The sequence below is a fragment of the Manihot esculenta genome, chromosome 8 (assembly GCF_001659605.2).
Source record: "Manihot esculenta cultivar AM560-2 chromosome 8, M.esculenta_v8, whole genome shotgun sequence".
Classification (NCBI taxonomy): domain Eukaryota; kingdom Viridiplantae; phylum Streptophyta; class Magnoliopsida; order Malpighiales; family Euphorbiaceae; genus Manihot; species Manihot esculenta.
The window spans coordinates 40,220,557-40,340,026 of NC_035168.2; the positions used below are offsets into that span (position 1 = coordinate 40,220,557).

At 38.6% G+C, this 119,470-nt stretch overlaps 10 protein-coding genes, 1 long non-coding RNA gene and 1 other non-coding gene across 32 annotated transcripts; 6 read left to right on the forward strand and 6 right to left on the reverse strand.

Annotated features, from left to right (window-relative positions):
- Positions 1-574: 574 nt before the first annotated feature.
- LOC110620256 (bromodomain-containing protein DDB_G0270170) lies at positions 575-7,116 on the forward strand. Of its 11 annotated transcripts, none has more exons than XM_043959313.1 (12): positions 575-1,236; positions 2,316-2,376; positions 2,523-2,800; positions 3,511-3,577; positions 3,671-3,736; positions 3,793-3,886; positions 4,022-4,067; positions 4,165-4,263; positions 4,392-4,460; positions 4,587-4,911; positions 5,684-5,817; positions 5,926-7,116. In XM_043959313.1, the coding sequence occupies exons 1-12, from the start codon at positions 1,009-1,011 to the stop codon at positions 6,931-6,933; spliced, it is 2,475 nt and encodes an 824-aa protein (XP_043815248.1). In that variant the 5' UTR covers positions 575-1,008; the 3' UTR covers positions 6,934-7,116. The 11 variants fall into 11 exon arrangements, with proteins under 11 accessions (XP_043815248.1, XP_043815249.1, XP_043815252.1 ...); XM_043959314.1 differs by having other exon boundaries at positions 3,677-3,736; XM_043959317.1 differs by having other exon boundaries at positions 2,523-2,773.
- Positions 7,117-21,532: 14,416 nt separating this feature from the next.
- LOC110620785 lies at positions 21,533-25,380 on the forward strand. Its single transcript, XM_021764650.2, has 5 exons — positions 21,533-22,120; positions 22,707-22,874; positions 23,634-23,828; positions 24,324-24,488; positions 24,712-25,380. The coding sequence occupies exons 1-5, from the start codon at positions 21,881-21,883 to the stop codon at positions 25,156-25,158; spliced, it is 1,215 nt and encodes a 404-aa protein (XP_021620342.1). The 5' UTR covers positions 21,533-21,880; the 3' UTR covers positions 25,159-25,380.
- Positions 25,381-25,696: 316 nt separating this feature from the next.
- On the reverse strand, positions 25,697-31,148 carry LOC110620783 (E3 ubiquitin-protein ligase RNFT1). Of its 5 annotated transcripts, none has more exons than XM_021764648.2 (9): positions 30,783-31,148; positions 29,921-30,567; positions 29,420-29,505; positions 29,119-29,287; positions 28,672-28,760; positions 28,271-28,435; positions 28,015-28,092; positions 26,227-26,330; positions 25,697-26,106 (listed from the first exon to the last, which is right to left on the reverse strand). In XM_021764648.2, exons 1-9 carry the CDS (start codon positions 30,785-30,787, stop codon positions 26,001-26,003), a joined length of 1,449 nt encoding a protein of 482 aa, XP_021620340.1. In that variant the 5' UTR covers positions 30,788-31,148; the 3' UTR covers positions 25,697-26,000. The 5 variants fall into 5 exon arrangements, with proteins under 5 accessions (XP_021620340.1, XP_021620338.1, XP_021620341.1 ...); XM_021764646.2 differs by having other exon boundaries at positions 29,921-30,602; positions 30,692-31,148; XM_021764649.2 differs by having other exon boundaries at positions 30,692-31,146.
- A 6,254-nt stretch (positions 31,149-37,402) lies between these two features.
- On the forward strand, positions 37,403-39,986 carry LOC110621341. Its single transcript, XM_021765595.2, has one exon. The coding sequence runs from the start codon at positions 38,748-38,750 to the stop codon at positions 39,666-39,668; it is 921 nt and encodes a 306-aa protein (XP_021621287.1). The 5' UTR covers positions 37,403-38,747; the 3' UTR covers positions 39,669-39,986.
- A 3,618-nt stretch (positions 39,987-43,604) lies between these two features.
- LOC110621342 (NADH dehydrogenase [ubiquinone] 1 alpha subcomplex subunit 1) lies at positions 43,605-44,348 on the reverse strand. The gene is given in 3 exon segments (XM_021765596.2): positions 43,605-43,931; positions 43,934-43,954; positions 44,064-44,348. Coding segments are annotated over 3 exon segments (201 nt in total). The 5' UTR covers positions 44,172-44,348; the 3' UTR covers positions 43,605-43,859.
- Positions 44,349-46,097: 1,749 nt separating this feature from the next.
- LOC110620951 (KH domain-containing protein At2g38610) lies at positions 46,098-51,072 on the forward strand. Its single transcript, XM_021764904.2, has 7 exons — positions 46,098-46,508; positions 46,650-46,738; positions 48,039-48,190; positions 48,833-48,949; positions 49,053-49,169; positions 49,311-49,454; positions 50,529-51,072. Exons 1-7 carry the CDS (start codon positions 46,429-46,431, stop codon positions 50,673-50,675), a joined length of 846 nt encoding a protein of 281 aa, XP_021620596.1. The 5' UTR covers positions 46,098-46,428; the 3' UTR covers positions 50,676-51,072.
- A 221-nt stretch (positions 51,073-51,293) lies between these two features.
- Positions 51,294-53,262, forward strand: LOC110620950 (protein RETICULATA-RELATED 3, chloroplastic). The gene is made up of 2 exons (XM_021764903.2): positions 51,294-51,980; positions 52,103-53,262. Exon 2 carries the CDS (start codon positions 52,119-52,121, stop codon positions 53,184-53,186), a length of 1,068 nt encoding a protein of 355 aa, XP_021620595.1. The 5' UTR covers positions 51,294-51,980; positions 52,103-52,118; the 3' UTR covers positions 53,187-53,262.
- On the reverse strand, positions 51,494-51,587 carry TRNAY-GUA. The gene is made up of 2 exons: positions 51,551-51,587; positions 51,494-51,529 (listed from the first exon to the last, which is right to left on the reverse strand). It is a non-coding gene; the product is annotated as a tRNA-Tyr (tRNA).
- A 453-nt stretch (positions 53,263-53,715) lies between the features above and the next one.
- On the reverse strand, positions 53,716-58,665 carry LOC110620949 (putative zinc transporter At3g08650). The gene is made up of 7 exons (XM_021764901.2): positions 58,384-58,665; positions 58,146-58,189; positions 57,219-57,794; positions 56,707-56,991; positions 55,988-56,116; positions 55,247-55,344; positions 53,716-54,665 (listed from the first exon to the last, which is right to left on the reverse strand). Exons 3-7 carry the CDS (start codon positions 57,693-57,695, stop codon positions 53,852-53,854), a joined length of 1,803 nt encoding a protein of 600 aa, XP_021620593.1. The 5' UTR covers positions 57,696-57,794; positions 58,146-58,189; positions 58,384-58,665; the 3' UTR covers positions 53,716-53,851.
- An 888-nt stretch (positions 58,666-59,553) lies between these two features.
- Positions 59,554-64,002, forward strand: LOC110620008. Its single transcript, XR_002488736.2, has 2 exons — positions 59,554-59,883; positions 59,959-64,002. It is a non-coding gene; the product is annotated as an uncharacterized LOC110620008 (long non-coding RNA).
- A 5,696-nt stretch (positions 64,003-69,698) lies between these two features.
- On the reverse strand, positions 69,699-77,175 carry LOC110620125 (probable LRR receptor-like serine/threonine-protein kinase At1g06840). Of its 7 annotated transcripts, none has more exons than XM_021763717.2 (21): positions 76,965-77,175; positions 76,609-76,708; positions 76,257-76,407; positions 76,007-76,078; positions 75,818-75,889; positions 75,328-75,471; positions 75,166-75,237; positions 75,004-75,075; positions 74,689-74,763; positions 74,441-74,509; positions 74,271-74,336; positions 73,962-74,033; positions 73,788-73,874; positions 73,616-73,684; positions 72,848-73,365; positions 72,537-72,695; positions 72,153-72,436; positions 71,485-71,536; positions 70,926-71,176; positions 70,393-70,527; positions 69,699-70,244 (listed from the first exon to the last, which is right to left on the reverse strand). In XM_021763717.2, the coding sequence occupies exons 2-21, from the start codon at positions 76,706-76,708 to the stop codon at positions 69,903-69,905; spliced, it is 2,862 nt and encodes a 953-aa protein (XP_021619409.1). In that variant the 5' UTR covers positions 76,965-77,175; the 3' UTR covers positions 69,699-69,902. The 7 variants fall into 7 exon arrangements, with proteins under 7 accessions (XP_021619409.1, XP_043815007.1, XP_021619408.1 ...); XM_043959072.1 differs by having other exon boundaries at positions 76,609-76,720; XM_021763716.2 differs by having other exon boundaries at positions 76,609-76,800.
- Positions 77,176-80,191: 3,016 nt separating this feature from the next.
- On the reverse strand, positions 80,192-84,595 carry LOC110621806 (histone acetyltransferase TAP1). The gene is made up of 8 exons (XM_021766113.2): positions 84,428-84,595; positions 84,100-84,176; positions 83,592-83,652; positions 82,793-82,976; positions 82,163-82,262; positions 81,909-82,009; positions 80,789-80,882; positions 80,192-80,560 (listed from the first exon to the last, which is right to left on the reverse strand). Exons 1-8 carry the CDS (start codon positions 84,466-84,468, stop codon positions 80,481-80,483), a joined length of 738 nt encoding a protein of 245 aa, XP_021621805.1. The 5' UTR covers positions 84,469-84,595; the 3' UTR covers positions 80,192-80,480.
- Between the last annotated feature and the right edge of the window lie 34,875 nt (positions 84,596-119,470).

A 119,470-nucleotide genomic window follows, 5' to 3' on the forward strand; every position in this document is an offset into this window, starting at 1 on the left:
TGATTGCCTTGCTGCATTTTGGAGCTAATACACAAGGATTTGAGGAGCGTTTATCCATATATTATCTCACAAGGGAAACAAATTTTTTAATATAATATTACTATCTTTGATTAATAACAATTAAATGTTATCATTTAATTTTTATTTTTTATTTATTTAATAAGTTAAATATACAATTTATAAAAATAATATATAATAAGATATAATATTAATTTAATTTATAAAAGATGAACAATGACAACAATATAATTAAATTTAATATTATATTATTGATAATAAATTCGATCTTGGTTTAATTTTCCTCAATCTTCATCTATTCCCGGATCGACTGAGTTTAAAAACCAGGGTTATGCAGTGAATAATACATTAATGAAATGAAAAAAAAAAAGTCAATGCAGTATTCAACATATCTAACTATTTTGTTTTACCCTTATTGCCAATATTTAATTTTAAAAATAATTTGATAAAATATCATATTTTAATACATAACTTTTAAAATACAATGGCATGGCTTCCACCAGTTTATGTGGCGCACATGATTCAACCATTTCCAACTTATAGCGACGTCTGTTAGCGACAACGTAGTTCAAAAGCAAAAGCAAAGCAAATAGAGTACTAATGAATTCGTAACTGGATAGCTGCACGAGATGCTCCTCTTCTTGAGCTCTGCAAGATGTTCAAGTAATTCTTCAAGCTTCTTACACCAAGATAATCCCAGAATTTCTTACATATTGGGGTAACTCTGTGTCTCCTGACTTGGGAAATATGTCCCCATTTTATGCTTGTCTATCTTGAGTGATTCTCCAGCGAAGTAGGCCCTCGATTTTCAGGAAAATATAATTGTTGTCGTCAATTCCTGGAGCCATTAACTTCCTTTGGACTTGAAATTAAACAAATTCCACAGATTCAGTTGTGTCTTCCTCAACATCGGCTTCCTCCCATTCACCTTCTTCTTCCTCTTCCTCACCACCTGAGTTCCATTGGTTGAGACCAGCATGCATCGGATAAATGTCAAGATTGTTTCCCTCGTCTGGTTCGGTAAGCATCTCAGTCTCCACAAAACTATGTTATCAACGTCTACATCAGCCTTGCCATGATGAAGAGAATCCAAACTATCAAAACACTCGCTTAATTTTATTGTCTGCGAGAACCCGCCGCTATCTTCTAGAACCGGTTGGCGATGTATGGGAGCTTGTAAAAAGAAAGCTAAACTCAACAGAGAAAGGTAAAAAGCATGTAAGAGAATGCAATCATCTTCAATGCTCAAGTATCGTGCCTGAAAATCCATGTTTGAATCAATGAAATACTGAAATCACTATTGCTTATATATAAAAAGAAGAAGACAATGACAATGATGAATAAAATTTTATTTTATTGATGGCTTATAATCAAAATAAAATATCAGCATATCATACTTAAGTTGCCAGTTGGTGAGATGCTGAGAATGAGAAACCTGGAATTTCTTAAATTATTTGATAAAAAATAACTTATCATATGCTTCAAGACTTATTTAATATATTTTTAAAATTTGAAATGTTTATTTACTCGAATATTTGACACTTCTTGATTAATTTATGAAGTTATATTTATAATTAAATAATAGTTTTTATAATAATATAATGATGAATAAATAAATAATTTAATTATATATATATATATTTTTTAGACAATAATTTAATTTTATATTTATAATTATAAATAAATTTGAATTACATAAAATTATTTAATCAATTTAAACATAAATATTTTGTTAAAATAATTCTATATAAAAGTTTTTCACAGATAGATGGAGAAAAAATTGTGGGGGAATTAACAAAGGGACAAATATATTTATTAATTGTTATTATTAATATTAATAATAAAGAAAGACAGAAGAGTCCCTTTAGCGGATTCGTTTCTTGTCCGGTTGTGATCTGTCTTACCCCACACTGTCTGGAACTGGAACAGTGGAATTGCTACCTCCCTAAAACCCTCCATTTTCTGCACGATTATCCTGTCATTATTCTCCTTTATTATGCCATTTTTGCTTAATTATCATGCTCCTCTTATTCTCATTACACTAACATTTGCAGAGATTTTTCTTTATTCTTTAAAAAATTTCTATTACTTCTCAGAATATTTCAAGCCCTGAGCTATCCAAAATAGGAACCAAATAGCAGCAATCAATTGGGGTTTATGCATTTTCCTTACCTGGAATTTCCATATCCCTCTAAAATGGAAAGCAAAACCAATTTCTAGCTATTTCTCTTCAATGTAACCCCCCACTCTCATTTCCTTTCTCTACAAGCTCAACAATCACTTGTTTATTTTTGTAGACTCGTTCAGTGAAAAAGAAATCTGGGAAATGTTCTTTCCAAAATTCATGTGAATGTCCAGGTGGGTTTTTGTTTTCCTTTTGTTGGGTGCTATTATTTATTTTATTTCAGATGTGAAAACCAAACACATACATAAGGGATGTGAAATGAGGTTTGGAATTATGTTATGATGGACAATGTGGGTTTCATTGTTTGCTGTTAGAAAAGTACAAATGCGGAGGATGTGGCGAGAAGGACAGAGGAGGAGCCCTCGAATATCTGCTTTAGATGCGAGGAAGGCTCAGCCATCGAGGTCTCCTGTTGCTCGAACTAGGTGTAGTACCACTACTGTTACTAGTACTAACACTAGTTTACACGTAGAGCATCAGCAAAAGAAACGCCGTTGTTTGGATAACGGTGAGGGGCCAGCTTCCCGGACAAGGGCCACGAAGAAGAGGAAGCTCAGACCTCTTCAAGATGTGGGTTCTCCTCCAAGTGCTCAACAGGTTTTGCTTAAATAATTATTTTGTAACCCCTTTTTCTCTTTAAGTTTTATCATAATCTGTTTCATTAATTTTCAGTTGTTTCTCTGAAATAAAATTTACCCATGTGTAAATTTTGTGCTCTTTTCCTGTTAATGGCAATGATTGAGTTGGTCATGCTCAGCGTACTTTCATCTGGGATATTGGTTGTTGAGGGATTTAAAGAGGGCTTTTAAAGTAGATAAAGGTGATTCTTGAGAAGCATTTTAATATTCTGTTCCTGGGAGACATCACTAGACCAGGCAACTGGACTCCACCCCACAGTTTGACTCCAGAACATTCTTTTGTTTTATCTGATCATTTTACTATTTTTATGGCCTCTTTTATTATTTGGTTTTGGATTTCAAGGTATCGTGGCTCTTTTCAGCATCTTTATTTCTTCAAAATTTATTGCTGCTAGTTTCTGCAAGGTGGTTAGTTGTATTAATCTAATCTTCATAATCAGGTTCAAGAAGTCTTCTGCTTCTCCACAATTTTAAGGAATTCAGCTTTGCATTTGTTTTTCCTAAAAAATCTTGATGTGGTTTTCTTTCGTTGATAAGAAGTCACTAACATTGACTCAAGGAACACAATTCACTATGTGTAATCTTGTTCCTGAAGAAAATTAGTACTTCTTCATGATGTAGTATTCAACTTGCGTTTGCATTTATTATGCTCTGTGAGTTTGGCTTCAGGATCCCAAGTCCAGTGATGAACAGGATGGAAGACAAAAAAGTCAAGGAAACCTTATAAGAAATAGTGGTCTGCCTTTTTCTCCCACCAAGATGTAAATTTAAATCGCCTTCTTTAGAATTTAACTTAAATTGGCATGTTTTTTTTTTTGTCTTATTGGAGGACCAGATCAACCCATTGTGCAATGTAAAGATAGGACAAAAAATGGAGATCCAGTTTCCAAGCCAGGTTACTTCAGTTTCTATGAATGTTGGATCTTCAGTTTTATTCATTTGTGACTTTAGTTTCAATTATTTCAGGTCAATCACTTTCCGCACCATATGTGTCACAGATGCCAAAAAAACACATACTTGAGCTTATTCTTGACATATTACAGAGGTGGCTATTCTTTCCAAGTCATTTTTATTTCAAATAATGTGGACTTGTTGTAAGCATATAATAATTAAGCAACATTTACATTTACTTATAATCTTCTTTTCTCGTGTTATTTATTTATTATTTTTATATTTTTAGGAGAGATGCTTATGAAATATTTGCAGAACCAGTCGACCCCAATGAGGTTAGTACCTGGTTAACTGATTCATTCTAATATATCGTTGATGTTATTCTCCTTTTTCACTTATTATTCTGGAGATTTTGCTTTTTCTCTAAATAAGGTAGAGGATTACTATGAAATTATCAAAGAGCCTATGGATTTTGGGACTATGAGAGCTAAACTTCATGAAGGAATGTATAATAGTCTTGAACAATTTGAGGTTTGCTTCTTTCTCAATTACTACTCTCCTTTTATTTCTTAGGTAACATATTTTCTTTTTGCATGTTGATGACTACATAACCTTGCCATTTAATGATCCTGAAGCTTCTGCTTTTTTTTGTTATGCAGCATGACGTGTTTCTAATTCCCAGAAATGCAATGCATTTTAACTCCTCAGGTACAATCTTTTTCAGACAGGTACGATCAAATATCTTTGTTGACATTATGAATAAGTATTCTTAAAATTCTCAGTAAAGATAGTGTTACTGGTTCTTACTAGTTCCTGTCAGTGGAATGCTAAATGTCAAATCATTGTTGCTACAGGCTCGTGCCATTGATGAACTGGCTAAGAAGGTTTTTCATGTTCTTAAAACTGATCCTGAGAATTTTGAATTGGAATTTTCGGGGACTAGACGACGAGCAAGTAGAAGACCCAAAAGTGAAGCTAAGAGTTCAACTTATAGCTCAGTATCTAAACTTGCCACAAATTCAAGATCCAATAATGTGACACCCAGTGCATCGGGAAAACCTGTGTGCAATTCAGCAAACAGTATAGCGAATTTAAGAACAGCAGGACAAGTAATTCCTCGGTGCGCTGCCGGTGGTATTTCTGCTCAATCAGACACAAGGGATGTTGAAGTGCCTTTAGGTAAGAATTGAATTCTGGTCTGATTCTCTAAAACTGAAATATAAAGTGGGTGCGGGAGTAGAAATCTGATAAGGTTGCATGTTCTAAACCTTGTGCTATTTGTCTATCTAGTTTTCCAATGTGCATGATACCATGATTTTCATGACTACTTGTAGAAGAATAAACATAAGGACCATGCATTCACTAAATCAAAGAAATCCATTAATACAAGTCTATAGAGGATTAAACATGGGGACCATGCATAATTTGTGTTCATTTAATCAATGGGATTCACAAGTATGAGGTAAATGATTTATCGTTTTGGCATAAGCTCGTACTTGGATCTGCTTCTCAATAGACAATGCTTGATTTTGCCTTATTGGTTTATGATTTCACAGTTTCAGCATAATGAATTTATGCTTCATGAAATTCTCCATTGTAGATTCCATGATTTGAACTTTTTCAGATATATGAATTAATATCCCTCTTCTCTCTCAATGTGTGTGTGTATGTGTATGTTTGTGCGTGCATGTGCATAGGTGAGTGTGAGTTTTGGGTTGTCAGGGGAGATGAAAGCCAGCACTGAAATTCATCAATGCAGGTTGACTTTTAATTGCAAAAACCAATATTATTCTGATCACCATTTCTTTGCATCAATCATAAAAATCAACCCAAAGTTGGATTGAAAAAATTTAGAGGCATATAAATTGTGAAGCAAAGGCATCAGTTATTTTTTAGTCTTGTCTTGAACTTAGAATTTGGTTGCTCATTTTCATTAGTTCTCCATCAACAGGGTTTGGAGTTGATAGACGATCTGGTTCTTCTGAAGCAGATAGGCGTTCTACATATAAACCTTGGTTGTCCATCCTTAGTGAGAATCATTCAATTGTTTCAAAAATTTATACTAATTCCAAAATGCTAATGCATGTAAGTTATTTCATGTAAGACGTCAAGTTGATCTCATTTCCATCTGTGGTTACAGGTGTTTGAAATTCTTTTTACTGATGAGAACTGATAAATATTTTCCTCATGCAGGTGAATCAGCAGGACATTAGTTATAAGAAAAGCTTAATGTTGTTTGTTAAAGATTTAGGGCCAACAGCCCAAATGATTGCCCAACGCAAGTTAAGTGGATGGTCAACTGAAGCTAACAATTATCTATATTCAGATTCAAATTGGCCTAAGGCTCCAAACTGTAAGAATTATGTGACTACCAGCTTTGCCCAGTGTGTACCCACTTCCGCGGATACTTCAACAACCATTAAGAAGTCTCAAAACTTAAGCAGTGGTGACAGGATTGACATGGGTAATGCTGATAAAGGGAAGAGTTCTTATTCTTGTGACCAAATAGGAACCAGTGGCGCCTCAGTGGCAGTGGCCTCACAGGATAATGGTACGAGTACGTTTGGGGCCATTAGACTAGAAGCTGTGAGCAGCAATGATACAAAAGTTGAGGGTATTTCTAAGGATAACAATTTTCAACAGAATCAGAATGGTAGGATACAAATCGGCTTGCATTCATCCATAATTAATGCAAGAGATATGAATTTTTCAGATGCTGGTTTAAACGACAAAGACCTGAAGTCCACAAAACTGAAAATGGAGAAAAGCAAGATGGATGACAAACCATGGTTACTGAATTCAGCTTTCAAGGACAGCTTTTCATCATCTTCCTGGTCCTTAGAGAGCATGGCCTCAGGTGCATCAGGTTTTGGTCAAACTAGAGGGTCCATGAATAATCTGAGTGTACAATATCTGATAGGTTATGATCAAGGTGGAATTCATGAACTTGGTAGTTCAACTGAGACAGATTGGTCATTAAAATCAAACGAGGCGTCAACACAAGTTTCCCAGTTTATATTTGATCTACCCTTCCTAAGGACACGACTTGACGAGATGAAGCATTTGGGACAGAAGAGATTTCTGCAAGAGAGCTCAGGTGGCCAAGGAGGTTTTGTGGATAGAATGAGCGAGAGTTACCGCGATAAACCTCCACACTCATCTTTAGATACTCAGCTTGCTAGTTTGGCTCTTCAGCTGTGAGAAGCGAATATATATCACAATATATTAAACCTTGTAAATATGCATATAATGACTTTCTATTTGCATCATGAAAAACCAAGCTTCTTGCTTCTGAAGAGTACATTGCAAGTGCTTCTCCCTCTTTCCTCTTAGATTGTACTTAATTTTTGTCTGTGAAAGACAAATTTTTAATTTCTTTTTTAATTATATACATTTTAAAAATATTTTGATAAATTTTTTAAAAATAAAATAAGATTATAATAGTTAATAAAAAGTGTACAATAATTTTAAGACAATAATAATAAAAAAAACAATAATTATGAAATGCAATGATTAATATTTATATAATATATTCGTTCAATCAATTTTACACTTTTAAAAAAAAAATAAAAAAAAAAGCAAAAAGATAGACGTAGAATTACATTATATTTACATCAATAGCAACTCTTTCGCTCATTAATGTTGTCAATAGATAAGATTTTGAACTTTTTTTATCCTTTACTTCTCATATGAATTAAAATCAAATAACTTCTAATATACTTTTAATTATGAAAAATAAAATAAGAATATTTGACTTACTGCACGTATAAAATAATTTCCATTTTGATGATCTGAGATCCAATAGGATAGGGTTTTACAAGGGTTTTTGTATGGAAAAATAAACTTAAAACTTTCTGGGGAGGGGTTTCCCTTTTATCCATTTCGCTATGCTTGTTGGTGACGTGTAAAGGCCTTTTCATGATTGGGACACGCGCCTCTGACATACAGATTCGGGCGTACGAGGGTATCAGCCGCCTGCTCCATGCGTAACAATCTCTGATTCTTCTCGTGCGTACGCTTGAACGGATCTGCTAGGTTGTCTGGATATGGCTCTGGAAACTGGGCTGAGCCGAGAGTCGGGCCGGACGCTGGACCTGAGTGGAGAGGGCCTATTAGTCGCGGACTGGGCTGATTCTGAGTGAAGAAGCTGGGTTGAGCCCGGCCTTGAAGGTTAAAATGGCCGGGCTTATTGTACATATCAGGTGCGTGGGCCTCCACGTTATGGGCCTTCGGCTGTGGTCAAGCCCTCGATCTGGGGTAGAGAAATCCAGCGGTCATCAATTGCCCCTTCACCTTCTCGGTAGTTATTGCTTCCACTGCCGAGGGGGTGAATATCGAGAACCATTATGACCGCGCCTGTTCGTGTTCAGATGCCTTAATAACATCCTTTCATCTTTCCGTCGTCGTGCAGTTTTCGAATCCTAAATTGATGATCTGCTCTTTCCCCTTTCTGGTTTTTCTTCATTCTTCGTGTCCTTTTCTGTCTTTGCTTTCTTGTCATCATTATCTGGGCATGTCCTTTCTTTCCTTTTCCATGACTATCTCTTTAAAATCCTGACACCGTTAGCTCAGAGTCTAGCATAACTCTGCCCCGTGCCGAGGTCTCAGACTCTGGTATATATCAACGCTGATTTTTCTTCATTCTCAAATCCTTTGTTGGAACAAGAGGTTCTTCCTTTCTGCTTCTTTGTCTGCTTCTTTCCTCTAGCGAGACTGTTTTGTTTTATCTGCAAAGGATTCATTTGATGCTTTCGTCAAACGGAATGAGGTGAGCTTGAGTTTTTATTGCTTCGTTGCCCCAGGGGTTTGTTTCAGTCTTGCTTTTATCATCTTGATGGAGAATTGTTTCTGACCTGTCTTCGTTTTGAAATTTTTTGCAGTACCTGAGATAAGAATGGGTCAGTTCAAGATTCTTGGGAATTTGATGTTACTTCTAAGGAGTCTGGACGGTGCTTTGGAGATCCTTCTGGTAGGGCGGCCGATAAGTAGGACTATTCGGCAAGCTGCTGAGACTGCTTTACCCAGGTCGTCTGGCCGGCCTCCTCCTCAGTTTGCTGTCCGAGCTCCAAAGAGGTTCTGGGCTGGTGAGAGGTCTGCTCCTTCTTCCGAGAAGAGAAAAGAAATTTCCTTAATGTCCCCGTCGTCTTCTTTTGATATAAATGGAAGTGGAGAGAATGATCAACTCATTGTTCCCTTTGATGTGAAGTACCAGTATTATGCAAAACTTTGGTGTGAAGTACCAGTATTATGCGAGACTGAGATCTGCTGCACTCAGTCAAGCTTCTGGCGATGCCTTCGAATGTATGCTCTGTGATCCCCTTAGAGCCGTCACTAGAAAGCCCGTGTTTTCATGGTACATTCGGACAAGCTCGGATATTATATCCTGTTCGTATGTATCGTGAATCACGTCTGGTCAATCAGGGTGTCGACCTATTATAGGGGAACAGTGAGAAATACTTATGGGAATCAACTTGTTCAGTTCCCCTATAATAGCGAGACAGATCTTGGCCTTTTCTGAAAAACTCACATTCCGAGCTGCGAGAAGTCCTCCGAACTGAAGACTAGAATAATAGGGTAGGTGATAATCGTAGATGATGAAGTATCCGGATATGTAAATCCTTTAAGGGTGGTCTTCCATTCTGTAATGTAGGCCTTTGTAACGTGCTGTAATGTACTTTTCTTTTAATGAAATGCTTGTTTTTCATACTTGAGCTTGTTCTTTTTTCTGTCATGGATGAAGTACTGATACTGTTTTCTTCATAGCCTTAGCCGATCAAACTTTATTTTTTCCGATCTGACCGTATTTCGTGAACTCTTGCTTTTGATCGATGGGCCGAGCTCCGGGCCTACTTAACCAACTGGGCGGTTGGTTTGCTTTTTCGAGCTTGACTAACCGACCTGTGAGCTCGGTCTGTACTTGATGGATTGAGCTTTGAGCCTCCTTTAGTCGACCGATGTAATACCCGGCTCGAGTCCGGCACCGGAATTCCTGTAGTCCGGTGGAATCTCGGGTGTCGGAACCCTCGAGAAGGGTAATGCATATGTTTTCTAAAGTTTTTTCACTTGTTTTCATGTTTTGAGGTGTTAAAAGCCGTGAGTTTTGAAAGACGGGTCCCGGCGACCTTAAGTCGATCTGGATCCTAGTGCCGGTGGCAGTTCGGTTTCCGGGCTGTTACAACCGAGCTCTAAAGCTATGTTTTCCAAGCTGGACTAATCCGACCTGTGAGCTCGACCTTTTAATCCTCGAGTTAATTTCTGAGTTCTCAGTTCTGTATGACCCCGAGGTGCTCTTGTCGTCTTTTTCCGACCTCACAGCCTCTGTTCGATAAATCAAATCTTATAACTTTTTAAGTGATAAGCAAGTCTGACCTTTATCATGTTCCCATTATCATGCTCCCTTTTGCTTGTACTTTTTGAGTCTTTTCTTGACTTGCCCCTCTGTTTCCTTGGTATTTACCATGGAGGTGGTGAATTTTTGCAGGTTGAGTTACTGTGACTGACGAGTTGGGCTTGTAGATGGCAAATGGGCTTATGTAGATGAGATGTCACTGTGGACTTAGCCCTTGTGGAGAAGCCCAGCGATCATCCTTTTGCCCCTTTACCTTCTCGCTGGTTATTATATAACCGTTGAGAGGGTAAACTTCGAGAGTAATTAATGATCGCGCCGCTTCCAAGACAAAACTGTTCAGATCAACATTTCATCTCATTACTGCCTTTCATTTCTAATTCCTTCTGTCTTCTGAAGAAACTAGCTCTTTTCTGCTTTCTGTCTCCCTGCAACTCCTTCTGCTTTTCTCTCCTTATTGCATTTTCAGGTACGCTTCCTTGTTCTTCCATGGCCCTTTCAGAGCTTCCTGATGTTGTTGACATTGGGTCGCATATTACTCCTTCCAACATAACTAGGTACATTTCCCGGAGGCTCTTAGATACTCCTCTGTATCTGATTCGAGCACCTTTTCCAAATGAAAGGATAGTTCTTCCTTACCCACCCCCTTCGGGTTTGGTGGATCCCCAAGAAGGTCGTCGTATAGTGTTTTTCTTGAAGCAGAGAGAATTCGGTCTACCGTTTCCTTTCACCCCTTTCTTTATTGAGGTTTTTGAACATTTCGGGGTGACTCCTCAGATGTTATCCCCAAATTCCATTTTGTTCATGTCCTGTTTTGAGTCTATCTGACTGGGTTGGGGTTTTACACCCACGGCCTGTCTGTTCGTTACTTTTTTCCGCCTGGTTAAGGCGGTTCAAAACTTCTATTACTTTTCTCCCCGTAGGGGGTTATCTGTTCTCACAGGCTACAAGGATTCTATAAAGGGATGGGTAGAGAATTTCCTTGTGGCGGAGCTGAAATTAGAGTTCGCCAGAACGTGGGAGATGGATCTAAGTTGGGGGGAGATCTTTCTTGGGTGCAACGAGTTGCCCCAATTGAGTCTTGTTGAGCAGGTGGGGTTGCTTCGACTGACTTCTGTTGAGAAGAAGTATGACGTCGAGAAGTGTATGTTCGTGTCCAATCTTAGGGATATCCGGGACACGGGTATAGTGCCTTGTCCAATTATTCTATTTCTTCTTTGCCCGTAATAGCAGGAGATATGCTGACTCTTTGTACTTTCGTGTTTTTTGTAGCTTCTGAAGTAAAAATGGATGATATCAAGTTTCCCAAGAACTTTGTCCTGTCTCGGGACAATATGCATGCGATTTTTGACGCTTTTGGGGATGGGCGTTCAGTGACTGAAATTGCTGCGGAGATGGTTCAATCTGCTTCCTCCAAGAAGGTTAGCCGACCTCCTGCCAAAGCTTCTTCTAGAGCTTTGAAGCCGAGCTCCCGCAGCACCAAGCCGTCTAGCCGCGGTGGGTCGAGCTCAACTCTTAGGCCTGCTGAAGGGTCTAGGTCTGCCCCAGCTTCCTCGGAGGGCGTGGGAGGAACCTCTCTTCCTATTGTGGCGCAGACCCCTACCGTTGAACAAGTAGAGCAGGGTATTGCCCATTCCCCTGGAGGGGTGTCAGGGGAAAAATCTGAGTTCCCTGTTACTAAAGACAAGGAGGCCTCTGGGACAGGAATGGAGATCATCCTCCTAGATGACCAAGTCTCAGAGGTTTCTGCTCAAAATGCCCCTGCCTCTGTGAGGATTGGATCTGAGGGCGTTCTACCGAAGACCGGGGATAAACGCCCAGCCCTATCCAAAATATCTGCTCCATCTCCAGCTCGGAAGAAATCCAAGGCTGCCACAGGACCTTCTCCAGCTCTTCCTCCCCTTGGGAAAAAGAAAGGTGTTCCTGCTGTGCCTTCATTGTCTCCTTCCGGCAACGTTCTAAGTGCGTCGGACATTACCCCCGAGTCTCCGGCCAGTGCTGTCGCCGAACTGCTCAGGGAGCGGATGTTCGACGGAATTACAGAGGCTTCGGATCCTCGTCTTCTTGCCCTGACTGGTCTTTTAGCCAGTTCTACCAAGGAGCAAGTGTCCTTCCGATCTCGCTCTCGTGAGGAGCTTGGATCTTCAATTAGAGAAATGCTTCTAATGGTAAGTTGTTTTTTTCACCTCCCTTTAGGTTTTGCTTCTTTTCTTTTTCTGACAGTTGTTCCTCCATTTTAGGCGACGGGCCTCTTTATGGAGGTGGATGCTCGTGATCGCTCCCTCCAGGAGTCTGTAGACCGCCGGATTGAGGAGGCGCGTCTGGAAGAGAACTTATCTGCAACCAGTGATGCAAGGGGTAATCTGGTAGCTGCTCGAGAGCAAATCCAGTCCCTCCAGGTGGAGCTGCGTTCGGCACTAGAGGCCCTTAAAAAGGCTGATGAGAAGGCGGCTGAGACAACAGGGTATACCAAGTCTTTAGAAGACGAGCTGTCTCAGACTCGGGAGGTTCTCCGAGTGTCTGATGAGAGGGCAGCTGCTTTGGAGGTTCGCTGCGAAGGGGTTTTAAAGCAGCTGTCTTCTATGACAGAGGCCCTTAGCGAAAGGGATGAGGCCGTGAGGCAAAAAGCTGAGGTCCAGCAACAATATGGGATCTTAAAGGCTGATTTTGAAGAGCTACAAGCTCAACTGGAGGAAGCGAAGGCTCAGAAGGAAGCAGCCCTAGCTCGGGTGGAGGTCCTTGAGCAGGAGTTGAGCACGAGCTCTGATCGTATCAGAGATCTGGCTTCATCGGCTGAGGAGTTCAACCTTCGCCATCAGCAGCTCAACCATGAAGTCAGGACCTTGGAGCGTAAGTGTTCAGCCCTGCTTAAGGTAGTAAAGCATTTTGAAGACAGATCTCAGCTGGTGCGTGAGCAGTGCATAGCGGAATATCAGGAGTCGGATGAGCTGCAAAGGAAGATCGAGCAGGCCTGTGAGGCTCACCTCCAGGACTACAAGGACTCTTCCGAGCTTAAGGAATTTGTGGCTGAGGCCTGCGAAGCACATCTTAATGAGTATAAAGCTTCTGGTGAAATGGGAGCGGCTGTTCTTAAGAAAGCCTTCCGCATGTATGTGACCGGCTATAATCGTGGTTTAAGAGAAGCCAGACACGCTCCTGATACTCCTTTGGCCGAGCTTCGCAAGTACGAAGCGGACTCAGATGGCGAGCCAGTGTTGTATGGGGAGGATGATTTCCCTATGCCCCGAGGAGATTGCCGGAGGAATATATGCCGGCCAGCTGAGTCTTCTTCGGAAGAGTCCGAGCTAGAGGGGGAGGACGTGGAAGTCCTTGAGTCAGGGAAGGATGACCCTAACTCTGAGAAGGAGGATCTCCACCTTGAGTCAGAGATAGCTCCTATTGTAAACGTTGAGGGCTCTGATCCAAGGGGTTCCGAGCTTCCTTCAGATGTGACTGCAAATGTAAATAATGTAGGCGAGGGTGTGCTTACTGATGTAAGTCCTTTAAGAACTATTTATCCCCCCACCTCGTCAGAAGGATAATTTGTAATAGTTATTTGTAATAAAATATCAGTTTTCTTTTTCCTCAAAATACTCTAATATCTTTTTTCTCATATTTGTACACTATGTATTTTCATTCATAAGCTCTGAACTGCTCTTGGGTTGTAAGTTTAGCTAATAGTCTGAGGAATCAAATCTCATACCTTTTAATAGTGACTAGCAGGTCTGCTTTTTGCTTTTAGCCCCTTCTTCTTGGTTGTAAATTTGGATGCTTGTTCCGGATAAACTGATCTGGGCTTTGCGTATAGCCCCTTTTTATTTATGCTTCTAAAGATTTCTTCATTTATAAGCCCTTTTAGAGAGGGAGCTCGGCCTTTTTCTTTTGGCCTTCATATCTTTGAGCTTTTGAGGATATAAGGCTGTCCGAGCTGGGAGCCTAGCTTTGAGCTTTTGAGAATACAGGTCTGTCCGAGCTAGGAAGCCGGCCTTTTGTTTTATAGCCATACTTTTATCGTTAGCATCTGTTTTGAGGTCGGCGCTTCTTTAGCAATCGTGCTCCTTTTTTGGTAGCTCTGGGCTCCTTTCTTTTTTTTTTTTTGAGGTCGGAACTGTGTTTTTATGAGTGTCCCTGCATGGAAAGTTTTCATTTTAGGAGGCTTTTAAGCCCGACCATTTTTGTTTTCAGGAGATCTTACGAGATCCTGGCTATTTTTGTTTCGGGGTGACCTCGGGGCCCCGCCGGCTGTTTTTTGTTTTGTTTTGTTTTCCCGGGAGTTCTAGGGGATCCCGGTCTTCTTCGTTTCCCCGGGAGTTCTAGGGGATCCCGGTCTTCTTTGTTTACCCGGGAGTTCTAAGGGATCCCGGTCTTCATGCTCCGGGAGGCATCTTTATGATCCTCACCGGCCGTTCCGGGGTGACCTTGGGGCCCCGCCGGCTGTTTTTTGTTTTGTTTTGTTTTCCCGGGAGTTCTAGGGGATCCCGGTCTTCTTTGTTTACCCGGGAGTTCTAGGGGATCCCGGTCTTCATGCTCTGGGAGGCATCTTTATGATCCTCACCGGCCGTTCCGGGGTGACCTCGGGGCCCCGCCGGCTGTTTTTTGTTTTGTTTTGTTTTCCCGGGAGTTCTAGGGGATCCCGGTCTTCTTTGTTTACCCGGGAGTTCTAGGGGATCCCGATCTTCATGCTCCGGGAGGCATCTTTATGATCCTCACCGGCCGTTCCGGGGTGACCTCGGGGCCCCGCCGGCTGTTTTTTGTTTCTTCTTGAGGTTTTTGCACAAGATTCAGGCTCATTGGCCTTACTGTTGCTTCGTCGTCTCAGCTGGTTTTGTGCCTAACTGAGGTCTTGTTTCAGGGGATCTTTCTGAGCCCTGTTCTTCTTTTTGTTTTTACGTAGAGGAATGTTATTCTTTTTCGTGGAAGGACGTTATTTATAAAGACAATTCATATTTGTATAAATAACTTCCATTTACTCATGTTTGTCAAAATACAATGTTTTTCTTTACAAATTTTTCAAGGGAAGTACCTTTTTAGGTGCTGGATGTTCCAAGCATGAGGCTCGGGGTTTCCTTGCATATCCTCAATTCTGTATACCCCTGGCTTGACCACTTTTGTCACCTTGAAAGGACCTTCCCAGGTCGGTGCTAACTTGCTTGCGGCCGCTCTTTTTCCTGTAGCTTCCAGGTTTCTTAAGGTCAGGTCTCCCACTTTTAAGCTTCTTTCTCTGACCTTTTGGTTATAATATCTCGCTGCTCGTTGTTGATAAGCGGCAGTTCGGACTTGGGCTTCCTCCCTGACTTCCTCAAGAGCATCCAGGTTGCTTCTTAACTTATCCTCATTGGTATTTTCACTAACGAATTGAACTCGATGAGTGGGGATCTGCAATTCAACTGGGACTACGGCTTCTGTGCCATAAGCAAGGGCAAACGGTGTTTCTTTAGTGGGCACTCTGGGAGTGGTTCGGAGTGCCCATAGTATGCTATTGAGTTCTTCTGCCCAATTCTCCTTTGCGCCATCCAGCCGTTTCTTTAATCCTTGAAGGATGGCTCTATTAGTCACTTCTGTTTGGCCATTAGTCTGAGGATGAGCCACGGAGGAGAACTTATGCCATATGCCCATGTTCGTCGTGAAGGCTTTGAAAATGCTGCAGTCAAATTGTCTGCCGTTGTCTGAGATAAGTACTCTAGGTATGCCAAATCTGCAGATGATATGCCCCCATACGAAATCTATCATCTTGCGAGCTGTGATTGTGGCTATTACTTCTGCCTCTGGCCATTTCGAGAAGTATTCCACAGCCACCACGACAAATTTCCTTTGCCCCGTAGTCTTGGGGAAAGGTCCCAGGATGTCGATTCCCCATTGTGAGAAGGGCCATGGACTGGATATGCTTGCTTGAGGAGTGGCGGGGGTTCTGATGGCATTAGCAAATCGCTGACATACGTCGCACCTCCGGACAAACTCTTCTGCTTCTTTTTTAACAGTGGGCCAGTAGTACCCTTGCCTGAATATTTTGTTGGCTAATGTCCCTGCTCCCTCGTAAGCCCCACATAGGCCTCTATGTATTTCCTCCATTACCTTTACAGCTTCTTCCGGACTCACGCACCGGAGCCATGGGCTGGACTTCCCTTTTCTGTATAAGGTTCCCCTTATTGCTTGGTAGTTGGCAGCGCGAGCTGCTATCTTTCTGGCTTCATCTTTATCTTCGGGGAGCTTGCCCTCCTCCAGGTATCTCAGGTATGGGGTCATCCAAGTTGAGCTCTGTTCCACCTGCAGTACTGTGTTTGTCTTTTTAAAAGCAGGTGTGCGGACATGCTGTATATATACCTCATCGGGGAGCTGTTCTAACTCCTCTTTGGTCAATCGACTAAGCAGGTCTGCTTCCTCATTTTCATCCCGAGGTATTCTTTGAAATCTGATGATAACTCCCCGACCCGTGAGCTCGGCTTCTATAGTTTTTACTTTATCAAGGTAGTTCTGCATGATGGGGTCCCTAGCCTGATATACTCCCGTAACCTGGTTGATCACCAACTGAGAGTCGCTATTCACCTCGAGGTCGGTTACCCCTACCTCCGAAGCTACCAACATTCCATTTACCAGGGCTTCATATTTGGCCATATTGTTAGAAGCCATGAACTCTAGACGCAAGGCATAACATACTTTAAAACCTTCTGGCCCTTTAAGCATTATCCCAGCGCCACTACCCTCGGCACCTGATGCTCCGTCTACATACAGCTTCCAGCTAAATTCTTGGGGGGGCTCTCTCTCTTCCTCTGTTCTTGATAACTCTGAGGATGATCCTCCTTTCTCCTCATTGAATGCGCATTCTGCTATGAAGTCAGCCAGAGCTTGGGATTTTATAGCTGTTCGAGGTCGGTACTCTAGACAGTAAGGGCTAATCTCTACAGACCATGCCAACATCCGCCTTGAGGTTTCCGGCCTACGTAGAATTATCTTTAAGGGTTGGTCTGTCATCACGACTCCTTGGTGGCCTTCTAGATAAACTCTGAATTTCCGGATTGCTAGCAATAAGGCGTAAGCCAATTTTTCAATGTTCGAATATTTGACCTCAGTGTCTCTGAGTACCTTGCTAACGTAGAAAACAGGTTTCTGTTCTTCTTCTTCCACCCTTACTAGCACTGCACTGATTGCTTGTTCTGAGGCCGCCAGATATATCAGAAGTTCTTCTCCTTTTATGGGACTGCTGAGCACGTGAGGCGAGCTAAGATATTTCTTAAGCTCTATGAAGGCCTTTTGGCAATCTTCTGTCCATTCGAAATTCGGTACTTTTCTCAACTTTTTGAAGAATGGCAAGCACTTCTCTGCCGACCTCGACATGAATCGGTTAAGCGCTACTACTCTCCCGGTTAGTCTCTGAACATCTCTTACACAGGTTGGTTCTGGCATATTCAGTATGGCTTCCACTTTCTCCGGATTAGGCTCAATGCCTTTACCACTCACCATGTACCCCAAGAATTTTCCTCCCCTAATGAAGAAAGCACATTTTGCTGGGTTCAACTTCATTCTGTATTGATCTAACACCCCAAATATTTCTCTCAAATCTGCTATGTGTTGTTGGAAATTTGAACTTTTGACCACCATATCGTCCACATACACTTCCAGATTTCGACCGATCTGGTTTTTGAAGATTTTATTCATCAACCTCTGATAAGTTGCCCCGGCATTTCTCAATCCAAAGGGCATAGCTCTATAACAGTAAGTTCCACCTTCAGTTATAAATGAGGTCTTTTCCTCATCCGACCTTTCCATTGGGATTTGGTGATAACCCAACATAGCATCCAAAGAAGACATATAATCAAAACCGGCCGTTGAGTCGACCATTTTATTAATATCGGGGAGGGGGTAACAATCTTTAGGGCAGGCTTTATTTAGGTCGGTAAAATCTATACACATCCTGTATTTGCCATTGGCTTTTTTGACTAACACCGGATTTGCCAACCATTGTGGGTACATGACTTCCCTAATAAAGCATGCCTCTTCTAACTTCTGCACTTCCTCCCGGGTGGCCTGCTGCTTCTCTCTTCCCACTACTCTCTTCTTTTGCTTTACTGGTCTGGCCTCGGGGAGGACATTCAATTGGTGTGTCATTACTTTGGGGTCAATTCCTGGCATGTCTGAGGGCTTCCATGCGAAGGTCGGCGCGTGACTTCGGATCAGGGCCATGACTTCACCTTTTTGTTCTTTGGTGAGGCTGGCATTAAGGCTGAAGACCTTGTTTGGATCTGCTTCTGACAAGGGGAAAATTTCCAACTCTCCAACTGGCTCCGTTCGGGCTTCTTTTGTTTCATCTCTGACCTCCAGAACTTCCGAGTCGAGTGCTTCTCCAGTTGAGCTCGGCTCTGTTACTGTGGCCAAGTATACCAACCTTGCTTCCTCTTGGCTGCCCCGGACCATTCCCACTCCTTCTTCCGTTGGGAACTTGAGTGCCAAATACCTGATGCTAGTGACAGCTTCAAAGTCGAACAACGCCGGTTTCCCCAAAATCGCATTGTAGCTCAGTGGGAGCTTGACCACCAAAAACACCTCATAATGGGTGCGAGCTCGGGGTGCCTCTCCCAAGGTAAGCGCTAGCTTCACCTTTCCTTCTACAAGTACTGGTGCTCCTCCGATCCCCTTGATTGGCGACTGGTCCCGAACCAGCTGTTCTTCTGGGATTCTCATCTGCTGGAAAACCCGATAGGGCAGCAAGTTGACCTTACTCCCGTCATCTACCAGAACCTTCTTTACTCGAAAATTATTAATGACAGCCTCGATGACGAGCGCATCATCATGGGGCATCTGAATGCCTTGTGCATCTTCCGGGGAGAAAGCGATAGTCATGGGAGAGTGCTCAACGATCTGCAGGACTTCACTATTGCTGGTCTCCCCTTCCCGGGTTCTCTTCTTTCCTCGACGGCTCATCCGTCCTCCTGTTCCTCCAACAATCATGTTGATGGTCCCGCTGGACCCATCATTCACTGATCCAGCCCCTATTCTCCTAGGCGTCTGAGTTGTCGGACCAGGCTGAGGCCTCTGTCCCTCTGGTTTTTTTACAAAATTTTTGAGATGCCCCCTTTTGATCAGCCTCTCAATCTCCGCGATTAACTGAAAACAGTTATTCGTATCGTGCCCATGGCTCCGGTGATACTGACAATACTTATCAGGATTTCTTTGATCGGCTTCCGACTTCATGGGTTTGGGCCACTGGAGGAACTCCTTATCCTGGACTGCCATGAGCACTTCGGCTCTGGAAGCGTTGAGGGGGGTTGGTTTCTCGGGAACCCAAGGAGGGAGCACTCTTGGTTCAAGGGCCCGAGGAGGGGGAGGAGGCCTTTGATCCCTTCTCTCCCAAGCTTGCTTGTATGGCTCAGGCCTCTTTCCGTGTTTCTTCTCGTGTCTCTCTGGCCTCCTCTCCTCCGGGACTTTTTCCTTTCCTGCCATCCCTCTAGCAAATCTACTTGTCACTAAGGCGTCATCCTGCCTTATATACTTCTCCGCCCTCTTCATCAACTCGGCCAATGAGGTCGGAGGTTTTATGCTCAAAGAACCAAAGAACTCGGCAGAGGTTGTCCCCTTCTGCATGGCCTCTACCACCCTTCCTTCATCCAGCTCGGGAATCTGCAGGGCCTCCGTATTGAAGCGAGCAACATACTCCCTGAGTGATTCACCTTCTTTCTGTTTCACTGTTTCCAGATAGCTCGTCTTCCTATCTGCTGGCACCCCGGCTATGAACCGACTGATGAAGCGGGTGGCAAGATCTCCAAAACTTTTAATGCTTCCGGCCTCTAGGCTGTTGAACCACGCCCGCGCTGGTCCCGAGAGCGTTGTTGAAAACACCTTACACATTAAGGCATCTGACAGGGTTTGCAATTCCATGAAGGTCTTATAGTTCATGACATGCTCTCTTGGGTTACCAGCTCCATTATAGGCCGCCATCGGCGGCATCATAAACTTCTTGGGAACGGTCTCCTGCTGTACTATCTTTGAGAAAGGGGAAGAAGTGGGCAAAGAGGTTTGGCTTTGGTCTTTCATACCTAGCTCAGCTAAGAGCTGCTCCTTCAATCTTTTCAATTTTTGGTCCATTTTCTCGTCTGTCGAACCGGATCTTCCCTCCAAGCTGCATTCCTATTCTTTTGTTGCAGTTCCCGTTGTTTCGGCAGAATAGTTGTCCGCCCCTTCATTTTCTATCATCTCTCTTGCCCTCCTCCCATGGATTCGGGCCTCCGGTTCTTCCTCTTCCCCGATATCACGGCTGTTAGTTTGGGGGCGGTCAAAGGTAGGTCGGAGTTCATTGGTTCTGGGTTCCTCCACCACTGGGAGTGCATTCACTGGGGTGCTAAGGCCCCTCTGTTGCATTATCTGCCCCAACCAGTGAGCAGTAGTCTGTAGCTGGAGAGCCATAGTTTGAATGTCCTGGTTAGACAGGGCCATGGTGGGAGTATTCCCTGCCAAGCTTGGCGAGGGGTTGAGAGGAATAGGCGTTTGGTTATTCAACGTTGTAGGGCTAGAAAAGGAGAACTGCTGCCCATCTTGGGCAGAGCTCAGGTCGTTTGGAATGTTAAGGTTACTTTCTTGGTGGTTTGCCATCGTGGATCTCAGTGGGTTTTGAAAGTGAAAACTCCGGTGATGAAAAGATCTCCGTCGTTTCCCACAGACGGCGCCAATTGATGATCTGAGATCCAATAGGATAGGGTTTTACAAGGGTTTTTGTATGGAAAAATAAACTTAAAACTTTCTGGGGAGGGGGTTCCCCTTTTATCCATTTCGCTATGCTTGTTGGTGACGTGTAAAGACCTTTTCATGATTGGGACACGCGTCTCTGACATACAGATTCGGGCGTACGAGGGTATCAGCCGCCTGCTCCATGCGTAACAACCTCTGATTCTTCTCGTGCGTACGCTTGAACGGATCTGTTAGGTTGTCTGGATATGGCTCTGGAAACTGGGCTGGGCCGAGAGTCGGGCCGGATGCTGGACCTGAGTGGAGAGGGCCTATTAGTCGCGGACTGGGCTGATTCTGAGTGAAGAAGCTGGGTTGATCCCGGCCTTGAAGGTTAAAATGGCCGGGCTTGTTGTACATATCAGGTGCGTGGGCCTCCACGTTATGGGCCTTCGGCTGTGGTCAAGCCCTCGATCTGGGGTAGAGAAATCCAGCGGTCATCACATTTAATTGAAAAAAAATTATATTTCTTTCGCTCTAATAAATTTAAGAAAGTCTTTCTCCAAAACGCATTAAGAATTTGAATCATATCCAAACACAAAGTTACATGTAAATACCAAGTACAAAAATAAAAGTTCTTCTCTAAATTATTTTATTAATAATTATTTTAAATAATAGGTGCAACACTTATTTTGTGGATAAAAAGTTTGAAGAATACACTTAAAAATATTAATAGGAAAAAAAATGAATAAAGAAAAGGGCAGTCAACAATTGAGCGTGATGAAAACCGTTGGATCATAGGAAAAGTGAAGAACAAGAAAAGTTGGAAATCGAACGGTGGAGATGACTTCAAAAGCATGCAACAGGCGTCACCTTAGGCTTTCTCTCTGGTAAAAAACACTCGCTCGCTCTCATACGATACGAACTTGTTTCAGGGACGACAAAAAAGGAAAGTTCGTTAGACAATTCCACAACAGACGATCTTACCGCTACTGGTGGTCGTTGTGGTGGTGATACGTTCTTCTCCATTCCCTCTTCCTCTAACCTGTCATCGCAGTGGCTGTTCCGGTGACCGTGACGAGCAAGGTGGTGGTGGTTATTCGACGAATAAGAAAAAATACAGAAAAAAAAAAAAGAGAATAAGAAGAAATGGCGTATAGGAGAAGGCAGGGAATCACGAGGGCTTCCACCTTCAAAGAAGAGATATATCTCAGGCCAGAAGATGATAGCGATAACAACGACACTAAACGGAGTAATATGTTAAAACCGTCTTATACTTTTCATTCCTCTTCCTCTCTTGCGGCTCAGGCCATCAAGGCGTCAGCCGCCCATCGTGAATCCTCTCTTTCCTCTGCCGACGGAGGAGATTCCTCCCCTCAGAGATCTAAGGTTCATAAAATTGCTAAACTACTATTTTTCTACTTCTGTTTATTAAGTTGCCTCTTCACAAATTGAAGATTGATTATTCGTAAATGATTAAATATTTTGTTTGGATCTTATTTTCCTATTTCGAGATTCATGTCTCTTCACACTGTTTTGGTTTGGATCCTTCATTTTATGTAGTAAGATTAATTTGTAGTTATTTTAATAAAATTGTGATATTGTTTGTACTTCATGCACACACATGACGCTATAGATAAATTGATTGGGAGTTGCATATCCCATCCATCAAATTCAGAACGTTTATATCTTTTGAGTTTTAATTCAGTATATGTGTTGTAATGAAATATTATTTGGCAAAAGCGAAAAACTAATTTTGCCATTGCTCTAGATGAATACATTATTGATGAATTCGTCTATCATCAATGTTATTGACTTTGATTAAGTGGCATTATCTTTTGTAGCACTACGTATATGTTTTTCTCATCTTCCTCTCTAGTTAATGGTATCTGTAAATTTCTGTTGTGCATTTATGTATATATGGTGGGAATTTATTCTCGTTTCCTTCAAATATGATGTAGTGCTTGAAATGTAGGTCTTTGATGCTTATGAGGACTCATCAGCCAGAAGTGATTCTAAAGGGTTTTGGGGTGTTCTTGCTAGGAAAGCCAAAGCAATTCTCGAGGAGGATAATATGTCATCACAATTAGGAACACCTGATCGAACTATGTTCCAGATCTCAGAGACCTCTGTAGATGGCCAGGTAATTATTTCTGTCTAACATTTCTGCCTATAATGTAGAAAGAAAATTGTGGAAATAAAAATTAGAAAAAAGCAAGCGGAGAGAACGACACTCTAGTTGAACTGACAACTAACTATACAATGCTTGGTGTTTGTTCATCCTCTCTTTCTTTCCCAATTACATTCTCGGAATCCAAACCTAACAACTGAGGAAGTTGGGAAAATGGATGATGCTAGATTACAGAAGGGCCTGGATAAAATCACATATTCCCTTAATCAGATAGGTGACACCTTTGAAAAGGCTTTTGAGGTTAGAATACTAATGATTTGCATAAACTGCATATCTAGATTTTGTTCTCTGTTTTTGATATCTATTGACTGAACAAGATGATGAATACCGTGCAATTGACTGGTCACCTAGTGTAGGCTTGCTAGCCGGCTTTATTACCTATTACACTTTAAACAGTTTAACTTTGATCTACCAAGCTTAAGCCTATCTATGGACATTCGTACTAGGAAAGAAAGGTCTAAATTGAACGCTTTATTTTAATAGAATTAAACTAGTAGTCTCAGCTGCTACCTCCCTTCAGAAAATTATCTGTGAAATGCTATGACCTCCTAATTAATGTGAAAGTTGCTATGGCTCAGGTAGCAAGCAGGGTGGGGGAGAGGGTTGGGATTTCAGTAGAAGCTTATGAGATTAGAGCCACATTTCACTCACTAAATTTTAGTTTTATGAATCATACTTTTCTTGTTTCAATGTAACTGCATGTTTTTCCAGGAAGGACGAACCATCGTGGAAAATAAGACTGCAGATATCATCCAAGAAACACGCAAACTGCAGATTATGCGAAAAGGAAGCAGTTCAGAGGCACAAAATCAAGCTTTTGAAGCAATTAATTCACAGCAGCAGCCTATGAAGCATCACCAGCAGAATCAGATGAACCACGAAACTCAATTGAAGGCATCTCGCGACGTAAGGTGCTAAACTTTGTGTAGTGAGTCACCAATTCATGCGGCAATATATTTATACCTGTTAATTTGAAAGCAAATAAGATTGAATTTCTGTATTCACATACTGGGGTGCACCGCAAGTATGTAGATCACTATAGTTATTGGAAGTTTAAAAAAATATATTTATTTTTTTCAAATTTGTTATAACATGATTGACTTGTACTGAGGTGGTAATATAGATGCACCTAATAATTTTTCCAAATAAATAGGATTTAGGGACATGTGCTATGACATTGCTGGGTGTATGAAGGAATTAAAGAAAGAACATGATTTTGTTCCATTTATTGGCTATTTCATTGACTAAAAGCTTATTATGGAAATACAAACCGACTAAATTTGCGGATTGTTTAGAATATTTGATATAGTTGTTAAACACAGGGTGGGGGAAGAGAGTGTAAACCAATATTCTGCCTCCTAGCTGGTGAAATGCATGACTGGCTTTTGTTTTGTTTTATAGGTTGCATTGGCAACTGCTGCAAAAGCAAAACTTCTTCTTCGGGAACTGAAAACTATTAAAGCGGACCTGGCTTTTGCAAAACAACGATGTTCACAACTAGAGGAAGAGAATAAAATCTTGAGGGAAGGTTGTGAAAAAGGAGACAACCCAGCAGATGATGATTTGGTACTGTACAATTTTATTTTATTGTAATCCTTTAATAGCAAGAACCTTGAAGTAAGATTTATGCATGCTGTTTATCCCTACTTTTACAGTGTAGGTGATAATATGCCGACCCTTTGGTTCTTAAGTTTTGAACTCTTTCAGGAGAATGCTCGTGCTTTAATTGTTGTTAGATGATTGTAGTTGTGGTTAACTTACACTTTGATGCACATGTTTGTGATCTCAGATTCGCCTTCAGCTGGAGACACTTTTGGCTGAGAAGGCTCGTTTGGCACACGAAAATTCAATATTTGCACGTGAGAACCGGTTTCTAAGGGAAATTGTTGAATACCACCAACTCACGATGCAAGATGTTGTTTATTTGCACGAAGGCAGTGAAGAAGAAACTGAAGTTTACTCAAGTACAGGGATGCTTTTTATTTCCCCACTCTCGCCTTCGGAGATTACTGCATCTGCAAGCCCACCAGCAGCAAAGAAGATTTCTCCTGTGCCTAACCTACCACAAGAAATGCAGGAGGCTTCAGGAAATGATGTCACACAGCGTTCAGATACACCTGTAATCGAGGAAGAAAATGCAACACCAAGTTCAGTTACTCCTGTAAACAAGGAAGAAGATGCAAAAAGTGTAGTGCTCGAGGAAAATGCAAAAACAAACACGAAATCATCCCCATGAGTCGAGCTTTTCCATTCTTCACTAACAAGAAATTTTGTGAGATATTGATGCTAAAATTTCAGCTCCTTTCCCTTTTTATGATTATTTAAAGAAGGGCCTGGTGTTTTTCCCCCTAATTTTTGGGTAGTATACTAGCATTTGTTACCATTTTATGTATGAAATTTTTTATGCAGCTTCAATTGTTACCGAATAAAATTTGACTTTCCTGTTTCAGATAACAAATTTCTTTACCAAATTCCTTTGTGAAATAGATTCTGCATTGCACTAAATACTTTTGTCCCTAGTTGCACAAATGCGTTTAGTAACTTATGAGACTGCAGCTTCTGTAATAACCCGTCGCATAAAATAATGCTAAACTCCATTGCTCTTCGGATTTTTCCAGATTATTAAATCATAAACCATCTTTATGCAATATTCAAAGTGCACGTTCAAGATCCATTTATGAAAGAATGCGACGCCAAATGTTGCTTTAGGTTTATTGTTGTTTTGGACATGCGCGCACTAAACACAACTGAATGCATCCAAACAATTCTACAAGGAGGAAGAAAACACTTTTCATTTATTGTAAGTGAACATTTATATATATGTTAGTCCATAGAGGAACCAGTCATTAAGGGCCATTAGATACATTCAACCTTTTCTCAATACAACAAAGGAATAGAACCAATTCAAGTTCCATCTACTTGCTTCGGTTCAACTTCCTTGGGGTAACTACTGAACAAATCACAGCCAAATAGTCACATACTTGTGTAGCCTCTTGCTGATCAGGAAAAGGCAAGATTTCGGGTAAGTTTTTGGAGCTCTGAAGAAGAAAAACTCCTACGTTTTTACAGTAGAAAATTTTAGAATATCTGGAAGAACAAAGTAGTTGAACCATCACCATACGATCTTAGATCTGCAGGTTTGACCAAGGCCCTGCACAAGGGACACGTCCGTTCCCTCTCAAACCTGGAACAGAATCTCAGTAAGCTAAATAGGTAGCAGTAGATGCAATCATGTGCAAAAAACAAACAGAGATATCAACCAGAAGCCATCAACAATTACAGCATCACAGATCGTGTAACTAACCATTCTGATACACAATCTTCACAAAAGATGTGTTTACAACGAAGCAGAATCGGAGCATGCATCTTCTCTTGGCATATAGCGCACAGATCTCCTGCTGCATTCACCTGCATAAATAGCTGAGAACCTCAAATGCATGGTACAACTTCCTAATGTGTCACCAAAATCCACTATATCGTTTTATTTATTTATTTACTTATTTTGTGTGGTGAAAGAGCTGATAATATATGTCAACAAAGTTTCAAAAATCCACAGAGGTCTAACAATAAGCACTCTGATTATCAAAGCAATTTTATGTGTAACATCTCAGCGCACAGTCCAAATAGATGAGATAAATTACAAGTACAAAAATGAAAATGACAACATTCTGAGAAAATAATGGACATTCCAAACAGAGAGCCTGGGTACACTTGCATTTCAATCTCGTTTCAATTTAGTACACAACTTGATGAAAATTTCCAAACTGAATTATCCCTTAGGCAGTGGAAAGAGAGTATACCTAAAATGATTTGTTAAAAACCTGTAGTTTATATAAACACAACATAGTTTTCAACAAGTTCTCACAATACATTTTAAAATAACCTCTGACAAATTTAATCCTTTTGCTTCTGCTTATTTAGTTGATTGAGAGTTTTTTGGTACACTTGAAGAGCACTAGAATTTATAGTTGTGATCTCAACCCACTCCCATAACTATCAGGGCCATACTCAGGTAGCATTCAGTTGAAAACTAAGCAAGTTGAATGCAATAAAACCAGCAGAGACTAATTTGCTAAGAAGTGAAATTTGAGATTTCAAGTCAACTTTATTTTCTTAAATATACACTAATACCCATTTAGGTTTGTTTCCAAAGACAACTATTCTAATACTTCAAGCAGCCTGGTCAAAGTATGCATTCCTAGTAATCCAATAAGTTGTATGTCAAATAACATTTCTTTTGCAGTTTATCATTGGTATAATGAAGAACCAATTTATAGTCAATCGTTTAATCAAACTCCAGGTTTTTCCTGTTAACATTTATTCTATCAAAAAAAAATACCCACAGAAGGTTCAAAGCTGCAATAATTTCGTAGACATTTACATTTATAGTAAACCCTTCACATTGCATTTATATGCCAACATGAAAATGCATTATGCACAAGTATTTGCAACATGAACATTTTGGGAATGCAAACGAACTCCTGTTCTCAACTTAAACCTTTCCCTGCACGCCTTTTCCCTCTTTCTGTCAAGGCATCACTAGGCAGTTGTTTTTTCAGGTTTTAATTGTTTACAGGGAAAATAACTTATCCATGGAAAATATTTTCAAGGAAGCTTTTTTTTTTTTTTGAGAAAATGACGTGATTTCTTCATTTTGGAAGCCATGCTGGAATTATTCACTTACATTTGGAGTAAATAGGAAAAAGTAATCCTCTTTCAACAAATAAGACTATGGAAATGTTTGGACATACAAGAATTTCATACATTTGACGGATGGACAATGCTCAGTAACTAAAAGGTGCATCTATGTTTTGTGTACATTGAAGTCCAAGAAGTCATTTTCCTAGAAAACAACTTAGTTGTCCTTTGAAGAGGAAAACATTTTCCATTGACAAATTTTCACAAGTTCTACAAATGCCAGAATAATATTAAATGGAAAACATAAAATAAACAGAATGATCCTTATTTACTATCATGAAACAACTATTGAAGCACAAAACTAACCAGTTACATACATATATACTTGTGCACATTACACAAGAACAATAATTAAAGTAAGCATCACAGAAATACAAGGAAAAAGGAGGTCAACCTGCTCTGATGTTGCATAAGCCCCGTAATGCACCTCTTTACGTGATAAAGCCTTCAAAGCAGCAAAGAAAGATTGCACCTGCAATTTACCAACCAGTACCAATTAAGAGGGGCAATAGAAAAGGAAGCATACAAGCTGGGGAAAAGAGTGTAAGAAAAGGCTAAGCTACTGAACTAAGACCAATACAAGTGGTTATATTAGATCCAATACAAGGAGGGAAAAAAAAAAGAGAAAACAAAATAAGCATATTTTATACCTTCTCCACAACAGATGTAAGCTTGAAAGTCAAGTATAACCCTGTCATTAGTGATGAAAAGAGGCTACCATATTCTTTATTCAAAAAGAAACGGTACCATACTGGTGTAGGCAACAAAGCACGGTATAGCAGCATCAGATATTCAACCAAAGTTAGCATTTGACCCTGGAGAATAAGACAACTACAGTTAAACAAGTATATACATTTGAAAGCATGCTCACAACTTTTGAAATTGAGTTAGGAGAAAGCAAGTTGATTAAGATTTCCTCTTTTCTTCTTTGCTGCAAACAAGGAAAAAGTGAGAAAAAGGAAGAGTAGACAGCAACAACTACCTCCTTAAGTTTTCTAATTTCTTGACAGAGTGCAATTAAAATTCTAGATGCAGGCTCATATTACCTCACCTGCTTACGATAATTCCGGCCTCTAGTGTTCTTGTAATACATTAACAGAATGCATTTGAACACCATTGCTGCCTGCCGAACCAATGTATCTGGAACAAACCAATGGTAAGGAACCAACTAAAGCAAAATGGAAAAACAAATACATATTGACTAAAGGTTCAAGTTAATTCAAGGTATATATATATATAAGATCAACCACATAATGAGAACTCATGTTTAATTTAAAGGGGATTCCTTTTTCTTATTTTGAAGGAAAGCAAAAGGAAAAAAATTGATAATGAATGTTCAATTCCATATGTTAGCATGGTTGCATGTTTCCAGTACAAGACTATACAAATATATGTAGCATGACATAAAAGACCATCCAAAAAAATTCTCTGCAAAATTACAGAAATTGCATCTTTAACCAGAGAAAGATTAATAATTTACAAAAATAGGGTAACTTACCATTCACCATGATGATGAAAATTGCATGCCAAAAGGGTGGGATTGATTTGGGAGGGAGCATAATTAATGGGTATAAAAGATCATCATTCTGATACCACCAATAGACACCAACCACATGAAGTGTGAATGCAAGAGAGATGCCAATCAAGACAGACATTTTCCTCTCTCCCTGCAGCCAACACAATTACAATATATGTATCTTTTAAAATTATATTGAAGTAACTCTAAAAATTGAGCATCTGAAAGATTTGCACAATTCCTATAAATAATTCTCAGAATCAGTTAACTACAATCTATGTACCTTCAGAGCTGTTTGTTTACGTACAATATCATTTGACTTGAACATGACAACGGCAATCCAAATTGTAACAAAGAAACCTGTAACTCCTTATAGAAAGGAAAATATCACTACTTAATGAAGATAATGGGTTATAAAATGCCAGAGAAAAGAAATGGCGATGAATTAGAATAAGATTTGAGGAGCTCTTAATGCCCTAAAACACAACAGTTAATACAAAAGAGTACAAAATAAGAAAATATATGCAAGTGTCAGTATCTATTGTGTTTTGCATATGCGCGGGTTCAGTGTAGCCATCTGCAAATAGATTGCAAGCAGACAAATATAAAATAAGTCATCATTTATCTGTTGCTTATGGAATTACTATAAAGGCCTAGCCAGAAAATGTTTATATAGATAAAAGCTTCATCATTAATCATGCATAGAAAATGGAAAAACAGACCATAGAGATATCAATGAAGAGGTTCTAATTTAGTCACTCCACAAAAGCAAAACGGATAGTACCTTGCAAATGCTGGCGGATGAAGACAACCAAGAGAAGCAAAGAGAAGGGGAGGACCTGCTCAATCCATCTGGCAGCTTGCTGAATGTCATACCTTTGGTAAGATGAATCCCTTCCATTAGCTCCACTGCCATCAGCAACTTCCCCATCCCCACTTGCGCTGGAAGATTGCTGAGAAGCACCTTCTCCTGAGACACGATCATTTCTAGAATCCCCCTGAACATCCGATTCCATTCCGGCCAGTGGCTGCTGCACAGAAACCTCACTCTGAGCACCCAATTGCCCAACCACCAATCCAGACCCCTCTCTGTCATGCTCATGTTCTCCTGCACCAATTATCCTAATGGCAACCTCTCCATTGTTGGCTGTGGCTGCTGCTGCTGGTGTAGCTGTAGAATCATCAAGTCGATGAGCATGAATCCCAGCCGAATTGTTAATCAAGGGGTCCGTTTCTTGGTGAGTTGAACTGGTGGTTCGCAGCAGACCTGAATACTCTAACAAAGCAGTTATTGGTGCCTGGATGATACTTGAAGCCGATAGAATTCCGTTCCTCCTCGAATTACTATTAGTTGGATTACTCACTCCCGAAGAACCTCTGTACACGTCAGAATTACTACCGGACGCTTCCATCTGCGCAGATGCCCTAACCCTAACCATAATCATCATATATAATTCATCATCACCCTATCAATCAAGCCAATGAAAAGACTAAACAATAAATTGATACCAGTAACCAAACCATTCAAAACGATCAAACAATAAATCAAAAGTACCTTCGAAGGCGAAACTCCGTTGAGGAACTTTGAAATGAGAAAGAAGACGAAGACAAAGACGATGAAGAAGAGAAATAAAGAAGATAATTACCTCATTCGCAGAAACCCTAAACCTAAACCTAATAATGGAGAATAGAAAAAGTCAAAGATGAAAATGTAGTAAGAAATTGACCATTGCCATTTGATATGGCTGAATCTGAGCTTTCAAAATCTGAGATCGATTGGGCCAAAGACTGTAAGAAATGGCGAAGAAGGCCAAATGGAAGAAGCTGATGGACGACCGGAGAGGCTTTGGCCTCCAATAATTTATTTTTTGTTATTATTTCCTTTTTCCTTCCCTCTGCCTTTTGCTCGCTCTCTCTCTTTTTTTCTTTCTTTCTTTCTTTCTTTCTTTCTTTCTTTCCCTCTCGCTCGAGGCAGAGAAAGGGAAAAGGTGTAGAGAGAGATAAATTGGGTAAATAAAAGAAGTATATCGGTAAATATACGTGTATATATATATATACATATATATATTTTTTCTAACAAAGGACCGTGACATATAAAAATAACTTTAACATTTTTCAATTAATATTTATATAAATGAATAAAAATTATTAAAATATCTAACCATAATAATGAATATATAAATAAAAGTATTTACTATTTATAAATATTAAATTGACGTTATCCCTTGTCTTATGTTAGATAATTTGCTTATTGATTAAAAAAATATTTTGCTTAATTGATTAAAAAAATAACGTACTTTATTTAATTATATTCAAATATGTTTAAAATTATAAAACTATAAGTTTACATTTTAATTGTTTTAAAAAATTAATTTTCAATTATAATGTAATTAAAAAATGAATTCATATGTGTATTTACGGAGTTTTATAATTATTATATTAAATATTTATGCTATAACTTCTATATAAATATGTAAATTTTAATATAAATATTTAATTTAATAAATTATTAAATTTATTGTAAAATGGACCTATAATAATTAGGGCTGAGCAATTCTAGGTCTAAACCGAAAAATCGAACCGAACCGATTAAATTCGGTTTATCGGTTCGGTTAGTCGGAAAAATCGGTTTGGTTCGGTTAGTATATTTAAAATTATTCGGTTTTCGGTTCGGTTCGATTTAAACATGTTAAATAACCGATCAAACCGAAAAACCGAACCCAACCCAGCCCAACCCAACCCAACCCAACCCAACCCCCTCCATACCTTTCGCCGAACCCCTCCATCCCATTTTTCACATTCTCCAATCTCCCGATTCCCCCACCCCTATTCTCCCGAATCTCCATTCCTCCCCTGGGCTCTCCACACTCTCATAGTCGAATCGGAAAGATTGCGACGAGGACGGCGACGGTGACGAAGATGAGGACGACGAAGACTACGAAGACGATGATGTCTGATGAGGGGGGCGAGGACGACGAAGACGACGAGGTTCAGGTCTTACAATCCTCCAGAGGGCCACCGGTTCAGTCGGCGGACGACGACGAGGATGACGATGAAGATGACGATGGTGAAGGCGGAGACGACGATGAGATGGTGAAGGCGGAGACGACGATGACGATGGTGAAGGCGGAGACGACGATGACAATGACGACGACGACGAGGATGAAGACGGTGAAGAAGAGGTAATATATGTCCAAATTTATACAATTTTCTGCATATACTTCATTTCTCTCATCTGGGACTGGGTTGCGTTCTCTCATCTGGGACTGGGTTGCGTTCTCTCATCTGGAACTGGGTCTCTCATCTGGGACTGGGTTGGGACTGGGTTGCGTTTGGGACTGGGTTGCGTTCTCTCATCTGGGACTGGATCTCTCATCTGGGTCTCTCATCTGGGACTGGGTTGCGAGCGACTTCTGGCCATGGTTTTTAATAGAATATTTATTAAATTATTTTGTTGATCCAACAATTCTTTTTCTGTCGACAATAGTAGCCCTCGAGGTAGTAGTTTAAAGACCTTTACTTTTTCTTTTTGGGTGTAAAGCAACCCATTGCAACAATTCTGTGCTTGCCAATCTGTCACTTAATTGTTCACTCAATTAGTTTTTCTTTTAGACGTTTGTTTTAGTGTTCTGTGAATCTGAGGTAATGACTATTTTTCAAGGACCCTGTTCTCCTTGCGTTTCATTAGGTTCCTTTTAGTTGGATAGATTTCATTTGCTTTGCTTTCTTATTCTTACCAATGGGTATTTGCTGATATCCCTTGTTTTGGTGATTTTATTATGATTTTTATAGTAGCTTTGCTTTTATTATTATTATCAGTTGATTGTTGATTTTTCGGTTTGAACCGAACTGAACCGAACCGAACCGATTTTTATCGGTTCGATTCGGTTCGGTTATACCTTCATAATCGGTTTTTTCGGTTTTATAAATTTTAACAAATCGGTTTTCGGTTTTATCGGTTCGGTTCGGTTCGGAACCGAACCGACCGATTGCACAGCCCTAATAATAATTACACTTTTATACGTTGGAGATGTATAAAATCAAGTGATTTTATTAAATATATAAATTAAATTAAATCTAAAATCTACTTGGATGTCCCATTCAAGGAAAAGGCAAACTGCTGAAAGGCCGACATAAGGAAAGCCCACCATTCAATCCATGAGTGGGCCAATGGGCACACAGCTACCTCATTCCACCTCGCATTGGTGGCCTTGTAAGTCTCAACGACAGGGCCGTGACCGTGAGGCTTAGGCAAGAGAAGAGAGTGTGATAAAGAATGGACTGCCTCAAAATTTTCTACTAGTTAAGAGGAAAAAGAAAAAGAAAAAGAAAAAACACCTCTAATCACAAGACCTGTGAGTCGCAACCGACTTGGTTGGCATGAGCCAAAGCCCAAAACGAACTTGTCCGCGTGGTCCTGTTTTTGCCGTCTAATTGGATCAAAACTATAACATGATAAATACGTATTCATCAAGCGGCACACTTTAGCAAAAACAACTAAAATATTCATATATAACAAGTGCGGGAGAGTTTGGTCAATACACTTATCTGCTGTTTCACACGTTGTATGTAACGAGTCTCAATCCCTCATTATTTTGTCTTGCGATAATAATTGAAATTCCCAAAATAGGCATTCAAATGGAATAGTGCCCCAGTGCGTTCACTCTAGCCTACCTGTGTACCTAATCTGGGGAAAAGAGTTTCAGAACGAGTATTGGGTGTGTTCATCCCATTGGGCGAACTTAAACAACCAACAATCTAATTATAAAATTTTCAGAGCAAATTAATAAGACAGATCAATTAATTCTCACCTACACGCTGGAAAAAGGAGACCCGCTAAATAGCCTTATGCTGCAACCAATTAATCTATAACTTGAAATAGAAAATTAGAGAAAGAAGGAGAAAGAGATTATCGTCTATTGTAGTTAATTTACTCTGATGTTTTGTTACTCTGTCTGTTGATGGTTAATTTTTTATGATTTTGTTTAGTTAATTTCTTATGATTTTGTTCTCTCTCCTGCCTTTGGGTAGGGAAGAGATGATTTTCTTTTTAAGTTTTTTTCCTTATATTTGAGACTGTCTCTTTATTTCTCACTAAATCTATTGGCTTTCATTTTGTTTTATTTTGCTGGCTTTCTTGTTTTATTTAGTGCAGATTCTTAGTTTGCGTTAAAAAAGAGTCATACTTTGCTGGCCTTTTGTTACTGTTTCTCCGTTACGTCCTCTCCTTTGTTGCTGTTTGACAAAGAGCCATCCTTTGCTGGCCTTTTATTGTGTGTGTTTGCATGTTAATTTCTTTTAATTTATTATTTGAATCTTTAGCAGTGTTTAGATTTTCTTTTGTGGTGTTGATATTTGATTGATTTTTATAGTGTTTGATGGTTTCGGTATCTAACTTCCACGCGATCTATATTTATAACAGTATGTCGGTAATTTTTTTTCGATAATGCATTGATATTTATGTATTCTTTTTATTGGTTGGATTGATTTGAGCAGTTTGTTTTGGGTTGGTTTTGTTTTGGGTATATTTTGGTTTGATGGTTGTTTATTTATTTTTTTTTTGTTTTGTTTTTAGATTTATTTTTCTGTTACTCTTGTATAGTCTTGTGAACTTTACATTATAAATTTGATATTTATTAAAAAAAAATGGTAATAACAAAGTAAAGAGGTTTGATTGAGTGAGAGCTTCTTCAATTTTATTTTGTGTCTTTAAATTGAGGTAAAACTGATTATATATGAAATGGATAGAAATTTAAATAGTGATTGATAAGGACCGACAACGAAACAAGCGTCGAGTTAATAGACAAAGATTGAGTAAATATATTGAGAAATGGCTATTTGTCAGAGTTGGTTGTTATTTGTGAAAGAAAAGAGAAAATCCTTACGGCAACAGTAAGAAGTGAGAACCAAAAGGAGAAACACTGTAGTAGATAAATTAAAAGAAAAAATAGATACGAAGATAAAATGTCGGTTAATTAGATTAGATTTTTTTAAAATTTTAATAATAAAATTTCTAAATTAAAATCACTTGTTTCCAAAAAAAAATTTCAAATTAAATCTCCATAACTGATCAGATGATTTCTGTAGATAAATTCAAATATCTGAAGCACCAACTTGCCATGAGAAAGAATAAATCATTAAAAAGGAAGCAAACTCTAATTTGAATTATGTGGAGCCAAAAATGAAATATCAACATCGAAATGTGGTAATTTACGTGGATTAGTACCAATATAAGCCTCAAGCATTTACCCTTTTGTCGTTCCAATGAGGGATGCTAATTTGATTACTTGGGGAATTTTGGATTTAATTAAATTAGCTTCTTCTTTTGGCTTAACATGGTTAATCACGTCTCTTTCTCTTCTCGTCCTATTTCACACATGTCCTTCTCATTACCACTATTTATTATTTCCTTTTATTTTAATCTTTTAAATAACTCCCTCATTTAATCTTTACTGCAATGCGTTGATTCTCAGAATTGGATAAATTACTTTCTCGTTTATTTATTGTGATATAATTAATATTAAATTTACATTTTTTTAAAATAATTGAAATTTTCTTAAATTCCAATTTTTGTCGTACATTTACTTATCTTAGTTGTTTTTTTTCTTGGTTTAGTTGTTAATTAATGGATTAGACTGATTAATTAGAAATTAAAATAATTATTATAAAAATTTAGGATAGAAGTGTTCATGATAATAAAATTTAAATCCCAAGTAATAATTTATCTTGAGTTATATAAGGTCTACTTGAATTTAAAATTTGGATTTCGAGGAGTAAATTCAGGTTTTAGAATTTGAAATTCATAAAGTCTAAAATATATTGTTTAGCTAGTAACGAAAATTCAAAAAATTTAATTTAAAATGAAGATAATTATTCAACAATTTTACAATGTTAGACTTGAATTTCAAATAAAATAGACAATATTTTTATTTTCAAAATCTTATTTTGTTGTCTTTTATGTTCATCTCGAATTTTAATAAAATATAAATTAATTGATTTAAATCACAATTTAAAGATTCACATCACGAAACCAAGCACAATATCAAGATAGTTTTAGTATAATAAAATCAAAATCTATAAGTGGTTTCATTTTTAAAATATCAAAATTTGAATCTTTAATCAATATTCCAATAACAATCCATGATTGGTTCCATCATCATGCACAGCAGAATTCCATATGGACTGCAATTTAAGTATGATTTTTTTTTTTTATTTCGCAAGTGTCTCTCACTCTTATGCCACCCATTTTTAATTACAAAATAATAATTTAATAATTATTTTTTTTAATCATATGACATCCAAAATATATTGACAGAATTAATCCGAATTATTACTCTCAATTTTTATACCATCTTTCTTTTTGTAATGATGTTTTAATATTTATTAATTAATACTCATTCCTTTTTTTTTAATTAAAGATTTTACAATAATTTAATTTTTTGTTATATTTTTCAAAATGAAATATTTTTTTAACTTATACAATTTTTATTTTTTAAAAAAAATGAATTTATGCATGAATTTTAAAAAATTATTTAATTTTTTATTATAAAATGAATTATATCACATGGAGAGAATTAATTTTATTTTTAGATTCAATTTGAAATAAAAACAACCATATGCACCCTATTTTTAATGCTGAAGAGAATAAAGATATAGAATAATAATTTGATAATTTAATAAATTATTTATGCAACATATAAATTTATTTCCTCCATTTAAGAATACCAAACTGGACTATTTAAAAAATATATACATATCAAACTGGACTACGTACATGCTTAAATTTAATTTAATTTAATTTGGATTATAATTATGATTTTAATTCAATTAATAAGAAGAAGGTATAAATGATATAAGCGAATTATAAAAGAATATATTTCAGATCAATTTATCCTTTTTTTTTTTAACTTTTAAAAGGGTTTTCTAATATTATAATTTTTCAATATACTCTAGATTCTATAATTATAGATTTTGTAGTGGTGCTCTCTTTTATCTTTAAACTATTTTCTCGGATGTTAAATATTGATTAAATTTAATGGATTTATATTTTTTTAAAATAAAATTTGACTTCAAATTTGAAATTAATTTTATTCTTATTTGGATTTAATTCCTTTTAAATTATAGTTTTGAATAGGGTAATTGACAACCTAATTTCACCTGTATTTCTGAACTTGCCTTAATAGAAAACGAATAAAGAAATAAGCAAAAAATGAAAGAAAGAGAGAGTTGAGTAGCAGCCAACGCAGGTCGTAAGGCGTGAAATGTTACCCCAAATTCCTTTTTCATCCGTACTAACCTCGTGCTGGGGACACGTCGGTACTTCAACGTAGAACGCTGGGTAAATCAGTCAAACCCTAAACCTCTTAATCCAACTGAAATTTTAATTTCATTCTCCATTTTTCTCTCTCTTCTTCTCTCTTCTTTTTGGTTGTTGCCTTGCTGCGTTTTCCTTTTTCCTTTTTTTTTTTTTTTTTGCTTTTTTTTCCTCTCCTTTTTTTGGGGTTTATTGGTTGTTTATCTCCACTGGGCATCGCCGCTTCTCAAAGCTTATCTCTTCTTCCTGGTGGAATTCTTGGATTTCTATTTAACAATTCTGTTTATTGAACTACTAGTCACTCTCAGTCTTTGTCTTTACTCTTTCACTGTTTTAGCTCTTGCAGGGGATCCCAAAAAATCCAATTATTTATCATCTGCACAAGTACCGCTCAACTCAGGCTTCCTTCTCCTGATTTCATCAAAATGCAGGCTTTTTTCTTGGGTCATTGACTCCATTTTCCTTTGCTTTGTGAGACATTGCCCCTTCATTTCCCGATCTTGACACCGTGATCATGATTTATCTCAAGATTCTCGTGTTTTTTGGGCGATTCAGCTAGTGGTTGTGAATCATTGTGAAATATACTCTATGATGCACGGTTTCGAGAAAATTTCCTCAGTATAAATCTTCGCCATTGGTGGTTTCTTGTTGGGTTTTCAACTGAAAACCTTATCTGGGTTCAGGTATTAAGTCTTTCTCTACTGATATCCGGTAATGAATCTATGTTACTTTTTGGACTCGATGGTGTAAATTGAGAAGAGAATTAATCGCTCCATTGACGGTTCCAAGCACAAGATTCAACTGTTCTTTTATATTTGCTGTTATTTCGACAATTGTTTATCTGAATTTTGGTGATACGGATAAATGCTGGGAAGGTTCCCAAATTGTTGAGTTTCATTCCGGTCTGTGAGAGCTTCTTTTACAAGAAACTCCAAAAGAGAAGGCGAAAAGAAAATAAAGGATTTCAACGGTTGGAACCTTCAAGGCTGCTTTATACTCTTTCCTTGGCGAATCTATTTTCTTTATACAGTACCCGTTGATTTCATTTATTGGAGATAGAGAAACAGACATGTCACCCACTAACTGTGGATTGTCAGTCTAAGACCAGGTGTTTTTGAAGCTTCTTTGGCAGAATTTACTGCATCGTATCTCTAAGTTCCGTTTCTAAATACTTGGATCTCAGGTACTATTAATTTATTAAATAGAAGACTTCTGGTGTTGACTTCCTGGGTGTTTTACTGTGAGATTTCATAAGGTTAATCAGGTGGCATTGTGCTGAATTGTTTTCAAAGCATCCATGGGGCTTCTTCGAAGTCTCGTGATGATGCTTCTTCTCATATGTTTCCTCTGGTTACCGGGTTATAGGGCTCAACTGCCTAATTCTGCGCATGAGCTCGATGTTCTCCTCCAAGACTATGCTTACAGGGCATTGGTTCGTCCCAGGACTGGCTTGCCTTATGATGGGGCTGTTCCCTCAGATTTGGATGGGATTAAGATTGCAGCATTGAGGCTCAGGAGTGGGAGTTTAAGGAGGAAAGGTGTTGCCATGTACAAAGAATTTCAGATCCCAGTGGGAGTTATTGAGCAGCCGTATGTGGAGAGGCTTGTTCTGGTATATCAAAATCTGGGAAATTGGTCTCAGAGGTATTATTCACTAGACGGTTACACTTACCTTGCTCCAGTTCTGGGTCTTCTTGCTTATAATGCCTCAAACTTATCTGCTACCAATTTACCGTTATTGGACATTAGAGCATCTGGCAATCCCATAACCATCAAATTCTCAGATGTTAAATTAGCTCCAGATGGGTATGTTGCTATGTGTGTTTGGTTTGATTTACAGGGTAATCCAAATTTTAGTAATGTGGCATCTGGCAATGAATGTTCCACAATTCAACAGGGGCATTTTGCTATAGTTGTCAATTCTACTGCCCTTCCTCCAGCACCAGTTTCTCCACCACCAAGAGAACGCAGAAAGAAAAAAACTTCTAAAGTGTGGATAATTGTTGGTTCTGTGCTGGGTGGACTATTGTTGTTGGTGCTTTTGTCATTTCTGGTGTTGTGGGTACATAAATTGAAGGAAAGGAAAAAAATGCAACAGATGGAGAGGGCTGCAGAGGTGGGAGAAGCCCTGCAAATGACATCAATTGGGGAAACAAAAGCACCAGCAGCAATGGTGACTCGAACTCAACCTACCCTTGAGAACGAATACGTGCCTTAACTCCCACCATTTGTACAAGCTTCCTCTCTCTTTCCACAGCAATTCTTATTCAACTTCAATTCTTGTATTCAGAAATTCTTCCAATTGCACCTATTTTTGGTGGTGTCTCCTGCTCGTGCACTGTTTGGTCTTTAGTAGGCTTTTGGTTGTAGTGTGGGTAATATAGGATTTTTGTGTAAATCTGTTATCACTCACAGATCGTCCATAGGTTTATGATTCATTGTGGTGTGCATTTAGCCGAAAGTGATTCTATATGTGATGAATTTAGTTTTTCCATTGACAAGGAATAAAACTTTTTTGGTGGTGCATTCACTTCTAGATTGTTTTCTGTCCAGTTCTTTGAAATGCAAGATCTAAGTATTTTGGTATCTCAGTTTCGGGAGTGGGCAATCAGCTAAAGGTTAAGCGGGTTCAAGCAGGCTACCGCTTCAATTATCTTCACTTTTTTTTTTTTTGGCCTTTTTTGAGCTGAACTAGGCATCTTAAACTTCATTTCAGGTTTCTTTGGAGAGCTTACGCTGATAATCTTTCATTATGACTATGCTGAAAGATTATTTATTTTGAACGTTGATCATCAGTATTAGGTATCATTTAGGCAATTGTTTTATTGGTCCTAAAAGAAAGTTTCATTCATTAAAAGCATATAAATAATAGCAGGTTTTCTCCCAGAATTTGGCATCATTTACTGAGTTTCTGTAATGTAATTGTCATCAGAGAAAAACAAAATGAAAAAAAGGCAGGAATCGGTTGACACTAGTCATACACTAAAGTACAGGTCATTACAGCTGGAATTGTTGCCAAACACTAAAATGGGTAGAGACCAAGCTGGCAGGGGCATTGCCGGAAATCAGAAAATGTGGTTGAAGGGTTGAATGAATTCCTGATTGTTGCTACTTGCTTCTATAAGATAGGATACCCATCCATGAAAAGGACAAGCTAGACTACAATCTCCTTTTACTTGCACTATAGTGCATATCTTCGTTATGTTATTAACTACACAAGAAAGTTTTGACTATTAGTATTATAAGACTGCGGCCAGAGTGAGAGCTGAGACTCTCGGTCAAACCAGGCGAATGCTAAAAGTTTTTTTTTTTTTTTTTTTTAAAAAAAAGATAAAATAATTACATCCAAAGCTTTGGAGGCTGGATGTAGAGTAAAGTCAGTTCCTTTCTGATCTATGGCTTTCAAAATTTCAGCTTTATTCTTTTTATCTATCCTTTCAGACAGCAAATGGCAAAGGAATCCTTTCCTCTCCAAAAGACTAAACTGCTGCTGTTAAGGCACGGGCCGTCCTAGTTCTATCATTATCTTTGTTTTATTTTGGTGAAGTGCTGTGCTTGTCTTTGTCCGCCAACTTAAATTTAAAGGAAGGGAAAGAAAAGCGCTTCTTACTGTTGTTTTATTGTGTGTTGTGTGACCTAAGTAAGATGCCAAAAGCAAGTGCGACCAGATTGAAATTTGTTTAAGATTTGTTGCTTTAAAAACAATGATATAGTACTGAATATATGCTATTAATTATAAAATAATAATAATGCCACCAAACACCACACGGAGGATATGATTTATTCAATGGGATTGAAAATGGAGAGAAGGTGTGACTTGTGATGGTGTCAGAGAATCAGTGCCCAGCACAAGCTCCATCCAAAAAGGTTTATAGTTGATGGAACCATTGAAATTTAGCGACTACAGCTGTCTTCTTAATTTTCTTCCCCATTAATATTACAAGTTTGAACTTTCCAAGAGTGTAAAGGGAAATACCTAGCTGCTTCAATTCACTGCAAGGCTTTTTAACTTGCCATTTTCCTCTTATCCATGTCCAGAAGTCCTAACATAAAATCATCATGTTTGGAGAATTCATTAGCCACAAAAGTTCACACAAAGTGACCCCAATCGTGCTATTGGTTTTCCCAATTTCCCCCCTTGTTCTTTTACTTTATTGTCAAAAATGATGTATTACATCCTGAGAAAGCTTACTAAGGACAGTGGAAGGTTTAAAAAAGGGCTATTGACTTTGATGTCAAGTGACCTTAAAAGATATATTCAATATCTTGTAAGAATCACCTCCAAAATTCCAAGAATCACCTTAATAAGCAACCTTCCAGATTCTCACTATTTAATAATTTTTTTGGAGTCAATCATCCGGACGGTCAAAAGGTAAGGAAAACAGCAACAGAAAACTGCAAGCCCATAAAACAGTGATGTCATTTATGCAGCATGGATGAAGCCAAGTTTCAGAGTAGTTAACCGCATTGACCATGGTATGCAAGTAGCCAAATGAGCAACATTCTCTAACTAGAAAATTGATATACATGATTTTTCACCTCTGAACTGTTTTCTCTTCAATATTTGTAGGTGCCTCCCAAATATCCACAGGGGTATCCAGCAAAATAATCCAATTAACTGTTCAACTATTTCAGCTCGTCTTCGGATTATAATTTAACTAGCAAACGTAAGCATTATGTTAAAAGAGCCACTCATATCCAAAAAGCTCCAATGCAACCCACTTCACAAATATCGTTAAATTCATCAGAGTATAAGTCCACAATCTGTATTCAAAATTCAAAAATTCACATTTAAAAACAGAACAAAATAGAGATCGAAGTAATATTGCTAATAGGAATTCCTTAGCACATCTGCATTATCATATGAACATTTTATTCCTCCTCCAGAAGTTGTCAAGAAAGCCTCCTGCATGAGTTCCCATAATATTGTTAATTTTTCTATCAAACTTTTGGTAATCACACATCCCCACAATTAAAAGAGGGAAAGTACAAGATGAACACAAAAGAGTCAGGGGAAGCAAATCTTTTAGGACCTAATTTTATTAGGCTTAAATCTAGTCTTCCATACAGGGAAATTGCAGGAAACAAGAGGGACATGAAGGAAAAAATGGGAAGAAGGAAACTTCCATAATTGTAAGTAGATGCCACACAAGAGTAATTGAGAGTTATTTTCCTGAAAATGTTTGTTCCAGTGCATGCCTAACAGCTTTGTGCAATTTCAAGCCAAATTGCAAAACTAAAATAAAATAAAATAAAAGCCCAACCAATTGACTTCGAAATGACTGAGACTACCATCTTGATAACATAGTTTAGTAACCTCACGTCATATTTGTCCTCATATGTTACAGAACGGGCTAATAGAGCAACATCTGTTTCTGTCCATGAACAGAAGTCAGTTTAAAGCATATCTTCTGATTTCCTGAAATCATTAGCAGGACAATTGCACATATGAAGAGGTTAATAGCGCCCAGCTTCAAAACATGTAACAAATGTTCCCTCAAAAATCATCAATATCTTTTTTCAGTCATTGAGGTTGATGGAAAGGCCGTGCCTAGTGCAAACATTAGATGACAATTTCTGTTTGGTTATTTGTCATGATTATGCTCAATAGACATCATTGGTGATGTGACAAGCATTTCCAATTTGACCACACAATTCCATGTCCAAGGGCATTGAGCATATTGACCTTCAACAGCTGACTTACTTCCATCTACTTGACATGCTTACTTTCTGATGAACTTTTATCTCCAGAGCTCTTTGTAACTTATAATGAATTTTCTTCCAGTTATATGAACATATGTACATTTCAAATAGATATTAGTTGTAAATGTTTTACTTGCTATAAAAACTACATTAATTGATCAAGACAAGAGTTGGTGGATTTAATATGATAATTGCCCATCATAAACCAAGCAGTTGTAATGCATGATCGAAGGAATCAATTTTAACCTTTGCTCTATCCACATAAACAATCATCCAAATGTGGGCAACCCAAATACATATCTTAGTAACTGCACTTATATTCAGTCCTCATTTCTAATTTGCAATCTTCATACTTAATTTAAGTTAATATGGGCATCCATAATAATACATCCAAGCAATCAACCTCAACCTTTTCTCTTTCACCCAACATCCAAAACAGTACTTTGGCATGAATCAATCCAAATGTAGTTGATTTGTACAATCAACAATCTGTTCTATAATTACCATAAAATTTTTGCAGTTTAAGTTATGGTTTCACATAAAGTCTGCCCAAAAGCTGTAGACAGAAGCATTTGATCAATTACAGCTTCAAGAACCAGCAATAAAGCAAAAAAGAAAAAAAAAAAAAAAAACTGACGCAAATTACCAATAAGTGCCGTATGCAAGCCACATTCGGATTGAAAGATAAGGTACCATAGAGAAAAAACTAATTGGGTGAAGGGGCAGAAAGATTGTCCATGAGCTTGTTGTCTCTTCTCTCCATGGCCACATCCCACATATATCATCACCAATGTGCTTCGGCTATTAAAATTAGCCAAAAAAAAAAAGTGAGCTATGGAACAACTAAGAAGGAGAATTGAACGATTAGATCTAACAGATTAAGCAGAAAAATATAGTAGAAAGATGGTACCCGGCCATGAGCGGCTTTGTGGATGTAATACTGAGCATTACCCATCACACTGATCATTCCTGCTATGATTCCGAGCGGTAGAGCTGCTTCTAACCACATCCACGACATTTTGCTTCTTGTCTGTTAATTAACGATAGATCTCCTCCCTTACTCGTCGTCGTCGTCCGTCCGTCGGTCATCTTCTTCTTCCCCTTCTACAACGCTGAAGTTTTCGAGCGAGTATTTCGATCGATAATCCCTCGGATATCAGGCCCTGTGGCCCCATAACCCACCTTCATGAGACCCATCTGTCTAGTCCCGACCATGTTATGCATGGCTAGCATTGGGCTCATGACCCACCTTTTCAGGGCCCAAATTTTACAAATTTAAACCTCGATTGATATCGAGATCTGAAAGTTGAAAACACGATTTTTTTAAAGAATATATATATTTTTAAGTGTGGTTAAACAAAATATAACTTAAACTTACTATATTTTTATAATTAAAATTTTAAATTAATTTTTAATAATTGTTAATAACATATTTAAGAATAACAATTCCAATAAACATTCATATGTGAATTCTTTAATTCTTAATCTTGAAATGACATTCTATATTAGTTCTTTTTTTCCCCTATATTTAGATTAAAATTGTTACTAATTTCTGAAGTTCATAATCATTAGATTAGAATGGATGTTTACGTTTGCTACTGTGGCATGCAATTATTGGAAGGCTATAGCATAGATTGTTGTCTTATGTTGACTTCAAATTACCTGGTTAATAGCAGACCTAATTCAATTATTGGAGACCTAATTGTGGTTGAGATGCTTCCTTTGGGTGTGTATGAGATTGTTCCTTTGACAATTTTCATTATTTCCCTCTTATTTTTATATTTCAAACTCAAAATATTATAATTATGATTTGTATTAAATGTACAGCTTATAATAATTTTAATATTAGTAAATTAAAACTTATCATACACTAGCTTGACTGTTATAAGCTTGTAGAAATTGTAAAAATTATAATAGCAGCTGTACCTTCCCAGAGAATTCTTCCTCATCTGATGGCTGATCATTTTATCCTGTGTGACTTGTCACCCATGCCCAATCATGCTTATTGACGAAAATGCAAATCTGGTCAGATTGTATATAATGATAGTATTAAATCTTACACTTTCCATTGTTAAGGCAATGTGTTCGCCTTATAACGCAACCGATTGAAGTTCCCTTTGAAAATAATTATTCAAATTATTGACATATTTTTTCAGTTAATATGAATTCATAAATATAATTGTAAATTTTAAAATACAAAACTTAATAAAATTTTCATTTCCTTAATCCAAAAATGTTGGAGTAGCTTTACCTTATAGCCTATGAGATACATGGTAAAGCTACTAAACCTAACATCCAATATCCATTCATTTTTCCGCTTTTTCAAATATTTGCTTTTAGTTTTGAAAATTAATATTTGCCGCAATAATTGAAATATTTTTACAAATGATAATTCAGCTTCTTGTGTTTTTTTTTATTAGAACATGCATTTTTTATTTTATAACAATGATATTACTTAAAATTTTTAATTCCGTTTTTCAGAAAAATATTTATACACCGAAAGTAAAAAAGAAAATTACTGTTAGTCTTCAAGTGGTCTATGGTCAACAACGTGTTCAATGACTATTGAAGGGTAAAACGGCGTAGTTTAACGCAAAGCGTACCAGCAGGGTCCAGCACAGCCTGCGTTGGCGACATCATTATCAATTTTATATTTGCATTGGCCTCTTGCTCGCGTGGGACCACCCCCATTTTCCCACCCTCGGATACGGCACTGATTGTCTGCATGGATGACACGTGTCCTACGCCGCAGCAAGGACCTTCCAGGTATAGTACACACGCATGGAGTATCGTTTTTTTTTTTTTTTTAAACTTATATTTTCCTCCTCCAAAAGCCAGACAATAGAGTAAGTGGTAATTCTCCCTTTTCTTTCTTTACTCAGCTTCCCAAAAACACCATCTCATGTTGTTTCCTCACTGTTATTTACTTTTTTTTTTTTAATTTTTTAATTTGGTCTAAACTCTATCGACCAGAGCGACTTTGAAAAAAAAAAAAAAAGACAAAACGATTTGGCTTACTTTCTGCAAATTTCAGAGTCTGTCCAGAGGAGTAGACCATTTTTTTTGTTTTTACTTTTTCTTTTTAGTGTATATTTATTTAATTTTCTCTTATTACAAACCCTCCGTTATTGATGGTGCTGTGTTTCTCCTTTTTCTTCTGCAACAACCACAACTAAAACCCTTTTATTTTTCTCTTTCCATCTCATTCTTTTGTTTGTTCAAGGAAGAAAGAAAGGGGGAAAACGTAAAAGGAAAATCTTCAGGAAAAGAGAGTCATGTCAGGTTTGTATAATCCCAACTTCTCACCTGCAAGAGCTGCTTCTCCTCAGATTAGAAGCACTCCAGATGTTGACAGGTATGCCACCATAATCCCCATCATATCCTTCACTTGCACAAAAGTGAACGGGAAAAAAAATGGTTTTTGATTGGGATTTTATTTTAATTTAATTATATCTAGCTTTGTGTACTGAATTATGTTGTTTTGATCCGTTCGTAGTCAGTACTTGTCAGAGTTGTTAGCGGAGCATCAGAAGCTTGGACCCTTCATGCAGATTCTCCCGATATGTAGCAGACTGTTAAATCAAGGTCCACTTCTTAGTATTTCATATTTTTGGATCTAGGTTTTTCTAGATTTTCATGGGTTTATTTGCTTTTGGTGCCTGTATTTTACTCTTCATGAATGTGATTTATGTGTGTAATTAGATGTCTTTGATTGTTTTCCAGCGGCACGAGTGATACTATCTGATTTCTGCTTATTCACTCTCGTTGCTCTCTGACTATGGGATTTCGTTTATAGTCTTTGCTTGATCATGGGGGAGCACTTCTTTTTGAGTTCATTTGATATTAACTTCTCCAGTTGAGTTTAGGCTGTTGGATGAGCTGCAATTAGGATCTTAAAATTGTTTTTAAGATAGTATCTGAACGCTTACGTAGCTTCTATATGTAAAGGATGGATCTAAGTCTGGTGGAGTGGGCCAATTATGCATTTACATGAGATTAGCATAAACCATAATAGTCTGGCTGATTTATGGAAGTATTACTGTAGAAGAACCATTGCAGGGTGAAATTCTAGATAATCGAAGACCTTGTAAATGGTGGAGTGGTCATACTCAGCCCAATCAAGCCATAGTCTCAAATAGTCACTTGGCCATGTAAAATGATCTTTTTGAGAATTTAACCTGACTGCACGAAAGAGCTTAGCGAACAATCATATACAAGGGCTGGTTTGAAGTAATTAAGGGTTTTTCAGCATTACTTATGCCATATATGATGAATATATTAAAACATTGAGTCTTGTACATTTTTCAGATGATGACATGGCATGCTATTTTGGGTTAACTTAATGGCATAAAAGTCGCTATATTAGATCTGTAGTAGATGCTTTACTAGATGTTCAAGTTCTTAGATGACTACATTACTATCTATTTTCTACTTTGAACCCTCTTAGATTCAAACAAAAAATAGTCATAGCTTTAAGCAGTTTATGTTTAATCTGAAGAGAAAATGGATGCTGTGTGCTTAAAACATATAAGGACTAGCCAACCTTCCAGGGATCAGTATTGTTTTGGAGGTGTAAGGTGTTATGTTATTTGTTACTGACATGTCAAACCAAGTACCTCGAGCATTCTTTAAATGCATTGTAACTTCTTTTCTCTCTCTCCCCGTCGGTTGGGGGAGGGGATTGTTAACTTATTTTCTGTTTCTGTTTCCTTTATTCTGACTATGCTTGTTTCTTCTTCTGCTATGTCCCCTTATTTTCCAGCCTAATAGCAGGCTTCCATTTTGTCCCTTTAGTGCATTCATCATTCTAGTGTTGTTTTATTTCTATAATCCTGTGTCTGTTTCTCAGATTCTTTATTATCTATAATTTTTTTACTGCATGTAGAAATTTTTCGTGTTTCGGGAATGATGTCCAACCAGGGACTTGGCGATTTTGACAGACTTCGGCATAGAAGCCCCAGTCCCATGGCTTCATCAAACCTTATGTCCAATGTTGCTGGAACAGGTTTAGGCAGTTGGAATGGTCTTCCTCAGGAGGTAATTGTTTCGTCTGCTTTTTGTTTGCGATTTAAATTTGAAGTATTGAAATCCTTTGTTTCTGATTACCTGCCTGTTAACCATAACCCAGAATATGCATCCTTGCAGTTTGACATCTGGATAGATGTGGTGACAAATAAACCGTTTCAGCAATCTTATTTGTTTTAGTTATACTTAAAAAACCACTTCTCCAACTTATATTTTCTGCTTTATTATGTATGGGAATTTGACATGTAAAAGATCTAATCTTGTATGCTGAAATTGGATATAAAATTAATGCAGAAGGGATCCAGGTGATGGTCTGTTTCAGTGTTTCATGCCTAAAAGCTACTAAGAGCCTAGCTTTATATAGTAAAAGGAAAAGACTAGGACCAATGATTTAAAAAAAATCTTGAGGCAGTTGTAAATCTTGAGGCTTTTCACCAGCAAGATAAGCTTTCAAGAGCAAGATATGATCCAAGGACAATAGTCCTAACTATATCACCTTTAAGTTACTAGAAATGTATGTAGTGATGAGTTCAAGCAATTCCCTGTATTTCAGACATAAATAACAATCTTCATTACTTGTATAGATCTTCTCTGTTGCCTATCTGCTTTGATTGTCTTCAATGCGTGGTAATAAAATTAAAATCCTTCTTGCAGAGATTAAGTGGGCCCCCTGGAATGACAATGGACTGGCAAGGTGCACCTGCAAGCCCTAGTTCATACACTGTCAAAAGAATTTTGCGCTTGGAAATTCCAGTAGATACTTATCCAAATGTAAGCTTTATTCTGTTTCCTGCATGTTAGATTTACCCTCATAAAATAATAAAATAGATTATGAAAAGCAATGACATTTTTTCTGGCTGTTTCTTGTTGGTAGTTCAATTTTGTAGGGCGACTTTTAGGCCCTAGAGGCAATTCGCTGAAACGGGTGGAAGCTACAACAGGTTGCCGTGTATATATTAGAGGGAAAGGATCAATAAAGGATCCAGACAAGGTAGTGGGTGCTCATTCACATTCTTTTATTTGTTAAAATTTATATTAAAAATTTATGAATGGATTCCTCTCCACCTTTTCCCTTTTCAACGATTTAATATTTAGGTTTAACCTAATATTTTTATCCAATTGCATCCTGAAGGAAGAGAAGTTAAGGGGAAGACCTGGCTATGAGCACCTTAATGATCCACTTCACATATTGATTGAAGCTGATTTGCCAGCCAATGTTGTTGATATGAGGCTCAGACAGGCACAAGAAATTATAGAAGAACTTCTCAAACCTGTGGTATTTACTCCACTCTTCTTTTTTATGTTATTATAGAATTTGTAGTCATCATGGCACTGATAGTCATTTATGTGTTTTGTGTCCTAAAGCATAAAGTTTCGGCTGATTCTATTTTTTTCTACTTGTTAAGACTGTTTGAAGAGGGGAACATCATGAAAATTCTACGCTCCATGTGTTTAAACTCATGGAAAATCTGCTTTCTACTTTTATATACATGGGTCTAACTGTTTATAACTTTGTTTATAACTTCCATTGAAGCTGTGTGTTTATTATGAAGGTGGGCTTTTCAGTTAATGTTTGAGCTTTAAAGTGATTTTATTGTTACATATGAATTAAGTGCCAGCATCTGCTGCTCAGAATAAAATAAAGGGAGAGCTGTTATCTTGGAGGGTGAAAATTGAAGTCCTATTCTGTTTAACGTTTCCCATTTTGTGCCACGAGACCAAAATGCTGCATAATCTGTAGAACTAATTCTAACTACACCTAGTTTTAAGAATTTATTTTTTCTAGAAGTTTTTTGCAAGCTCTTCCTTTAAAGGTTTTAGCCAAAACATTAGTTTGGGAGAAATGACAAGAGTTCACAAGTTCACTTCAGTTTGAGTAAAGGGATGATTCAGTTTCCCAGCCTCGGCGTATGTCTCATGTTTTGGAGCAGGATTCTTCATTCCAGAGAAGAATAGAAACAGGGAGAAATAGAGAAAGAAGGAAGAGAAAATAGGAGAAGAAATATAGAGAAATAGAACTTAGGAGAGAGAAAATAGAGAATGAGAGAGGGAAAATGATTAGAATCTTGATATTTATTTGGGAGTCATCTGCTACTCTTGCACCCTCTTGCCTAATTCCTGTCAGGTATAACAGCTACTTGACTTATCTAACTACCTCATGTAGCTTCTCAACTGCATCTTCTTTTTCTACTCTTTTTCTCCATAAAATAACATCCCCTTATTCTTCTTATTTATAGTCATAACAAATGAATTCTGCGGGCATATTTACTATAACACATGGTGGGGTTTGATGGTAAATGAGCATTTCAATTTTTCTTCTCTTGGGTAAAGTGTTTTTTTCCATGTGCAGGATGAATCACAAGATTTTATCAAGAGGCAGCAATTGCGGGAATTAGCTTTGCTTAATTCAAATTTCAGAGAAGAGAGTCCTGGACCGAGTGGTAGCGTATCTCCTTTCAATACAAGTGGAATGAAACGTGCAAAAACAGGACGCTAAGAGATGATGCCTGCTTCTTTATGTATTGGCATTCATCTTGCTACACAATTTCACAGATGTGAATAGCTTCCAATGCATGTCAATTCAGCACAATTACAAAGAATAGGCTAACAGTTATTGCTGGTGAGGATTCTGGTGGGGGTTTCGTTTATTGTTGTTTATTTTTTCTCCCAAGGTAAAAAGACAAAAAAAGACAAAAATGGCAAGCACTCTAGAGAAAAAAAAGAAGAAACAAAAGGAATTATTAGCTGGTTCTTGAGTTTAGGCTTGCTGAGGTCTTTTTTTTTTCTTCCTTTTTAAATGTAAACTTTAATATATTCATTGGATTTATTCTTGTGGTAGAACTTGGAAGAGTGAAATATTATCAATGGTGGAAGGGGTTAGATGTTAAAGACAATCGAGTCCTTGAGTTTTATAGTTGTCAGTATTTTCATAGTGTGATAAAAAATGTACTTTTGAGTAAAATTTGGACATTTTGGTCTCATGCCATTTCAATTATCTCATACTGCGTTTCATCACTTGAACAAAAATCACGTGATGCGCACAAAAACCACATGAAAACCGTTGTTGGGTTGTGTTTCACGGTTAATGCAACTGTTGTATGTGCTATGCTAATTGGTCTAGGTTCAAGGCTCTAATAAAAATATGTATCCTCGAATTCTGGTTGAAGCTGTAAGTTCCCTTCAGACTAATTTATGTGAATTCGCAGCTCGAACACAAACCTTTGGCATTCATCAATACACGAAGAAGATCCATTAGCTATAAAAGAAATTCAAAATCTCAATCTTGCAAGTTTCTTAAGGAAAAAAAGGGGAAATTCCGACCTGCCGGATTCGAACCAGCGACCTAAGGATGGCTAACAGGCCCTTCACCTTCTACAGTCCTCCGCTCTACCAACTGAGCTAAGGTCGGACGTGCTGTCTCTTTTGCAATTTGACCTAAATGAATGTGGCAGGTTTTGTAGGGTTTAGCGGTCGACCAACCCCACTTATATATTTTTGTCGTCTCGACTCGCAACTAGCATCTGTGCGCTGTTGACGATAGCGTTGATTCTCCGGCTATTCTATTCCCATTTTGGTTCTTGCTAATGGCAGCTATCCGTATATCCTTTCCTACCGATTCCTTAATCCCTTGATTATCATCTCTTCTAAGTTTCCATCATTTAGCTAATTACAGTGACCAATCAAGGACCACCTTGATCCGTCACCTCCTTCCTCCATTTACACTCATCGGTATCCTCCTTTTTCTATCTGGCTGATCTTTTTCTCTCCTTTTTTGGCCTCAAATTCGTCTACCTTTATATAGGTTCGCTTTTATTTACTTCTTTGCATGTATTATTTTACCATATTGTGATTTTTAGTCATTTTCGTCCGTTTCAGATCTGTGAATTCTTGTTGGTGATTCATTTTTTTTCTTGCTTTATATAGAAGTTTTGATTGAAAAATGGCAACAGCGGCCCAGCTCCGTTGCTCTGTATCTGCAAAGCAATACTCAAGTTCTTCCAAGAACGCCCGTGTCAACAATCCCGGTTATCCTCCTGTTTCTTTCCCATTTTCCAATTCTCGAAATCATTCGCTTCGCCTTCTTCCTCACCCGAAACCTTCCGGGCTTGAGTTTTCACACGGTGGAGGCAATGGGAACAGCGGAATAGGTCGGGGATATGGTGGTGGCGGCGGCGGGGGCGGGGGAAGTGGAGGATGGAGTGGTGATTCCAATTTCGAGGATTCATCAGCTTCGCAATTTGGGATTCTTGGTTTTTTCCTGAACGGATGGCGATCAAGGGTGGCTGCTGATCCACAGTTCCCCTTCAAGGTTCTGATGGAGGAATTGGTAGGTGTATCTGCTTGTGTTCTTGGTGACATGGCTTCTCGTCCTAATTTTGGACTCGATGAGCTCGACTTCGTTTTCTCGACTCTGGTCGTTGGTTCGATATTGAACTTCACCCTCATGTACCTTTTGGCACCTACTGCGTCTGCTGCAAGCGCCAGTCTCCCTGGCGTCTTTGCTAATTGCCCAACAAGCCACATGTTTGAGCCCGGTGCTTTCACCCTCATGAATCGACTCGGTACTGTTGTATACAAAGGAACCATTTTTGCAGCTGTTGGTTTCGCCGCAGGCCTCGTAGGAACTGCACTCTCAAATGGGTTGATTGCGATGAGGAGGAAGATGGATCCAACTTTTGAGACTCCAAACAAGCCACCTCCAACAGTTTTAAACGCAGTGACATGGGCGCTTCACATGGGCATTAGCAGTAATTTGAGATACCAAACCCTGAACGGGGTAGAGTTTTTGCTGGAGAAGGGGCTCCCTCCTCTTGCATTCAAGAGCTCGGTGGTGGTGCTTCGATGCTTGAACAACGTTCTGGGTGGGATGTCTTTTGTTATACTGGCAAGGTTGACAGGATCACAGAGCAGTGGAGAAGCGAAACCTGATGCGTCAGAGGGTTCAGAGAAGGGTAAGTTGCTTGACAGGGGAGAGGAGTTGCAGAACAATCAGTCGACTTTCAAGTGAAGTGATCGCTCTTGTTATACACATGTTTATACATGTAATGAAAAATCTAAGGTTCCAAGGCGGTGAGTCTTGTCTAGGATTTAGTTTCTAGGTGTGATGATTTGTGCTATTTATGATTTTGAATATGATTGAATTGCTCCGACAAAAAAAAAAAGGAATGTGATTGAATTGGGTCAACCCCAAGACTTCCATCTTTCGACCATACCAAATAAAACGAGCAAGAATGAAGAAGCATTAATGTCGGCTGCCGGTTGCTGAGCCGCTAGTAGTTTGAATGTTTTGTTGGTGTTGGTACCTTGTGAGCATTGGACGATCTTAAAAGAAACGAAAATGATGCTCTTCAGGCAGCAACCAGTATTCAAAACAAAAATTCCATCTTCGTCTAAAATCAAAATGGAAAATAATGGGACCTTCAATCCATTTCTTGTAATTTGAATTATGGGACCCGTCTTCTCCAACCAGATGTTCATCTAGAAGAAACCAGCAACTCCACAAAATTTTCCCCTTTCATACGCTTTGAGAAAATCGATAAAGCCAAAAACTAAGAAAGGTAATAATGAAAAAAAAAATAGTATACAATGTATTGTCACTTTCGTTTCCAAGAAATAATCTACTCTTTTTAAGTTCCCTGAACATGTCATCTAAGAAATCAAACCAGGTAGGTCTCATCTGACAGCCTCTGGAGCAGAATTGCAGTATGGTGTGTGCAAGCAGACCAACTTGGTGCACGCTAAGCAGAGGGTAGCAAAACCAATTCCAATTGCAAGCCCAGACGTGCCCTTCGGTGTGTCCAAACTCATTGCCCTTTGAATTATCCTTCCAAAGCTTGGGAGTAATCCCCCGCATGCTAAAACCATTATATGATCCAGGCCGCTGTAGTCGATTCCCGCAAGTATTGATCCAATGGCAGACATTGGACCCATAAATCCAATTAAAGCTGCTGCTGCTAGAGCATTGTGCCAATTGTCAGTAGCACCGAAGATGCAGCTAGCCACAGCAGCACCACGGGGAAGTCCATGTAAAGAGACAGGAAGAACCATGTGCTGACCGAGTCCATAAGCTTTTGGTGCAGCCACCCCTAGTGCAAGTCCCTCTGCTAATGCATGAAACGCTACTGCTCCACATGAAAGGAATGATTGAAGGGTGTGAACACTCATGGGAAAGCCAGTTATTGTGGGTAAATTATTTGTTGATGCCCTTTTGCGACCTGCAAGGCTCATAATGCTGGAGCTACAAACATGGACAAATACTGCTCCTACAGCAAGCAAAAACATTAGAGGAATAACCCCCATCTTTGAAGACACAAGTAGCTGTAGTGGTCGCCAGGCACCAAGTATAAAAGCAATGCCAGATGCTGCACCCATGAGAAGCGCATGCTGAAGATGGAATGCAAGAGCAAATGCAACAAGAATGATGCCACCAAGGAATGGCCCAAGGCCAAAAAGCAGTGAAACAAAGAATCCAGAAGCATCCTCTGCACTGCAAACAGAAAATGAAATTTAGTTGCAAATAGCAAACGCAAGACCAGTGATATATATATATATATAACAGCTACAAGAAAAGGGTAAAAAAGTTTAAAAAATGATATGGCCAGACTTTACATAGCATAATCCTTATAAGAAGAAAACTATGTCATTTGTGGAGTGAGGATAACGAACAAGACATTCGTCACAAGAGCCATTACATGCAATTTTTAGTAAAAAATCACCAATCAAATAAAATCTCAAGGTTTAAGTGTTAAAGCTACTAGCAGAAAGCAATATTCTATGTTCCGAGTTGTTGAAAAACTTTAAACTGTTATTACGTGCAGGTTTTTTAAAAGCATGCTTAGAATCAAAATACATATGCTCCAAGAAGCAGAATTCATGATGAAACTTGTGGGGTTAGATGTTTATATAAATCCAATTATAACAACAAATAGATAGCAGAAAACGAAGAGCAAGAATAGCAATATTTGCACTATGTATCCATAAGGGCACGTCAAGTGAACGTGCGATCATAATGCGAAATTGCTACTTCCAGACATGCATTCGTTAAGCCAAAGCTCCATAGCAACTCACTTGTAGTCATGACTGAAATTCTGGAACATGGTGCTTAAAGCTTCCATACATGCTACAGAAATTGTAGCTGCTGATGCCACCTGTGACGAAGAGGCTTCCTGCAGTCCAAGGGGCAGACAAATGCATCCATTATGAGAAACCAAAACTAAACATATAAAGTTGGTGTTGACATTCACATTTAGATGTTTCCGAGTTTTAGGATTAATAGTTTCGTCCCAGCCAGAATGAAAAATAAAGAGCAATTTTTAAAAGCTAGTTCATAAAATTATTCAGAAGTGCCACCTTAGTTTAAAACTAGGGGTAGATATATACTAAAAAAGCAATAAGACTTGCACCAGCTCTCAGATCTCATTATTTAATGAATAACCAGTGGACAAAGAAATGGAATTCAATAGGCAATAAAAGACTTTCTATATTTACTTTTCAAAAGAAATAATGACACACTTCAAGAGATTTATTGAATGGGTGGGCAAATAAACGGAATTAACAGGGAATAAAAGACTTTCTATATTTCCTTTTTAAAAGAAGTAATGACACATACTTCAAGAGATTTATTGAATGGAAATTTGACAAACTTCTCCATCTATTGAAATCAAATACTACCCATATCAGGTGAAGGTCCAATTCGACAATGAGAAAGAAAAACCACTCCAACATCCCCCCACTTACTGCTCCCCCGAAACAAAAACCCCTCTTAATTTCCTGGCTTTTTCTTCTCTCGTCTGGATCACATAAAGTTACCTTGAAAGCATCAGGAAGCACTTCAGCAATAACCATCCAGATCATACATCCAGCAGCAAAGCCAGTACAGAAAGGCAGGAACTTGTTAAATGCATCAGCACACATGTAAGAAGGAACTGCTACAATTGGCTGCAAAAAGAATTGATGGCCATAACTGAGAAGCTAACAAAGAACTAGTTACTAATTCTAAAGCTAACTGAAGAAAAAATTGCACGATTCACACAGTGTAGTTATCATAATTTGCAATGCACCTTAAGGTATTGACCTAGAAAAGGCAAGTCTACAGCTGATTGGTAAACTTCCATTTTCATGTTGAAAAACAGGCTTCCCTATTAATACTTCAAGATCTTACTACACCACCAACTAACTAATGCATAGGGATCAGAGTGGTTACTGCTTAGTCAATTCAACAATCACGTACCCCCAACAAAAACCACCCTCCCCAACCAACCCACCCAAAAAGAACATTTCAATTATAAAAAGAGGGGGGCAAAAAAGGATGCAACTTGATTTGCTTAAATTCAGTCTCCGGAGCAACAGAGAAGCATTGCACAAAACCAGAAGCAAAGATAGTTTGCCAAAGCTTCCCGTACTAACAGCATATTAGAAGTGTATTATGGATTGATTTACTTTTTCTTTCTCCTTCCAGTATTAGTGATTCACATATCTTACACAGTGATGTCAGCATCTATAGCTCATCATGAAGCATAATTTATTACCTGAGGCAAAGATGTAATTACACTCCATAACATTGCATTTTGGGGAGAAACACCTCTTGATGCAAGAACCATACTCACAGCTAATCCCTCTGGTATGTTGTGTACAGCAATGGCCAAAGTTACCAAAAGGCCCTGAGAGAAACCTTTTGAGCCTGCAAAGGAGACTCCCACACCTGAGCCCTCTCCAAATGAATGAAGAGTCATTATTCCGATAACGAGAACAACTTTAGTTGCATCTGCACCTTTTATGTCCAACATACTTACTTCCCCATATTGCTCAAGAAACTGGAACCCAAAGATGAAGTACAGCACAATGAGATCTAAATTAACAAGGTAACTATAATGATTTCATTTTAAGAAAAATGAACTTGCATTATCTAGTAATGAAAAAAAAAAAATCAAGAAATGGGCAAATGTTTCCTGATCCATGGGGCAATGGGAACTAAAGCCAAGAAGTATAAGATGAATTTCAGCAGGGAACGTACTAGATTTAATACTTGAATGGTAGTTACCTTCTTGCATAGCAAAATGAAAATGCCACCAGATAAAATCCCAGTCATAACCCAATTTCCAGCACCATGGTTCTGCCCTTCTTGTATGAGGTCAAAACTAGCAGCCAACATCACACCAGCAGCCATTCCATTGCATAATCCAGCCCACTGAGGATCCAGCTCTACAAAAAAGAATGGGACTGCACCTAAACCAGTGGCAGCAGCCATGGCCAACGTAAATAAAGCAACTGTTGATATTGAAACTCTGTTATAATTGCCCTTCCTATCACCCAGTCCACTACTTGTGCTCTCAAAATCAATGGCACTCTGTATACCAGTGCCATCTATGACACTGTTCCCTACATTTTTATGTGGGGCAGATCTTAACGTTTCTAAAGTTTCACTTTCAGACTGTGCCAGAATGCAACCAAAGAGCAGTAAGGAGAACAGAAAAAATAACAAGACTTTTTTGGATATGGACTGCATTTTCCTTAGCATGCACCACAAGAAAATTGCTTCTTTATATAGGACTCCACCGCATATAAATCCCAGAGAAAAACTGAGACGCAAAGCCTGAAATGTGCCAGGATGAGTTTGCTGCAATGCAAAGTTGAATGAATACCATTAGTTCAATAATACTATTGCCAGTACTTATATACATGAAATGAACTCACAGCTCCCATCCGGGAATTCTACACTCATCTACAACATCAAATACCTCGAGTCATTACCAATCAATTAGCTAACTTTTAACTGAAATGACTATTTTAATAACAAAAATAAAATTTTCCCGCAAAAAAAATTACACTTGAAAGCGAATATACAACAGACGATCAAGGTTACCTTCTACCCTTTATTAAAATAACCAAATAGCAACATCATATTTTCTCAAATGGGTTCCTCACTTAAATTGAGAATGTAAATGAAATTGAAGTGAAAAGCACCTACATGCGATTCGATCTTCCTGCAAAACAATCTCGAGAGCTTGGTTTCTGCAACATCCATAAAAATAGAAAATGATGAGTAAAAAGAAAAACATTAATTGCCAAAGAAAAAAAAAATCTAATGTTTTCCTATGATTTCGCAGCAAGCAAAACATAAACATATAAATTAATAAAAGCCCAAATTCTGAATCATTATCAGAACTTGATTTCAATGGATCATAAAGGTAAAAAGTAAAATTTACCGATGAAACAAAAGTGGCTTCAGAGAAATCGATATAGTATGAATACAGATTTAGATCAAATAAAACAAAAATTAAAGAAGGAGACAAGTAGATTCCAAGCAAAATGGAATAAACCCTGACTTATGATTTTGAGGGATTTAATAATTAAAAACTAAAAATTTTCAGGTTAGCACTTTGTTTTCTTATCCCTCAAAACCATCAAACAGAAACTGCGTCTTCCTTTTTGTTTGTTGTAAATAAAATTAAAAAAAAAAGAAAAAAGAAAAAAAAAGAAGCAAATAGCAACTACACGTCGATGACGTTACGCAGCAGCTTTGACGCAAAATGAAAAACCCGAATAATCTTTTAACCCGACAAAACCGGATTTGGGGCAAAAAACACGGGACGGACTTACCAATTTCAACTCATGGTCATGTTTGAGTTTTCATTTGGTAATTGGCTGAGTGGCTCCATTTTTTTATTTTTTTGAGTGGGACTCGAATAGTTTATTGTGGTAATTACTAATATGTTAGAGGTTGACGTTTTTTTTTTTTTACCCCAATAATTCCAACACACAAAATAAAAACCCTAAAACAGATAATAAAACGCAACGAGTGTTATTGTTAGTGAGAAATTCTTTATTTGAATCAAAATTTGAAAATAATGCCCTTTACTATGATATTTTGTTCAAATGTTGAATATTTTATTGTCAAAAATCAATTTATTCATAAGTAAAGTTTAATTTAAAAAAAGTGTAACGTTTAGTGATTCAATTTGAATTTTTGTAGAATTTATTTTACTGAATTGGAATCATTTTTGCAGTCGAAAATAATTTTGCTTTCAATTTTTTTTTTAATTCAATAGGAGACTAAATAGATTATTTGCTCATTGCTAGATATTTTTAGCAAAGAAATTACTTTTTTTTAAAAAAATTTTCATGATTATATTTATAAGAACATTTTCTAATTTAATGCTTACAATTTTTATATAAAACTTCATTAATAAATAAAGAGATTATTCTAAAAGAATAAAAAGATTGATCAAGTTTGTTTTAAAAATAATAAACTGGTTAACTAATTGAAAATTATTGTATATGTACTCATAAAAATTAATTTTTGAAATCACTGAAAAAAATAATTATTTTGTGTTGGAGTGTGCAGGGTGCTCGTGCACATTGTATTCCATAATTACCCCTAAAAAATATTTGCTTTCATGTTCTTTGCCCCGTAACTGAAAGCGTGCAAACGCGCGTCGCGATTCAGGTTCTGGCGGATTCATCGGCATTTCTTTCTGCGTATGCAAAATTCCAAGTGGTGCCGGTAGAACCCTTGAAGGGACGACACCTAAGTATGAGGAAGGAATTTCAGTGGAAGAAGAAGAAGACAAGCACGGTTCAAAGGAAAGGGTTCTGTGGAAGAATTCATTGCAGAAATAGAAACTTTTCAATTCTATTCTCGACGATATTGTTTCCAATGGCCGCCTCTCCGATCCCTCCTCCATCCAAAACAAATTTGATCTATTGTAATTCACTTCTTCTCTGTACATTATTTATTTCAGGATTGCTATGTTATGATGTGAAATCAATCGTTATTGTAGGACCAATTGATTCTTATATGGCGTTTCAGATGGAAAGTATTAAAAGACGGGCAACTACCTAGCCGAATAGTTTCTTCTTTGAAGTCCATTATCAGTACTAAAGCAAGCCATAATAGAATTATGGTTTGCTTCTGATGAAATTCTTTACCGAAACCTATATGCATTGCCTGGTTAGGGTTTGTGAGTACAAGGCGGTTATCAAGTTCTTTCCAAATCAGGTTTTCTATTTGGAGCTCGGAGACTGTCTCTCGGAAAATTGCCATGATACGGCTTCAGTGGCGGGAAAATAAAGGAGATAGAGAGGCAAAATATGTGATACTCTTTTGGCCTTTTACTCCCATTAGATTCATTTGATATCGCCTATGTTGATCCTAGTATTGCAAATGTGTGATACTTCTGCCCCCTTGTTTACGAGATATGAAGTTCTTTAATGATTAAATTCCCAATTTGGGCCCGTGCACCGTGGCTTTCTTGCTGCTCTCTCTAACGCATCCCCAAATTCCATAGGCCTTTATCTGGTATTTCTTATCATTGATATCTCTTCTTACTCTTGAAATTATTGTTCTGTTTCTAATCAAACTTTTCACATATTTGAAGTACTGGTTGTATAGCTAGTCGATTTTAGTCCCTAGTGCATTCTGTAAAGAGTCTGTTATAGATGTTTATTTTGGTTTGAGTTAGTATCTGAGTGCGGATTATACCTATTTGCACAAATACCTTAGAGTCTGTTTTATATATATATGTATAGGAGGAGAGGGTTAGTAAAAATACACTATATGGGTTATCACTAATCCCTGAATTGTTAACCCCTTAAAGGATAGACCAATGAAATAGGTAAATGGGACTAGCAGTTAACCAACACACCCTAAAGATTTAACAACATGCAGATGTTGTTCAAAGATTCTCCCTTGAAGTGCTCTCTTATTGGCATTGTTTTCTCAGGCTCTCTTTTTCCATGCTTTCATAGTTGCTGCATTTATTAACTATATTTTATTTTATATTGCTGTATTTATCATAATGAATATCTTGCGATATATATATATATTCTTCTATTGCATTACTATCTTATTGATAGTCTAGAACCAACTTGCTTGAGAGTGTTTTTCTCAGTGGATCTAAATTCCAGATGTAAATATGAACTCCATCAGTTCTGAAGGAACTCAAAGTGATGTGCAAGATGACGATTTGAATGTTCCAGAAATTGTAGAAGAGACCTTTGATATTTTAATTTTCAATTAAGAGACCTTGAGTAGATCTTGTTAAACTAGGTTGGTTCTAAGGTAAAAAAGTTGGCTATATATATACATATGTATATGAAGTTAGTTTCATAAGTTCTCTTTTAAATTTTGGCTCTCATGACAACTGAGGCTCACATTTTGGCCATGAAGCTCTACAGAGTAGGCCTTGCTGCAGTAAGCCCTTCAATTTTAGTCACCTCTTAAAATGTGAATTTAAGTTTGACATGGATCTGTGGCTACTCACTAATAACTTGTGTGCATGTGTTTATGCTTATTGTTCTTATTTCAAAATTAACACTACCTAAAAGAGTAATGGAACAGTTTGTAACCTGTTTGTTAATTTTGTCAGTTTCATACCCAATTTAACATAGATATTATTGTTAAAGCAGGATACATTTGTAAGTTGGTCTTCTGCAAAAGGTATAGCGTGCAAAAATTTCAGTTTCTATTTTGTACTTGTTTTCACCCGAAGAAGCACCCGAAGAAGTATGCTTGTGCTTTACTCTATTATGTTATTTATTCTAAATAAATTTTTTCACCAAAATTTTGGGGTGTAACATGCTTAAATTTAGTTTTTTATCTGGCAGGTTCAAGAAAACATGTTAAGAGTGTAGAAATTAGTAAATATTTGCAGTTTTCCTATCTTCTGTTTTTGTGTGTGGTTTAACTTTCGCACCCTCATGCAAACAAAATTCTTTCTCTGTCAACAAGAAGTTCCAATCCTTGATTATGTTTATTTCTATCAATATGATTACTTAATCATTTCTTTTTTTTCTTTTTAATATTTTCTGGAGCTTGTAATGAAGTGGCATTTGCTTTAACAATTTGAATCTTTTGTGCTTTTATTGGCCTCTTTGAATTTGAGTTGGCTTCTTTGTTTTTCTATTTTGAGGTTTTAATTGTTCCTCTAATTGTATAGGCTCTCCAAGAGAGTAAGAGAAATGCAACATGCTACTGGAGGTAATATTTATATTTAGCTTATTTAATTTTTAGCATTGGTATTACAAAACACTTTATTGCTCCCTCTTTGAGTTACATTGGATTATATAATGTTGATGGTTTTTTTAAACTTTGTTATTGTAATATATTTGGCTCTGTGTTTTTTTAAGGAATCAAAGTTGCAAATATGCATCTTGTACATTCTAGAATTCTGTTCTTTATTCATTGTTGGAGGAAAAAAATCTATCTTATAGACTAAATTTAGATGTTATTGAAAAAGAGGATTTTTAGGTCTTAAGTCTAAGTCCTAGGCACAACAGAGTTTATTTTTGAGTTCTCATGAGGTCATGCTGAATATGGCTGTTCATATGTGAGTTTGTTTGAATTTTGTATCCTGAGTCCTGACCAACCCAAATCCAACTTTTCATTTTGGTTATTATGAATCTGTTCTAGTAAATCAACCAACCTGACGGCAAATACGTCATGAATGATTGGTTGTTTTGAAATGCAGTTGGGACAAGAAAACTTAATGATTGATACTTGACTTTTGATGTAATTTAAATATTATAACATATTAATTACATAAATATGAAAAAAGAAATCATAACATTACTATATCTAATATTTACATGTAATTAGTATAGTAATAGAAGCATTGTTAAAATCTAATTAATTTATGAACTTCACACTTTTAAATTGTTCATACTTTATCTTAAAAAGTCTCATGTTTACCATTAGGCCACTGGGTAGAAGGTGGTCTGAAGAGAAAATAAATTTTGTATTTCCAATTTCAGTCCTATCTCTTGCCCTTCCTCTCTCATCTCCCTCTCCATCTCTCTCCCATTACGTGTATTGCAACCTGCAAGCACCCTGTTCATTGTTGAAAAGGAAAAGAAGAGAAGGAAAGGGTTGGTTGTTGTTCTTTTCCCTCCATTTCTCAATCCTCAACCAACTTTATCATCATTCACCAATAAAGATTGCCACACTCCTCAACAACATATCTCCAAGAACAAGATGAGCTCTGCAATGGGCAATCACAGTGTTGGAGCAACTGATGCTGATTGTTGGTCGATCCAATTGTTCATATTCCAGTAGTTGTTGTTTTTTCATCAATTAAGATTGACTATTTAGTGTTGTCCTGCTAATCTCACCATGGCACCCGAAACTCATTAACCCATTGATCCATGAAATTGATTGTGGTAGAAAAGGGTGTAAGAGAGACTTTGTTAGTACTTGTTAGTAGTTTAAGGTACCCTCATTTAATGGATATCTTGCTTGTAGTAGTATTGATCAATGCTGATGAGAACCAAGGCATACATGTTATTGATGAAGTAGGGGACTATATACTGGATCCAGGATATGGATGCTATTGCAAATAGCATGGCCATTATTTGCTTGGATTCCTTGTCTGAGGGCTATATATTACATGGTGATGCAAAAGTAATCGGCAGTCGTGACAATTTTGATAATGTGTTGGGAGATGGGCCTAGTGATCTGGATGGGTCATGTTTTGAAGATGATAATTGTTGGGCCTCCAATTATGAAAGAGGGAAATACTTGTTAATTCAAGGACTTGGTCTCTGGAGGTGAAATCAGAGGAGGGCGGATTGAAGTTAGGGCTAAAATGTAATTCTTCTTACAAATGGATAGCAAAAAATAATATCTAAATCAAATGATACAAACCAACTGATTGTCTGATTGGTTCAGGACAGGTTATCAAATTTATAAATAAGGTCCACTTAAGATTAAAGGTGATTAGCGACCTTTCTAACCTTTTGCATTTTATTTTACAGTGGCAAGAGGAGAAGTATGTAATAATAATTAAATTGTATGGGTAATTTGCCAGCGTGATATGAGCAGCTGTGATTAACTATTAAATCTTCTGGGTGTATATTACGTAGATTTCCTTGATTTGGTTTTTTAAGAGAAATTAATTAAAAAGGTAATATTTATGAATAAATATCCGGTACGAGGTTTCCTATATACCTGGAACAATTTGGGCTTAAAACTTGACTTCAGAGCCCAATAATAGGGCTCTCGGGTCTTTTGGAAGTCCAATTGAATGCCTGTTCAGCCCGGCTTGAGAGCCCGATTACAGAGCTGTCTTAGAGAACCCAACTAGACATTTACGGCCTAAATTGGAAGATCATTTAAAATAATTTGGGCCTTGGGGGCCCATTTAAAAGTTTGGATCCTAAGAAAATCGTTAGTTCGGCCTCTTTCTCGCAAGAGGGAAGCCCATTGAAAAAATTTTGGGCCACAGAAGTTATTGAGAAGCCCTATGCTGCTCGTAGGCCGAATTCTAATTAAATTTTCGGCCTGCTGAGACACATTTCGCAAGCCCATTTAAGAAAATTTGGGCCCGGGGTGCCCGTTTGAAAGGCATTTGTGGGCCCATAGGCCAGGTAACAAGTCCAATTAAAGTTCTATTTGGGCTTTGTGGGTCAACTACTGCTATAGTGATGGGCCTAATCGGGCCCAATTAGCTAGCCCATTTAAGAAAACTTGGGCCCGGATTACCCATTTGTCGGATATTTGTGGGCCCTTATGCTTAGTTAACAAGTCTCAAAAGTTTTATTTGGGCCTAGAAGGTGCAGTCCTCTTACGTTAGTTTTGGGCCAATCAGTCCCAATTAGCAAGCCCACTTAAGAAAATTTGGGCCAGATAGGCCCATTTAGACGATATATGAGGGCCCATAGGCCCTTTAAACAAGTTTTAAAAAGTTATATTTGGGCCTGGTAGGCCCAGTACTCATCTCCGACCTTAGTTTTGGGCTTTCTCAGGCCCAATTATCAAATTCAATTCGAAAGAGACTTGGGCCGTTTTGGGCCTACAGGCCCAATTTTCAACCCATGTGGACGATATGTGCTGCTTCCGACCCAATTTAAAGCCTTTTTAGGCGACGTAATCCTCATTGATCTTGGAGGCCCATTTAATTCATTTCAGTCCCCAGCACTCAGATTTTGGAGTCCGATGGCAAATCTGTATTTTTATTTTTATTTTTATTTTATTCTTTAAATCTGAATCAGTGAAGTCGAATAACGATATTGGACACTTGAGCAATCTTAAAAGGAATTTTCGGCTCATTCAGTTTGCGAGTAACCTAAGTAATTGTGGGCCTCAACAGCCCAATTTAATGAAATATTTGGCACATGACTAACAGTGTTGCTGTGGACCGGATATGCACATATCAAGCAACAAATTTAATACGCAAGCAGTCCCAACTTAGATCACACTCCCCTCAAACATAAACAAGCAATTCACAGATTAATGAAACTACTAGAACCTGTAAGCCATCAAAGCTATAAGCCTACAACAAAGGTTGATGCATTAATGTCCACGATTAAGGAGCTGAATATTAATGAATTTTGGATGCTTGTCCATTAGTGCTCAACGATTCCTTTTAGCATTTGGGCAGCAAGATTTGCATACAAAAAATGAGAAAGAAGGCATAAACATGCCTCAAGGCCTTCCAAAGCAGCTTCACAAGCCCAAAAACCTAAGTCTGCATGAGTCCATTCTTAAACTCTTGACAGAGACGTGATCCTGTACAGAAAAATATCAGAACATTCCCGAGTTTCTGATCAGTCAACTGTTCTGGCATCTTTGCTGTTATACCACCTGCACATATGCACAGACAAAGGTACGTACAAAAAAGCATTTGCAAGCAACTAGAGTGACATGTTTATTCAAATTTGATTCATAATTTATAAGGAATAAACTCACTAGCAAAGAGAATCAGAAATTTCAAGACAAACAATTCTAATCATTAAAAGTATCAAGAAAATTTCACCTTGTCTTTTCTGAAATGCCACAGGAAAAACAGAAGATAAAGGCATGCTTTTTCAATAGCAGAAACCAATATTTTTAAATCAGGCCCGGTAAACCAACCGTTGAGAGCAGAAGGTTTAAGGGTTCAAATGGCGTATTTTGCAGCAAGTTTGTTTATTTAATCAGAGAGGTTTGATTTAGAAAACCGAATTCAAACAGCCCGAATTTCCAGTTTGATAAATACCCAGCTGGTTCGCACTGGTTTATAACCGATTCCTGTAAATACAAGGTTTGCTAACCAGACCATGGTTCAGTTTAACCTGTCTGACCGACTGGTTAGATCTGGTTTTAACAACCAGGGCAGAAACTACACCGGCTTCATCTTTTTAATTAGAAAAATTAACTATTTAATCCATGTGATATGGTAAAACTCACTAATTGATTCCATTATTTTGACAAAAATATTAAAATATTTTTAAGATTTTAAAAAATCTATTAATTAGTCTCTCCGTTAATATTAATGATTAAATATTATAAAAAAATTTAAAATATCCTTAATATAGAGAGAGTAATTAGTAGAAAGTAATTAGTAGAGCCGGAGGACTAACTAATAAATTTTTTAAAATTAGAGACTAAATAGTAAAATACTCAACGATAAAAATTAATAAAAAAATTAATTAATAAACTTTTTAAAATATTATAAATATTTTAATATATTTTTAAAATAAAAGAATTGATTAGTAAATTTTGTCATACTATAAAAAGTAAGTAGTAATTCTTCCTTTCATTTATATTGAAACAAATCTGTGTGCCTCCTTTTTCTTAGTGTTGCATACTCAAGAAAATGAAATGCGAGACATTCATCTAATTGTGTTCATTAAATGGAGCAAGAAGAAGACAATATTGTGATATTTCTTTTCCCACTGCCCATTTAATCTTTTAGAATATAGCTGATCAGCCTCCAAACAATTAATTTGTGTGTTTGGTAGGCAATTTAAAAAGGCGACGGTTGTCTTTTCAATCACCTCTAATTTAAAACTTTTTCACGTTAGCTATCCTTTTAATATTTGTTAATTAAAAAATTTATAATAAAATAAATTTAAATATATTCATAAATTATTTATACTTATAAAATAAATATAAATATTATAAAAATAATTATATTATTTATAACATTTATCTATTTTTATGTAATAAAAACAGAAATAAACATGCATATACTTATTCGTCATTTTAAGAAACCAGCTGTTAGCTACCAACTATTAAACACTCATCAGCTACCAGCTACCAGCTACATCTAACATTTAAACCAAACAGGCGTACTATTAAAAAACGTTATTCAATTTGATAAAATAGAAAGCGTGCTAAAATTAAACATATGCAAATAAGGCCAGCGCAATAATCTAGAATTCTCATATGTGAAAGCCTACATGCCAATAATCTATGCAAAGATGTGAAGAGAATAATATTTGAACACTTAGTAATAAGTTCAAATTTTGATCGAAAATGGAATTTAGAATCACATGGAGTCCCAATTGACATATGCTGAACAAAAACAAACCAACCATTGACCATGTGTAGACCGCACCAAATTCTCTTCCTGCAAAATTTTCCCTTTCCCAACATTTCTGTCATTGCCTCTCCAGAAATCAACAAATACTATATCAATCTTTCCCTTTCCTCAAATCAACAAACACGATTACAATAATGTAACAATGACAGTACAAACGAAATTAGGGACTGAGGAAGAAATTAATTAGGGATTTGAGGAAGAAACCTACACAAACCTTCTCAGTTCAGAAAATCCCCTTCCAGGACGCAACGCAGTAGCTCATTGTCCAGGACTAGCACATCAGTAGCTGAGTTTAGATTTCCCAGTATCACGGCTCCTGCGATTTCAACCTATCCACCAGCGACGCATCACGAGTAAACACCGACTCCATCGACGCGTATGATCCATGGATTTTAGCCTTACACCGTATATCTCTATGCCAGAGATTCACCAACGTATATCGATGATCGGTGCGATCTTTAAACCTCAGCGCATTTGCGCATTTGAGCGTAAACAGTCGCTTAATTCTTGCTATTTTAAGATTTCACCCGCTTACTCCCCCAGTCTTCTCAAACTCTCACTGGACGTCTTCACAACCCAAACAACCAAATCCAATTCCGCCATGTAAATCCTACCTGTCGCGACTGAAGGAATTTGAGTCGGGTCTAAAGAAGGAATCCACTGGTATTGATAAACATGTGCAAAGTTTGACGCCATCGACGGACGTAACAAAGGCGTAATGCGTTCGGGTTCGGGTTCGGTCGTGGGTAGAAGACAGCGAGTGTCGATTCGTTTCTAGGAATTGAGGGATTTTGTAGTGATCTTTCGGGGAGATTGGTCAGATAGAAATGCCCAAATGAGTGAACCTTTTAAAGAAATTACGACTTGGGTTAGATTAAGGGGAATTGCTATGACGTTTATCGGTTTATTATTACCATTCAATTAAACATGTTTATATGTTGTAAAATTTAATTATGTAGCTCTTTGCCTCTTTCGGTTAAAAATATTATTAATTGTTAAATATTTATATCGTTTAATTTTTATAATTTTAATTATTATTTTAAATATTAATATTATTTAGTTTTTATAACTAAATTAAAATAACTGGATAATAATTTCTAGTTAAAATGCTAGAAAGTAGTAATTTTATTTTTATAATAATAATAATAATTATTATTATTATTTGAAATATATTTTTAAATATATGAACAAAAAATACTTAAAATTAGAAGTTTACAGTAAATTTAACATGTTTAATTATAAAAATATAAAAAATAAGAAACCAAAATCATCTAAAATAATTTCTTTTAATAACATTTGATTTTTTTTCAATAAAAAAAATAATGGATTTCGCAGAATTAAATACAAAAATGGACTCAAAACACATAGAGAGATAAAAGAAAAGGGTCAAAAGAAAGCTTAACTAAAGGAGATGAAGCGCACTAAGGTTGGCTGCATCTCTTGTTGCCGCCATGAAGCTCACCCTCTATTTACCACCAAATCTTACCACTGATGGTAGTCGAAAAAGGCCCTAGAAGAACAGATAAAACTCCTCTTTGGTAATCAATGGATTAGAGAGCCAAAAGCATTTTAACTTCTAAGGGAGGGTTAAGTGGCCACACAGATAATCAGCTACGGGATCTCAAACGATAATCGGTGTCACGGCTTAAAACTCAGTGTATCCTTCTGCGGCTTAAAAACATCAATCATCAAAGCGTGATTGCAGAAACTATAATTTGAGCCCTAGAAAAGCGCCTGATCTATGGAGATCCAAGCCTCTGAGCTCTTTGAACCACAAAGAAACAATACAACGGAAAAACACACAACCCCAACAAAAAAGAAGCATATTTGTATCCAAGCTCTACATGCTATAGCTCGTCAGATCTGCAATCCAGAAAAATCTTTGCAACCCTATTCAAAAAGGGGGAAAAGGGAAACCCGGTTTTGGCAGCTGCTAAAGGATAAAACCTCTAGAGAAAAGAGAGAAAATATCTCTCTAGAAAGAAAGGGAGGGAGAATTGCTGGTATTTTTCTTCAAAAAAAAAAAAAGGGTTTTTGTAGCTCTAAATTTCTAAATAAGATTGGACGTAGCAATGACTTGAAAGAAAAATATAAAGTAATTTCCTAATGAATAATTTACCAGAAATATATATAAAAAGATCTAATGTGGAAGCGTTTAAAATAAAATTTATGAAGAAAATTTTAGATCCAATTTTATGAAACCGATATTACATTGTGAATTTATGAAAATATTAAGAAATTTATTAGACTTTTCAAATTTGAAATTATTAGCAACAAGCTTTAAATCAACGTCAGTATCCGGTTCAAGTATCAGTAGCACCAAAGCTTCTACGTATATCTACAAATTCCTTTCCTTCTAGTTAAACTAATTAGACTCATCTTAAGAGGATTTGAATCAAGCACACGTCATGAGTACCTCCATGTCATCTAGGATTGATGATGGGGGTGATATCACTGGCAAGATCACTTCCTAAAACACTGCAGGAAGCATATGGATCCATGCTCCTGCAAAGTGGAGATGATGATGCTGACTTGCCAGAATATGGGTACATGGGTTCTGAAAAGATGGCATCAGTTTCCGGCATCATTTTGAGTATGTTCTCTAGCTCTCTGACCACCTCCAACATCGATGGCCGATTCTCTGGCTCGTCATGGCAACACCTAAGGGCTAGAGATACAAGTCTCCCCACACATTCAGACGGATAAGAACCCATTCTGCTGTCTATGATGGAGAACATCGTACCAGACTGATGAGCCATCAATACCTGACATGAAAAATAATAAAGCATTCAGAAGTTCAGATTCTTAGTACCCACAAGTCCTCACTAGTTAATTCCCCACCTTTTTTTTTCCAATTTGCTAAATGAAATTTTTTTCTTTACTATTACTGTTAGTGAAAGTGCACAGAAGTACCTCTCGGACGATGTTTTTCCCATGTGATATTGGATGCATTCCTGTCAAGAGCTCCAGAAATACAATCCCAAGGCTATAGACATCACTCTTGTCTGTCAACTTATGGGTCAGAAAATATTCTGGATCAATGTATCCCTGAATGTACAATTGAACAATGAGAGTCGGTGCATAGAATGATGAGGTAATTAATCCTATATGGAATCTAGAAATGTGATACATCCACAACAATTATAAGGGACACCACTTGATAAGTTCATTTACTTTCATCTGCATAACTCAGCTTAAAGAGGGTGGCTCTTTAGTGTAATGGTAGACTTACTGCAATCGTGACCAAAGGTCACAGTTTCAATTGCGGAAACAGCATCTATGCAAGCTCAGATTTTACTAGTCTATTTCGTTGAAATGAGTGAAAAAACTAGGGAAGCATCATGTTTTGAAAACACACTCTCAGAATTCTAACATTTTCACAAGACCAATTATGCATCCTCAATGAGTTCTTTAAGTTCCCAAATGTATAACTGAGTCAAACGCACCGGAGTTCCCCTCACTACTGTGGATACATGGTTAGCCAAAGTCCCTTCATCATTCAGGACAGGAGCGAGACGTGAGAGTCCAAAGTCAGCAACTTTTGCAGTAAGTTTGGAGTCCAGAAGTATGTTGCTGGCCTTGATATCCCGATGAAACACTGGTGGGTTTGCTTCAGTATGAAGGTAAAGAATGCCTTTAGCTGAACCCAAAGCTATGTTTAACCTCATACCAAAGTTCAGCTTTTCTTTAGCTGTAGCTGCATAATACAGCAACCATCAATTGTTAGTCTCCAATGTTCATGTAATTTGTCTTAGGTTTAAATATAAATCGTAGTTGATTATTAGGAGAAGTAAAAATGTCTCAAAATTGTCACAAATAAATGATAGAGGATGTATATATTGACAACATAGATAAGATATTTTTAAATAGCATGACTATAAGTGACATGAAATTTTTGTCTATGACTTTTACTCTCTTCTAGCAGATAAACATCATAATATTTTCTGATAAAACCATAAAGCCTTGGAGAAAATAAAGAATAAAACCTGTTGCAATATTTAATACCTGAAAGCCAATCCCGCAAAGTGCCATTGGGCATGAACTCATAGACCAGCATCTGTAAATAACAGAGAATGCAAGAAGGCCAATGTTATCCACAATCAAGAGAATTCCTGTCTATCTATAGAATTGCAAATCAATAGATGTGATTTAATAATAAAGCATGAGTCAGCAAAGAAGTGCATGAATCTTCCGAGGTTCTCCATAATCATATGAAAACACAGCATAAGTGTTCATATTATCCTGATTGATGAGACTTGGAATAACTGATGCTTGTTTTTGTAACTGACAGAGAGAGGATATTTTCTCTGCTCTGGAAACTACAAGCATGAAATTATTATTTGATGAGTAAGATGGCTAGGACCTAACGCTGTCATTGCAGCATCACTTGAGTTACTAAATAGAAGTATCAGGCCAGGAATCTTCAATGCTATTTTATTCAAGAAGACAGAAATATCAGAATCAGAGCCTTAGTGTAGCTGATTGTTTACAAACAATGCATTGGCAAACGGCTATAAGAGGCCTATACTCAGAAGAGAATATTCATCAACCCCACATAGCCATCATGGAAAAGAACCTCGCAATATTTAAATATCCTTCTCAATTGATATAAAAAGCCATCAAAGGAAAAAATTGCAAATAATGTACAGAGAGTTGACTATTGCAAACATTACCTGCTCCCCTTTTTCATCACAGTACCCAATTAATGAAACTAGATTTCTGTGATGTAACCTGGACAACAATCTAATTTCAGTCAAAAATTCTTTTTGTCCTTGAAAGGAACCTTGCTCAGCACGCTTTATGGCCACAGTTGTGTTGTCAGATAAAATGCCTCTATAAACCTTTCCGTAGCCTCCTCGACCAACCTGAGCTGAGCTGTTAAAGTTGTCAGTTGCCAGGACCATTTCTCTTAAAGTGAAGAATTTTACCCCATCAACTTTCATTGATATCTTTGTGGCTGCAAAAGAAACAGTAAGCTCATACAGTTTCTTCAACGATAGTCACACATGATACTGTTAACAGGAACTAGTTCTCATTAGGAACAGTACAGAACTTACACAATCGTTTCCTTGACAGATTCCAAGAGTATCTAGCATGTCTTCTAACAATCAGAAGTGTGATAATAGTAGATGCTACAAAAGTGCAAGCAATAGCACCTATTATTATGGCTGCCCAAACAGCTTTATTGATTCCTCTCCTTTGGGTGCCAAAATCCACTGTTAGCAAAAAAAAAAAAAAAAACAGAAACACATAAAACAATTACTTATTTATTGCAATGCCAAGTGAAGCATTGTTGCGAAGGCAGTGCCTTGCCTGCTTTCAGGAATGCACTTTGATCTGAAAAGGAATAGCAGTTTCAAGTACATACAGTGTGAATAAGGTCCCACCAAAGTGAAGTTTAGAAGCTCATATGGTCCAAAAAAGTCTGTGCGAGGAAAATTCCATGACAAGAACATGTGTCTCAACCGCTGGACCTCAGTTGAATTAAATATGTGTGAATGTTCATCATCCCATGCAGGAAAAAGCTTCAAATACATCCTTAAACGAGGACCTTCCTCCCAAATTAATGAATCAATGTATAATTGGTAGAGGTCCAATTTAAGAGCACTAGTTAAGTATTTCTCATATGGATAAATATATGGAAGAAAATAAGAGAAACTAGGGCTCTTAAGCCGGATTCCAATTCTAAGTGGGGCTGCACAATAGCATGGCATAGGAGATGCTGGGGCATATTCAAAGAAATTATCTACTGGACATGCTTGAATAGGACATATTGTTGTATAATTTGTTGAGCTTTCAGTAGTTCCATCTCGTTCAGCGTCCGATCCACAGAACTGCTCAATGTTTGATATGTTGGCATCATTGCAGACAGGATTGCCTTCCAACCTAAACAAAAGCTGCTAAAGTTATGAGAAATTTATTGTTGCAAATAAAGCCAAACTTGCATTATAATGTTATAGACTGCCTCGGAGACAGCAATTATAAAATCGAAATACATGTAATTGCAGGCTTGATTTTATAAAAAAAACAAATAAACCCCTTCCCTTCAAACCCAACAAAAAATAATAAAAAATAAATAAATAAAGAAGGAACAATGAAGGTGTGAGGGTTATGAATTACTGTACAGAAATAATACCTCAAGGTGATATTATGCCGCTGATTTAGTTTCCCTAAAATGTTGGAGAGTAGATTGTTCCTCAGATCACTGCAATTTTTTGTCCATAGAGAAGAGAGAAATTCATATATGAATGAAGTTCATCTGAAATTTTTTGGACGTTGAATTCACTAAATTTCTTCTCAGTTCTTACATAGTAAGTCTATCATTTGTGTTGAAGGACATGTTCTGCCTGATGTCAGTGGGGACAGAACCAGTAAACAAATTATTCTCAAGTGAGCTGTAATTAAAAATGGTTAGAATATGGATTTACAATTTTATCACATAAACTTAAAAAGGAAACTATCATAAGTAGATAGAATCTCACAGTCTCTGAAGCATAGGAAGGTTTGAGAAGCTTTCTGGTATAGATCCATTAAGTCGGTTGTCTGACAAATCACTGCAATCAACAGAGTCCTTAAACAAGTTACGAAACTACCTTCATAACAAAATATCAAGTATTTAAAGGTAGTGAGAGTAGACAAGTTTCTACTTCTAAGGTTAGTTTACATCACACTTAAAAGTGAGGCAGTCAAGAACATCAATGATCAGTATGGATTTACAAAATTCAATTAAAAGACTTTGGTAACTTTTTTCAAAAGAATAATTGACAAGTCTAAATTTGTGATTTACTTACATAGTTGTCATATTAACAGAAAGGTTTGATGGTATTGATCCAGTAAGGTAATTCCAGCTCAGATCCCTTTGTCATGAAACCAATAACAGGTTAGACACTAATAATACGAAAACTAGCATGCAAAGAATGAGAACCCTTTTGTTACAATATCAATGATAGATATGACTTACAAATAGAGTAGGTCCGGAATGCTGCTAAAATCGGGAATAGCTCCACGCAAGCTGCAATTCCTAAGACTTCTACCTTGTCAAAGAGGATTAAAAAAGGAAAAGAAAAGTGTATCAGCATTTAGGAATCCATTACAAGATTGATACAGCCAGTATTCTTGTCAAAGACTTGATATAGTGAGTCAGAGCATTTCTCAACCAAATGGAATGTAAAACAGTAATATCGCAGCAGATCTTTCAGCAACTCTTACAATTTTGCTAATTTGGAAAATTTTGCATAAGTAGCTGGAATCTCAGACCCATTGAAGTTATTGTTGTTGAGTTGACTGCAGAGAGGAAAAGAAGGTGATGGTCAACAAAAGTTATTTCAACTGAAAATATATCATGAATCATCCTATTGAAGTATGTTACTTAAAGCTTCCCCAAGTTCTTACTAGGACAAGAACAGTCACTAATGAGCATCTCTGGTAAAGAGTGCGTACATCAAAAAGCCAAGATCATATGGCAGGATAAACCTATAATGCAATTAAGTAATGACAATGTAGATATCATGGTAGGAGACATACAGTATGCGCAACTCTGGCAGGTTTGAGAGCTCTGGAGGAAGATTCCCCGACAAGTTATTATTATCCAAAAGCCTACATTCACATATCCTCAATGACCAGTCAACAACATTCAGTATGAATCAATCATCAAGGGAATTAAATAAAAATGTAACATGAACTTACAAGTGGAGAAGAGTGGATAATTTGGATAGCTCAGATGGGATTTGACCACTTATGGAGTTGTTGTTGAAGTGGCTGCAAAATTCACATATGAGCAGATAATAGACGTAAAGTGGCTTAACTTTTTGATAATTTCTAATATTCAGTTGAATGTCATCCGCTTACATGTGTTTCACACTGCTCAAGTTAGCATATGACTTTGGTATTTGACCTGAAATTTTGTTCTGATCCAGTTGGAGTCTATTTAAACTTGATAAGAAGCCAAGTTCATCAGGTAAAGCACCTGATAATTTGTTTCCACTCAAGAGCCTGCACCCAAAATACATAATACAAGCTAAAGCACCAGAAAAAGTATATACTGTTGATCATTTATGGATATTAGTTTTATAGTCAGAGACTGACTGACTGAAGTATTTGCATCATTGAATCATTTTTTTTTTCAGATAGAATTATGTGATTCAGCCTCTTCATCGGGTGCAGTGAATTTTGTTAAAACTGCAGAATGGATCTCCAAAATGCAAAACAGCTCATCATAGGCATTTACAGATTGCTCCTTCCTAATAGTAAACACACAGAAAAAAGTAGAGGACAAGGAGTTCTCCTTCCATATCTATAGGAGCCATCTCATAAAATGAATTAACGCAAACCAACTTACAGGAGTATCAAAGTTGAAATATTTCCTATTTCCTTTGGTATGCTGCCATCCAAGTCATTCCACATAAAATCCCTTATAAAAAAGAAAAAAAGAAATGGCATTAGAATGATCTCAAAGAATTATCTAAAGAAGTTTACACAAACATTGAAAGTCTGTCCATAAATTAGGTTACTAAATTTGTTGACTCACAATATTTTCAGTCGAGTGAGTTGGCCAAGCTGAGGAGCTAAACTTCCAGAAAGATTCATATTTAGTAGCTGACTGCACCGAAAGTAACAAAAAGGCAAGTCACCAAAGTTAGATCATTAACCCAAAAATGCATAGAATTTGAGCATTACATGGGACATAGGCAACTGAAGATAAAAATACTGAGCATCTGAGATTACTTTATTGAGCAAACATCAAAGGGAATGAATATAAAACGGGAAATGGATCATACAGCTCGTCGACATGCCAGTAACTATCAGTCCCGATTGTATCATAACACACTACTCCAGTCCAATTTGATGTACATGGATCTCCCTTGTCCCAGTTCCTGAGTTGCCTAAAAGGATCAATCAAACTGTTCCTTACCGCTAGCAATGCACTGACTGCAAAACGTAACGAATTTGAGAACATGAGAGCAGTTGCCAAGCGACTCCTTGCCTGGCTCTCCAAATTGAAAGAGAAATTACCAATATCTTCAAAGAACTTCAATTCATTTTACAGGTATTTAAATTTTGATGGATTATCGAGCATATAATCAAGACGAGTAAGCTACGTGATAAACGCAAGAGGGGAGAAAAATTCACCTTCAGAAGGATCAGTACTAGAAGTTTGTGCAAGTGTAAGGAGAACCAAGAAACAATGTGACACCAAGAAAACAGGTCCACTAAATCTCACCCGCAACATCTTCCAGTTCCCCAGTATTAAAAATGAAAAGAAAATCAACCAGTAAGTATCTGAAATTTCCAACTTGGGAATTAGCAACAAGATTCTATTCTCTTCAATGGAAACAGCCAAAGGTATTGGAATGGGATTTGACGAGATACACAGGTTGCCAAACAGAGTAAGAGCAAAATCCCATAAACCCCGAAGCACAAGAGTCAGAATAAAACAAACACCATTAACATTAAATAAAGAGATAGAGAAATCGGATAAGGCTTACTCTAGTCAAGCAAGAACCAAAGGTTTGAAATAAGCTGTAGAATTTCTGCAACAGAGTTCAGTGAGCAGTCCGAATTGGGGAGATAAAATCAAACACCAAAGACTTAACAATGAGAATCTGAAACTGAGAAAACGACTCGGGAAATGGCATTCCCGTCAAGTTTGGTTGGTATAGATATGTTTGAAGATAAAAGAAAATAGGTTATTATAATTTTCTTTAGGCCATCTCCATTTTTTTGCACTATTTTGTTGCTTCGCACTAAAATGTTAAAATATTATTTCCAACCTTCTTCGTGAATTTTATTTTTAATATTTTATTTATATTTTTTACAATCTTTAATATTATATTATTTATTTCACTATAATTTTATTTATATATTTCATTTAAAAAATTCATATAATTTTATATATTCACTTTAAATATTTATATATTTATATTTTCATCTAATATTTAAATATTTAATTATTTTATAAATAAATAAAAAAACATATTAATTATAAAAATATATTAATTAAATAATAATTATAAAAATATAAAATAAATTAAAAATATAATAAATTATAAAAATTAAAAAAATTAAACTTAATTAAAAATAGATATAAATTTTAAATTATATTTTAATTTAAAAAAATAAAAAAAATAAATTTTAAATTATATTATAAATTAAAAAAAATAGCGCTACTATAATATCACGCCATATTTAACGTGATATTGTAGCGAGCGCTAAAATCTCATTAAATTTTAGTGCAGCGTTAAATAGCTATTTCCAACGCTAAAATAAAAATTAGCGCAGCGTTCAAAATGGACTTAGGTGGCCATAAATAAACAAAAGAAGGTGCTGTTCTGGCTGTCTTTTTATATTATATAATGTCGCTGTGTGAGAGAGACAAGGGAAGGAAGGCGTAGACTTTTGGGTAGCAGAGTACTATTGCACTATTATTACGTTTGAAAGGGAATGGAGGAGCTGCCGAAGCCAAGCGCCTGAAGCTTTCGTTTTCGCTTGCGCTTTCTTTGGCAGGAAAATTTCAGGCGTAAGGTATGAAGTTTGAAGGTGGCGGCTGGTGAGTTTATCTGAAAGCAAAAATTTATAAGAAAATTAGAAGAAAAAATGATAAATTGGATATCCACATAAAAAGGGGAAAGTTATCCAAAAAGAGCATGTAAAGGAGTCTTTGGATCATGCAGAAGATAACTGGCATCTTGCCAATATATATGATGAAAATTAAAAAAAAAATCTAAATTATTATGTAATTAATGAAATGAAAAAAAAAACAGAAAAATGGTAATAGAAATAATTTTTTTTTAACAAGAGAAATAAAATTTAACCTGTGTCACAAATTATTTATGATATATCTTTTAATACTATAATGGTTTAAAATAATAATAAAAATTAATGAAAAGATATACTTTTACATATTTAAATAGAACATTAATTAAAAAAGTTTAATCCAAACAAAATAGAATAGAATTAATGGTTTAATTAAATTAAAAAGGATTAATTAAAATTATTTTATAAACACATCAATTGTCTCCAAATTAAAATAGATATGATTATTAAATATATTATAAAAATCTAATTTAAATAGAAAAATAAAGGAGAAAAGAAAAAAGATACAATTAAAATAAATATAATTAAAAATAATAAAAGAAAGATAAAGAAGAAAATAGTAATAAATTTTATAATAAACATTTTTTGCGAATATAAAAATAAAAATACATTTTGTTTTAAAAAACATCTATAAGAATAATTACTTTGAAATAGAATTAAAATTTTAGTTTATATTTATACTTTGTTATGTATCATTAATTATAAATAAATTATATACTAAACCATCATGTATTATATCATTCTCTTAAATAAAATCAAAGTAAAAAAAAAAAAAAAAGATATATTTACCTTTTATTGTTTTATCTCTATCTTAATTTAAGGCCTTACTTTTAATTTAATTGCTCCCTTTTCAAGATAGTGTCAAGGGATGAGACAGATACGATTAGTCGAACAAATTAATGGCGGACCACTTAATTAGATAGGAGTTGCCTTGTCGACTCAATCATTGTCAAAGGTTCTTCATTTGTCTGATCAACTGCCTGCTCTGATTCCTCTAAGATATTTCTTTCTCTTCACATAACAGAGAAGAGGCATAGACTACACATCAATTATGCACTGCCGTTAAGCGGAAGAGTGTATCACATTATTAAAAATTCAGATTTTTTTATAAAAAATATTTTTAATAAATAACTTATTTTTATTTTATAATTTTAATTCAAAAATAAAATATATTAATAAATTTATATATAGTAATATCAATAAAATTTTCAAAATAAAAAATAATTTATTATTTAAAAGGAGAAAACGTTTTTTTTTTAAATTACTTTTTGAGTAGTTTAAATGTCAAAAAAATGTAAAACTTATTTTCTCAAAAACTATTTTGTGTGAAAAAAACATAGCCCAATCAGCAGTTTTAAAGTTATTTCCTTTCCCCTGTAAATTCTAAGTCCGATGTAGTAGTATTTTCTTTTATTAGACTATATTTGGGAAAATCTAGAACACAAATCTCTTTGATCGGCAGAAAAAAAATAACTGCATCTAAAGCTCCTTTCATTCTGCAAAATTTACTTTTTCAGAAAACATTTCAAAAAACTAACCAGGGAAAACTAAATCATTAAAAAAAAAATAACGTTTTTTTCAAGAGATACAAATAATTTTTTGAAATTTAATATTTTTATTAGCATTATTATATATAAATTTAGTAATATCTTTATTCTTTTTAAAAAGATTGTAATTAAAAACTGAAAAATAAATTATTTTCTTAAAAACTATTTTCTTAAAAAAAACTTTCTGCCGAAGTAGGTTTCATTATCTACTAAAATATTTACATTATACTTTTCTATGTTCCTATATAGGCTCTATTGATTCTACTTAAATCTCTAACTTAAATATTAAACTTTCCCTTTTTAAATATACAAAAGCTTATATTAAATTCAATCAATCAAATATATAATTTCTTAAAAGAGTTCCCTTTTTTCAAGAAACGCTTGCAATTATTAACATGATTAGTTTTAAGAGGAATTGAATTTCCTTGATGCCATTATAACGTACATCCGAAAATAATTCAGAGGAAAGCTTCTTTTATATACTCAACACCAAGATAAAGAAATACTTACCATTGTATTAGCTTTGAAGGCAACTTTTGCTATGCTAATTAATTTTACATGGCATAGATCATGCTAATAAACATGATGAGGAATGCAGGTACTTTAACCACCAACGACATTAGCCGGTTAAACAATATTCAACGTCACTAATGACACAAGTTTAAAATTACAGTAAGCATACTTCCAAGTATTTCTTTTTTTTTTTTTTTTCTAAAGAAAAAAGGAAAAGCAAAATATACAGTTCTTTAACTAATAGACTTAGAAACAGATCCCTCCTTCGATGTCCCATGGTGCCATATGAATTTGCATGATGAACTAATTTAATCGACAGATGAATAAACCTGACCCACTCTCGAACCACTAATACTTTGGGTACCAAAACATACCTTTAATGCCCTCTGGGTCAGGTTCAAAACCAAGATTCCGATAGAACTCCACAACTGCAACGGCAATATAGTAAAACAAGGTGAAACTCCCCCAGAATGGGACTTTCTTTAAAGACAAGCGAATAAAATGTTAAGCAGCTGGGCTGGTTTAATATCCATAACATCAGTTAGCAATCCCCGCGTACATGGGGAATTTCAGAAACATTTTGTGTATCCCATTAGAAAAAGAGCAACAGTTTAACGGTACTAAGAGAATGAACACATTTTAATGAGATGTTATACCTTGACTATCTGCAAAAAGAGTTATGTTTCCTATGTCCCTTTGTAGAAGTGCCCTAATAAGCTTTTCAATAAGAGCCTTGCCAAGACCTTGGCCCTGAATGGAAAGGCAATGTTAGAAAGCAACAAAGAAGTTAGCATAGATTCCAAAATGGAATTCTTATAAAATTAAAATTAACCAAATGCTTTTATGACAAATGAATATGGAAAGGCTGTCATTTAGATTACCACAGAGCATTGTTTCCATACATTATATATAACTTTTCAGTCTTAAATCACATTCAAATGGAAATGTACGGTGAAGAAAGTTAAAATGATTATGGGAATGTAATCTGTCTAGTAAGCATCTTCAGGCTCATCCATGTTCAAAGGAGAGTTATCTTGATCACAAGTCACTCCAGTACATGGAACAAAACACGATTACAAGCATCCTTGTCTTAAAAATGTGATCTTTGGATAACTTAGAAGAAAATACGATAATCTGGAACCAGATATATTTGGCATTACTGTTAGAGATACTCTTTGAGGGGAAAAAAACAAAAAGCACTTCCTTAAATATATGAATTACAGTGTATAACAATAGATTTAAAATCTGATATGTTTTTAAACATTAATAAAACTAAAATAACACAACTGATTTTTCTAACAGTATCTAAACTGATATTTTTTCTAAAAATGTTTTTTCTTAATCCTAAAACTCAATGCGAAATGGACCTCAATAGGTTAGCCAAAATGAAGCAGATACGATTAGTAAACTCTCACCCAAACTCTTAACCCTAAACTCCCTCATTTAAAAATTGACCACAAATGTTATCTGCCTGAATTTTGCCCATCACAAAAACATCATTACGCCTGTTGCTTAACCTGTTCCACATCACATACAATGAAATGTATGCAAATACAATACCAGAAGAAATAAAGATAAACCATAGGTTGTCCAATATCCTGTGGGTATAACAAATTAGTTTCCTTCAACGATGGCACAGAAAGTATGATCCTCTGCCTACTATTGTTAGCATGCCAGAACTATTTTGATGTACCAAATTGTTATGTTAAACTGGATTGTGTGATCAAGTATCAAAAATTGCAAGGGCATAATGATTTCCAGGAACACTGACTATACCTGATAGCTAGGATCAACAAGAACATCCCAAATGGTAGCATTGAAGGCATGATCAGATGTAGCACGAGCCATGCCAATCAGCTTCTTTTGGTCATTCCCCTCTGTCAAATAACTTCTCCAAGTACACTAAGATGTTCATAAAATAATAGTAAATACCAATAATAGTAAACCAATGTTCATATAAGGGGCACATTACCCCTCTGTCAAATTTAACAATAAGCACATTAGGATTTTTATTCATATTTACTAAATACCTGATCCGGGTGATTTTCTTAAGGAATGCAATGTGACTACCATGTAGCTATTTTTCAATGCTGCAGCTAATTTTGACAGTGGCCTTCTAGGCCAGCCTACCTGTTACACACAAAATTCCAGCAAGTCCATAACCATGTTAAACCTCAGTCATGCTTTAAAAGAAAAGCCCTCAAACTGGAGTGAACCAAAAGAGCATTCATATTTCAATTAGATGACAAAAATAACTAACAGAACTTACAGATAAATATTCATCAACAAAGATGAATCTATTAGAAGAGCTCTTTTCAAAATTAGTAGAATTGATAGTATACAGAAATCACATTTTACAAGTCTCTGAAATGAAGGTTTCTTCCATGGATCAGATATATAGTAAACCAATATTTTAGAATTGATATTATACAGAAATCCCATTTTAGAAGTGTCTGAAATAAAGGTTTCTTCCATGGATCAGATATATAGCAAACCAATTCCATTGCTTTTCATGGATTAGATATATAGTAAACAAATTCCATTGCTTCTTAATTTCCTTCTTGTTTGAATCTTCCAATGCATATTTAGATAAAATATGACTCAAGCATCCTACCATTTACTATCAAAACAGATCATGTGGCTTTGTGGCAATACTTAACCTTATCACATAAGGCTTGAAGATCATACAGATCAATGTCTCCACCTGAAGAGAATACTATTTGTTCAATTTCTCCATCCAGTTCAGTCTTTTCTACGAGTACAAACTCTTCAGGCAGTGGTTCTTCCTCTTCTGGTAGAGTAGATGATGGTTCAATGACTTCTGTTGAGTTCTCCTTCAAGAACCTGTGGTATATGCACTGTAAAAACTCTTCCAAATATAATTAAACAAATAAGGCAGATGCCCACAGAATCAAAGAACTTGTCAATATGGATTTTCTTCCCTAGATCAGTTTACCGTGGACCAAAAACAAAACGTGTGGGACTCAAATGCAAAATAAGTGGGTCCAATTATACACTTATATGGTGCAATATATCACCAGTTAATGATTGAAAAGTTTAACTAAAGATACAAGATAAAGTATAACATAGGCTACTTAGCTAGCCCAACAAACAAAAAATATCAAATCAATGAAAAAAAACATTTTTTGATCATTTAATGCCCTATATAATAATTGAAGTTTACCAGTTACAGCATACATTCCTAAGCTAAGCTAAGGCATAAGACAATTTAAAGTGGGGCAAGCAACTTCTCAAACTTGGTGATGTGTTCCATGAGAAGCACTTCTGTCTTGTCACGCATATCAACATTCTTCTAGAAATAAAATTAACCAGACATTCTAAGTTTAACAGTCAACAACATGGTCACAAAAGCTTTAATTGCAAATGTGTGATTTATGTCAACAACTATACATCTATATCCTAGCACATGAAGCATATAAGATAGAAAGTTCACATTACCCAGATCGGATGGAGTCCCAGAAGCTTGCCTTTATTCGAGTAACCTTGAGTTTTCTTTTTGCTGTAACATACAATAGTGGAATTTTCATAATCCCTTCAACTTAATACTGTTAATTCACTAATTTGGAGTTTGGTTTCATAAATACAACTTCAAGCTATGGTCTATGAAAGGAATAACAAACTGATACCCAGCAAGAGAGCAAAGGTATATTTCTAGGCAACCATACTAGTAACAGCCAATTATGACCACTGTTGATGGCTATGTGTTTATATAAGTCCCTCCGATGTTATTTACTTAAATGAGTTTGTCAAATTTCTCAAACACATTTCCTTCTTTTCGCACGAAGTAATTTTTCTTGAAAATTGCTCAGTTTTCCATGATGGAAAAAAGAAAACCAATTGGTTGACCAATAATCACCAAAAAGCAGATAAAAAACTAATTAAAACTAGCAACTGCTATTAGAACTAATAATTAGTGTCACAGCGGACAAAGGCCAATGCATCGCACCTCTCGCAAGTCTGAAGTTTAGAGTGTTCAACTGTTTAGACGCCTCATAGGGGCAATCAAAAGAAGAAACTGGGAGTCTGCAAATCAGTAACAAGAAGTTAAACAAGCACAACCAATTCCACAATAATATCACTCTTAAAAACCAGAGAACAATTATATTTTCCCACTTCTGCGATTTCCTAATCAATCGCGGTAATCTTACAGAGAGACAGTTATAAGTGAAGTCGAAAACCCTAATCTCGCAAGGTAATTGCATAATTTAACTTCCAGAAGATTTGCTGTGAGTAAAGATGGACGAAATTTGAACGCTTAAGTGCGGAATTCTTACAGAGATGGACGAGCGACCAAGTTCAAGTTCTGCGTTAGCATTTTCTTTTTCTGGTTGTAAATGCTCTCAGCTCAGCAGCTGTTGGTGTGGATATTGTAATGTTAGTGCCCCTTCACTTCACATTCATGGAGGGCGCAGACAGACGCCAATCTCTTTTATTTTTCCTTCTTTTTTTTTTTTTTTTTTTTTTTTTTTTTTTTTTTCGTTTGCTGCTTATTATTTCTCATATTTTCACTTATGGCCCCTATAGTTCTTCTAATTGTACGTATTTTTTCACTTCTGCCTTGTAGCTTCCGTTTTTCTACCTTTTTCTCTTCGTTCACTTGTGAGTATTTTTGGCATTCAACGGAAAATTTTTACTTCCGCGTAATTAATAAACCTATTCCTCTATTTTTAAAATTAAATATTTTAATATTTGATAAATAATTTCATTCAAAATAATAATCCCTTTATTTGAATCAGCCGTTTAGTATGTACAAATTAACAAAATTATTCCTAGTTAAAGTGAAAAAATTATTATGGTGTCTTTAAATTTTAATAAAATTTATTAATTAATACTTATAATTCTTAAATCCAATTTAAATGTCCCTTATATTTTCAAAATGCAACAATTACATCCTTTTATTAATAACCATTAAAATGTTCTGTTAAATATGTATAGAAATTTTTAAATATCCTCACCTAAGCCCTAAATGCAAAAATCATTCTCTTTCTCCTTCTTGTTCTTTCACCTCTTGAAGAACACACAAACACAACACCAAAGAAAGAATCTCAGAAAAGAAGGGATAAACTCTGAAGATCACAAAGCTAGACTTCGAGTAAAAATAAGACTTGATTCTTCAAAACAGAAAGTAAAACTTATAAAATTTCTAAGAGATTTAAAGAAAACTCAAACAAAATTATCAATGAATCATAGGCTTATCTCTGTCCAGAAAAAGAGAGAAGAATTTCTCTCAAAATCGGGTTGAGACCTTTTTATAGCTGGATTTGCCAGCTTATATTCTATAGCGGAACTTTGATAACTTGAAAAACTTTTTTTTCTTTTTTAAACACATTATAAAATGTTTCAAAGTCATTTTATAAAAATCATATTTTACTTTTTTAAAAATTTCGGTTTCGAGATTTCGGATTTCAATGGAGATTTCATCAAAAAGTTAAAATTTCAACACTAGAGTTTAGTCGAATACTACAAGAGCTGTCATAAACAACTTCACCGTTTTGGATCAAGGCTTCGTGGGCAAGGTTGCGATTGATAATAAAGATGGAAGGGTGAAGGCCGATGTGGAGGGTGATAATAGGGCTAAAATTAGTGTGGAGGGAACGAATGATGTGTTCAAGTTCGACGAAGGATTTGTTGAGCTATAGAAAGTTGTCGATGATCGGAAAGTTAGGAGGGATTAGAGGGAGTAATAAGTGGGAAACATTTAAGGGTATTATGGAGATAATTTTTCCCTCTCTCTCTTTTGACCATTAAAAAATCATTTTGATAAATCTTTTCCTCCTCCTGGTCCATGATAGATCTGACTTTCTTCTCAGTTCACCATATGGGTCCATCAAATGGGTCTCTCAATGTTCTACTTGATGAAATGACCTGCAAAATAAGGAAAAACGATCAGGGGTCTACCAGGGATGCCCCGGTGGAGACCCTCCGACGATCAAGTCAGATTTTATGGATTAGAGTAGTATATTGGGTAAGGGTTGCAGAGAGAAAATAAAAATGGAGTCCAGGAAGGAGCTGAAGAAGAAGAGAGCCCTCTCCTTTGAAAGAGAAGACCCCCCATGATAGGAGCGGTTGTCGAAGCCGATCAAAAATAACCTTCTTGATTACCTACAATTTACAACTGCAGACAGTGGTGAAGGATCGTATCCACAGAGAATTGATTACCTATTTATTTATCTCAATTAAGACCAATAGAACTAATTGAAAACACAATAGAAAGCAAGTACTTGCAAATAGAACAAAAGTAAAATGCAAGGGAAGTAAAAAAGGGGGGTTTTGAGATGATTTGATTAACAACAAATAAAAGCAATTAAAACAGTAAGTAATCTAAAATAAGAGAGAAATCAATAAGAGAAAAGTCTAGTTGAAGATATGGATCCACTTTGGTTGTTTGGGTTGATCATTGAAACATGGTTACCTTGATTGATTCAATAGGTTGGTTATGGGGGTGGAAGACGCTTCTCACCACCATGTCTTTCCTTATGAACAAACTGATTAGGGAACATCCTCTAACCAATTACTAATCAACAAATTGCCAAGGAACGTCCTTGGGCCATAGGCATCAAAACAATTGCCAATTGCATGAAGAACAAGAAAGATCCAAACCCTAACTACTCAAACGCATGAGATGATGTTAGATCATGCAATTCCTTGGATTTTTACACCAAGTGTTCTATGGACAGAATATTTCCAACAATTACGGACTAACAAATATCCTAATCCAACAATCAATTAACTTTGCAATCAAGAATTAAGTGGCCAATTTGATCAAAACAACAAAGCAATCTTGGAATTAAGCACAATTGCATGAATATTGAATAAAATCAAAGACAAAAGTTTCTGTTCAGATCTCACAACCTTTTAAACAACCTTAGTTTCAACCAATCCTCAACTAGAAAGAAGGTTTCAGCCACTCATGGCTGAACCAAAACAGAAAATAAAAGAAAAGAAGAAAAGATGAAGAACCGGTGGTGGCACAAGGTGGAGGAGCGGCGGCCAAACCTTGGAGAGGTTGGGAGATTCAAAATCTACCTTTCTTGTCTTCTTGAAGCCTTTAAATAGATCTTGAGAGGCTGCCTAGGGTTTCATGGAAGTCCAGGAGACTTTTAGAGGCTGTCCAAAGTGTCCTTAGTGTTGCATGTGCCTTGTTTGTGCATGTATGAAGGCAAAAACGAGTTGCATGTGATGGAAGGCAAGTGGGGGCTCTTTGGTCTTTTTACTTGCTGCCCAAGGTCTCCAAGATGTTGCCTAAAGAGTTAAGAGGCTGCCCATGCACTAATAAGGAAGGTGGAGCCTCCTTTTGAATTTTGAATGTGCATGGCACTAAGTAGGAAGCATGTGATCTTTGGATTTTCTTTCCTTAATAAGGGGGATCTTGAAATCTAATAATTGAATGTGAATATTGAAGATTTGGATCTCAAGATATTTTCCTTATTTGGCTCCTCAAATATGGCAACTTGGGATATGGCTTCTTGAACAAGGAAAAGGTGCATTGAAGGTGATTTTCGGCTGCCTAAAATGAGTTTCGGAGGCTGGACTTTCGGCTCTGGACGCAAGGTTCGGCTGCCGAAGGTGCCCCCGAAAGTGGTGGAGTTTTGCCTCTGGACTTGACTTTAGGCCGCCGAAAGTGCCTTCGAAAATGGGTGACTTTCGGCTTCCGAAAGTGCTTCCGAAAGTGCTTCCGAAGGTGGGTGACTTTGGCTTCCGAAAGTGCTTCCGAAAGTGGCTGTTTTTTGGCATTCTTTGGCACTTTTAAGAGCATTTTCTCCAATTTGTTTCTTCACACCTAATATTTGCAAAACATGATTAAAACCACAAAATTAGGTAGAATAGGTGCAAATAAACATTAATAAGATCATGAAAATATGGACTAAAATATGCTCTATCAAATACCCCCACATTTAAGTTTTTGCTTGTCCTCAAGCAAATAAACATAGTCAAATAAGTTTTCTTGCTCTAGATCCTTATTTCCACTTAAGCTCATACTCTAGACACCTATTTTGAAGCATTGCAGTGAAGAATATATGCATGAAGATTACTTACCTCTTTTCCTTGTTTCCCTTTGCTTACCATGGCTAGGATTTGTTTTCCTCAAGAGAGACATGCACATTAATTTGTTAAGATTTTTTCTAGCTTTTGGATTGACTTGCCCTTACCTTGAAGTACTTTATTCAGGCTTTTGCACTTTTGAGTTTGCTTGGAAAGGTCACCAACCTATTTTTGATGTGAAGTTTTATATTTTTCAGTTGGTCACCTATCCAAGTGGCTACTTGCCTTGTTCATAGTCTTTTGACCATTGAAACAATTTTCAATTTGTGCTTTTGAGGTCTTTGCCTTTGCTGAATTTTCTTTCTCTCAATGATTTGGGCAAATCAACACCAATTGCTAAAGCAAGTCATGTTAAGTTCATTCACACAATTTCAATTTATTCTCAATCAATTGAGGGTCATCAATATATTTTTCACCATGGCAAACTCAAAGATTCAATTCAAAAGGCAATTCTCAAGCATGAATACAACTCACTGCAACATAGTTCATCGGTTTGAGTAGAGCAAAACAAAAAGAAGAAGAAGAAGGTTGTAGTTGTGTGTGTTTTATTGAAAGCATAAATAACAAAAAAGAAAAAATTTTTTTGCCTAATGCAAGCAAACTAAAGATTAAAGCAAAAATAAACTTAAAAGTAAAAATTCAGATATATGCACCCCCACACTTAAATCATGCATTGTCCTCAATGTATAAGAAACATAAAAGAACAAAGGAAACTGAGTACTCCCCTGGGTGTGGTGTGCATGGCGCGATTCTCTTGATCAAGGCTCAAGTAATTGGGGAAGGGAAAAGAGTCCCAATTGCATTGAGCAAAAAGTGTAGCGCTCCTTTTGATTTGGTCATGAACCATCCTACTTTTTTCATGTACTCATGAAGTAACATGATGAGCTTCTCCTCTTTCAGATGAGGTGTGCCTCTAGCTTTTGCATTCTTGAGATGATTGGGAAGAACTTTGAACTCCAATTCATGTTTCTCCATATGTAGCTGCAATTTAGTACTAAAATCTGGCAAAACAAATTCTACCTTATCCGGAGGTTTGGGAAGGCATTGATCTGCATGCTCCTTTGGTTTTGGCTCTTGGACTTCCACTTGTTCCTTGTGAGCATGGGCTATTTGTATTGAATGAATGGTATAATTGGGTTCAGTATCCTCCTTTTGCATAGGACCTAACTGAGGTGGAAGACTGATCTGCGTTGGGATCTGTGGAACAAGGTTCGGCGGCCGAAAAGTGTCTGAGTTCGGCGGCCGAAGGTCTTCAGTCTGCGGAATGAACTGCGGCGATGGATTCTGCATCTGTAGATTGCTTGGGTTCGGCGGCCGAAAGATGTTCGGCGGCCGAAGGACGTCTTCTCCTTGCGCAATGTGTTCCTGAAGTGGTGTAACAAAATCTGGTGTTTGAAGGTGTAATACCCGGCTAAATCAGGCATCGAAATTCCTATCGTCCGATGGAGTTCAGGGATGTCAGAGATTTTTAGAAGAGTATTAGAAAGATCTTCTAACTGTTTTTTTTTTTAAGTATTTTTAAGGATTTGAATAGAATAGGATTGAGTTTTTGAAGAGAAATGGCTATGGGGACAAAGGCCAGGTTCGGCCGCCGAAGGTAAGTTCGGCCGCCGAAAGTGCTTTAGATTCGGCCCCCGAAGTTGAAGTTCGGCCGCCGAACGTTGCATGGTTCTGCATGCGATTCGGCTGCCGAAGCTGAAACGGGCAGTCACCTATAGACACTCCTCAGTCAGTGATTTGGACAGGTGTTGCCTCCAGATCATTGGCAGAGGGTTAAGCCACGTCTCCCATGACTCATCTGCAGAGTTTTATCAACTTATGCAGAGGTGTGGCTTTGTTCAAATGGTTTTGAAGGTTTTGAGTCAAAAAGAGAGTTTTGAGGTTTAGTGAGTTTGAAGAGGTGTTGGTCCATAGATCAGCTTTCAGGTTGTTCCTCTTTTAGTTTCAAGAGGTAAGGGAAGCTTTTAAACTTATTTTAATGCTTTATAAATGGTTTTTGTAGAGGTTAAGGGTAGAGTTGCATGTATAGGTTTTAAATTTTAGTTTTTGATATTTTATACATGAAAGCATGTTTGTGTGTTATGATGTGTTGTTTGTTGGGGTGGTTAGGTGGTTTTGGACCCCTTTGTGCATATACTTGAGTATATGTGTGTTGAGGAGTGGAGTTATGCATGTTTAGAGAGGTGGAAAGGATGGAGGAGCTTGGTTGCGGGCGAAGCTGAGTTCTAGATGAACTCAGGTTTGGCAGCCGAAGGTTCATTCGGCCGCCGAACCCCTTGCATGGTGGCTTAGGCTGCCACAGCTTGCCCCCGAGTGTTTTTGAGGTTCGGCTCTGTTTGAGGGATTCGGCCGCCGAAAGTGCCGCCGAAGGTTAGAGACTTTTGTCTCTGGAGTGTGTTGTGACCCCCGAACCTTGCCTCCGAAAGGGTTCAGCAGCCGAAAGTGGAGATTCGGCCGCCGAAAGTATGCGAGTTTCGGCTCTGGACAGGGCATTCGGCCGCCGAACCTGCCGCCGAATGTGTTCTGTCTAGCTTTTCTTTTGCATACTTTGTGTGCTAGTTTCAGAAGCTTTTAGAGGGATTTTGGGAAGTTGTTTATGAGTTAATAAGAGTATGTTTGACACCTCATTCGAGTCCATTTGTGTAGAATTGGACCCGAGAGATCGAGGAGGTCACCAGTGTTAGTGGTTGCAGCGTCAGGTCAGTTTTCTGCTTGAAGAGCAGAGGTAAGTAGAACTAATCTTAATCTTTTTATTAAAGGAACAGAATGCTTTTCAGCATAGTTCATGCATCATGAATGCTATGATATGTATTAGGGTGATTGCATTAGAATCACGAATATGGTGCATTGCATTATACATTAATAGTGAGGGTTGGACCAAGGCGACATCAATAGCCCGTCGAGGGAGTTTTGAGGTCATGTCTAATCCAAGATGTGGAATGTTTGTGTTGTGACGCATTTCATGACAGAGTGTATTTAATGAACTGTTTTCAGTGTTTCTACTCACTGGGCTTTAGAAGCTCATCCCTTTCCCTTAATCCCAGTTTTGCAGGTATAGGGTTAGCTGGGAAGTCAGAAGCATCAGAGTGTTGGCTCCAGTATGCTGGTGTAATAGTTTAGTGTGGACATGATGTAAATTAAAGAGATATTTGGTACAGATGTAATAGGTAGTCAGTTAGTGTGCTTGTGGTTCAGTATGTGCTTTGCCTATTGTGTGTTTAGTCCCTTGTGTATACATATATCCTGTTTTATGTTTCTTGATGAGAAGTGGGTCAAACCAGGCTTAATAAATGTTGTGTTTCGAAAACTCCAGTAATAGAGATATACCTGTGAGGGAAGATAGGGTTTGATTCCCTTGACCTAAGACCAGGCTGTGAGGGAAGATAGGGTTTGATTCCCGTGACCCAAGATCAGACCGTGAGGGAAGACCGGGTTTGATTCCCGTGACTCTACGGACAGAATTACTGGTGTGATAGCCCTGGGGGCTATTTCAGATTGATATATCTGAGTGTTTTAAGGTTAATTCTAGTAGTTTTTCAGAAAAATTTTGTAAAGCGAATGGTCGAGTCGGATCATGTATGGGATTTTATCATCTACTTGGGGTTCAGTTTAGGCTTGCTACGGGTTCTGGCGGCCTTAAGCCGATCTGGATCCTAGCGCCGAGCAGTTTGGGCCGTTACAGAGGGATACCGGTTTTCGGGCTGTTACAGATGGTATCAGAGCATAGGGTCTCCTAAGTACGGTGTGTGAGCATTTTTGTTCAAGGATTAGAGAGATCCCACATCGGAAGGAGATTGGTTTGAAGTCATAGGAAGGCAAGCACAATAAGTAAAATCATGTCCATTAGGATAGGAAGTGGAGTCCTGTCTTGCATGCTGATGTGAAATGCCATGAGTATATGCATGTATATGTTCTATGTTCATGTGTTTTCATATGAACTCTATGTGTGCTAATGTTTGTTTCTTTGTGTTGTTCTCCAGGAGAGCTAAGATGAGTGGTGCTAGTCAATCTGTGGACTCAGATCCGTCTGAAGGGTCTTATGAGGAAAGTGGAGAAGGAATAGATCTAGGATCAGGAAACAGGGGAGAGATGGAAATAGATGTGCAAAGAAAGGATGTAGGTCTACAGGTGAATATGGATGACGAATCTTTAGATGATGCTCAGACCAAGGACTCTAGGATAGGAGAGAATGAACCCTCCACCTGAAGTACAGCTACCTGGAAAGGAGCAAAGTGGGGGAAAGCTAAAAAGAAAAAGGTTAAGGGCCTTAAAGGGTCAAGAAAGAGAGAGTTAGAGACTAGTGGTGCTGGTCCGAGTTTTGCTAGAGGCAAACCAAAATGTTTGGGGTGTGGAAGATTTCATAAGGGAGTTTGTCTTGTTGGCGCGACAGGATGTTATAGGTGTGGACATGAGGGACATATGATGCGTGAGTGTCCTTTTACACCCCGGTTGGTTCAGGCTCAGGGGGCAGATCCAGATAGAGCAGCTCAGGCTAATAGGCAAGGAGGAGAGGCTGACACATCTGATGCCTTTGTGCCAGGTATGCTCAGGTTTGAGTGAGCTGATGTGTGTTTGTGTGAGCCATAGTAAGGAAAAAGAGGAAAAGAAAAAGTGATTTTAGAAAGAGATTAGAGTCAGTCTGGGATTGGGTGGTAGTTGAGGCAGAGAAAAGGGTCAGCCTTTTCTTGATATTTCCCGAGAGAAGTTCCGTTAGCTTTAGCTCGGATCTTTACCCTGTTTTAGTAGGAGGCTAACACATTGAATACGACGACGTTAGGTACGTTCGTTTGTCAGTATTCGGATATGTATGCTGTTTGTGTTGGACCCCAGTGTTTCGCTTTCCTTGTTGTTGTGAGCTGTTGATAGGAGGGGTTTGATGACTTCTAGGCTTAGAATGTTTTCTTGGGTCAGTGGACCTGAGTGTGATCCATCTGAAGTAGAGTCAGTCAGTTCAGTTCAGAGTTGGTGGTGAGTAGATGCGATCCAGCTGACCTTATGGTTCTAGATTTGACTATGTGATGTCATTCTAGGGAGGATTGGCTAGCTACTTACAGTACTACCTGTGTCAATAGAGACAAGGTAGGAGAGTTCAGAGTATAGGATGGATCAGTGGTAGTCTTTTAGAAGGACAGCGTATAGAGGTGCCTAGAAGTTGATGTCAGCCCTACAGGCTCACAGTTATTCAGGAAAGGTTATCAGAGGGTTGTTTTAGCTCTTGTGAGCAAGTTTGTCAGGACAGGGAATCAGCCTCAATACCCATTGCTAGTGAGTACTAGATGTTTCCCAGGCGAGCTGTCAGGTTTTATCATCTATCAGGGAGTCAGAGGTTGGAATAGGAGTGGTATCTGGACGCGGAATCATTTCTTTCCTTCCCCTATAAGATGGTACATGCAGAGAGAAAGAGAGAGAGAGGCTTGGTAGATAAGGGTTTTATCCGACTTAGTACCTCATCCTGGAATGATCCAGTGTTGTTATGGGAAACGAAGGATGGATCCTTGAGATTTTATAGTAACTGTAAGCAGATACCAGAGATTCCTAGTTAAGAATTGATGATCTACTAGCTGTTCTGATAACAGTTGACTGTGGTATTGGTGTGACCGGCTATTTGAATACTACCAGTTGAGAGTTGGAAAGTGAAAGTTAAAAAGATAAAGAGAAAGAGGAGTAAGGATCAGAGTGCGCAGCGAAAGCTGTGGAGTTCAGGAATAGGTTCAGATCTTGTTTGTCTTCTTTGTTTGTTTTTAACATTCGAGGACGAATGTTTTTTAAAGGGGGGAAGAATGTAATACCCGGCTAAATCAGGCATCGGAATTCCTATCGTCCGATGGAGTTCAGGGATGTCAGAGATTTTTAGAAGGGTATTAGAAAGATCTTCTAACTGTTTTTTTTTAAGTATTTTTAAGGATTTGAATAGAATAGGATTGAGTTTTTGAAGAGAAATGGCTATGGGGACAAAGGCCAGGTTCGGCCGCCGAAGGTAAGTTCGGCCGCCGAAAGTGCTTTAGATTCGGTCCCCGAAGTTGAAGTTCGGCCGCCGAACGTTGCATGGTTCTGCATGCGATTCGGCTGCCGAAGCTGAAACGGGCAGTCACCTATAGACACTCCTCAGTTAGTGATTTGGACAGGTGTTGCCTCCAGATCATTGCCAGAGGGTTAAGCCACGTCTCCCATGACTCATCTGCAGAGTTTTATCAACTTATGCAGAGGTGTGGCTTTGTTCAAATGGTTTTGAAGGTTTTGAGTCAAAAAGAGAGTTTTGAGGTTTAGTGAGTTTGAAGAGGTGTTGGTCCATAGATCAGCTTTCAGGTTGTTCCTCTTTTAGTTTCAAGAGGTAAGGGAAGCTTTTAAACTTGTTTTAATGCTTTATAAATGGTTTTTGTAGAGGTTAAGGGTAGAGTTGCATGTATAGGTTTTAAAGTTTAGTTTTTGATATTTTATACATGAAAGCATATTTGTGTGTTATGATGTGTTGTTTGTTGGGGTGGTTAGGTAGTTTTGGACCCCTTTGTGTATATACTTGAGTATATGTGTGTTGAGGAGTGGAGTTATGCATGTTTAGAGAGGTGGAAAGGATGGAGGAGCTTGGTTGCAGGCGAAGCTGAGTTCTGGATGAACTCAGGTTCGGCAGCCGAAGGTTCATTCGGCCGCCGAACCCCTTGCATGGTGGCTTAGGCTGCCACAGCTTGTCCCCGAGTGTTTTTGAGGTTCGGCTCTGTTTGAGGGATTCGGCCGCCGAAGGTGCCGCCGAAGGTTAGAGACTTTTGTCTCTGGAGTGTGTTGTGACCCCCGAACCTTGCCCCCGAAAGGGTTTGGCAGCTGAAAGTGGAGATTCGGCCGCCGAAAGTATGCAAGTTTCGGCTCTGGACAGGGCATTCGGCCGCCGAACCTGCCGTAGAATGTGTTCTGTCTAGCTTTTCTTTTGCATACTTTGTGTGCTTGTTTCAGAAGCTTTTAGAGGGATTTTGGGAAGTTGTTTATGAGTTAATAAGAGTATGTTTGACACCTCATTCGAGTCCATTTGTGTAGGATTGGACCCGAGAGATCGAGGAGGTCACCAGTGTTAGTGGTTGCAGCGTCAGGTCAGTTTTCTGCTTGAAGAGCAGAGGTGAGTAGAACTAATCTTAATCTTTTTATTAAAGGAACAGAATGCTTTTCAGCATAGTTCATGCATCATGAATGCTATGATATGTATTAGGGTGATTGCATTAGAATCACGAATATGGTGCATTGCATTATACATTAATAGTGAGGGTTGGACCAAGGCGACATCAATAGCCCGTCGAGGGAGTTTTGAGGTCATGTCTAATCCAAGATGTGGAATGTTTGTGTTGTGACGCATTTCATGACAGAGTGTATTTAATGAACTGTTTTCAGTGTTTCTACTCACTGGGCTTTAGAAGCTCATCCCTTTCCCTTAATCCCAGTTTTGCAGGTACAGGGTTAGCTGGGAAGTCAGAAGCATCAGAGTGTTGGCTCCAGTATGCTGGTGTAATAGTTTAGTGTGGACATGATGTAAATTAAAGAGATATTTGGTACAAATATAATAGATAGTCAGTTAGTGTGCTTGTGGTTCAGTATGTGCTTTGCCTATTGTGTGTTTAGTCCCTTGTGTATACATGTATCCTGTTTTATGTTTCTTGATGAGAAATGGGTCAAACCAGGCTTAATAAATGTTGTGTTTCGAAAACTCCAGTAATAGAGATATACCTATGAGGGAAGATAGGGTTTGATTCCCTTGACCTAAGACCAGGCTGTGAGGGAAGATAGGGTTTGATTCCCGTGACCCAAGATCAGACCGTGAGGGAAGACCGGGTTTGATTCCCGTGACTCTACGGACAGAATTACTGGTGTGATAGCCCTGGGGGCTATTTCATATTGGTATATCTGAGTGTTTTAAGGTTAAGTCTAGTAGTTTTTCAGAAAAATTTTGTAAAGCGAATGGTCGAGTCGGATCATGTATGGGATTTTATCATCTACTTGGGGTTCAGTTTAGGCTTGCTACGGGTTCTGGCGGCCTTAAGCCTATCTGGATCCTAGCGCCGAGCAGTTTGGGCCGTTACAGAGGGGTACCGGTTTTCGGGCTGTTACAGAAGGGTAGTAGGGTTCGGCGGCCGAAAGATGATGGAGTTCGGCGGCTGAATGTCTTCTGTCTGCGCTTGGCTGCAATCTACCTGTTGGATGCAACAGTCAGTTTCTTTCAATTCTGGCTCTTTCTGAGTCTCTTCCCTGCAAAGATCATCATTTAGTATATCATCTTGATTTACATAAAAAACATTTTCACTCAAACAATCAATGATATCTAAATTATCAACAGGCTCTGTTTGATCAGTTTGTTGGGACAAACAGTATTTTGGTTGTGTCTCTTCAGCAGCTTGTTCTTGTACTTGCCAACTTTCCTCATCATCCTCCATATCTTGAAGCTCTTGCTCTCTTCTTAACATGTTTGCGTTTATTGACGCAGTCAGCTGTCTTATGTCCTGTCGCACGCTTTGCATGGAACTTACCATTGTTTCCATCATCGTTTCCATCATCTTTTCAAGATGCTGATCTGGATTTGAAGGTTCTGGTTGGGCTTGATATCCTTGATAATCCTGGTAGTTGTTAGCCTCAGCATAGCCATAGTTCGGTTGGTCTCCCCAATATGGATTGTATGTGTCATGGTAGGGATCATGTCTTGGCTGTTCATAGAATCCTCCATATGCATGAACTGGTTGGTCATCCTCATAAAGTGTAGGACATTGGGACGTTAGGTGTCCCACATATCCACAGATTCTACATGGCTGAGATAGCTCAAGTCGTCGAGCCTGTAGAGCTATGACATAGTCTTCCACAATAGAGGTTAGGTTAGTAATTTGAGAAGTGAGATTATATGTACTTACCTCATCCATGATTCAGAGGTGTTCGGCCATTGGTGCAAAGTTCGGAGGCTGGAGTGAAGGACTTTCGGCGGCCGAATGTTGAGATGGTTCGGCGGCCGAAGGTTGGGCAGAAGGTTCTGCGGTTAAGACTTGCCTTCCTAGCCTTCTGAGGGTGCGTTCAATTTCTGGATCAAGGGCAGAACGTCCCTACTTTCAGACCTGGTCATGAAAGAAAAATAAACAAACAAATGAAATCAATTCCTCGGCAACGGCGCCAATTTTTGACAGGAGCGGTTGTCGAAGCCTGTCAAAAATAACCTTCTTGGTTACCTACAATTTACAACTGCAGACAGTGGTGAAGGATCGTATCCACAGAAGGATCGTATCCACAGAGAATTGATTACCTATTTATTTATCTCAATTAAGACCAATAGAACTAATTGAAAACACAATAGAAAGCAAGTACTTGCAAATAGAACAAAAGTAAAATGCAAGGGAAGTAAAAAAGGGGGGTTTTGAGATGATTTGATTAACAACTAATAAAAGCAATTAAAACAGTAAGTAATCTAAAATAAGAGGGAAATCAATAAGAGAAAAGTCTAGTTGAAGATATGGATCCACTTTGGTTGTTTGGGTTGATCATTGAAACATGGTTACCTTGATTGATTCAATAGGTTGGTTATGGGGGTGGAAGACGCTTCTCACCACCATGTCTTTCCTTATGAACAAACTGATTAGGGAACGTCCTCTAACCAATTACTAATCAACAAATTGCCAAGGAACGTCCTTGGGCCATAGGCATCAAAACAATTGCCAATTGCATGAAGAACAATAAAGATCTAAACCCTAACTACTCAAACGCATGAGATGATGTTAGATCATGCAATTCCTTGGATTTTTACACCAAGTGTTCTATGGACAGAATATTTCCAGCAATTATGGACTAACAAATATCCTAATCCAACAATCAATTAACTTTGCAATCAAGAATCAAGTGGCCAATTTGATCAAAACAACAAAGCAATCTTGGAATTAAGCACAATTGCATGAATATTGAATAAAATCAAAGACAAAAGTTTCTGTTCAGATCTCACAACCTTTTAAACAACCTTAGTTTCAATCAATCCTCAACTAGAAAGAAGGTTTCAGCCACTCATGGCTGAACCAAAATAGAAAATAAAAGAAAAGAAGAAAAGATGAAGAACCGGTGGTGGCACAAGGTGGAGGAGCGGCGACCGAACCTTGGAGAGGTTGGGAGATTCAAAATCTGCCTTTCTTGTCTTCTTGAAGCCTTTAAATAGATCTTGAGAGGCTGCCTAGGGTTTCATGGAAGTCTAGGAGACTTTTAGAGGCTGTCCAAAGTGTTCTTGGTGTTGCATATGCCTTGTTTGTGCATGTATGAAGGCAAAAACGAGTTGCATGTGATGGAAGGCAAGTGGGGGCTCTTTGGTCTTTTTACTTGCTGCCCAAGGTCTCCAAGATGTTGCCTAAAGAGTTAAGAGGCTGCCCATGCACTAATAAGGAAGGTGGAGCCTCCTTTTGAATTTTGAATGTGCATGGCACTAAGTAGGAAGCATGTGATCTTTGGATTTTCTTTCCTTAATAAGGGGGATCTTGAAATCCAATAATTGAATGTGAATATTGAAGATTTGGATCTCAAGATATTTCCCTTATTTGGCTCCTCAAATATGGCAACTTGGGATATGGCTTCTTGAACAAGGAAAAGGTGCATTGAAGGTGATTTTCGGCTGCTTAAAATGAGTTTCAGAGGCTGGACTTTCGGCTCTGGACGCAAGGTTCGGCGGCCGAAGGTGCCCTCGAAAGTGGTGGAGTTTCGCCTCTGGACTTGACTTTAGGCCGCCGAAAGTGCCCCCGAAAGTGGGTGACTTTCGGCTTCCGAAAGTGCTTCCGAAAGTGCTTCCGAAAGTGCTTCCGAAGGTGGGTGACTTTTGGCTTCTGAAAGTGCTTCCGAAGGTGCTTCCGAAAGTGGCTGTTTTTTGGCATTCTTTGGCACTTTTAAGAGCATTTTCTCCAATTTGTTTCTTCACACCTAATATTTGCAAAATATGATTAAAACCACAAAATTAGGTAGAATAGGTGCAAATAAACATTAATAAGATCATGAAAATATGGACTAAAATATGTTCTATCACCCCAATATATAGTGCTACCTGTCCATGCTAGTCAGGCCCGTACGTACGGACGTGTCAGACCCTTTCTTCACGCCAGGCGGCTATTTAATTCTCCCTGTCACGCATGCAAACAGGGTTGGTGAGTGAATGGGCCTACTTCCCTATGGGGCCTGTGCTTGTATCTAATCCGAATTGTCCTGGGTTGCTGATCCTGGGCTTGTGAAATCGGGCCGTCTTTCGAGCGTATGGTCCGACGGGCTTTGGACTCGTGGCCTTCTTTTGGATTCGTCCTTATTCCTGGGCTAGAAAAGCCAGGCGGTTATCAATTGCCCCTTTACCTCCTCGGTAGTTATTCCATGACTGGTGAGGGGGTAAATCCTTGAACTCTATTCATGACCATGTGACCGACGAACGATGCCGTTAATGAACAAGGACGAGCTAAATAACGGATTAGAGCCAGAAGAGCGGGCAGCTTGAGCTGTGTGCTTTATCAGGATGGAGAGCTCAGTTTTTTGTCGTTTTCCTCTTCCAGGGTCATCTTTGCTAAGTGTTTGTTTACTGTGAGTTAATCCGAGTTGTGAACAGGGTCTCTTGCTTTCGTTTAGCCTTTTGTGTTTTTCTGCATTTGCAGGCTTTTTCATGTAGGGAGTTTGGCTTCCTGGTATGTCCTCTATGCTCCGCTTTATTCAGCTTGATTGTTTACTTGTTGTGAGTCCGTCCATACTGTGGATTAAGGAGCTCGGATTTTTGTTCTTTACTTAGGCTTTTACGCCTATAACTTGTGATGCTGCCTGCGCTACGGGCTCAGGAATTCAGAATTTCGCCTTCCTCACTTTGGCGCCCCAAGCTCTTTTGTGAAGTCAGACTTAATTTCTTGCTTTCTTGTCAAGCCTTATTCGGGCTGCGTTTCAGTCTGACTGCTTGTTTGTTCGGCTTTAACTTTTCTTTTATAGGCTTATAACCTTGCCGGTCCAAATATGAGGCCCCTCCAAGCTTCTGTGGAGATTGACCCTAGATTGAAGAGGTCGGACTATCTGTTTCGGATTTGACCGTACTGCGGTTCGATTCTTTTGTATCCTGATGAGTCAGGGCTTTCTACTGCCCCATTCGGTTGTTCAGAATGGTTTATTTGGCTTTTTATGTTGTTCCTGTCTCCTTGATTCTTTATCTGAGCGTTGGGCTCTCGTGTATGTATCAGTTGGTTAGGTTTTTTGCCCCCGAGTGTTTATGGGCTGTCTGCTCTCGAGCGTTTTGCGAGCTCTTTGCTGCCTGGACCTCTCTCTTGACCAGCTGAGTTGGTTTAGTGTTAGCGGTCAATTCTTGAGGTTGGTGCCTCTTATGTTTCCCTCCGATTCTCTGTTTGACTCTGTATTTTGCATTTTGCTTAGGATTCGCCTTGCCTTAATTCGGTCTGCCTATTGGGTTTACCAGTACCGAGCTCATTTTCTTGAGGTCGGCATGGTGCTTCAGCGCCTTGGTGCCGCGAGCCCTGCTTTAGCCTTTAGTAGGTCGTATTGCTATATGATACAGGCGTTGAGGCGCCTTGGTTTAGTTTCATTATGTGCTGGTTACTTTGCGAGGTCGAGGTCTTATTGGCTGGTAATCCGAGCTCTTTCGAGAGGTCGGATTCGAATTCTTTTATTTCTATTCCAACACTCTCTTGAGGTCAGCATGACGCTTTGACGCTTTTGGCTGTTTGTGTGAGATCAAAGTCTCTTTACCTTATGACTCGAGCTCCTTTGGGAGGTCGGAGTTTAACTTTTCATTTATGGTCCCGTACCTCAATCTTTTATGTGAGGTCGGGGCTATGTTCTTATAAGTTGTTTTTGCATGTGGTCGTTGTATACCACTGTTCGCTGTGAGTATGTGATACCGGAAGACCTCTGAGGATCCTGGTCTTTGTTGCTCCGGGAGATCTTTGAGATCTTCGCCAGCCGCTTTTTGCTCCGGGAGGTCTTTTGAGATCCTCGTCGGCCGTTTTTGCTCCATGAGGTCTTTTTGAGATCCTCGCCAGCCATTTTTGCTCCAGGAGATCTTACGGGATCCTGGCCGTTTTTGCTCCAGGAGGTCTTTTTGAGATTCTCGCCGGCCGTTTTTGCTCCAGGAGATCTTAAGGGATCCTGGCCGTTTTTGCTTCGGGAGGTCTTTTTGAGATCCTCGCTGGCCGTTTTTGCTCCTGTAACGACCCAGAAACTGGACCGCTACCGGTGTAACATCCTCAAACCCATAGCTAGAGTAGTGCCATCACTAGGTAGGGTTAGGCTATTTTACTACTAGAGTAAGTGGCCTTAGGGAAGGTGCTAGCTTAAATCTGATCTGTTAATAACTGAATCATAGAAAACTCAAATAAAGAAACAGACGTATTCAGAAATAAAGCAGACAGTGTGATTAGCGAGTCGGGAACGAGTCACTTTCGGGAGGTGCTTAGGGTTTTCCGACGTGCTTGCTTGAGGTGTTTGTTTAAATCCGTTATCCTAGCTTAAGTGAAAAGGACTTCTAAAGGCTAAAAGCATATTTTAGTAGGTCAATCTATGATTATTGAAAGTTTAAAAACTAAATTGAAACATGGTAAAGAGTTAGTAGGTTAAAGTATAAATATGAAAAGTTAAAACATAAAAGTCAAATTTTACTTTCCATGTGTCACCTAACTAAGGAAAGGAGAAATGAAAAGCAAATTAAAAAAAAGAAAAAGGGATTTTCTTCTTTCTTCCTCCACCATTGCCGTAGCTCTCCCATTGAAAAACCAAAGCTTTGTTTTGTCTTCCTTCCACCAAAGCCAAGCCAAACCTCACCAAAACAACTTCTTCCTTTAACCAAAATTTACCCTAAGACCAAGAGTTAAAGGAACAGCCATATATTGAAAGGATTGGAGAAGAAAAGTTGAGGATTTCATATACACCAAGCTTGTAAATCAAAGGTGAGCTTATAATGGGTAGGAAATGGCATCTTTTCATTTATTCATGCATGAATTTGAATTATAAAGCTTTAATTTATAGTTTATTCAATCCTTCCCTAAGATATAAATTGACCTAGGTGAAGGACCATCAAAGGGAAAGGAGATAGCTAGAGAGTAGAAGTGGAAAAAGGAAAGAGGAATTAAAGAAAGGTTTGGTGTTTCTTTGATTTTCTGTTTTCCTTGAATTTTCACATGGACATATGAAGTTGGAGATTGATTTTACTTGCTGGAAATATTGCTTTGATTGTATAAATATGTTATATGTATGTTAAAATGGTGTTTGAAAGGCTTAGAGTAAAGAAACTTAATATGAGAGCTTAAAGTGCAAATCTGGCAGAATAGGTTTTAACAGGGCAGCTTGTGTTAACAAGTTCATAACTTATTGTGTTTTTATGGAAATTAGTCCTAAGATATACCAAATGAAATCTAAGACAAAGAGCTAAAATTTTCATGAATGACTAAATTCGAAATCTGTATGTAAGATGATGAAAATTGCAATTGAACCTAAACTGGACACAGTGGTAGTGCATCCGGAACAGAGTCTATTGATGATACCATAACTAATTTTGTACTCAGTGAAATTTGTTAAGACCAGTGCCAATTGAATCTTAAGAAATATACCTAAAACTTTGTAGAAGACACTTAAGCTTGAATTTGTATGGAAATGCATGAATCTGATAAGTTTTGTGATACTATAAACAAGTACCAATACTGGACTGATTAAGACCTTATTGAGCAGCTTGTAAAGAAAAATTCATAACTTCATCTAGGATGATCAGATTTGCATGAACCATACCTTGTTGGAAAGATAAGACATAAATTTATATTTCTTATGAAGAAATTGAAGTCAAATTGTAACTCTAAACTGCTTGAAAAGTTTATGCAATATATGGCAGAATGTAGTTTTCTATATTGAAATGCTAAGTCAATAAAGTTTTGCACTATTTGCCATGAGTTTTCCATATTGTAAACCTTGGCATATGATATATGTACTTTGGAAAAAGAAATCAAATAGCTTCAAATGACATGCATTTACATTGATACATTGAGTTAATGATACTTGGCCCTGGTAAATGCAATAGGAGTCGAGGTTAGCTTAAGTGTAACGACCCGAAAATCGGACCGCTACCGGCGCTAGGATCCGGGTCGACTTAAGGCCGCCGGGACCCGTAGCAAGCCTAACATACATCCTCTATAGCTGGTATAATCCCATACATGATCAAACATAAGCATAAACTGTAAAACATAAAACAGTAAACTTTTTCTTTAACCCGTTTGACCTGTGTATGCACTATGACTGAACTCATAGAACCCCTAGGGTCAGCATACCCCTTTGTCAAACTCGGTCCATCACATGAAACAACATAAAATAAAACTCATGTACAAAGGGATTAACCAACTCGGGCCAAGCACAATACTATAACTCTGATCATATAACAAAAGTCATATTACAATATAACTCCTGTTACATCAATACATAACCTTACTTTACATCATGTCCACAACTATTCTATTACATAATCATGACCATGGACGTAACTTGCTGATCTCCTGTCTATCTCTATCTACTCTGCACCTGCAAGACTGGGGTTAGGGGAGAGGGGTGAGCTAGGAAGCCCAGTGAGCAGAAACTAAAAATATTTGCTTTAATTCCTCCATTTTTAGGTATCTTATTATTCATTTTATTATTATCATAGTTCCTCCATTTTTAGGTATCTTATTAAGTAACTTCTTCTTATTCATGCTTTCATGAAATGCAACACATCACAAACATATCACATCAAGGATGAATTTGTCACCTATAGCCCTCTACATACTGTAGTACGTCCAACTATACCAGGGGCGATGAGGCCACACCTAGTATTCGCTTACATATCTCATAACAAGTCCAACTACACCAGGGGCGATTAGGCCTCACCTAGTGTCCGCTTACATAACATAGTACCAAGGGCGACTTGGTCTTTCTGTCTCATATCATACCATGGCATATCATATCATACTATCTCATCTCATACTGAGGGCTAAGGATCATCCAACATTCATCCACATCAACAACATATTATGCAATGCATCATATTCGTGAGTTCTAATGCAAAACAACCTAATACATATATCATGGCATTTATGATGCATGGATCATGCTCTAAAAACATTTAATTTCTTAGGTTAAAACATTAGGTTTAGTTCCACTCACTTGAGACTAGCTCTGCACCGATTCTGAAATGGTTGACACTGCTAAACACCTTGGTTCCTCGGGTCCGATCCTACACAGGTGGACTCCAGTGAGGGACCAAACATACATAAACATAATTCTACTATACGCCCCAAAAACCCTCTAAAACATCCTGAAAACATCACATAAAAACATGCAAGAAAAGTCTGGACAGGGCACTTTCGGCGGCACCTTCGGCGGCCGAAAGTCCAGACAGATCCGAAAGTCAGGCAGGTTCGGCGGCACCTTCGGCGGCCGAAACTCCCAGACAGAGACGAAACTCATGCATGTTCGGCGGCACCTTCGGCGGCCGAAAGTCTCGGACAGAGCCGAAACTCCAACTTTCGGGGGCAGGCTTCGGCAGCCTAAAGCTGCCTCCCAAGCTGGTTCGGCGGCCGAAAGTCCCTTCGGCTGCCGAACCTGGTTTCTGCCAAAGGGCAGAAACTTGGTTCTTCTTGCCCATTCCACCCCCTACACAACCAATCATGCAAAGACCTATTCTACAACATGCATACTCAAGCATACAAGCTCCTAAGGGTCTCAAACTAACTTAAACCCCAACTACAACACACAAACAAGGCACATTGCTCAAGAACATGCACAATGAACCCATAAACATAACAGAAACTTCAACAAGCCTACTCATGCATTTCTACCCCATAGATCTACTTAAAACTTTCTTAAAACATGCAAGAGAGGTTGGATCTAAGCTTACCTCTTGAAGATCGAGAGGAAAAACGATCCTAGCTTGGAGGTAGGGAGAAATCCACTCTTTGGTCTCCAAGCTTCCAATCTTACTCTAACTTCAAAACTCTTCAAAAACGAGATGTGACTTGTTAAAATCTGTAGGATTTGAGGGAAAACACTTAAAATGACCAAAGGAGGGCTAGAGCTCACCGTCGGCCGAAATGGGAGAGGAAACCTCGCCTGTTTCGGTCACGGGGCCTTTTATAGGGCTGGTTCTGCCACCTTTCGGCGGCCTAACGTTCCCCCATATCTCATGCATGTTCGGCGGCCGAACATGAGGTTCGGCGGCCGAACCTTAAGTCTTTCAAACAAGGCTTTCGGGGGCCAAAGGAGCTCCCAAAACCTATCCATGTTCGGCGGCCGAACTTAACTTTCGGCGGCCGAACCTGGTAAAGCCTCCTTAGGCCTTTTTCATTCAAAACTCATTTTCCTTTTTACTTAAAACATAAAATACCTTAAAAACATTTCATAAAACATGGTTTTCCCCTTCTAGAGGTTTCCGACATCCGAGATTCCACCGGACGGTAGGAATTTCCGATACCGGAGTCTAGCCGGGTATTACATTCTCCCCCCCTTAAGAACATTCGTCCCCGAATGTTCCTCAACTAGGACATGCATAACATGAAACATAACATACAATCATAACAACACATAAGTTCGAATTTAAAAAGAAACACGGTGTCACTGGAGTATGAACTCTCGGTCTCCCTGATGCACTTTTCATCTTAAGGTGATTCTAAGGGACTTTCACCATCGGGATTTCCTTGTTTCCACACTTTCTAACGTGCGTGTCTGCGGTCTGTACTAGCTGCTCAACATAGGTGAGATCCTCTGCGATCTCCCCCTCTGGTTCCTTCAAGAACCTCACTCGGACCCGACACAAACTCATATACCGTGGAAACATGGAAAAACGGTTGGATTTCTTCCATTGAAGTAGGTAAATCTAACTCGTGGGATACATTCCCAAATCCTTTGCAGGATTTCAAAGGGTCTAATGTATCTTAGAGCTAATTCACCTTTCTGCCCATAACGAGTCACCCTCTCTTTAGGAGACACCTCCAGTAACCTCATCTTCCTCGAGAACCTCAACACGCTTCCACTGCGCACTCTAACAAAAACTCTTCTTCTCTTCTGAAATTTACATGTCTCTTGCGGACGACTCCATACTCTCCTGCTGACTCTCAGCAGTTCTGTTTCTTCTCATCTTCTGACTATGCAGCTCTCACTCCTTTTCTCTGCCTCTGATTCTCCTCTCTTGACTCAAGATGTATTGCAAGCTCTTTCGATCTGTAAGGATCTGTCCACATACCTTATGCAGGTATCGCCTCCACATCTTGAGTGCAAGTATTACCATTGCCATCTCTGGATCATGTGTAAGATGATTCAACTCATGCTTCCTCAGCTACCTAGAAGCATAAGCAATCATTCTACCACTTTACATAACACACAACCTAGTCCCACACAGGACGCATCACAGGACACTGTGAAATCTTTATCACTGGCGGACAGAGCCACCACTGGTGCTGACATCAACATTTCCTTTGGCTCTTCCAAAGCCCTCTTCACTCTGAGTAGACCATACACCTTCTAGTTCTTCTTGATCCGTCTGGCCATAGGAGCGGCAACCCTAGAGAAGTTCTAGATGAACCTCCATTAGGTAACCTGCCCAACCCAAAAGCTCTTGATCTTTGTCACTACAATGGGCCTGGGCTAGTCGGTTACAACTTCAACTTTCTCAGGTCTACTTCACTTTTCTTTTCTCCGACACATATGACCCAAGAAAAGTATGCTCCTTGACCGGAACTCACATTTGGAGAACTGAGCATCCAAGCCATGTTCTCTCAGGATCTGCAATCTTGATTTCAGATAATGGGCGTACCCTTCTGCATTTCTGGAACTCACCGAGGTACCGTCAATGAAGACAATAACAGAGTGATCCAGAAACCGACTAAAACTCTGCTTATGAGATCCATGAATGTTGTAGGGGTGTGCATTCACCCGAACGACATTCCTAGGAACCCATAGTGCCCATATCTGGTTCTAAACACTGCTCTCTGTACATCTTCTTCCTTGATCTTAACTGATGGTACCTGGACTTCAGATCTATCTTGGAAGGGCAACTAGCTCCTGCTAGCTGATTTCAACTAGATCGTCGATCCACGGTAACAACTACCTGATCGGGGTAGTGACTTCGTTCAACGACTTGTAGTCGATACAAAGTCCTAGGGATCCATCTTTCATTCTCATAACAATACTGGAACACCCCAAGGCGAAGTGCTCAGTCAGATGGAAACCCTCAACTACCAATTCTTACAACTGATCCTTATAACTCCTTTAACTCTATTGATACCATCCTGTAGAGAGGGATAGAGATTGGTCCAATTTCATGAATTACTTCTATTTTAAGCTCTATCTCCCTGACAGGTGGTAGTCCTGGGAACTCATCTGGAGAAACATCTAAAACTCTCTCTAACAACGGGCATTGAGGCGGGCTCCCTGACCTGACTGCTATACTCTCTCTGAAAAGCTAGAATCTCTGACAACTTTCCCTGAACAACCTACGAGCCTATAGGGTTGATACTGAACCTCTAGGTATCCCTATTCCGTCCCCTCTAAGGACTACCTCTGATCCATCCTGAACTCTGAACCTGACTACCTTGTCTCTGCAGACTAGGTAGTACCACTAGTAGAAGAACCAATCCAACCCTAGAATGACGTCAAACAGTCAAATCTAGAACCGCTAGGTCAGCTGGAAAGCATCTACTCACAACACAAACTCTGACTATACCGGCAGACTGACTCTGCCACAGATGGATCACACTTGGGTGCACTGACCCCAAGGGGATACTCTAACCATAAGCTATCAACCCAACCTCACAAGGGCTCACAAGTAAACAAGGAAAAGAGAAACATCATGGTTCATAAAAGCGCACACATCAAACATAAAAGAGTGAGATTACCTGATCCCATCGGGTTTGATGTGTTAGCCTCCTGCTGGGTCATGGCGAAGATCCGCGCTGGAGCTGATGGACCTTCCCCACGGGAACCTGCTGAAGAAGGGGCTGTCCCCCTATCTCCGCCTCTACCACTGCCCTGAAACAAGGATGGAGCTACTGGGTGAGCTACACTGTCCGAAATTGTCTGCTGGGACCGTGCCACCAAGGTCGCGGTGGGACACTCACGTGCCATGTGCCCCTCCTGCCCGCACCTGAAGCATGCTGTTGTCCCAATCAAACAGACTCCCTTGTGCTGCCTTCCGCACCGTATACATCTGGAGTTACCCGAACCAGAGCTCGAACCATCACCTAAACCCAGACCAGACTTTATCTGTTCCCAAAACTTGCTCTTCTTCGATCTTCTGAGGCCTCTGCCTCCCTTCTTGCTTTTTGTGACAGCCTCGTTCAAAGGGGAGAGATCAACATCACTTGTCCCTGGGATTTTGGAATCCGAAGACTGTGCCACATACTGTTTAACTGTCCCCTGGACAATGGCACTAGCCTCCATTCTCCGTGCCATATCCACTATGGCATGGAAGCTCTCCCTTTCTGCTGATTGAACCAACGAGGAATACCTGGAGTGAAGCTTCATAACATATCTCTTAGACTTCTTTAGGTCTGTGTCAACACCTTGTCCTGCAAACGGCAACAACTCCAGGAACCTGTCCGTAAACTCCTCTACGCTCATCTCTTCCGTCTGCCTTAGCTGCTCAAACTCAATCATCTTCAGTTCTCTGGAACTATCTGGAAAAGCCCATCCTGCAAACTCATTGGCAAACTGCTCCCAGGATAAGCTCTCCAACCTTGGGTCCACATAGTTTTTGAACCATTCCCTTGCCTTCTTGCATTTCAATGTGAACCCTGCCATCTGAATGGCTCTACTGTCACTTGCTCCCAACTCATCTGTTATCATCTTTACCGTTCTGAGGTACTCAAAAGGGTCATCACCTGATTCAAACTTGGGGGCATCCAACTTTAGGTAATCTGTCATCTTTACTTTACCCCCAACTGATGAACTAGGTTTGGGTATCTGGACATCAGGGACAATTGGTTCTGCTGGTGGAGGAGGAGGTGCAGCATTCCCTGGGTTAGGGTTAGCTGGACCTGAGAAAAAGGGTGAGGATGGAAACATGGGGTACTGTGGGTACGGTGGGTGAAAGGGAGGATAGGGCATAAAGGTGGGATATGGGTTATAGCTGAAGAAATCCGACGTACCTCCCATCGGATACCCTGACCCTTGCGGGTAGGGTGGATACTGTGGTGGAACAAAGCCCGAGGCCTGAGTGCCTCCTTGGGACTCTCCCATATCCTCTACTGACATACTCATGCCCAAACTGCTATCTCTTCTTTGGTTATCCTCCTCTGTTTCCATCACATCCGCTGACATACCTTCATGAACTGATCTCCTCCGACCTGCATCAAAAGACCTTCTGGGGTCCCTTGATGTACTTTCTCTGATCGTCCTACAAGATCTTGCCCTCTGCAGAGCAGGGGGATGGGCATCCATGCCCTCATTCTCTGGCGGAGCTCCAGTCAATCTCGCAGATCGACGAGTTCCTCTCATCTTCACTTCTGAAAGCATAACATAGCACATAAACATAAGCATCATACGGTTCATGTGGAAACACATGAACCTGCATCACATACATAACATACATATCATAGCATTAATGCACATGCTCATCATCATGGCATTTCACATCAACGTACAAGACAGAACTCCACATCCTATCCTAGTGGACATGATCTCTCCTACTGTGCTTGCCCTTCTCTAACCTCTATGAGCCCGACACACTATAGGTCCGACCATGTGAACCTAGGGCTCTGATACCACTCTGTAACGACCCGAAAATCGGACCGCTACCGGCGCTAGGATCCGGGTCGACTTAAGGCCGCCGGGACCCGTAGCAAGCCTAACATACATCCTCTATAGCTGGTATAATCCCATACATGATCAAACATAAGCATAAACTGTAAAACATAAAACAGTAAACTTTTTCTTTAACCCGTTTGACCTGTGTATGCACTATGACTGAACTCATAGAACCCCTAGGGTCAGCATACCCCTTTGTCAAACTCGGTCCATCACATGAAACAACATAAAATAAAACTCATGTACAAAGGGATTAACCAACTCGGGCCAAGCACAATACTATAACTCTGATCATATAACAAAAGTCATATTACAATATAACTCCTGTTACATCAATACATAACCTTACTTTACATCATGTCCACAACTATTCTATTACATAATCATGACCATGGACGTAACTTGCTGATCTCCTGTCTATCTCTATCTACTCTGCACCTGCAAGACTGGGGTTAGGGGAGAGGGGTGAGCTAGGAAGCCCAGTGAGCAGAAACTAAAAATATTTGCTTTAATTCCTCCATTTTTAGGTATCTTATTATTCATTTTATTATTATCATAGTTCCTCCATTTTTAGGTATCTTATTAAGTAACTTCTTCTTATTCATGCTTTCATGAAATGCAACACATCACAAACATATCACATCAAGGATGAATTTGTCACCTATAGCCCTCTACATACTGTAGTACGTCCAACTATACCAGGGGCGATGAGGCCACACCTAGTATTCGCTTACATATCTCATAACAAGTCCAACTACACCAGGGGCGATTAGGCCTCACCTAGTGTCCGCTTACATAACATAGTACCAAGGGCGACTTGGTCTTTCTGTCTCATATCATACCATGGCATATCATATCATACTATCTCATCTCATACTGAGGGCTAAGGATCATCCAACATTCATCCACATCAACAACATATTATGCAATGCATCATATTCGTGAGTTCTAATGCAAAACAACCTAATACATATATCATGGCATTTATGATGCATGGATCATGCTCTAAAAACATTTAATTTCTTAGGTTAAAACATTAGGTTTAGTTCCACTCACTTGAGACTAGCTCTGCACCGATTCTGAAATGGTTGACACTGCTAAACACCTTGGTTCCTCGGGTCCGATCCTACACAGGTGGACTCCAGTGAGGGACCAAACATACATAAACATAATTCTACTATACGCCCCAAAAACCCTCTAAAACATCCTGAAAACATCACATAAAAACATGCAAGAAAAGTCTGGACAGGGCACTTTCGGCGGCACCTTCGGCGGCCGAAAGTCCAGACAGATCCGAAAGTCAGGCAGGTTCGGCGGCACCTTCGGCGGCCGAAACTCCCAGACAGAGACGAAACTCATGCATGTTCGGCGGCACCTTCGGCGGCCGAAAGTCTCGGACAGAGCCGAAACTCCAACTTTCGGGGGCAGGCTTCGGCAGCCTAAAGCTGCCTCCCAAGCTGGTTCGGCGGCCGAAAGTCCCTTCGGCTGCCGAACCTGGTTTCTGCCAAAGGGCAGAAACTTGGTTCTTCTTGCCCATTCCACCCCCTACACAACCAATCATGCAAAGACCTATTCTACAACATGCATACTCAAGCATACAAGCTCCTAAGGGTCTCAAACTAACTTAAACCCCAACTACAACACACAAACAAGGCACATTGCTCAAGAACATGCACAATGAACCCATAAACATAACAGAAACTTCAACAAGCCTACTCATGCATTTCTACCCCATAGATCTACTTAAAACTTTCTTAAAACATGCAAGAGAGGTTGGATCTAAGCTTACCTCTTGAAGATCGAGAGGAAAAACGATCCTAGCTTGGAGGTAGGGAGAAATCCACTCTTTGGTCTCCAAGCTTCCAATCTTACTCTAACTTCAAAACTCTTCAAAAACGAGATGTGACTTGTTAAAATCTGTAGGATTTGAGGGAAAACACTTAAAATGACCAAAGGAGGGCTAGAGCTCACCGTCGGCCGAAATGGGAGAGGAAACCTCGCCTGTTTCGGTCACGGGGCCTTTTATAGGGCTGGTTCTGCCACCTTTCGGCGGCCTAACGTTCCCCCATATCTCATGCATGTTCGGCGGCCGAACATGAGGTTCGGCGGCCGAACCTTAAGTCTTTCAAACAAGGCTTTCGGGGGCCAAAGGAGCTCCCAAAACCTATCCATGTTCGGCGGCCGAACTTAACTTTCGGCGGCCGAACCTGGTAAAGCCTCCTTAGGCCTTTTTCATTCAAAACTCATTTTCCTTTTTACTTAAAACATAAAATACCTTAAAAACATTTCATAAAACATGGTTTTCCCCTTCTAGAGGTTTCCGACATCCGAGATTCCACCGGACGGTAGGAATTTCCGATACCGGAGTCTAGCCGGGTATTACATTAAGGGTATGGTATGCCATATAAACATACAGAGTTCGCAGTACTGCTACCGATACATGATCTATATTTGAGGTTACATATCTGGTACCTCATAAGCATGGCCACAGAGCCCTGCTATCACAGTTTTGGCCTCTGAGCCTACCGTTCGGCACCTTGTGCCTACCGTTATAACTCCTTATTTACCTAGTCGATCCTACTATGTGTTTATAAGGGCTAAGATCTTAATTAAGGTTGATACTTGATTTTGGTGAACTTATTAGTGAGTGTTAACATGTTTGCATCTATTAGCTTGTACTTGTTTACCTGATTATCTATATACGTGAACTTGTTTGTTTTATTCTGTTATTTGTTTGTTATCACCCACTGAGCATTAGCTCAGCGTGTTGGTTTTTACCTCACGCAGATTGTAGATAGAGTAGGCACGTGAAGTTCATCAGAGGTCTACATCAGATATCAAGGCCATTATCATAGCTGGTTGTTTGAGTCTCTGAGTCATAGTGCAGTTATATTTTGGCATGTACATATTTAATAGAGTGAGTTGTAAAGGTTATGTAATCAAAGAATAGTAAGATATCAAATGACAGTTGTTAGTGTATTATAAGTGTGAGGTTCATATGTATTACAGGTTAAAGTGCTAATGAAACAGAGGAAACTCTGCCGAAAAATTTTGGTTTAGAAATCTCACATTTATTTTAATCACTTGATGAAGGTTACATGTATTACCTAAAAACTTGGTGTTTACAGATTAAAGAAATTGTTTAGTCTTGATATATCTAAGAAGCATAGTTTGTGACATTCCTTGCTCTGTCTACACTTTGATAGAATAAGGGGTGTTACAACCGGCGCTAGGATTCAGATCGACTTAAGGTCGCTGGAACCCGTAGCAAGCCTACTGTGAACTTTGTGTACCTGATAAATCCCATACATGATCATACATTTCCATAAAAATTTTGAATTTTATCACTCACCAAGCTTGACCTGTGCATGCACTAACCTGTAAACATCAAACCCCATACTAGAGCTCTCATCAAATGCTCTAGATGGGTCATCATCATATATCAAGCTTGGATCTCATCATAATACATCATAAAACATTACATAATGATCATATACAAAGGGATTTAAACATATTCTAGGGCCAAGCACAATACTAACTCAATATACATTACATGACTTTACATTATCTCTTTATACATTACATATCCATTACTCTATACTATTACACTTAAACTTTACCCTTGCTGTTCCTCTGCCTTCTCTATGGCCCTGAAAACATGGGGTTAGGGAGAGGGGTGAGCTACTAGAGCCCAGTGAGCAGAACAATAAAAATATTTAAAACATGCTATCATGAAATGCGTCACATCACAATCAAATCACATCACGGACGGACTGACCCAAAAATCCCTCTACTCTGTGCCCGGCCCTAATAGGAGCTCCTCAGGACTTCTGTTACATGCATATAAACTCTGTGCCCGGCCCTCAAGGGGCTCCTCAGGACTTCTGTTACATAAACATAAACATCAGAGGGCTAAAGGGTCCTACTCTGTGTCCGTCCCCATCAACAAGTAATAATGCAATGCGTCATCTTTGTGAACACTAATGCAATGCAAAACACCCTAATATCACATGGCATTTATGATGCATGAATTATGCTAAAAGCTTTCATTAATTGAAACACATAGTTCAGTTCCACTCACCTCTGTCAGCTGCTGAACAGTCTCTGTACCTCTAACTCTGTGGGCCTCCTTGGTTCCTCGGGTCCGCACATACACAGGTGGATTCAAATGAGGACCAAACATACTCTAACATAGCTATAAACATCTCCCCAAAAACCCCCTAAAACATCATAAACATGCATGGAAAAATGGGCAAAGGAAGGCTGGACAGGGCATTTTCGGCGGCAGGTTCGGCGGCCGAAAGTCCCTCCAGAGCCAAAACTCAGGCACTTTCGGCGGCACCTTTCACGGCCGAAAGTCCTTTCTAGATCCGAAAGTCCAAACTTTCGGGGGCAAGGTTCGGGGGCTGAAAGACTTCCAGAGCCGAAAGTCACCCACCTTCGACGGCATGTTCAGAGGCCGAATCTTCCCTCCAAAGACGAAAGTCTCAACTTTCGGGGGCAAGGTTAGGCGGCCAAAACAGCCTCCTCAAGGGGTTCGGCGGCCGAACCTTGCTTCGGCTGCCGAACCTAAGTTTGCCAAGAAGTTAGAACTCGGGTCAAACATGCATACTTAGCCTCCAAAACTAAACCAAACACACTCAACATGCATACCAACTTTCTATACCATGCCTATACTCTTTTCCATGCATATAGGAGCTTAAAAACTAGTTCAAACTCCTCCAACAACATCATAGCAACACACATAGCACATGGTCAACATATACTCAACTTTAAGATCTACTCTATAACATGCCATAAAACTCTCTCAAAGCCTTTAAAACATGCTTAACACATAAGGGGAGGTGAGGATCCATGCTTACCTCTTGAAGAACGAGAGGATCGATGGTCCTAACTCGGAGATGTGGAGGAAAACGATCCAAAATCTCCAAAACTCACAACTTTGCCTTCTTTTGCTCAAAACTTCAAAAACACAAGTTAAAACCTCATTAAAGCTTGCATAATTTGAAGAACATGGTGAAAACAACCAAGGGGGGACACAAACTCACCTTTGCACGAAAAGAGGGTGAAAACACACCCCATTTCCGGTCAAAGGAGCTTTTATAGGTGTCCAACTGCCTCTCCTTCGGCGGCCAAAGCTGCATGCGAAACCATGCAACATTCGGCGGTCGAACTTCACTTTCGGCGGCCGAACCTAGCAATTGTTCCCTTGGTCTTTTTCCTTCTAAAAACTCAATTTTCGTGATAAAAAACATAAAAACATGTCAAAACAGTTTGAAAACCTCTGTTTCACCCATCTGGAAGGCTCCGACATCTGAGAAATCCAGATTCCAATGGAGATCCTGCCGGAAAATAGGAATTCTGATGCCGGGGTCTAGTCGGGTATTATATTCTCCCCCCTTAAGAACATTCGTCCCCGAATGTTCCTCCTCTATCACATGCATAACATAAACATAACATGAACATCACATGAACTCATGAAAACATAAAATACAAAGAAAACATAAACTTTAACCTCAAAAGAGGTAGGGGTACTGCTGGAGCATAGACTCTCGTGTCTCCCAGGTACATTTTTTGATATTATGGTGGTTCCAAAGGACTTTCACCATCGGGATCTCCTTGTGTTCTCAATTTTCTGATCTGAGTGTCTATGATCCGCACTGGCTGCTCGATATAGGTGAGATCTCCTAGGATCTCAACATCTGGTTCAGTGAGAACTTTTCCCGGATCTGACACAAACTTCCGTATCATAGAAACGTAAAAGACCGGATGGATTCTTTCCATAGAAGTAGGTAAATCTAACTTGTACGACACATTCCCGACCTTCTGCAAAATCTCGAAGGGTCTGATGTACCGTGGAGCTAGCTTACCTTTCTTCCCAAAACGAACCACCCCTTTCATTGGAGACACTTTTAGCAATACTAGATCCCCCTCTTGGAACTCTATATGCTTCCTGCGGACATCTGCATAGCTCTTCTGCCGACTAACAACAGTTCTAATTCTCTCCCTGATGATGGGCACTACTCTGTTGGTAATTTCTACCAACTCAGGCCCTGCCAAGGACCTCTCTCCAACTTCTTCCCAACAAACAGGTGACCTGCACTTCCTCCCATAAAGAGCTTCATATGGATCCATCCCTATGCTAGCATGATAGCTGTTATTGTAGGCAAACTCCACTAAAGGTAGATGCTGCCTCCAAGAACCGCCAAAATCTAGCACACATATTCTGAGCATATCTTCAATGGTCTGGATGGTCCTCTCTGATTGTCCATCAGTCTGTGGATGGAAAGTAGTACTAAAGTCCAACCTTGTGCCCATAGCATCCTGCAGACTCCGCCAAAATCTAGAGGTGAACTGGGGTCCTCTATCTGGCACTATAGAAACGGGAGCCCTATGCAGTCTGACAACTTCTTCAACATACACCTGCGCTAACTTGTCCACAGAGTAGTTACTCCTGACAGGGATGAAGTGAGCAGATTTAGTCAGGCGATCCACAATCACCCATATGGAGTCTAGTCTGTTGGACGCCGCCAGTAACCCCACTACAAAATCCATAGCAATATTCTCCAATTTCCACTCTGAAATCGGCAGTGGGTTAAGCGTTCCAGCCGGCTTCTGATGTTCTAGCTTCACCCTTTGACAAACCTCGCAGGCTGACACAAACTGTGCCACTTCTCTCTTCATAGCTGGCCACCAATATACTCATTTCAAATCCTGATACATCTTGGTGGCTCCAGGGTGAACACTATACCTCGCATTATGAGCTTCCCTCATAATGTCTCCCTTCAGGCTGATGTCATCTGGTACACATAGTTTGGTCCCGTAGTGAAGGATCCCTTTGTCGTTGAATCTGAACTCATCACTCTTGCCTGACTGAACAGTCCTAGCAATCTTGACCAACTTTGGGTCCTCATGCTGTTTCTGAGCTACCTCCTCCAGAAACACATATGTAACTCTCATCTGAGCTATCAAAGCACCTGTACCAGATAACTTTAACTGAAGCCCTTCATTCACGAGCTTAAGGAACTCCCTCACCATCGGCCTCCTCTCTGCCGTAATATGGGACAAACTGCCAAGTGATTTCCGGCTTAGGGCATCTGCCACGACATGTGCCTTACCCGGATGGTACTGGATTTTACAATCATAGTCACTCAGCAATTCTACCCATCTTCTCTGCCTCAAATTCAACTCTCTCTGACTCAAGATGTGCTGCAGGCTCTTATGATCTGTGAAGATTTCACATTTAACCCCATAGAGGTAATGCCTCCACATCTTGAGTGCAAAGATCACAGCTGCCATCTCAAGGTCATGTGTAGGATAGTTTATCTCATGCTTCTTCAGCTGCCTAGAAGCATAAGCAATCACTCTGTCATTCTGCATCAACACACAACCCAGTCCCACTCGGGACGCATCACAGAACACTGTGAAGTCTTCATCACTGATAGGCAGAGCTAACACCGGTGCTGAAGTCAACCTTTTCTTTAGCTCTTCGAAACTCTCTTCACACTGGTCAGACCATGTAAACCTCTGGTTTTTCCTGGTTAATCTAGTCATAGGAGCTGCAATTTTTGAGAAGTCCTGTACGAACCTCCTATAGTAGCCTGCCAAACCCAGAAAACTCTTAATCTCTATCACTGTGGTGGGTCTAGGCCAGTTAGCTACAGCCTCTATCTTCTTGGGGTCCACTGCTATTCCCTGGTCTGACACAACATGCCCCAATAAAGAAATGCTCCTCAGCCAGAACTAACACTTGGAGAACTTAGCATACAAGCCATGCTCTCTCAAGGTCTGCAGAACCATCCTCAGATGATGGGCATGCTCCTCGGCATTTCTGAAATACACCAATATATCATCTATGAAGACAATAACAAAGTGATCCAGATACTATCTGAAAACTCTGTTCATGAGATCCATGAATGCTGCAGGGGCATTAGTTAACCCGAACGGCATCACAAGAAACTCATAATGCCCATATCTGGTCCTGAATGCTGTCTTTGGTACATCCTCTTCCCTGATTCTCAATTGGTGGTAACCTGATCTCAGATCTATTTTAGAAAAAAAAACTGCTCCTGATAGCTGGTCAAATAGATCGTCGATCCTGGGTAGAGGATATTTATTCTTGGTAGTGACTTTGTTCAACTGCCTGTAGTCGATACAAAGTCTGAGGGATCCATCCTTCTTTCTCACGAACAGCACTGGAGCACCCCAAGGTGAGGTACTCGGTCGGATGAAACCCTTATCTACCAACTCTTGTAACTTTTCTTTCAACTATTTTAACTCTGCTGGTGCCATCCTGTAGGGAGGGATAGAGATCGGTCTGGTACCAGGCAACAATTCTATCTCGACCTCTATCTCCCTATCAGGTGGTAGTCCTGGAAGCTCGTCTGGGAAAATATCAGGAAACTCTCTAACGACGGGCACTGAGACGGGTTCCCTAACTTGACTATCCAGCTCTCTCACATGAGCTAGAAACCCCTAACAACCCCTCCTGAGCAACCTACGATCCTGAAGGGCTGATATCAAACCTCTAGGCGTACCCCTCCTGTCTCCTCTGAAGACAAACTCAGATCCATCCTGATCTCTGAACTTGACTACCTTGTCTCTGCAGTCCAAGGTAGCACCATATGCAGATAGCCAATCCATCCCTAGAATGACATCAAAATCCGTCAAATCTAGAACCATAAGGTCAACTGGAAGGCATCTACCATCTATAAACACTGGACTATGATGGTAGACTGACTCTTTCAATGATGGATCACACTTGGGCCCACTGACCCAAAGGGGACACTCTAACCCAGAAGTCATCAAACCCACTCTCTCTATGGCTCTTGGAGCAACAAATGAATGAGAAGCACCGGGGTCTAATAGAGCATACACATCAGAACAACCAATGATGAGATTACCTGACACCACTGTGTTAGATGTGTTCGCCTCCTGCTGAGTCATTGTAAAGATCCGAGCTGGGGCTGACGGACCTTCACCTCGGGAACCCGCAGATGAAGAGGCTGCCCTCTTCCTCTGCCTCTGCCCTGAGTCGTGGCTGGAGCTGATGGCTGTGGCATACTGGCTGGAGCTGTCTGTTGGGACGGTGCTGAAAAAGCTGCCCTCGGACACTCACGAGCCATGTGTCCCTCTTGGCCGCACCTGAAACATGCTGTAGTCCCAAACCGACAAACTCCTCTGTGCAGTTTACCGCACTTTACACACACTGGAATCTCTGAGCCTGAGCTCGAGCCACTTCCTAGTCCCAGACCTGCCTTTAGCTTGTTCCAGAACTTGTTCTTCTTTGGATTCTTAGTGGAGCCACTCCACTTTTTACTGCCTGAAGCTGCTGCACTCTATGAAGAGGGATCTGACTTTCCCCTGCCTGGGGTCTTAAAACCCGAAGACTGTGCCCTCTGTTGTTTCACTGTTCCCTGAATAATGGCACTAGCCTCCATCTTCCGTGCTATGTCCACCACGGTATGGAAACTCTCCCTCTCAGCTGCGTGGATCAATGA

Coding starts and splice junctions, on each gene's coding strand:
- LOC110620256 (XM_043959313.1), top strand. CDS start 1,009: ATGTCAAGATTGTTTCCCTCGTCTGGTTCGGTAAGCATCTCAGTCTCC. Junction 3,737..3,792: donor AGATCCAGTTTCCAAGCCAG/GTTACTTCAGTT, acceptor TTGTGACTTTAG/TTTCAATTATTTCAGGTCAA. Junction 4,264..4,391: donor ATAGTCTTGAACAATTTGAG/GTTTGCTTCTTT, acceptor TTTGTTATGCAG/CATGACGTGTTTCTAATTCC.
- LOC110620785 (XM_021764650.2), top strand. CDS start 21,881: ATGGCGTATAGGAGAAGGCAGGGAATCACGAGGGCTTCCACCTTCAAA. Junction 22,121..22,706: donor CCTCCCCTCAGAGATCTAAG/GTTCATAAAATT, acceptor CTTGAAATGTAG/GTCTTTGATGCTTATGAGGA. Junction 23,829..24,323: donor AATTGAAGGCATCTCGCGAC/GTAAGGTGCTAA, acceptor TTTGTTTTATAG/GTTGCATTGGCAACTGCTGC.
- LOC110620783 (XM_021764646.2), bottom strand. CDS start 30,584: ATGATGATTATGGTTAGGGTTAGGGCATCTGCGCAGATGGAAGCGTCC. Junction 29,288..29,419: donor GTAAACAAACAGCTCTGAAG/GTACATAGATTG, acceptor TGTTGGCTGCAG/GGAGAGAGGAAAATGTCTGT. Junction 26,107..26,226: donor GAAGATTGTGTATCAGAATG/GTTAGTTACACG, acceptor ATTCTGTTCCAG/GTTTGAGAGGGAACGGACGT.
- LOC110621341 (XM_021765595.2), top strand. CDS start 38,748: ATGGGGCTTCTTCGAAGTCTCGTGATGATGCTTCTTCTCATATGTTTC.
- LOC110620951 (XM_021764904.2), top strand. CDS start 46,429: ATGTCAGGTTTGTATAATCCCAACTTCTCACCTGCAAGAGCTGCTTCT. Junction 46,509..46,649: donor AGCACTCCAGATGTTGACAG/GTATGCCACCAT, acceptor ATCCGTTCGTAG/TCAGTACTTGTCAGAGTTGT. Junction 49,455..50,528: donor AAGAACTTCTCAAACCTGTG/GTATTTACTCCA, acceptor TTCCATGTGCAG/GATGAATCACAAGATTTTAT.
- LOC110620950 (XM_021764903.2), top strand. CDS start 52,119: ATGGCAACAGCGGCCCAGCTCCGTTGCTCTGTATCTGCAAAGCAATAC.
- LOC110620949 (XM_021764901.2), bottom strand. CDS start 57,695: ATGCTAAGGAAAATGCAGTCCATATCCAAAAAAGTCTTGTTATTTTTT. Junction 56,992..57,218: donor TCATTTTGCTATGCAAGAAG/GTAACTACCATT, acceptor TTTGGGTTCCAG/TTTCTTGAGCAATATGGGGA. Junction 54,666..55,246: donor AATTTCAGTCATGACTACAA/GTGAGTTGCTAT, acceptor TTCTGTTTGCAG/TGCAGAGGATGCTTCTGGAT.
- LOC110620125 (XM_021763717.2), bottom strand. CDS start 76,708: ATGTTGCGGGTGAGATTTAGTGGACCTGTTTTCTTGGTGTCACATTGT. Junction 76,408..76,608: donor TAGTACTGATCCTTCTGAAG/GTGAATTTTTCT, acceptor TACGTTTTGCAG/TCAGTGCATTGCTAGCGGTA. Junction 74,337..74,440: donor ATTCCGGACCTACTCTATTT/GTAAGTCATATC, acceptor TTCATGACAAAG/GGATCTGAGCTGGAATTACC.
- LOC110621806 (XM_021766113.2), bottom strand. CDS start 84,468: ATGCTAACGCAGAACTTGAACTTGGTCGCTCGTCCATCTCT. Junction 84,177..84,427: donor TTGGTCGCTCGTCCATCTCT/GTAAGAATTCCG, acceptor ACTGATTTGCAG/ACTCCCAGTTTCTTCTTTTG. Junction 80,561..80,788: donor TCTTTTTGCAGATAGTCAAG/GTATAACATCTC, acceptor TTGCCGTTGCAG/TTGTGGAGTTCTATCGGAAT.